Here is a 121,896-nt window from a genome sequence, read left to right as displayed (position 1 = left end):
GCAAGTGGAGCAATTAGTAATTGTTATTTATAAAGATTACAAACCTATTTCTAAAATAAATCAACCACATAGGAACATCTTCAAAACCCATTTTCTTACACTGGTGACACTCTTTTACTTTTAAGGTCCTTAATGTAATTTTATTTCTATAAAAATCAAGTAACAACTTTCAATAATGCATCTGACTCACAGTTGTCCACCTGCATTATAGTTAATGAAAACAACAGAATAGCAGGCTTTCTTTCTTTAGGACAATTAAGTCCCTTTATTAATATTTATTAACAGTTCATGAAGGACGGGATGTGGTCTGATTGCAAGATGTGGTAATCAAAGTTCTAAAAGCTTATGGCGAAGATAATAAGGAAAACTGCAAATTCATTCTTTTGTGTTGCATAACAGTGCCATCTAAGCTCCATGAAGGCAGGGATCTCTGTTCTGTTAACTGTATTCTCAGGGCTTAAAACAATTCCTGGATCAGAGTAAGTATTGAATAAATATTTGTTAAATAACTGAACTTAGACTTATTCTGTTATTACTAAGCAGTTCTTTTGCTTTTTGCATTTAAGTTTTTGTGTCTTAAAGCCACATCAACATAATATGTGAATTTGATATTATCATTTAAAAATCATTGAATAAAAATGTATCTGTATGATAAAAAAGTGAGCATTTCTTAAAATAAGACTTTGTATCTGTGAAATAAGTTAAAACAGCACAGATTTTCTTCAGAAAGATAACAAAATATAAGTAATTTAAAGTTTCAATTTGAAGATGTCTATCACCTTGCCTGGCACTTGGTAGATGTTCAGTAAATATTTCTTGACTAAAATAACCGATTCAATCAAGTGTCTTATAAATGTGTACATATTCTATTTCTAATATACCTGTTTATAATGCATATGAATTTTTTATGTATTCTGATAGTACACAGTAACTCAAATAATGTTATAGGTAAAACTGAAGCACAATATTCTGGAATATAGGTACATTAGGTTAACTTATTTAATCACTTGTTTTTTGGCTTCTATGATCTGTGATATAGATTTATAAGTTTATTTTTAAGGATGAAATGGGTAATTTAAAAAAAATTCTCAATAAAATTTAACTCAACAGTGTTAATTTTATTTATTTATATAAAAAAAATTTTTTTTTCAACGTTTATTTTATTTTTAGGACAGAGAGAGACAGAGCATGAACGGGGGAGGGGCAGAGAGAGAGGGAGACACAGAATCGGAAACAGGCTCCAGGCTCTGAGCCATCTGCCCAGAGCCCGACGCGGGGCTCGAACTCACGGACCGCGAGATCGTGACCTGGCTGAAGTCGGACGCTCAACTGACTGCGCCACCCAGGCGCCCCAACAACAGTGTTAATTTTAAAAGCCAGTAAGAATTTATTTATTCTAAACTATTATATATAACTTAGAGCATTATTTAATTGTTGATACATCTTATTTTTAGTCATGTTTTCCCCTCATGAGTGAAAATCCTCCTGACCATTCTTTCACCTCAGCTTTAGGGAACAAATTTAAATTTTTTTCATGTAACTTTTGTTTGTTTTGTTATGGCAATTGCATTCCAGAACCCTTGAAAGCTTTGACAGAACAAGTGAAGGCATTCAGGATGTTCTTAATTTATCCTGTTGGATTGAAGCAAATGACAGAATTAATCACTGTTTTTGTTTTTTGTTTTGTTTTGTTTCTGGTTATTTGCTTTTTTTCCTTTTGCAACTTTAAATCTTAAGTATCTTAGATCTAAATCAAACTATTACTTTGGATGTTCTTGGTAACTAGGTCTAGGAAATTATTCCCTACATATGGCATTGCTTGGAACATCAGCTCTCGAAGCAAGGGCACTACATAGTTTCTGTAAATTCATGGCAGTCGTAAAACATGATGGAAAAGAGGGGAAGTTCTATTATAACCAGTGCTCTTTGCCTCTCTCTCTGCAACTCGTGACACTGAAAAAATTAGTTGCTGCTCCTGAGGAGAAAAAAAATTCTTTTTCCATTTTGGCAATGTGTGTGTATATTTGTGTGTGTGTGTGTGTGTGTGTGCACGCGTGTGCATGCATGTGTACCACGCACATACTCATATCTGTAAGAAATTAGTGGGTATGTGTCCCCACACCATCCAAACCCACAGACATTAACTTCCATAGGCCTTGGACAGCATATTTCAGAGTTTACATTAGAAACTGGTAGGACTGGTCTTAATTTTTTTTTTTTTTAAGTTTAAACTTATTTATTTTTGAGAGAGAGAGACAGAGAGAGCAGGGGAGGGGTAGAGAGAGAGGGACAGAGAGAGAATCTCAAGCAGGTTCTGCACTGTGAGTGCGGACCTCATGTGGAGCTCAAACTCAAGAACCATGAGATCATTACTCGAGCGGAAACCAAGAGCTGGCTGCTTGGTTTCTGACTGAGCAGACTGAGCCACCCAGGTGACCAAGGACTGTTCTAATCTGTAAACTACTTCCTTGGCATTTGAATTTCTTGGTAGAATGTAATAATTAACTTTTTCAGGACAGGACATACTTTCTTTTTTTCTAGTTTTTTTTTTTTAATTTATTTTGAGATAGAGAGCATGAGTGGGGGAGAAACAGAGAAGTAGAGAGAGAATCCCAAGCAGACTCCACACTAACAGTTCAATGAGGGGCTCGAACCCATAAACTGCGAGATCATGACCTGAGCTGAAGTCCAACACTTAACTGACTGAGCCACTCAGGCACCCCAGGACATCAGTTTCTTAAACCATGAAGCAATGTGATGTGGTGACTCATCATTATCCTGAGTGAAAAATTTCTCTGTCTGGTAAAATTAATGTAGTCAGTTCCCATTTTAGCCATGCATTGCTGTCTAAAAGTTTGTTTGTGAGTTTGCTGTCTGAATGTGGAGCAAACATATATTCTCAGACAAGCAATTTCTAATGTTAAGACCAATAGTATAGGCCTGTCTTATAGACAATTGTGTGGTTGTAAACCCCGAGCAAAGACTGCAGTGTTGAATTCACCATCAGAGATGCAGCAAGGTCAAGTTTTACAAAGAATTTTCTCCCAGAAAGAAGAGAAAACAGTTGACTGTCTATAGGAGCTGAATTTCACTGCTATTTAAAGGGTCTCGTTCATAATCTACTCCTGGTCTTTATGTGTTCCTCCTCACTGTTTGGTCTTACTTTTAGTAGTATCACAGACAATGTATTTCTCTAGGCTCCAAGCTTACTTCATTTGAATAATCTTTTAAAATATTTTTTCCTACAGTAACAGAAACAATTCTGGATTTGTAAGCTATGGGTTCTTCAGAGACATTAATAGGAAATCTAGTGAAATCAATAACGGAACTTTTTAATAGGTTGCATGCTTTGGTTACAGATTGGTTCCCAAACAGTTTTTATGTCATCCCCTTTTGGTGATTACTAGATGATGCAAGGACTAAATGTCTTCTTTTACATTGCAACTTCATTTATCAATACCGTATTCTCTGTAAACCTTAAGGGAGCATGACAACTTCAGGAAGAATACGTTGGCCTCATGAGAAACACTGAAGAATGCTTTGTGATATATAGTTCGATTTTGAACAGTATCCTTTGTCAGAGTGATTCTTCTGATAGAGTGTTCTCTATGTCCTTTACAGTATACACTAGGATTGAAGGAAATGCATTTTTACACATATACTCTGGACAGACATTTCCTTTATTCTGCTGTCCTCCTGGCAAAATTCCTGAACATGCTTTGGATGACATTTAGAGAAGTTTATTCTTTCAAGTTTGTAATGAACAGGAGAGCAGAATCTACCTATGACTTTTCTCAGGACATCACAGTTGACTCAACTAGTGTATACGTAGGGCACCACTTATATGCTTGATTAATGTATGTATGTACAAGATGATATGCAATACTGTCACATAAGAAATCCTTAAGATTTTGGTGTGAACTAGGGAGCGCAAGCACATCCTTCAAAAAGCTGAGACTACATAACATTTTTGAGATTGTACAGAATATTCAAAAACTGTCATGTACTAGGCCAGGGATGAAGCTTCAACAGGGTCTAAATATTAATATCAGGCAGATACACTTTCTTACCAAAGTATGGGATAATTAGAAATCAATATCAAAGAATACCTTTAAAACTTCTACATGTCTGTAATATAAGCAGCAATATTCTCTCGAAGCTACTGACTCTGCCTAAAGAATTTAAGTCTTTAGGGGCACCTGGGTGGCTCAGTCGGTTAAGCATCCTACTTTGACTCAGGTCATGATCTCGCAGTTTGTGAGTTCAAGCCCCACGTCGAGCTCTGTGATGACAGCTCAGAGCCTGGAGCCTGCTTCGGATTCTGTGTCTCGCTCTCTCTCTGCTCCTCCCCTGCTCACGCTTTGTCTCTGTCTCTCAATAATAAATATATAAATGTTAAAAAAATTTAAAAAAAGAATTTAAGTCTTTAAAATATGACAGATGGGGTGCCGGGTGGCTCAATTGGTTGAAGGGTTGAATTCAGCTCAGGTCATGATCTCATGGTTCTTGGGTTTCAGCCCTGAGTCGGGCTCTGTGCTGACAACTCAGAGCCTGGAGCCTGCTGTGTCTCCCTCTCTTTCTGTCTCTCCCCCGCTCATGCTTGTCTCTCTCTTTCCCTCTCAAAAATGACTAAATATTAAAAAAAAATGTTTAAATAGCAGGTAATTTAAAAAAAGGGGAATGGCTGGGTGACTCAGTTAAGCATATGACTCTCTCTCTCTTTTTTTTTTAAATACAATTTATTGTCAAGTTGGCTAACATACAGTGTATACAGTGTGCTCTTGGTTTTCGGGGTAGATTCTCGTGATTCATCACTTACATACAACACCCAGTGCTCATCCCAACAAGTGCCCTCCTCAATGCCCACCATGCATTTCCCCCTCTCCCCCACCACCCCCATCAACCCTCAGTTTGTTCTCTGTATTTAAGAGTCTCTTATCGTTTGCCTCCCTCTCTGTTTGAAACTATTTTTCCCCTTCTCTTCCCCCATGGTCTTCTGTTAAGTTTCTCAAGTTCTACAATATGAGTAAAAACATGTGATAGTTGTCCTTCTCTGACTGATTTATTTTACTTAGCATAATACTCTCCAGTTCCACCCACATTGTTGCAAATGGCAGGATTTTATTCTTTCTCATTGCCAAGTAGTATTCCACTGTATATATAAACCACACCTTCTTTATCTCTTCATCAATTGATGGATATTTGGGCTCTTTCCATAATTTGGCTATTGTTGAAAGTGCTGCTATAAACACTGGGGTACATGTGCACCTATGAATCAGCACTCCTGTATCCTTTGGATTAATTCCTAGTAGTGCTATTGCTGGGTCGTAGAGTAGGTCTATTTTTAAGTTTTTGAGGAACCTCCACACTGTTTTCCAGAGCAGCTGCACCAGTTTGTATTCCCACCAATGATGCAAGAGGGTTCCTGTTTCTCCACATCCTCGCCAGCATCTGTTGTTTCCTGAGTTGTTAATTTTAGCCACTTTGACTGGTGTGAGGTTGTATCTCAATGTGGTTTTGATTTGTATTTCCCTGATGATGAGTGATGATGAGCATCTTTTTGTGGGTCTGTTGGCCACCCGGATGTCTTCTTTGGAAAAGTGTATATTCATGTCTTCTGCCCATTTCTTCACTGGATTATTTCTTTTTCGGGTGTTGGGTTTATAAATTCTTTATAGATTTTGGATACTAACCCTTTATCTATTTGCAAATATCTTCTCCAATCCTGTTGGTTGCCTTTTAGTTTTGTTGATTGTTTCCTTTGCAGTGCAGAAGATTTTTATTTTGATGAGGTCCCAATAGCTCATTTTTGCTTGTATTTCCTTTGCCTTCAGAGATATGTTGAGCAAATAATTGCTGCGGCTGAGGTCAAAGAGGTTGCTGCCTTTTTCTCCTCTAGGGTTTTGATGGTTTCCTGTCACATATTTAGGTCTCTCATCCATTTTGAGTTTATTTTTGTGTATGGTATAAGAAAGTGGTCCAGTTTCATTCTTCTGCATGTTGCTGTCCAGTTCTCCCAGTACAATTGGCTAAAGAGACTGTCTTTTTTCCACTGGATACTCAAATATTAGTTGGCCATATATTTGTGGGTCCAATTCTGGAGTCTCTATTCTATTCCATTGGTCTATGTGTCTGTTTTTGTGCCAGTACCATAGTGTCTTCATGATTACAGCTTTGTAATAGAGGCTAAAGTCCAGGATTGCGATGCCTCCAGCTTTGGTTTTCTTTTTCAAGATTGCTTTGGCTTTCCAGGGTCTTTTGTGATTCCATACACATTTTAGGATTGGTTGCTCTAGCTTTGAGAAGAATGCCAGTGCAATTTTGATTGGGATTGCATTGAATGTGTGGATTGCTTTGGGTAGAATTGATATCTTAACAATATTTGTTCTTTTAATCCATAAGCATAGAATGTTTTTCCCTTTCTTTGTGTCTTCTTCAATTTCTTTCATAAGTTTTCCATCGTTTTCAGAGTACAGATCTTTTACATCTTTGGTTAGGTTTATTCCTAGGTATTTTATGGTTCTTGGTGTAAGTGTAAATGGAATCTGTTTCTTGATTTCTCTTTCTGTATCTTCATTATTGGTGTATAGAAATGCAACTGATTTCTGTACATCGATTTTGTATCCTGCCACTTTGCTGAATTCATGTATCAGTTCTAGCAGCTTTTTACTGGAGTCTTTTGAGTTTTCCATGTAGAATCATGTCATCTGCAAAAAGTGAAAGTTTGACATCTTTGTCAATTTGGATGCCTTTTATTTCATTCTGCTGTCTGAATGCTGAAGCTAGACTTCCAACATTATGTTAAACAACAGTGGTGAGAGTGGACATCCCTGTCATGTTCCTGATCTCAGGGGGAAAATCTCAGATTTTTCCCATTGAGGATGATATTAGCTGTGGGCTTTTCATGTATAGCTTTTATGATGTTAAGGTATGTTCCTTCTATCCCAAGTTTTTTAGGGTTTTTATTAAGAAAGCATGTTGTATTTTGTCAAATGCTTTTACTGCATCTATTGACAGGATTGTATGGTTCTTATCTTTTCTTCTATTAATGTGATGTACCACATTGATTGATTTGCAAATATTGGAACTGCCCTGCAGCCCAGTAATGAATCCCACTTGATAATGGTGAATAATTCTTCTTATATGCTGTTGAATTTGCTTTGCTAGTATCTTGTTGAGAATTTTTGCATCCATGTTCATCAGGGATATTGGCCTGTAATTCTCCTGTTTTGTGGGTTCTCTGGTTTGGGAATCAAGGTAATGCTGGCTTTATAGAATGAGTCTGGAAGCTTTCCTTCCATTTCTATTTTTTGGAACACCTTGATAAGGATAGGTATTAACTCTGCTTTAAATGTCTGGTAGAATTGCCTTGGGAAGCTATCTGGCCCAGGAGTCTTATTTGTAGCATCTGACTCTTGATTTTGCTCAGGTCATAATCTCATGGTCATGCGACAGAGCCTTGTGTCAGACTCTATGCTGAGCATGTAGCTTGCTTGGGATTCTCTGTTTCTCCCTCTGCCCTTCCCCCAGTTGCATGAGCTCTCTCTCAAAAATAAATATATACATAATAAATAAATAATAAAAATGGCAGATAATAAGTATATCCTTTTAATAATACAACAAATTATCAATAATCTAACATAGGTAAGGCAATGTTTACTAGATAATCTCATTAAGATAAATGCTTGGGCTTGACAGTCTGGATAATTCCATGTTATTTTTCTGTGTAAATATTTCTTGGAAACAATGGATTATTTTCTTTTTCTTTTATTCTTGTGTATTTTATAATGTTTCTATAGTTAGCATGTATTACTCTTAAAGATGAGAAAGATAAAATCTCAAGAAAAATAAAGAGTATACTTCTGACAAGAAGCAGTTTCCAAACGTACTCTTGGCAGGTAGCCTCTATCAGGAGCAATCTAATTATAATTCATTCTAATGAAGGCAATTTTTTTGGGGGGGTAACTCAGTAATTCACAGAAAATAAAATCTGATATACATTTTGGTTTGGTGAGGAAATCATACTCAAAAACACCCTCAGTTTCCTTAGAAAAGAGTTAAGTTAGTACTTTGTTAGCATTTATGTTTTGCTAAGGGTAGCAACTAGATTTATTTAAACTCAACTATTCAAGTAAACTCAGCAGTAACCCTTCTGGTGCCGTAGCCAAAACTGTTGCAGCTCTGCCTATGCCCTCTTGGCCCTCCCTGAAGGTCATCTGCAACTGTGCTGGACACTTGCATGACCTGCCAACAGCTTCCTGCCTCAAGCACTTACATCTTGGCCTCAGGGCCTTTTCTGGCTACTTGGAGGAATGCTTGGTCTAAGAATAGAGCTGGCTGGCAGTGACTTTGAGTTAATCTTCCATGAGCAACCCTCAAACATGGAGGGGAGACTTTATACCTCACTGTCCTGATCTCAGGATAATCAGAGGCACATTCCACATGGTTTCTCAGAGGCTCATCAGCAGACGTGGGCCCCACAGGAGAAACCTGCTCACTAATTCCCCCCTCCCCCCAGTTTATTGAGGAATAATTGACATATAACATTGTTTTTTTTGAAGTGTGTAATGTGATGGTTATATATATGTATACATTGTGAAATGTATACAAGACACAATCAAGTTGGTCAACACATCCGTAACCTCACATAGTTAGCTTATTTTTTTTGTTGTTGTTTATTTTATTTTAGAGAGAGAAAGTGAGAGCGTGTGCAAGCAGGGGAGAGGGGCAGAGGGAGAGAGAATCTTAAGCAGGCTCTATGGTCAGAGTGGAGCCTGATGCAGGGCTCGATCTCATGGCCCTGGGATCATGACCTGAGCTAAAATCAAAAGTGGGGTGCTCAACGGACTGAGCCACCCAGGTGCCCTATGTAATTACCATATTTTTATTGTTGTGGTGATGAGAATGCTTAAGATCTACTCTCTTAGCAAATTCAACTGTACAAATAGTATTATTAACTGTAGTCACCATATTGTACATTAGCTCCCCAGAATTTACTCATTTTATCGCTGAAGGTTTGGACCTTTTGACCAACATCTCTCCATTTCCCCCACACCCCAGCCCCTGACTACCATCTCTATTTTTATTTCTGCTCATTAATTAGTGTACTTCTTTTTTGTCATTCTTTCTTTTACTATCTCATTTTCTTACTTCTCACTACTTAGATAAAATACTTGCATTCAAATCCTAGGTCAAGATCTGTTTTCTGAAGTGGAATATAACCTAAATTATATTTGCATGCTAGATTTTAGATAATTTGTTGAAGCAAAGGGCTTTTTTGTGTTTACTCTGGAATCCTCGGTACTTAACATATCCCCAGCACATATAAAGACAGGTTATTTTCCTAGTTCTCAAATAGATATGAATTGAAAAGGGAAGAAAGCCACATACTCTTCAGAACAAGGTAGACTGGATTCATTCCTCTAAGAGGTACAACAAAAGTGTTATGAGGAGTGGTTTCTACTTAGACATTCAAAGATTGGCAAAGGCTTCAAGGAGGAGGTGATATTAAATAGGTGCTCAAGGATGTCTAAGATTTTGGCAAGTGGAGAAGAAGGAGGGAAATGACATCTCAGGAAAATAAAAACAATAGCAAAGTCACAAACATGGTGAAGTATATGGATTACTAGAAGAAAATAACAATGTTCTTTGGCTATATGTTGAGCTGCATGAAACAGAAGTTAAGAAAGCAAAATAAACATGTTAGTTCAAGGCAGCCTGGACATTCAAGGAAGCCCTGAAGAATGGAGGAAGAATGTTTCAGAACTATACACATAGAACTATTTTTTTCATGTGACTTCTAAAAAAAATCTCACCCACGCATTGGCAGTCACTTCCTTTGCTAACATTATTTTCAGAGTCTGACTCACTAATAGAACATTTTTCCTGAAACTCAAGACATTTAGAATTTTTTCTTTTCTTTTTCTTTTGTTCCTTAAAGAAGACAACAAAAAGAGACAGGAGCTCCTCTTCTTGCCTGAAATTTCAACACATGTTTATGTCTTATGTTGTCTATTTGATTAGAATTCATTTCTTTAAGCCTTCCTCTTGGAAGCTATCATGCAGCCCCACTTTTTCCTGAAGGGACTATGCAGTGAGTAGCTCTTCTCCTTATCATATAAAAACATTTGTGGATAGGAAGATACAGGGAGGCCAATGTAATGATCATGGAATATGTAGTTGGGTGGGCCAAGTACTGGTCTGGAAACCAGAGGACTTGGGCCGTAGTTCTAGATCTGCCTCACTCCAGCTTTTTGGCCTTGGGCAAGTCATTAAAATGTTTACTGTCTTTAAAATGATGTGTTGGACTAGAAGATCTCTAAGATCTCTTCCAGCCTTAAACTCTTAAAAAAAATTTTTTTTAATGTTTATTTTTGATAGAGAGAGAGAGTGAGAAGGGGAGGGGAAGAGAGAGACATAGACACAGAATCTGAAGCAAGCTCCAGGGTCTAAGCTGTCAGCACTGAGGCTGACACAAGGCTCAAACCCACGAGCCGTGAGATCGTGACCTGAGCCAGAGTCGGACACTTAATCAACTGAGCCACCCAGGCTCCCCTTCTATCCCTAAACTCTTATGATTGAGTCAAGGTCAGAGGATAAAACCAAGTCTCTTATACATGTCTCACACATATACAAAGTTATTTGGAAGTTGATGATGCTATAACTTTTGAAAAAAATATACAAACATCATTGCCACTAGTTCCTTTAAAAGATCTATTTTCTGATGATTTAATGTAAGCACCATCAATTAAAATAAGCATACCAGTGTTCATATAAAATAGTAATTTTCTAAAATGCATCTGATGGCATCAGACCCTGAGGTATATTCCATTAGTTGCTATAAAATAACAGAATTTCATTAAGAAATAAAGCACAAGCAAAGTACTAGATTCTGAATGTATTCTATTTCCCAGTGAAATGTAGGCATTATTAATAGATGGTAGTCTGTTTTGATATCTAGTGTTCTTTAAGATATTATTGCAGCACAAAACAAGAGGTTAAAAATAATTCGTTGCTCTTATACCCCTACACTCTGGGTAAAATAGTAGTCAGAGAGGCAATCACCATTATTTTACTATTAGCTTCTTTTATCATGTACTTTCTAAATCAAGTTTTTTTTTAATTGGAAAATACTGGAGATTACTCCATGAATGTTTTCCTCCCATCTGACAATGATGGAAAGGTCTTAATTTACAGAAAAATAACTGTGGAAGCAGTGAGCTCAGGAACAGAGAGAGCATGAGGGAGGACGTTCCTTTGCCCAAGGGTAGCTCTGGTTTGAGAGCACTGAACACAGCAGCATTTAAATCTTAACATTTTTTTATTTAGAAATCTGAAGTAGAGTGCTGATACTATCAAGGGAACTTGAAGAGGAAAACTGCCATACTCAATAAATATACTTCTTAAAAATCGTATTGGATTTTAGAAACCTTTAGCCTGATTGTTTACTTTTCAGACATCAAACAGTTCAGGGGAATACAAAACACACTATACTTTGAACCTAACAGTACAACGACAAAATAACTATTTTCTTTCTAAAACATTTGAAAATATGTTCAGGGTATTCTTAAGAAAATTCTAGATCCATAAACATTAAAGTCACAAAAAGGATTCTTGTAAGAAGTGCTAAGGAGACCAGGCAGGAAATGTGAAGAGAGAGAATTGTATCACAATATGCTCACTGTGTCACATAGCTGATGTATTCTTTATGTGCATTAATTTATATAATCCTCACAAACAAGTCTGTGAGGTAGGTATTATCTTTATTTTACAGTTAGTCGAACTGAGGATTCATTAAAATTAATTAATTAAGTTCCCCAAGATACTGTAGTGTCAGTGTCAGAGATCTCATTCGATTTCAAGAGTTGCGCTCTTTTGAACACCATGCTATTTTTTTTTTGCATCAGATTATACACCTTAAAGTATAAGAACACATAAAAATATTTATTTTCTAAGAACCAAATTATCATTGTATGATTTTAACACAAACATGGTAACACAAGCATCAGATTATATACCTTAAAGTAAAAGAACATACAAAAACATGTATTTTCCAAGAGCCAAATCATCATTGTATGATTTTAACACAAGCATGGTAAAGATCCCAGAACCTAAGGTCAACATTGGTCACCTACTGCATATTTGAGTATTGTAGGGCACACTTAGCAGGCTGGTGGGACCTCACTTTAGTCTGATAAGAGGATTTGATACACTTGATGCGAGAGACTGACTACTGCACTATTAGGGTCCTGTGACTGGCCACCAGGAACCTGAGTTCCAAGCCTGTTGCCTATTGACAGGACTAGACTAGGGTAAAGCAAATGAGGCATCAGCCTTGGCAGTTCAATTTAAAGGGCATCCAAAAATCAGTAATTAAGATAAGCAATATTTTAAGGTTTATTTATTTATGGAGAGAAAGAAAGAGAGAGAGAAGCAGAGAGAGAGGGAGAGGGGGAGAGATAATCCTAAGCAATGGGTGCTTTGCTCATGTGGAGCCTAATGTAGGGTTTGAACTCATGGAATTGTGAGATCATGACCTGAGCTGAAACCAAGAGTGGGGTGCTTAACTGACTGAGCCACCCTGGCACCCCAAGATAAATAATATTTAATGCAATATCTTAAGAAATAAAATTAGCAAATTACAGTCACGGGCCCACAACCTGTTTTTGTAATTAATACAAAGGCTCTGAGTTCCAAACTGATTTAAACAGTGGCCTTTATCTCCCAGGAGTCTGAGGAAGAAGGATCTGACTCTGAGTGAAATCAGAATGGAAGATTATCAGCTGAGGCTGGGCCACTCTGTTTTGGGGGCAAGGGGAGAATATTTCTTCTGGTCCTACCTAGCAGGACTCTCCTACATTCTTAGGGTAGAAGTTAGCCTGGGGGTGACCACATGTCTTGGTTTACTGTCTAGGTTTTAGCACTGAAAAGGCTGCATTCCCCCAAATTCCTCAGTCCTGGGTGAAACATAATGCTTGGTCACTAGAATACAGGGGATGGAGTTGTACCACTGAAGAATGAGGATGCATGAGTAGTGTACTTGGGGATGACTCTTAGAATTTAACATCGGTGGAAGAAGAGTATTTTAGTCTAAATTTGACTGTTGAAATTAGAGTCACGATAACCTGGGTCGGGTGGGGTCACAAGATGGTGTAATTTGTGTGTCTCAGGCTATACCAGCCTATACCACTGAATGGCAAAATCACAGTTTTGGTGGTTTCTCTGGCAGATATCCTCACCTGCTGTGTTTGGACCTCCAGCTCACTTCAGAACCTGTTCTACTTATTACTGGAGTCCATAGGAGGTATTGCACCTATGATACTGAGCAAGTCCTCTTGGACTTTATTGTTTGACATGGACATTGGTGATTATTGTGATTGAGGGTTTGGGATTTCTGAAGCAGCCATGATCAACACTTCCTGCAGGGATGGCCTCCTGCTGTATTGTCATGTTCACTGAACGAAGATTTGCTTCCCAAAGCTCTCTTCTTTTCCATGAATTCCCTGTACCATTCCCCCAACACTCCCAAGTTAGATCTGAATGGAAGTCTAATGACTTCCTAATCAGAGGTAAAGTTATTGAACCTGGAGAAGTATCATTTCAGGGGCCTTCGAGAAGCTTTGAACTAATTCTATGTTATTTTTCTTAAAGCAGACCCTTGCGTCCATGCTATGGACTCAGTTGTACTCGGTCCAAATTCATATGTTGAAGGTTTAACCTCAAATGTGACTATATTTTTATAGACAGGGCCTTTAGGAGATAACTAAGGTTAAACAAATCCATAATGCTGGGATCCTAGCTCAATAGAATTGGTGGTCTAATAAGAAGAGGAAGAGAGAAAATTAACTCCTCTCTCTCTCCCCCACGGCCTTTCTCCCTCTATCTCTCTCAACACGCAAACATCAAGGAAAGGCCACATGAGGATACAGTGATAAGGCAGCCATCTGTAAGTCAGGATGAGAGCTCTCACCAGAACCCAACCATGCTGGCACCCTGATCTTAGACTTCCAGCTTCCAACATAGTGAGAAAATAAATTTTTGTCAGTGAAGCCATCCAGTCTATGGTATTTTGTTATGGCAGTCTGAGCAGACTAAGAAAATCCATTTGTCCATAAACCTGCATTGGACCATTAGGAATGAAAATTGGAACCTTCTTCCATGCATCTGTCAACCTCAAATTATAGCAATAACTTATGGCCTGGAGAGGCGATTATCAACACAGAGATGTAAATACATACCAGTCTGGAGAATTGACAGCAACTTAGCTTCTAGGAAGCTTTTGTTGTGAGCACTGAAACTGACCACTGAAAGACAATGAAGGCCATGAGGTGGGAAGGAGAAAGAGCTCCATTTGTTTGAGCTAAGGGAAACATATCTTGAACAGGGGGAAAGCATAGTAAAGTCGTTAAAAGCATAGCTCTGGACTCAATACATAGATCCACTCACTTGTATCTAAGTGTAAAAATGAACACAACTTACTTTGCCTCAGTTCTTCATCTATAATATGGAGAAAACAGTATTAGTACCTATATCATAGAGTTGTAAGAAAACAAATTTAAGAAAATGTGCAAAGCATTTAGAACAATGTTGCTCTATCCAGTAAATGCTCAACAAACATTACCCATTTCACTTATAATAAGTTTCTATTGTTCCCCAAATGAAGGACATTCTTATTCATCCAGTTGTACAAACTCTTGACTAACTCTTGCATCTGGCAACCATATCCAATGCATTATTCTGTCTTGCCAATTTCGTCTTCTAAATATTCAATTAATTGACTTCTTTCCATCTCCACTATAGGGCAGGTTTTCTCTGGGAAATAAAGTAGTTTTCCTAGCCTCCTAGGGAGGAAAGAGTGGCTAAAAAGTTCTGCAACAGACTTAGATCTGCACCATTTACTGCAGTAGCCTCCTAATTCATCTACCTTTGCCCCTCCCTCCCAACCATAGGCTCTCCACACTTCAGGACCAGTGGTTTTTTTCAAAAGGCAAATCTAATCATATTACTCTTTTCTCTCCACACTGCTTCTCCAGCTTAAACTCCTTCACTGACTTCTCTGCATTTAAGATGAAAATCAAGCCTGACCTTTACCAACCACTCCTTTCCCCTTCAACTATTCTCTGCACAGCTCCCCTCCTATCCCAGCTATTTCGATTTTCTTTCATTCCCAGATGTGATCATTTCCCTCTGACAACAGGATCATTGCAAATAGTTTTCTGTCTGTCCTTAATACTCCCCCTGACCTTGTGCCCCCTCCCTTACCTGGTTAACTCCAGGTGATACATCGTAACTCAGCTCAAGCATTCCTTCCTTAGGGATACCCATCTTAACCGCAGCTCTTCCCCTTTCCCAAATTTAGGTAAGATTTCCTTGTTATTTGCTCAATTGCGTTTCCCAGATTGTAAAGTACACGAAAGACCACGTCTACACTTGTTCACCATTATACCCACAGTGCCTAGCAGAGTGCTTGGTTCATATGTGATACTCATTAATATCTTAATTAATATCTGTTGAATGAAATGAAGGAATGACCAGTGGGTTAGGGTTCCATCTATTTGCTGTTTGCTGTCTTTACTCTTACTCTGACACATGCTTTTTTTATTCTTTCAGGACAATGAGGCCTGGGAAAAATGGGTTATGAGTGTTACCATTTTTCCTGTCACATTAAATTATCCATATTCATTGAAATATTCAAACCTACCTATCATTATTTAACAAACTTTACTTGAAGGCCTGAATGCAAGGAAATGTGTCCAAACAGCTTTTTAGGGCATAAACACAGTTACACTTTCGCTACATTGAGTCTTGGACCCAGAGTCCTTAATTTAAAACTCAGCTTCACTTTCAGGATTCTTGGAGCTACAAAAATCCCAATCATCTAAAAAGTTGCAACACCAATCTTGAAGAATTCAGAAAATAACGTTTGCAACTAAACATAGCTTTGATTGGTATGTACCCCCTTTTTTCCCTGTAGCTCTGAGAAAAAGGAAAGGTGTTATTTACTGAGAAGCACTTAGAAAAACATTTATTAAAGGGAAAATATATGATTTTACCCTATAAGATATTATGATACAGATAAAGCTTGTTTGCACATGTAGATATAGAGCCTTAAGGAATTATTTTGATCAGACTGTCTTAGCTGGTCATTGTAAAACTGAGTTTCAGAACTATAGGACCTTTACTTCAAAGTCCATGTTTCTGGTATGCCGTATTGTTTCTGCCTTTAGGCTTGACAAGATCATGTCTACTGCCCACCTGGCCAGGAGGTAGTCAATACCCTATAAGACAGTGGCTTAGGTACTATACAAGCTCTAGATTCCTTCCTTCTTTTGCTCCTCCTTTCCTTTCTCCTTCCCTCTCTTCCTTTCTTCTCCTTTCTAGAGGACTTATTTGAGTTGGTTAAGGTGCATTTTCTCTCTCTTGCCCATCATTTAGCTGTTCATTTTTTTCATATATGATTTTTAAATGTTATCCAGAGTTACATGACATTAAGACATACTTGGTAATTACGTGGATTTAATTATTCATTCTTTTTAAAAATTCCACTAGTATTCTAATTCTTTAATATTGAAATAGTTTTCTATCTCCTCCCACCCTCAAACTCTGAATAAAAGTTGCATGTGTGGGCACTTCAATCTTCTACACATGAACCCTTCCATCTATTGATTTATTTAATTCTACTCCTAGAGTAAGATACGAATGTATTACAATTCAGGTAAGTAATGATTTCATTGTTCCCTTCTCATACAATTTACTGAGGATTGGCACATCTTAGAGGAAATTGCAAAGACCAGAATTGGATTGAAGTGCAGCTATTACACTTCTATGTACAGACAACTTCCCAATAACAGTCTAAAACAGTTTTCCCACAGTGTCTTGTGAACTCACCTGCAATTTTTCTCATTGCTCTGGGGTGTAATTGAGCTGAATTAGGAGACTTACACTCAATAGACTGCCTCTTAAAACATCTTAGTTAAAATTACTTTTAAGATACAGAAAATGGCCTGAATCTTCGTATATACATATATGACATCGATTTTCTAAACTCTATAATTTTTATTCCACATTGATCAGCTTCACATATCTTCTGGGATTCATTTGATATTGAATTGGTTGGTTTTCCCAAGCATTGAAAATTACATATAAAATCTTAAATCTGAATTGAAATATATTCTTATCTTACTTATTATTATCTTTACATTATTACCAGCCATGGTAATATACTGAGATATAATTCAGTTTGTTTATGACTGTGCCAATAGCTCTATCTATATGTATAAATGGATATACCTAAATTCAGTTTGTTTTAAACAATCCAATTTGCTAAACTGCAAAAATGGAATGAATTATTCTCATGTTTATGGGTGTGTAGGCAGTGGGGGGTGGGGAAAAATAGTAATCTTACTGGTCATTATGGATTGTATGACAGATAAAGTGAAATTTTACTGATTTTACAAATATTAACTGAGAACCTCACGGGCCCCAGTTATTATAGGAGGCTCTGGGGTTACAGAGATGAAAAAAAAAATTAATGTTTATTTATTTATTTTTGAGAGACAGAGAGAGAGGCAGAGAGAGAGGGAGACAGAAAATCCCAAGCAGGCTCCGCACTGTCAGTGCAGAGCCCAACGTGGGGCTCACACTCATGTACCATGAGATCATCATGATGTGAGCCGAAATTGAGTGGGACACTTAACTGACTGACCCACCCAGGTACCCCACAGAGATGAAAATTCTTTTTAGAAGCTGCATTTTCAAATAACCCAGTGAAGAAATGGGCAGAAAACATGAATAGACACTTCTCTAAAGAAGACATCCAGATGGCCAACAGGCACATGAAAAGATGTTCAGCGTCGCTCCTTATCAGGGAAATACAAATCAAAACCACACTCAGGTATCACCTCACACCAGTCAGAGTGGCCAAAATGAACAAATCAGGAGACTATAGATGCTGGAGAGGATGTGGAGAAACGGGAACCCTCTTGCACTGTTGGTGGGAATGCAAATTGGTGCGCCGCTCTGGAAAGCAGTGTGGAGGTTCCTCAGAAAATTAAAAATGGACCTACCCTATGACCCAGCAATAGCACTGCTAGGAATTTACCCAAGGGATACAGGAGTACTGATGCATAGGGGCACTTGTACCCCAATGTTCATAGCAGCACTCTCAACAATAGCCAAATTATGGAAAGAGCCTAAATGTCCATCAACTGATGAATGGATAAAGAAATTGTGGTTTATATACACAATGGAATACTACGTGGCAATGAGAAAAAATGAAATATGGCCTTTTGTAGCAACGTGGATGGAACTGGAGAGTGTGATGCTAAGTGAAATAAGCCATACAGAGAAAGACAGATACCATATGGTTTCACTCTTATGTGGATCCTGAGAAACTTAACAGAAACCCATGGGGGAGGGGAAGGAAAAAAAAAAAAGAGGTTAGAGTGGGAGAGAGCCAAAGCATAAGAGACTGTTAAAAACTGAGAACAAACTGAGGGTTGATGGGGGGTGGGAGGGAGGGGCGGGTGGGTGATGGGTATTGAGGAGGGCACCTTTTGGGATGAGCACTGGGTGTTGTATGGAAACCAATTTGTCAATAAACTTCATATATAAAAAAAGAAATAAATAAATCTTATTTTCTTTCAGAGAGAGAGAACACACATGAGTAGGGGAGAGGGGCAGAGAGAGAGAGAGAGAGAGAGAGAGAATCTTAAGTAGGCTCCACGTGGAGCCAGCTGTGGGGTGTGATTGCATGCCCCTGGAACTAGGACCTGAGCTGAATTCAAGAGTCAGATGCTCAACCAAGTGAGCCATCCAGGCGCCCCCCTGAGCACTCATTTCTTAAGAAGATAACCATGCAAATGAAAAGAACCAAGTATGATGGCTGTTTTAGTAAGCTTTTGTACAAAATAACTGGGAAATAAAAAAGAGATTACCTAATCCTATCCAATTTGGGGCTTTTAAGTTTTCCTACATTTTCACTTCTATAAAAAACACTTCAGTAACAAAATTTGGGGGGAAAAAACAACCAAAAACTCTCCTCTCCATTTTAGCTTAGAATAAATTCCTAAAAAAATGGAATTACTAAAGTTAAAGTCATGAAAACTTTCAAGGTCCTTGATCGATACTGAAAATTGCTTTCTTGACAGAATGCTTAATTTAGACATTCACCAGCAATTTCAAAGAGTGCCCATTTCACTACTCTACCACTAGGGTAGTAGTCGGTTTTATTTAAAATTAACCTCTCCATTCCCTTCAGCAGAGATAACCAATGACACACATTTCTTTGTATTCCTTTCCAGGATTACACTATCTGTATTTATGATAGTTTTGTGATATATGGAAATGTATTTAATTTTATAAAGACAAACTCATTATACAGTCAACTATGCTAATATTTCTCATGATTTTTTTTTTTTGCTGATGTTTTCAAGATACCCCACTTTTTATTTTCCTCTATTCTTTATTATTGATTGACTGGTTAATATGGTCATTGTGGTCAAAGAAGAACTACATTAATCTTGAAAACTGGCAGAAGGAAACTCTCTAGTGTTTGTGTTTACCCGTTTCATTTAACTCTTTTCAAGGGAACCTGAGGGATGGCCCAGACACAGCATGAGCCTTGGGATTTCTAAACAAAGGGGAAATAGTAAACTTGACCTCCTCTGAGGAAAACACATCAGAAAATATGTCTGTCTACTGCTTAGAGGTTTGGAAAACGATGATGATTCTATTCACTGCCATTAAAGAAGATAGCATTTCCAGCAAAGGGAGTGTGTGTATATGGGTGGTAGAACAGGAGAAGTGGGTAAATCAAAATAAAGCAAACTAGTTGTAGAGGCGAAATAAGAATATAGAGAAATACAATACATTTCAGGGCTCTTTCTTTGAACTGAACCAATTAACGGCCCCTACTTAGCGAAGAATGCAAGCTCTCTCAAATGTCCTCTTTATACTAGATTCCTCAGTGACATGATCTTCTATTATACACAGAAGTGCATCCATAGAAACCTGCCACAGTGAAGGAGGGTTGTTTTCTCTTTGTTCATTCTTCTTACAACATCCTTTTAAGTTATTTTGACATCCAGCTACTTAAAAGTAGAATCCTAAACAAAATAATTTAATGCCAGATCTATAGGATGTCAGAATTTGGGTAAAATGAATAAAAAATTTATTACCCAAATGTGCTAAAACGGCACAATGATGTATTACAGAAGGTGTTAGAAAATAATTACAGCTGTTCAAAAAAAAAAATCCTGCCCTAAAGATCAGATAGTCTGAATTTTTAAAAATAATCCTGGTGGAACCAGTTTATGTTTTATTAAAATTTCTGAGAAAAAAAATCTAAACCCTTCCTAGTGCAAACCTGGCAAAATACTAAATAGCTTTATCTGCTAAATATAAATTTAATTCAGTGAAACAAAGTCTGAGCCGAGGAAGAAATTTTGATGGAGGAAAGCCTACTTTCTCTTATGTCTTAGAGGTAAATGTAAGATCCCTGCCTGGGATAAGCAGTAAGAGACTACAACACCACACTGTTCTTTGTGATGAAAGAAAAGCAGTGAACACCTTTTCACCTCCATTTCTTTGACTTCAACTTGGGACAGACAGAGTTGATTTTTAAATTACGCGATCTATGACTTGGGTTTACCCTGTTCTCCTCTTCTTTGTAATGAAATAGAATGAGGACTCATTAGGTTTTCTCTCTTGTTAACAGTAATTTTCTTTGGGCAGCTGGATGAAGGACATAAAGGGAAAGAAAAGGCTTTCCCTGCGGAATAACAATTTAGAGGGACTTTGATGGGGAGCGAGGATAAAACCTGGAGAGAAACTACAACCTCCAGGGAGCAGCTGTGAGAACAAGTTCAGGGTATGTGGGAGAGGGCCTCCTGCTTTTCAAAGCTGATGATAGCCATAAAAGAGGGAAGAGGCTGAAGGAGAAGGGTAAATGGCGGGATACCAAATGTGTTCTACCAGTAACGTGTAACACAAGGTAGTCAATTATTCATGGAAATAATCATAGGCATCAGAACAAAAATTGAAGTCATGGCTTTTAAAATGTATGGAAAGTTTTTTTTGAAAGTTTTGGTAAGAGTCACGAGTTTTAAGTAAGATATTTTTAGGTATTTTAGTAAGGTATTTTTGAAGATGTTATTTTCCAACTTCCTTTCCTCGTACTCTCCCCAGACTCACCCCTCTCCACACACAAGGGCCTGGTTGCTCTGTCAAACAGGACAAGAAAGTTCCACCTTTGGTCTTTGGCACTAAGTATTCCCTTTCATGGAAAGTTCTTTTCTAGATATTCTCTTGAGTAATTCCCTCGCCCTTCAAGTCTTTATTCAAAAGTCGCTTCCTCATGGAGACCTACCCAATTAGATGGTGTACCCAGCCTCTCCTTCCACCTAGATTACAACCTCTTCCTCAAAACTCTCTCCATTTCCTTTCCTTTCTCTGTCCATTTTTTCACCATAGAATTTACCATCTTCTAACATGCTTGTGAATATTACTTTTTTTTCCAATATTTATTATTCATTGTCTTCTGCCTCCTCCACCCCCCACCTCCTACCCCCAGATAGAATGCTAAGCTCCAAGAGGGCAAGGATCTTTGTTTCTTTTAATGGATGTGTCCAAAACACCTAGTGCAGTGCCTGACATGTGAAAAGTATAAAGGCATTTAATTAGTATTTGTTAAATGAAGGAACAAAAACTTATGTAATCCACATGAACTGTGAAGTGCATATAACCTAAGGAAGATAATAGAGCTTCTCGGCCTTTTGCCTAAGATCAAGTGTAGGAAGACAACAGAGAAATGTTCACATACATCTGCTTTTTGCTGTTGTTGGGAGATACAGAAACAGGAAGCCAAATAGACACTAAGGCGCTTGTTTTGTTTCCTGGGAGAAGAACCACCTAGAAACTGGTCCTTTTTACTACCCAGTTTACAGTATTTCCTGAGATTAATAATATCTTGCATTTGAGTGATGACTCTAAATTTTTTCTTAAAGGTCTGTGTTATATGTTAGCTCACTTTAATCCCTATTTTGCAATAAAACTAAAGCTCAGAGAGGCAAAAACTTGCTCAATGTGTTACATTCAGCAAATGTGACTTCACATTTGGGTATCGACGCTAATTCCACAAGCTGTCTTCACAGAGAGAAGACAAAGGATTACTCCACTGAGAGGATGAAAGACAAAAGACTGGCGTGTGTGTGTGTGTGTGTGTGTGTGTGTGTGTGTGAGAGAGAGAGAGAAAGAGAGAGAGAGACATGGTGTGATGTCTGTCGGTAGAGTAAGAGGACAAGAACAGAGACAAATTGTCGGAATTAAAGGAGAACATCGCCGTTGACAATGACCTACATTTGTTGTTCAGTATTCAAAACATGTTTTAAAAGTTTAAAATGATATCTAAAATATATTTCACAGTGCTCATTTATGCCTTGAACGCCATAAAATTTAGACTTTGTGAGGGGATTTATTATTCTTTTCATTGTTTCTTATCATGTAACTATAACTCATTTAGAAAATTAAGGTCAATACTGAAATTTTGTCATTGTTTTTCAATAGTTCTTAGCTCTCCAGCTATGAATTCTCCGTATTAGACAGCAATTTTTGCTCTTTGTTATGAGTATTTATCAGATATTTTATTTCTGGGATACACAGCTGTTAACTGCAAAACTATTGTTTTAAGTGTCAACGTTCAATCATTTAGCCCTTTTATTTCTATTTTTTCCCCTAGCAGCTGTTCTATTGATTGTCTAGAAATGGTCCCTTCTATGTTTAAAATTAAAACAGGAAGAGCAAAATAAAAACTTTATATGTAAAAAAAGGATGGTAAAATCATAGGAACCCAAGTGTTGTGCTCCAAGAAACCGAAATGTATTTGCCCTGTAAACATGCCCCCCCACACACATTTGGAATGCACATATACACACTTAATTAAAGTTGGCCTTATTGAAATAATTCAGGAAAAGTATCAAATACATTAAGTGAACACTAGGTGTTTATTACTCTGCTAAATAATGAAACATAGTTTCAGGAAGTGGATAAGCTGTTATTACCCTCATTTTACAGTTGAAACTCAAGCTCAGGGAAGTTGAATAACCTAGTCAAGGTTTCACAGCCAGGAAACTGCAGGGATGAGATTGGAACTGAGTTTTGTCTTGATTTCAAAAAGCTGTGTTCTCTTCTCCTTTTATCTCCTTTTCTCCTGAACTATATCAGACATACAAAAACTGTACAGAGAAAAATGAAACCCTAGGTACCCATCTGCCAACTCAAGAAATAGAAATTATATATATAGTTGGACCCCTAATTATATTTGCCAATCTTGTGCTGCCTCTTTTCCTTCTGAATCCTGAATTGGTATTTTTCATTTCCATTTACATCTTTACATGTTTACTACATATATATGTGTCTCTAAACAATATTTAGTGTTATTTGACACTAATGTTAATTTGTACTAATATATAGACATTTATATATGTATTTATGCATATATACCCATGCACATACACATGTGAATACATATGTATATATGTCTATATACTGATATAAGTGTGCAAATATATGCATATCTGTATATATATGATGAGATATACATGTATATGCATATACTTCACATATATGCTTAATGATGTTACAGGAAAAGTCCATCTGAATGATTGGAACAAGAATTGCTGTGAATTTTGTCAAAAATCATTTGATATCAATGAAGATGATCATATGATACTTCTCTAATTTTATAATGTAATGGATTTTTATTTATTGCTTTTCTGTTATTCAAGTATCTTTGATTTTGTGGACTATATCTTGGTGATGATGTATCATTTTTGAATCTACTTTTGGATTTTAATTGCTTAACTTTAGAAATTTATTGTTAATTCAATTTATTTAAACTAAAAATTATTCACCCATTTCTCCCACTTCCTAGCCTCCATCTCTGACAACCACCAATCTGTTCTCTGTATCTCTAAGCTTGTTTTGTTTGCTTGTTTGTTTAAGTTTCCACGTGTAAGAGAGATCACATGGTGTTTGTCTCTCTGATTTATTTCACTTAGCATAATGCCTATTAGGTCCACCCATATTGTCACAAATAGCAAGTTTTCACTCTTCTAATAGCTGAATATTATTGTGTTTAAATAAAGAACCACACGTTCTTTATTCATCCATCGATGGACACTTAGGTTGTTTCCATGTCTTAGCTATTGTAAATAACTCTGCAGTGAACACAGAGGTGTTATATGCCAATACGATACTGTTTGGATCTTTTCTTCCCCCTCACTACCTTTTTATCAGATATTTATTCAAAATTAGCTGTCAAAAATGATTGGGCATTTATGGAATAAACACATTTAAGTTTACACAGCAGGTTTCTTTTCTTCTGTAGTGTGTGGGTTTCTTTTCTGCAGGCTTTTTCTCAGCTGCTGGTTTCTTGGTAGCTGCAACTTTTTTTCCCCCAGAGGCTTCCTCTGCTTCTTCCTTTCCTTTCCCTTTCCCTTTCGCCTTCCCTTCCCTTTCTGTCCTTTCCTTTCTTCCCTGTCACAGGCTCCCTTCTCATCTGATTTGGCTTCTAATGCTGCAGCTGCCTCATCCATCTGGAGTCTGTGATTCTTGCTCTGGTAAAGAACGGTGTTCTGGCTTGCAGTCTTCGCATATGGGTTTAGCTTCAACACAATTCTCAGCTTTTTCAGCGGATTCTTCTTTAGGACTGTGATGAATCCTCTTGTGTGGTGCTCGGAGGTCTCTCTGGATTTCTGGGCTTTACAAGATTCTGGTAACGTCTGTACTGAGCAACTTGTGCATGAGAAGGCTGTAGTTGCTCTCGAGGGAGGCAGCTTTATGTCAAGTGCCATGCAGATTATGTAACCTATGGGAAGCACTTTCAGTCCAAATGCAGAAATGTCCCACATGCTCACCAGGAACAAGTTCCAAAATGTTCGGTTTGCTTGCATTAAGTAGAGTAATTCCAGGGATGTTTCTGAAGGTGTTGATGATATGGTGTCCCTCGTTATAGATGAGGCAGGGTCCTCTGCGATGGATACAACAACAGCTTCTCATTTTGCCCCTGCCAGCTCTCATTTGCTGAGAGGCACAGAACTTTTTGCTATCACTCCAGGCCTTAAGTTTCTTAAGAAGCAAAACAACCTGCTTGGTCTTATTGTAGCCTTCAACTGTACCTTCAACCACCAAAAATGGTCCAGGAGTTCCCTCAGTAGGATGACATGAAGACATGACCAGAGCTGGGAAGGCCGAGGCAGCGGGGGAAGAGCAGATGGCATATCACTCGTGTGCTGTGTTCACCATGCAGTGACAATGGCACCAGGTTTTGGTTTGTGCAAACATGCAGCCCCCACCACATGTCTCCAAAAGTACCTTGGCCAGAACTGTGAATCCCACTGCTTCCAACTCTGGCGGGCAACGTGAACCCCACGCCTCAGCACTGGTTGGATGGCCTGCTAATTCACTGACAGCATGGGGCTGTCCATTGTTTTTGCACAAGTTGGGGTGAGCAAAGTTCACAATACCTGGTCAAATGGGAGTCCTAAACATGCCAGGCAAAGTGGCATTTTTGCCAGATGACTCCCCTTTTTCAGAGTACGTGGATATCAGTGGGCACGCGCACGCCATGGCAGGAAGAGAAGGTGGTCATGCTTCTCTCAACCTTACTAGCTCCTACAGGAAAAGTTGTTTTGATTTTTTTTTAATTTTTCAAATGGGTTTTCTTGTTTTCTTTGGATAAATACCCAGAAGTGAAATTGCTGGATCATATGGTAGTCCTATTTTGAATTTTTTGAGAAACCTCCATACTGTTTTCCCTAGTGGCTGCCCCAATTTACCTTCTCAGCACCAGTGCATTAAGGCTTCCCTTTTCTCTATGTCTTCACCAACACTTACTATTTCTGGTCTTGTGGATAATAGCCATTCGAACAGGTGTGTGGTGATTGTGGTTTTGATTTGCATTTCTCTGATGATTAAAGATATAGACCATCTTTTCATGTATCTGTTGACCATTCTGTATGACTTCTTTAGAAGAATGTCTACTCAGTTCTTCTCATTTTTAACTGGATTTTTTTTTTTTTTGCTATTTAGTTGTATGTGTTCTTTATATATTTTGGATCTAACCTCTTATCAAATATATGGTTTGAAAATATTTTCTCCCATTCATTAGGTTGCATTTTCATTTGGTTGATGGTTTCCTTTGCTGTGCAGAAGTTTATAGTTTGATGTAGTCTCACGTGTTTATTTTTGCTTCTGATTCAAAAAATCATCCCAAGGGGCGCCTGGGTGGCGCAGTCGGTTAAGCGTCCGACTTCAGCCAGGTCACAATCTCGCGGTCCGTGAGTTCGAGCCCCGCGTCGGGCTCTGGGCTGATGGCTCAGAGCCTGGAGCCTGTTTCCGATTCTGTGTCTCCCTCTCTCTCTGCCCCTCCCCCGTTCATGCTCTGTCTCTCTCTGTCCCAAAAATAAATAAACGTTAAAAAAAAAAAAAAAAACTTAAAAAAAAAAAAAAAACAAAAAATCATCCCAAGACCTATGTCAAGTTGCCTGTGTTTTCTCCAAGGAGTTTTATGGTTTTAGGTCTTATAATCAAGGTTTTAACCCATTTTGAGTTCACTTTTGTGTATGTTGTAAGATTGTGGCCCAATTTCAGTCTTTTGCATGTGGCTGTCCAATATTCCCAACACCATTTTTGGTGAAAGAAACTGTCCTTTCCGCATTGTATATTCTTGACTCCTCTGTCGTAAATTAATTGACTATATATGCGTGGATTTATTTCTGGGCTCTCTATTCTGTTCTATTGAGCTATGTGTCTATTTTTATGCCAATACCATATTGTTTTGATTGCTACAGCTTTGTAATATAGTTTGAAATCAGGAAGCACGATGCCTTCAGCTTTGTTCTTTTTTCTCAAGATTGCTTTGACCATTTGGAGTCTTTTGTGGTTCCATACCAATTTTTAGGATTGTTTGTTCTATTTCTGTGAAAAAGGACATAGGAATTTTGATAGAGATTGCACTGAATCCTAAATTGCTTTAGGTAGTACGGATATTTTTAACTATTAATTCTTCCAATCCACGAGAATGGAATACCTTCCTACTTATTTTTGTAACCTTAGATTTCTTTCACCAATATCTTATACTTTTCAGAGTATAGGACTTCCACCCACCTCCTTGTGTAAATTTATTCCTAGGTGTTTTATTCCTTTTGATGAAATTGTAAATGGGTTTTCTTAATTTCTTTTTCTGATAGTTTGCTGTTTGTAGAAACACAACAAGTTTTCATGTATTGGTTTTGTATCCTAAAACTTAACTGAATTTATTAATTCTAACAGTTTTTTGGCAGAGTGTTTAAGGTTTTCTGTATATAGTATCATGTCATCTGCAAATAGTGACAATTTTACTTCTCATTTTCCAATTTTGATGCCTTTTATTTCTTTTTATTGCCTACTTGCTGTGTTGAATACTCTGTTGAATAAAAGTGGTGAGAATGGGCATCCTTGTCTTATTCCCAATCCAATGTTGAATACGACGTTAGCTATGGGCCTGCCATATATGGCCTTTAATATGTTGAGGTATGTTTCCTCTATACCAGCTTTGTTAAGAGTTTTTATCATAAACAGATGTTGAATTTTGTCAAATGCTTTTTCTGCCTCTAATGATATGATAATATAATTTTTATCCTTCATTTTGTTAATGTGGTATATGACATTGATTCATTTGCAGATGTTGAACCATCCTTGGATCCCTGAAATAAATCCAACTTGATCATGGGGTATGATCCTTTTAATGTATTGTTGAATTTGGTTTGCTAACATTTTGTTGGGGGCTTTTGCATCTATGTCATCAGGGATATTGGCTTATCATTTTCTTTTCTTGTGACAATTTTGTCTGGTTTTGGTATCAGGATAATGCTGGGCTTGTAAATGAGTTTGGTAGAGTTTCTTCCTCCTCTATTTTTTTCTATCAAATCTAAACTTTATTCAAGATTTATGCCTGGGTGGCTCAGTCAATGAAGCATCTGACTTTAGCTCAGGTCATGATTGAAAATGTAGTTTCACCAATTGTAACAAATATATCACTTTGGTGGGGGATATCAATAAGGGGGAGGTGATGCAAGTGTGGGGGCAGGGGGATACATATAGATCTATCGCTTTCCCTCAATTTTGCTGTGAACCCAAAAGTGCTCTAAAAAAACAAAGTCTTAATAAATTTAAAAAAAAGTAAGAAGTCTGTGATTTGGGTCAACATAACAGCATGTTTGGTAATTATGAGTAAAAATGAAATGACACCTAGAGATGTGGTCTGAGTTACCATTACACAGAAGGAAGGCAAACTAATATTCTTGCCTTCTTGGCCATGAGTTAATTTGGAAAATGTGATAAGGCCTGTGTATTCAGCCTTGGTATAGTCATGGTCATCAATAAGGTAACTAGATTTTCCTTGGAATGATCCAAAGAACCCAAAGTACCACATTGGTCATACCACAGTGCGTTTGTTTTTCCTTCACTTATTTGATCCAGGCTTAAGTGGATTATTTGCCTCGTTTGGTTTACACCTTTTTTTTCCTCATAAAATTGTTTAAATATATAAGGTGAGGGACCATGTCTTATTCAGGTTTATCAATCACTATTTTTGAAGGAAAGAATTATTCGGCCAAAGATAGGAAAATTCACTTGGACCCAAACATTCTAGGCCTGAGAGAAGCCAAATCATCTGCCTATTTACCAAAGTGGGATTAATGCCACTTCACAAGCTTACAGATATAAAGATGGCCGCAAAGTCTCGATGTATATGGCCTTTGTGGAATTACATAGTTACAGGAAAATCAGTCTCCTTAAACATTCTCTCAGCAATAACATTGACAACCCTGTTCTGTTACTTTTACTAATCTGAATGTGAGTTAATGACCGTGTGGAGGTGGAAGGTGAGAAGTAGCTGTCCACACAGTGTTATACGAGAAATTCTTAAAAAGTCTCTGCCCCAAATTACTTCCACTCTTTTCTTGAAAATCCCACATTTTTAATACTAAGAAAGCCATAATTGAATATAGAATAAAAATATAAAATGATCTGTTTATAAACTGATAATAACTTGATCACTATGTTCTACCTACCTCACTGTTTCCTATGCTTTTCTTATCAAGCAGCATACCCAGGCAGAAAAGACAGACTTCTTAGATAAGAGAAGGTTCCCTAGGAATTAGAGGGCCTGAGTTTCCTTGCTGAAAACTCCAAATACATTCTTAAGATCCATTTAACATAATTAAATCTTAGTGACAAAGAACCAATCAATCGGGCAGACTCAGGTATAGTTATAGCTCTGGGAACATTGGGATAGCATAAAGATTCTGGATGTCTTTGGAATGAAGAAAATAGACATTTTCTTCCAGTTTCCTACTCTTTGGGAATTTTCTTCTTTTAAATAATTAATTATGCATTTGGGGGATCAATGATTTTATCACATTTTCAATTCATAAAATTTCTCATATGTCTAAGCAATATCTGCATTTTACCAAGAGGCACAAGTCATAAAAATCAAAAGAATATTTTCTTTAGAATCTTAGGAACATACAGAAATCTTAGGAGAGATACTGTTGTAACATATTTGTTTTGATAAAGAACAAATTTCAAAGCTTTTTTATTTAATTCATCCAAGGTTATAAGCAAGAAATAATCTGAAGAGGCTAGTGACATAAATGGTCTTCCAGGTGGAAAAAGAATATATATCCCTAGTTTTCAATTATAGAGTAAACACCTTTGCAGACATCAACCATGAAAAGAGACGAACAAAGCTTTGGGCAGTTTAAACGCTATCAGTCACTGCACAAAAGGAATAAGAAGTATGCTTTTCTCTTTTCAATCAGTTGCATTTTAGTTATTAGAAAACAGAACATTCAATGAACATCTGTCAGTACTATTTTCAGGAGTTCTTTAGAATGTTTTTATATTTAATTAAAGGTTTGTTTTCATATTACCTTGAGCATGACTCACTGGGGACAGACACAAGAAGGGGCCTAAACATACTAATTGATATGTAGGAAAACTGAGCATATGAGTTGAGCCTATTTGTGGCATAAACTAATTTAGAAACCAAAAACTTTGGAACATATCCATAAATAAAACAAATACAAAATGTAGTCTTTGAGCAGAAACTCAAGCTTACTATACTTTGAGCAAAAGTAGTAAATGAACATAGAAATATAAAAAATATATAAGCCAAGGATTAATTTGTTACCATACATGAAAGAAGTTTTTATTTTAAGGAAGTATTTTTACAGGAAGTCTTTCTGTAAGTATTATTATGCAACTCAATTTACTATTGTTTTATCCATTACTACTTTTAAAGGATGTTAGTAGATGCCCACTGTAAGATATTTTTGTGTTGAGCAAGGAGAAAGACTTATAAAAGATTATTGAATGATACCCAGAATTATTTTAATTTTCATGTGTCTATTTCTTTCACTGGGGGTAATGATACCCTTCCAAAAAACCTGTCAAAAGTACTATTTTTCCAAATATGTCACATAAATCATTAATATGAGCTGCTTTTATGATGAAAGACTGTAGGTCAGTTTTAAGTATAAGAGAATAAGTCACATGGTCAAGTATTAACTTTTTTTTTTTTTAACATTTATTTATTATTGAGAGACAGACCGTGAGCAGGGGAGGGGCAGAGAGAGAGGGATACACAGAATCTGAAGCAGGCTCCAGGCTCTGAGATGTCAGCACAGAGCCCAATGCGGGACTCGAACTCACAAACTACGAGATCATGACCTAAGCCAAAGATGGACACTTAACCGACTGAGCCACCCAGGAGTCCCACCAAGTATTAAATAACGGACATTAAACTTCTCACTAACAATCTTTTTTTAATCTATTTTTTTTAAGTTTATTTATTTGTTTTGAAAGAGAGAGTGTGCGTGGAGAGGAGAGAGAGAGAGGAAGACAGAGAACCCCAAGCAGTGTCCATGCTGTCAGTACGGAGCCTGATGCCAGGGAGGGCTTGAACTCATGAATCATGAGATCGTGACCTGAGCTGAAGCCAAGAGCCAGACGCTTAACTGACTATACCACCCAGGCTCCCCAACATCCTTTTTTTATTTGAAATTCCTTTCCTGTACTTTTTGCTACACTTCCCCCTACTTTTTTTCTGTCTCCAGTATTCCTGTCTCTCTGCCCTCTCCCTTGTTTCTTCTTCTGCTTTCATTCCTTGCTGTCTATACCCTGTCTACAGTGGTACCCAATGATATTTCCAACACTGCTTGGTTTTCTGTTAGCATACATAGTTATATATAGATATTAGTAAATCAGTATATATGAGTATATGAGAGCATAACATTATGGACTATAGAATAGCTAGGCTAAAGGAAATTTCTAAGAATTTTATTTTATTGTCAGAGGATCAATCTGAACAGTGTTCAAACTCTGAGAAATAAGTCTTTCCAATACTTCTTAGCTAGACAGATGGATAATTACTAATCAGTAAGTAAGGTAGATAAAGCAGTTCTCATGACTTCTAGTTGTATTTACAACATACCTGAGAATTTGATGTGGTAAATACAAAGACAAAAACATGGTAAAGTAGAAAAGGACTTCAAATTAAAAAGAAAAATGCAATGTTCTAGAGCAAACATGTCTTAAAATAGTGTCCTTTCCCATTCTCAAAATTAGCTGTGTCACTAGTTAGCAGGCACAGCCATTGTTAATTTTTTCTTGTCCTCCATGTTATAATCTACGTCATTTGAGTCAGAGTCGGGCATGTATGAACACAAGTGGTGAGTGAGAGTTGTGAAATAATACAACTGTCATAGACTTGCAGATTTAGGTTTCCAGATTCCAGTGGTGCCGGCCACTTGTGATGCCACTGTAAAAATAGCATTACACTTTTGTATTGAGACCATTTATCTCAAAGACTTTGGAAGTATAGCTAATGCCATAACCCCCCAGGTGCTACATGAATCAGGTGTTTGCACGGCTAGTTACTTAGCCACTGTCAGATTTGTTTGAATTAGATGTTAAAAAGTGGATGCAGAATATTAGTAACTAAAGTTATATCATTTATAGACAAATAGAACCAAATATGGAGGCACAACAATAAATGAGGTTAATTTTTTAAAACCTGAGTGGAGACATACAGAAAATACTATATAATCATATTTTCTTTCACTTTAACCAATTAAACAAATCAAGGTTTTTGACTCTTCCTGCAGCTTTCTTGAGTATTGATTGCCTCAGATCCCAAAGTAGTAGTTTCTGGCTCACCCTGTTATCTTTTCTACTTGACTAAGTGTACACTATCTTAGCTGAGTTACAAATGTCTGTTTATATAAGAAAAATATGGATAACCTGACACTATTGATACTCTGCCATGGTGTTACTGTAATTTTCCTTTGTGTTTTCTATTCATATACCAATCCAAACCATTGGGAAGATAGAGGACATACCTTGTAGACTTATATTTTAAGAAAACTTTATTTGTGCGTGTGATTTCCAAGTCTAACCATAACATCCCTTTGTGTGTTAGCAAAGCAGTGGATCCACAATACTAAAATTCTACAGTTATTCCCCTTTAAAAAGTCCAAGAGAAGGGAATGCAGTCCAATCACCACTATTTACTCATGAGTAATCTGACAAGGTAAGTGATCAAAATCACACAACTTGTCAGAAACAAAAGTAAAAGCAAAGCTCCAGGCTTCTAGCTCAAGTTCAGTGCCTTGCCCCTTGTCCACTGTAACCTAGTTACTAGAATATAAGTGACATTCACTGCACTTAAAGTATAGATATGGATGCTACTGGAGTTTTCAAATGAAATCAAATTCACACCCAACTGTTTTTCGTATCATAAACAGCAATAGCAATTCAGCTTAGAGATAAAGCAGCACTTCAAAATATTTTCTTACAACTTTTTTTTTTGTAGAAGGGCAAGATTTTATTAGATGATCTCCATTGTTCCTTCTAGTTTTAATACCCTCAGAATTCATGAATCATCCTAGAACACATTGGTATGCAGCAAATGGCAAGAGGGATGCCTTTGTAAATTTAAAATGTTACAGTGCATATTTACTGCTGAAAACATAGAATAAGAATAACCATCACAGTTGAAATGAGTATTTATTCTCCCTTTAATTTTGCTATATTTCATACTTTCCTACCCCCACTATTTTCCCATTTCATTCCCATCAATCTACATAACGTGCTCTGTCCATAAAGTCAGTGTGGTAGAATCAAAAGAGAACAGGCTTTGGCATAAGTTAGTATTTGAATCCAGGCTGTGTAACTTTGAACCACATACTTAATCTTTTTTGAGTCTCAGTTTCTTCCTCTGCATAATATAATTAGATTACATGAACATAAGCCTGCCGAGGTGGTTATGAGGATCAGTGATCATAAGTGTAATATGCTTAGCACAGTGCTGTGATATAATACTGATAATAATCAGATTCTTATTATTATTCCAAAACAAGTATTCTGCAAACTAGACAGGTGGGGGAAGGAGAAGGAGGAGGTAAATGGCCCAGCCATGTCTCTTTAAACATTTTACTGTAAAACTCACTTTTCTCTTTCCTCTTATAATACTCTGCTCTACTTATATATATATATATAAGTAGAAGGAGTGTATAATGAATACCATGTGCCATGGACAATTATGAAGATATGGCCATCTTGGGGTGCCTGGGTGGCTCAGTCAGTTAAGTGTCCCACTCTCGATTTTGGCTCACGTTATGATCTCGCAGTTTGTGAGTTGAAGCCCCACACCCCACAACAGTGCCACAGCATTGACAACACTGACAGTGCGGAGCCTGCTTGGATTTTTCTCTCTCTCCCTCTCCCTCTCCGCCCCCCCCTCAAAAATAACTAAATAAACATGTAAAGATACGGCCATCTTACTTTATCTCTGCTTCCTCTATTCCTCCAGTCTTGAATTATTTTAGAGCAAATCCAGATGACCTACCATTTCATCCATAAACACTTCAATATTTGCCTTTGAAAGATAAGAACTCTTTCATAAAACAAACCACATGATCGATCACTAACAAATTAATAATAATTTCTTTTTATTTTCAAAGAGCTACATTATTATTCCTTTTTTAAATCGGGCTTCTCTGACAATATCATGGTCATCCTTTATTCACAGTAGAAAAGGTAAAGTAATTTGTATTGACAAAAAGTATATGAATGCCTATTTTCCTACATATTATCCCAAATTGGATTTTATAATTCTTTTATTCATTGTTAATTACCCACTTACGCTTTTATGAATTGTTTATTCATGCCTTTACTTACTTACTGTTGAAGTGTTTTGTTTTGTTTTGTGTTTTCTCATTGGTTTGTTAAGAGTTCTTCACAAACCTGGATATGTCCTCAGATTGTTCACATTGGCTAATACTGCCATAATTTTACCCTACGTTTTCATTTATTTACTAAACCAGAACACTGGAGAGAGAAAGTATGCACCTGTGGATTATTTATATTGTGGGCAAACACTATTTTTCCAGGGACCTTCCAAGTCTACTTGCAATACCCTTTGTTTCACAATGGATATGAACCCTTTGTCATATATATTGCAACTATTGCAAATATCTTCTCATTGTCATTTATTTTTCACCTTTGTTTATAGTCATTCTCTTTTTAGTAAAATTTCCTGTCTCAAGATAAACATAAATAGTACTAATTTTCTTATATTTTTACCATTTCATTTTTTATGTTACCTCAACTCAGTCTCAAATTATTGTCATATGAGGCATGAATTAGTTATAAATTTACCTTCATCTCAAATTGCTAGCTAATTGTTCTACTGCATTTCAGTAGACCATTTCCCAATGATTCTCTGCCTTCTTTTTCAACTAAATTATACACTGAACAATTTAAAAAATATACATTATATGATTAAAAAATATATTTATAAAATATATGTGTATATACAACAAAATTTGTATATATGTATATATTTGTATATATGTATATACAACAAAATTTGGGGATAAAAAAGGTTTCCTAGGAAAAATGTATTAATTTGTCTTTCATGACTTCCATTTTCTAAGATTAAAGTGACTGCACTGAATGCATTTTTTTAAAAAGTTATTTTTTAAAATAACTTTTATTTATAAAAGTAAAATAAATTTTTATAAAAAGTACTTAATAATTATCAAATATTTATAATTATTTATTTAAATAAATATATTTAAATAAATATTTATTAAATATTTGTTTAATAATTATAAAATATAATTAAATAATTATAAAAAAATTTATTTTTAAAAAAGTTTTATAAAAATAAAAATAATTTACATTCATTTTGTGTGTGTGTGTGTGTGTGTGTGTGTGTGTGTGTGTGTATGACAAAAGCAGGGACCTAAGGAGTAGCATAAGTTTTAACTGAGAGTAGAAAAATAGAAAAAAAGCAGTCTACATAGGGTGTAGTGCTTTATTGGCATATAGGAAATAAAAGGAAACTAAAATTTTTAGGGAATAAACAATGAAAAATTGTGTAAATGAAATAAAATGTTAGCTGTGAATTGCAAAGTTTTCCCATTTCATTCTTGCTAAGGACTTATCAGAGTCCTTAGCAAAAAACTTACCAGCTTTTCCAAGTTGACTTCTGTATACAATCCTTATACTATACCTTTTACTTATTTTACATTTATTTAGCCCCACTATGTGCCAGGCATTTTGCTAGGCGCTGGTTATACAAAAAGGAGTATGGCTCAGTTCATGCCCTGAAGGAGTTCGTACTTGTATTGGCTTCATTTTTTATATTGTGTTGTAATTATCTGTTTATGGGCCTAAATCTCTTCCCAGACCAAGACCTTTTGCAGAACAGTGTCCATGGTTTATTCATATTCTAATCCCTGGTGTTTAGAATAATTCCTGACACACAGTAGCTGCTGACCAATGAATATTTGTTGAATTCCCTGGAAGCAGAATCCCATTATTTCCAGGGTCATTTATGCCCACATTCATCTGCCAAGGGAAGATAAGCATTTATTGTTGCAAATGAGTGACTTTTTCTCCTGTGCTCAGGCTTCTTCCAGTGTTGCCATGCCACACAACTTTTTTTGTCTCCTACAAATCCACTCTCTGTCCTTCTTCACCCACCCCCTCCCTCTCCCGCACCAGGACTGTCCTGTTTCCATTACATCAGTGGTCTCCAACTCCCTAGCCTTCTTGCTATGAGGCTTTCTCAGGCTGCATGTGTTCCTCCAAAGAAAGTCTTTAGTCTTCTCAAGGTGGCCTGTTGTGGTACACTCTCCTTTCCTTTTGTCTTCCAATAACTTCATCCCTTCATCCTTCTAAGTCTATGGTGGTGGCTGGCTGGCAGCTAATAGCCCTGGGTTCCTGATACTCTTTTGTGGTTTCAATACATGCCCATTCACTCCTTTAGGAATAATCTCTTTGTAAATAAAATCTCTTCACATTATACTATTTTAAGTGTGCCATCTATTTGTTTGCTTTCAATATTTTATCATTATTATTCTTACTACTACTGCTTTTCCTGGAGAGTACAAGCATGTCAGGTAGGCGAGGAAGGTAAGTAGGGGTAGAAGTAATTTTGTGCATGTGCAGGAAAGCAGTTTTATGTTTGAAGGTATCTAATAGCCTGAAAAGTAATTCCAAATATTGGAGTATGCTTTGGCAGAAGGATCCGTGAAAATAAGCGAGGTAAAACTTGAATACCTCTAAAAATAAATGTGCTCTGAGGTACAGCGATCAGTTGGTGAGTCACACTGAGTTGTGTTAAGTTTTTATTTTTATTTATCTTATCCCAACATTAATCATGCCTATCCTGGGACACTCAATGGTTTTTCTGTCTCTTGACAAGTTGCCAAGATAAACCTATTTGCCATTATTATTTAAAGGTGATACTGTCCATCCCAGATAAAGAATTCTATTCTTCACCTATTAGTTGAGTTACAAAAACCCTGTCAAACTATAGGAACATGATCTAAAACTTTCAGGAGTAATTTTTAAAGTTCTCCAAAATGATATGATTCACTGATCTAACTTTCAGTTTCCTTGATTCTTATGGTGCATTGAGTAGTGTTCATTTTCTTCAAAAGCATAGACTCCAAAGGAATAAATCACACCTGGTTGCTTTTGCTTACTTGACTCATGATTCTGGTGGATCATTCACTAAATGCTTGCTACTGTGTTTATCTTATGTTATAAATAAAGAAATATGTAGATAAAAATATCCTAGACATTTGTACTTATTTCATTTATTCTTCTACTCAACAAGCTTTTATGAGAACCAATTAAATAATAGATATCATGATAGTGAGGCCCTGAGGAATTCTAAATGAATAAGACACATCTCATTTTTCTTAAGGTACTTAAGTGAAGATTGATGGGCTATGAAAATGAATTTCATTAAAGGTAACGACACTTTCCCTTTCTGTTACAAAGATATAGGAAGAACTATGACCTCATAGTGACTGTAACCAAATCTCTGCATAGATACTGGTGGTTTTGGTGGTGATGGATATGTCTGAATTCACCTCCTCCACATTCTGAGACTTTTTTTCAGTATTAATATTTTTATAATGTATCACAGTTGCAAAACTCATCTGTGGTGTAGCAAGTTCAGACAAGATAAACGGTAGGTTTGATTTTTGTTTTGGTCTAAGGAAGATATGTATTAAAGAAAACCCTTATACATGTGGAACCAAGGAAGCCATGAGACTTCTTTGATGTAGAAGCTGTTAAAGTAACTGCAATCGGTACCTGATGTCACTCACCCTAACATCTTGATATTGAAGCAATTTTTATATATATTGAATGTATTTATTTGAAGCATTGGTACTATTTCATCATTTCCCACTGAATAAACTTTAATAGGAAGATGTCATGTGCTGGGAAACTAGTAACTCTTGCTTTTAAGTTCCTATTTAATTCATGACTTCACTATTACTCCTGTCTCCTTGCATTTCCTCATGGCATTCCATTTCATCAATAATAGAAAAGTCTCTAGTTTTAACACACTTCATTTTTATGCACTGGAGTTCTTTTCACTGGCACTTGCTGATATTCCTCCTCAGCTGTTTCTATTTATGACGATACCATTGTGCTTCAAAAAGATCTATTTTTTTAGAAATGATAAAGGAACATTTTAACAAATTCTGTATTAGGAGAAATATTTAGTCTTTATGCAGTTTTTGAAAAACCAAATAATAGATTTTCAATTAATTTCTTTTAGTATATGTATAGGTTGCTCTAGATAGAAGCGTGTTGGCACTCTCAGGGAGTTATGTGATCAGTGTCCTCTCACTTACAGTTCTGACAAGGCCTGCAAATGTCCAGTGCTGATCAGGCATAGGTTCCTATGTCCTACAAATAAAAAGGAAATAAATAAGAAGCAGCAGCTTTGGACCTCAATTGTATGTCCATTTGCCCCCTTGGATAAGACAGTTCTATTCTGACCTATTGAGAGTTTAGATTGCTTAGAGAATGATCTGAAGCACATTTCAAAGATTCAGTGACTTTTTAGGAGGTCTGTATTATCTGTTCTGTGAAGAACAGATGTGTATCATTTAATTAAATTAATCACCTTACAGAAATTAAGTTTTCTTATTTTATTTTATGTACTACAAAATCATTCTCTTGTTTACAATATTTAAGATGGTCCTGAATATACAATATGCACCCAAGGGGGCTACATTAACATGCAATCGCCTGAGGGCAAAATGAATGCCTTTATTCTTGAAGACTTCATAGAAGGGGAGACCACTTCCTTGCCATACTTTATGCGGAAACTGCTTCTTACTCACGTGAGAATTCAAGCAAAATAAAAGGACCACACATATACAAAATCAGTCTAGTTAGGTTTCCTATTTTATAAATGTATGAAAGAAGTAAAATGTTAAGCATTTGTTGAAAGGCTATCTTAACTTTAAGTATCTCAAATAATATTAAATGTTATCAATTATAGCCTAAACTTCATCATTCAAAAGCCCCAGATAAGTCTTGTTTTTAAGGACAGGGAGACAAAGCTTGCTTTTTTCTTAATCTGGTTGTTAAATTAACTTGCCTCCAGAAAACAAACTGTTTTAAACTGTTATAAATAATTAACCAAAAACAATGTTCTGCATTTTTGAAAGTCTACATTTTTTTTCAAAGCAGTAGCTTTAATTTCAAGAGAGTAGTCTTTAAAGAGAGGAGCCAAATGCATTTTTAAAAAGCCAACAATATGATTTCTTCTCTCTCATTAATATGTTCTTGGCATAGAAAAAAAAGCACCTTACTTAAATAACTTCTTACTAATGGCCTCCACGAAACTCCCATCCATCCATCTACATTCTTCCCATATATTCCTGTCAATTCAATGGTTATTTGCCATTTAAGTCAGTTTTTGTTTGGAGAGCTAGACATTTTTTAAATGTGAGATACATGCTTATCTTTGAGAATTTATATTTTGGATTGTGCTCTTAATTTTTCTTATAGGATTTCCTTACTTTTACATTTTAAGGCAGAAGTCTTTTATAAATTGGGAAGATTATTTCGTGATAAAATGAATGCTGCAATCCAACGTTCCAGATTTTACCACCTACTGACTATAAAATCAGATCATGCTTTCTATTAATTCTCCAGTGACTGCAGCTTGACCATCTAGCAACCTAATCACTGGAATTAAGACTTCTTTACTTCTTTGAGTTTTCCCAAGTCCTGCCTCACATCTGCTCAGGAGCAGGTGGCCTCTTCGTCACACTGCTGCCTTTACTGGTGGTCCTGCTCATGAGACCATGAAACATATGGGCTCGGCTCTCCTGTCCTCCAAGAATGACAGCTACCAGGGCTGCCTTTTTGATCTCACACAACCTGGAGCTTGAAACAGGTGATAGATATCTCCCTAACTCCCCACAGTACAATTGAGACCAGGCTAAAACGATGACTAGACTTTATTAAAAGTTTGGATGTCAGGGGCGCCTGGGTGGCGCAGTCGGTTAAGCGTCCGACTTCAGCCAGGTCACGATCTCGCGGTCCGTGAGTTCGAGCCCCGCGTCAGGCTCTGGGCTGATGGCTCGGAGCCTGGAGCCTGTTTCCGATGCTGTGTCTCCCTCTCTCTCTGCCCCTCCCCCGTTCATGCTCTGTCTCTCTCTGTCCCAAAAATAAATAAAAACATTGAAAAAAAAAAAATTTAAAAAAAAAAAAAAAAAAAAAAAAAAAAAAAAAAAGTTTGGATGTCATGGAAGGAAAGAACAACAAAGATAGTAACTTACTATTTCTCTAAGAGTGGCTACTCTAAAAGCAGACAGAACCTCGGATCTCTTACTGGTGAGTTTCAGGCTGGCTGACAGCTCACCAGGAATGTCCCAGCATATCCATGACTCAGCCCTGTCCACACTCCTAGACCTAATGTGAAGATGCTCCCCTACTCGTGCTTTCTCTCTCTCAAAATAAATAAATAAACTTGAAAAGAACTGTGAGTAAGACTTCTTACCATCCTCTCTATCCCTGCTTTACATTACAAATACCCACAGATGAGACAGATAACTGTGCATATACACAGTTATTGATACTTCCAGTATGGCTCAAATCCAGTTTGTGAAAAGAAACATTTTCTAAGAAACATTTATAAAAGCTCTTCTAAAAAAATCCCCAATTTACATCATTAAATGTTAATTTGCCATTCTGAAACATTTGCTTTGGAGCTTTCTCACGGAGTTGAGGGTTGTTTTATTTTTTTTCTCCCCCAACAATGAGTTGAAACTCCTCTGTTCTTTCCCTAGGAACAAAGTAACAGGCTTCCTCAAGTATTCCATCCAGGAATGTAGGACATTTTTCATACCTTTGAAAGTAGCAGAGGTCTTGCGTTTTGTAGGGATAGTCAGTAGCGGAGATATCAGTGCAAAGAAGAGGTCACCAAGTTTCAAAAATCGCCAAGTTTTAGAATCCAGAGTACCCTATAAAATAACTACCCTAAAACTTAACAGCGGCCATAGAACAACAATTTTTTATTCTCACGACTCTCAGTTGGGCAAGGCTGGACTACAGAGGCTGGGCCCTGAGCCACAGGCTACATATTGGGTTCAGGCCTGCTATAGATACCTCATTCGGGAGCAGCCACTGAGGCACCTTCTCATGGCAGATCCCCAGAGTTCAGAGGGCTACTCAAGTGCATGAGTCCATTCAAGTTTATGCTTGAGCCATCAGTCAAAGGAAGACAGACAGCCTAGCCCGGTGTTAAGGGGTAGAGAAGCTCACTTAGCCCTCTTCTCCACAAAGCTGTGGTAAGGGTGTGGGTGCATAATTCTACTACAGAGGAACAGTAGTTTTGTCCAATAATACAATTCAAAGAGAAAGAGATCTGTGGGTCCACAGCAGAGGGCACATCTGTATGCTTTCTGATAGTGCCCTGAGCATGATGGTGTCAGTACTGATAATAACGACCATGACAGCACTGATAATGATAGCAGCCAACTACTACTGAACACTATGTGCCAGGCATTGTGCTAAGCACTTTACATTAAGCTACCTCATTTTACCCTCACAGCTCTGTGAGGTACGTAATTTGCACACCCTTATTTTACAGGTGAAAATCTGAAGGTTAGGAAATTGAAAAAATTTTGCCTCAGTTCACAGAGATATGGCATGCCCAGGATATGCATCTAAGTGATGCCAAAGTTAGCCTTCTTAAAAAATTCACGATTCTGCCTCTCTACAGTGAAGCCACCAAATCGGTTGCCTGAGGAACTTAGGCAGACAAAGCCATCTGAAGCCCTGCAAAAATGTCTTGTTTCTCTTGCAGGACACAGAGGTTGGCAAGCACCCCTGAGCCCAAGGAGTCTTGCGGACAGGGTGACCCACCAACAATAACCAGAGGCATGTGCTCCACTTCTCCACCCTCCCTGATTGCAATGACCCAGGTAAAAGGATTGGGGAGAAAGAACTAAGAATTACCAAGGTCAAATTTTCCACTGGCTTGGTGTAAAAAATAATTAAGCAAATGATAAATATATATTTTCTTATTTTTTTAATATTTATTTACTTCTGAGAGAGAGACAGACAGAGGGCAAGTGGGGGAAGCGCAGAGAGAGGAGACACAGAATCTGACCCAGACTCCAGGCTCTGAGCTGTCAGCACAGAGTCCGACGCAGGGCTCGAACTCACGAACTGCAAGATCATGATCTGAGCTGAAGTCGGACGCCCAACCGACTGAGCCACCCAGGTGCCCCAGAAAATAATAAATATATTTCTTGTGCCTATACATTTGTACAATGAGATTTATACCCATTACATAGATTATCTCTATTCTCTCTTACCACTTTGCAGTATAGAGTGTTTCCTGTAGATTATGAACAACTAGAAGTGAGGAAATTTCTGTTATTTGACTTTGTTCCATACACACAGTAGAGTGCCACACTACTGTCGATTGATGGATCACTGAAATACCTTTAATAAGATTTCTCTATTACTCTATGTTTCCCCCTAATAAATTCTGCTTACTTAAAATTTTGAAGTCTTGATTGTAACTATAAAGTCAATGACCATGGATAGCTTAATAGCTTATACCTCAAATGATCTTGCTCTTAGGAATGTATTTCCTTTTTTTTTTTTTACCCCTTTTTTTATTCTTAAGGTATTTGTTTTGAGGCTATATCAGAGAATGTACCATGAAAATATTTTAGACAAAATGTTCATTAAGCACAGTATGTAATTTCTAAGGGCAAAGGGTACTTACACACTGTAATGGGAAGAGCTGCAGAATTCATCAAGAAAAACAATGTTGGTGAAGAGGAAGAGGAAAAACATTCTCAGGAGAGAATGATGCCAGGGAGAACTGCGGCAGATGACTCAGCAGGAGAAGGTCTCACTACTCCCGTCAAGAGCCAGAGAGCCGAACGCTGTCACCTGAGAGGACAGCCAGCCAAGGGATCAAGGCTGCTCCTAGGACTGAGGCAACTTCGCGTAAATCAGAGCCAGCGTTGGTATATGTAGTGATACCAGCTAACCAGTTAGTTGTTTGCTTTATTAGTCACTTCCTTCCTTCCTATTCCTCCACCTCATTGTGGTCTTGCGAGCTCAGCCATTATATAATCCCCCTGACCTCCAGGAGAAGTTTTTTTCTGACTTTTCTTCCTCCGAATTTTTATTTAAGTTCTAGTCAGTTAACATATAGTTGTAGTATTGGTTTCAGGAGTAGAATGTAGCGCTTCATCCCTTACATACAACACTCAGCGCTCATCACAACAAGTGCCCTCCTTAATGCCTATGGCCCAAGGAGAATTTTTTTCTCTTGGATAAGTACCAATGTTGACAGCTTTTATTTGAGTTCACGGGGGACGATTATGTCAGGAATACCAAGATGTGTGCATAGACTTTTACAAGTCTGAACTAAAACTGAAAAGCATTGAAGGAAAAGCCTGGGATCTTATGCTCACTCCTTCATTCACTCATGGACCATCCAGTCACAACCTATTGTTTACTACGTGCTGGACTCTGGTTGCTGGGGTTCACACATTCGCTGGGGGAGACAGAGACATGAATAACTCCTGTGTGGTATCACGGGAACTAGAATAGAGGCATTCTCCAGTTGCAGGAGAGCACAGAAGAGGGAAGGCAGTATAGAAAATAGAGGACGATTTTTAGACTTTTGAGCTGAATCTTTATTTATTTATTTATTTATTTATTTATTTATTTATTTATTTAATTTATTTATTTATTGAGGGAGAAATAGTACGTGTTATCGGACAGGACCAGAGAGAAAGGGAGACAGAGAATCCCAAGCAGGCTTAGGGTAGTCAGCACACAGCCCGACACAGAGCTTGATCCCATGAATGGTGAGATCATGACCTGAGTCAAAATCAAGAGTCAGACATGTAACTGACTGAGATACCCACGTGCCCTGAGCTGAATCTTGAAGGATGATGAGCAGTTTGCCAGCTAGCTCAGAGAGAAAAAAGTCACCCAGGAAAAAAGAACAGCATTTAAAAAAAAATTTTAATGTTTATTTATATTTGAGAGACAGAAAGTGGACAGGGGAGGGGCAGAGAGAGAGACGGAGACACAGAGTCCAGAGCAGGCTGCAGGCTCTGAGCTGTTAGCATAGAGGCCAAACTGGGGCTGGAACTCACAAGATGTGAGATCATGACCTGAACTGAAGTCAGACGCTTAACCAATTGAGCCAGCGAGGCACCCCAAGAACAGCATTTTTAAGGACTCAGATTCATGAAAGGGCATGGTGTCGTTATGGATTAAAAAGTAATCTCACGTGTTTGGGCGAGGTGTGAAAAGAAGAGGAGAGATAAAGCAGGAAAGAAAGCAAGGCTGTGATTGGCTTTGTGTGCTGTACTTAACATAGAGATGGTTACAGATTTTACTAATGGAGGTAGTTTTTAATGGGAACTAATTATTCTGTTGGCCAGTTGGGGAATGATGTGAATATTCTAATTCTCTCTACTGATGGCAAAATGATGCTAGTGATGAGTAGGAACAGCTGAATCCAGCAGGGACAAAACCGAGTAGGGCACAGAGCTGGCCAGTTTCTACTCCACAGATCTGCACAAGATTGGTATCTGTGAATATTCTTGACTTACTGGGGTTTGGTATGTGTGTGTCTATACAATGATATTTGGTTCTATAATTGGTATAAAGAAAAGTGGGCTGGAGTGGAATATAAATCTTGGAGCTCACTCAGATTCTAGAAATTCTTAATTACGCCTCGGCTCACAATTACACAGAGTTGCCCTTCAGGTTCCTGTGAGACATGAGTAATAGGTATAATATGTGAAAGTATCTGTGACCCAACCCTTCCTTAGTAAATGGGGGAGTATTTTAGTTCAAGAGAAAAAGAGAAGCATTAGAACTGGTGTGAGAGATAAAATCCTTGAGAAAAAGTCCTTGTTAGTGTTTCTCAAAGGTTTAATCTTTTTTGTCTTCCCCTCAAAATTAGTCAGCAAGGCAGAGTGGTTAAGAGCAAGCTTTGGAGGTAGATAACTCTAGGCTCTTACTCTGACTCTATCAAGTAACCGTTGTGGGACCTGTGGCAAATCAGGTATCATCTCTTAACCTAATTTCTCAGCTATAAACTGAGCAAAATAGCACCTACGTCAGGAGGTGCCTGACGACCTCAAACTAGGTAATCTGTGGAAAGTACTTAGCACAATGCCCGTCGCAGTAATCACAAACTAAATGAGTCTTTGTCAGAGTTTTTCTATAAAGGATCTATTTGGATTTGAAACACATTACTCACAGCCTTTTCTTTTAAAGTAAATTTTTCTTAGGGCGCCTGGGTGGCTCAGTCGGTTCAGTGTCCGACCTCAGCTCAGGTCACGATCTCATGGTTTGTGACTTCGAGCCCCACATCAGGCTCTGTACTGATAGCTGAGAGCCTGAGGCTGCTTTGGATTCTGTGTCTTTGTCTCTTTCTGCCCCTCCCCTGCTCATTCTTTCTCTCAAAAGTAAATAAACATTAAAATTTTAAATAAATTTTTCTTGCCTATTCCCTCCCCTAAGCAGTATGTCCTGTTCATGTCATATGTCACAACATAAACTTCCGTCCCTCCTCTCTCTTCTAATGCTTGCTGTTAAGAGCCACGAGGACCTATTTCTTTTTCTTTCTTTCTTTCTTTCTTTCTTTCTTTCTTTCTTTCTTTCTTTCTTTCTTTCTTTCTTTCTTTCTTTCCTTCCTTCCTTCCTTCCTTCCTTTCTCTTTCTTTCTTTCTTTCTTTCTTTCTTTCTTTCTTTCTTTCTTTCTTTCTTTCTTTCTTTCAGTAAACTCTCCACCCAACGTGGGGCTTGAACACATAGCCTCAAGATCAAGAGTTGCATGTTCTCTGGACTCAGCTGCCAGGCTCCCTCCCTATTCCGTTTTCTGCACAGCACCTCCTGTTCCCTTTTTATTACCATTTTGACACCTTCAGGCCTGTCTATAGACAGCTTTGGTTCTTTAGTAATCCTGTCTGAGAAGTATTTTTTGACCTGTGGAATAGCTCATTAACAATATGACTGTATTTGTTGTTTGCTCTTAAGAACTTGCTCAGGGTTGAAGAAGATCTGAGATTTCTCACTCTAAGTTGACTCCTTAGTCATGAAAACTGGAAAATTAAAAATGGAAAGTCACAGCGTGCCTGGGTGGGTCAGTTGGTTAAGCGTCTGACTTCAGTTCAGGTCATGATCTCACAGTTCATGGGTTCAAGACCCACAACGGGCTCTCTGCTATCAGCACAGAGCCTGCTTTGGTCCTCTGTCCCCCATTCTCTCTGCCCCTCCCTTGCTCATTCTCTCTTCACTCTCTCTCAAAAAAAAAAAAAACATAAAAAAAAACCCCTTTAAGTCACTAGGTACAAGATAGCAACTAGATTTAAATAATAATTATATAGCCAAATATTATTTCTTATAGGGGAAAATTTGACATTGGAATGACAATGTTGGAAATATTGAGCTTGTTATAGCTCAATGAAGATGATTTGTTTTCAAACTTGCAATCAGGAATTACCTTTAATTCTTTAGGCTTTCCCAATAACCAAGAAAAAGCTACCACCTGCAGGAGATAAGTTTTGCATAATTACAAGTTAGCACATTGAAGATGGGATTTTGAATTAAAAATCTAGGCTAAAAGATCATGCGTGCTCTGGCATCATTTTGGTTTCCCATTAACTTATTATGTCTTAGTTTTCCCATCTAAAATGGAATCAACAAATCCTTACCTTTCTTTGTTTATAGGGGATTAGTAAGGCTGAATAAAGGTGTATCTATCTATCTATCTATCTATCTATCTATCTATCTCATATATGTGAGAACCCTCTGTGTTCCTTGGAGGAAAGCTACTATTTAAATTCAAGCCATTATTATTGGAAATGGTAAGAGCACTGAAGCAGGAATATGCACACTGACCTTCTATGAGCTTCAGCTGGCAGCTCAGGCTTGCTGTACATTTCATTCTCAAGTCATAAAGCTGACAGGTGGGCCCTCAGTTGTGGAGTGGAGGTGGAAAGGGTCATGTTATTATTTGGGGACAACATGAACCATGTCGTATGTAACATGCTGTAGATAAAGACCTAGAAAATCATTTTAGGTTCTTATTGCCGTCCGTAAGGGTCTCACAGTTACTCATAACAGAACTACCAGTGTAGAATCTGAGGCATTTTCTACTGCAATTAAAAATAGAAAAGAGTGTAAGATGTGTATGTGGGCAGAATGAATGGCAAGAATTGGCAGGGCCTGTTCCACCCTTCCTTCCTTTGAAATCTGATCTATAGTATCTTTTCTATTGTTTTCAGGCACAAATCTAAATTCTTTGTATCTACTGGTGTGTTAATATTCCGGACTTTGGGTGCCTTATAAGAAGTTATTTGGTTTTCGTTTTTTCATGACTCAGTTCAGTAAATCTCCCAACCGGCGTAAATATCTTTAGTTTTGTGTTGAAATCTTTGTTTTGCTTTGCAAGCCCAATATTATCTTGTAGCAGGTGCAGATTCTGTGTTTTCTGAGTTCTTAACGAACATAAATCCCTAGTGGAGATATTTTTCATTCCTTGCATGCCATTGCTCTGATAATGATGCTTATAAAACACAGAGAGATCTTTTTCTAGATTCCATGGCTAAGCATATGTTTCAAGAAAGGCCAGTGTTCATCAGGATATGTGCAACTGCCTACGAGTCTCTGTAGATATATGTGTGTGTCGTTGAGTAAGTTTGCTAGAGATAAAAGCCACTTTATTTATTGCAATCCTTTGCCTTCGATGCAGTTCATACAAAGTGTGTCACACCCTGAAACTGTTATATGATCTTTTTTGTGTTCCTGGAGTCATTTAGTTGCTAAAACATAATTTAAAATGATAATTGCTGGAAATGGGCATGATCAGAGAAGAGTTCCAGGGTAACTTTGCAAATAAATACAGAACATTTATAAGCACACTTTTTACAACCAGTTTCCTACACGCTATTTAAGAGATATCCGGGTGAGGGAAAAAGCGAAACTAGTATTTTCTACCATTCATTTAGCGTACATTATAATTTTCCGGAAGCAAGCATAAGCATCTGTTTGGAAATAAGAGAATGGTGCACTGATGTGTCTGTCTCTCTCCGTAGCTGATGGAACTAATGAGCGGGAGGTGGAATCTCTGAGGTCAATGATTGTTATGTTAATAAGGTTACCTTTAGTGAAGCTTGCAACCTACTAGACACAGTGAGACTCTGTCTTTACAACTTTCTCTTGAAGGTTTACAAAGCCGCATGCCCATCCTAAGATAAATATAAGCTCCTACTAATATTTGTGTGAAGCTGGTTAGGATTGACAGACTCTTGGTGGCTGATCTCTGAAGGGGTAGACGGATTCTTGTGATCCCTGTCTGCATTCTCCTCTTCCCGCAGATCTAGCAGCTCACCCCTTTGATTGCTGCTAGATGCTTTCTGTGAATGCCCCTTTGTTACCTAAAACTACGTGGCTAAAGCTAAACTCTAAGCTTGGTTCATGTGTTTTTCCTTTATTTCACTCAGTCAAGTGACAAAAATCCACCAAGTTTTTGTTTTCCCTCCCTCCCTCCTTTTATCCATCTGTGCATTTCTCCAACCAGTATGTATTTATTAAGCGTGTCCTCTAAGTGGATCTCTGGGTATACAGACATCAACAAGGCAGCCACATGGTTCTTCCTCCTTCACTGGCAGAACTATTTAAGGATCTCCTATCTAAATCTTTGTTTTCAGTCTCCCTTATTTTTTTCTTCTCCTCTTCCCACAACCTCCTATCCATCCTACGTGTTGTTACCAAATTAGTTTGAAAAACTTTTCCTTTCCTATTATTCTTCTTTTGATTTTTTATGTTTTGAAAATATAAAAAGCAGTCACAGTGCATGGGCTATGTTAAAAAATGTACCAGATGGATATGGCTTGTGGGTGTGGTTCATGGACTCTTGCTATAGGCAGAAGATTCTCTCTTGAGTAATTCCACTCTTCTGTGTATGTGTTTTTTTTTTAACTCTTAATTGTTTTTATTTTCCACAGAAAGATGGAAGTGGTTTGGGGAATAAGGGTAGGAAGAAGCCCTTCTTTCCTCCTCACCTTCCTCAAGCCATGTCTGACATCTTCTCAGTGGATATCTTCTTAGCCTTCTTTACAAGCTCTTCTCCCCAGTAACACTGATGTATTTACTGCCTTCTGAGCAAGCTGCGCATCTTCCTAGTGCTACACTTTGCTCATCCTTTTCTTAAAAAGTCACCCCTCACTATCCTACCAATAGGTATTCTACTGTGTCCTTCAAGGTTCTACTCAAAATACAGGTGGATCATAAAGATTTCCTTGATCCTCGAGTCCAGAAATTGACATTTTTTTTTTCTGTGAAGGACCAAATAGTAAATATTTCAGGTTTTCTGGGCCATACAGTCTCTATAGCAACCATTTAATTCTGCTGCCTTATCAAGAAAGCAGACGTAGGCAAATGTAATGGAATGAGGGTAGTTGTGTTCCAAGAGGACTTTATAAACATTGAAATTTTACTTTCAAACAATTTGCAAGTGCCATGATATATTATTCTTCTTTTGACTTTTTATATTTTGAAAATATAAAAAGCAGTCATAGTGCATGGGTTATGTTAAAAAATGTAGCAGATGGATATGGCTTGTGGGTGCAGTCTTGCTCTAGGCAGAAGATTCTTTCTTGAGTAATTCCAGTCGGTAAATCGTTCGAACCATGCACGTGGCATTCAGGCTACTTTTAATATATTGATCTGTGCTGCATTTTAAGTGTGTGTTTATTAACTTTACTCAGACCAGAATTCACTGAAGCAGGGTTTGTATTTCATACGTCTTCCTACTTCCTTAGCACCTATGATAATATCTTGCATATAATTAGTGTTCCATGAAAATATGGTGATACGAGTGATTCAAGAATCTCTGTTAGAATCTCTGTTAGAAAAGTCTTTCTGCCTGTTTGTTTAGATCAAAGTAAATAAGAAATAATATTTTTCCCAGATGCCTTGTTATGGAATTATTATCTCTTTTCCTGGGCTCGTGTGTGAATTTAAAATGCAGCTTGTGAATTAGAGGGATAAATCTGACAAAGCTTATTTTTTTCTTTATAGTCAATATAGCATTAATATGGAAGTATTCGCTTTCTTTGCAAATAAATTTGGAAAACAGCCGAGTGAAATTAGGATAGCAGCAACAGGAGCTTCTAAAACATCTTCCTAGAAGCAGGACATGAAGGTGTCCTTTGAGATTTCTTAGGCTGCCTGTAAATCAGTGACTCAGTGTTCCCTTGGACCCAGATTCTGTAGTAACCGTAACACTGACACATCCAGTGTCTGTGGTCGGCCTGGGCTCCCTGGCAGCCGAGCTAAGGCCACTGAGTAAGTCATGGCTATCATGGACTTCGAACATAGCACCGGCCTTAAATTGGGGGGAAAAAAAGCAGTTGAATAAAAAGTTGTGCATTTCATTAACTAGAAAGGTAGATATTTCCAGGCATGAAAACATGCCACAAAAGAAAATCTAGGCACTTCCTCCTTCCATTAGCTCTATAATACTCATCGTCAAACATGTGCTACAGACACTCCTTGGAGTAGATGAAGGGATAGGTTGAGCTCTGTAATTCTTCTGGTTTTTATGTTTGTCACTAGTTTTTCAGGCCAGCTGGCTAAGCAGGGACTATTTCTAGCCTAAAGGAAGCTCTAAGGAAGACCTTGTGATTTAGTTGCTAAGTAAGTATTTCTGCAGATGCTGTTATCTTTAGGTAATGATGTCCTACTTTGCAAATGAAAGTATGCATTTATTTTGGAGGAATAGATTTCAGAAATCTTGAGCTGTCTAATCTGGGATTCTGCAATGAACTACTGGTGTGTCTAAAGACTGACTCTCATTTGTCACGCACTGGCCTGGATGGTGTGCAAGTTTCTCTTTGGCTTCATAACTCCACTTGTGTTTGAGTGCCCACTAGGACTGTAAATATTCTTGTTTCCAAAGAGAATGGAAAACAAGCAGTCTGGTCTTGCTTGTGTAGGATAGTATTCCCAACACCCCTGAGGTGCAGATGTGGAACTCTGTTCCTACATAACAGAAAGCTGCACACTGCACCATGGATAACTTGGCCCCTTGTCACATGTGCTTCCTGCTTCTGAGAAGTCCTAGCTTGTGAAAGGATATAATAAACTCTCTGCTTTGTCCGCTGGTTATAATACTTTAAATAACTCAGATTACTTCAGGCTAAGCAGGATTGAAAAATATTCTTTTTCTTGACTGTGGGAGCAAAGCATGAGAGATTTACTTTTTTTTTTATTTTTTTTTTTTTATTTTTTTTTTAATTTTTTTTTTTTTCAACGTTTATTTATTTTTGGGACAGAGAGAGGCAGAGCATGAACGGGGGAGGGGCAGAGAGAGAGGGAGACACAGAATCGGAAACAGGCTCCAGGCTCCGAGCCATGAGCCCAGAGCCTGACGCGGGGCTCGAACTCACGGAGCGCGAGATCGTGACCTGGCTGAAGTCGGACGCTTAACCGACTGCGCCACCCAGGCGCCCCGAGAGATTTACTTTTAATTGCTCACTTGCCCTCTTTGATGAAACTTAGTTTCATTTTCTTGTTCTTCTCCTTCTTCTTTTCTTTTGAAATCCTATTTTCCACCTTACATTAAATAGTTTCCAGATTGAGTTGTTAATCTGAACAAATATGACTTTTTTGGCTCTCTTGATTGTTCTGACCACATTTGTGCCATGGAATTGACCACCTTGGCCTTCTGGGAATTGACCACACTGGGGGGATGTAAGCATGACTTGCAAGTCCAGACTTACTGTAAAATACCAATTCCATTGTTGGCTGGCCATAGAAAACTAGGAAAATCATTTACCCTCTCTGAGCCTTAGTTTCTTAATCTTTTTAAAGACTAAATTACACAGAGCATACAAATAATGTAACACACTGTTTTACTCAGAGTAGGAATACATAAATTCTACTTTTTACTCCCCCAAACCCTCAGGTAGGTCTTTCTGTTGTTATTGTTTGCTGTTGTCATTGTCTAGCAACTGGGTAATTGCTGATTTTCATCACTGTATTTTGTGGAGAGATACACTTCGAAGAATCTCAGAATTCTTATCAGATGCTACACCTTCTACCCATCCCCACCTTTGACCCCCACCCCACCACCCTCGCAAAATGTGAAACAAATAGCTACTCTTTTGCATGGTTTTCTTAAAAAGGGAGAGCAAGGACTGCAAAATAGTTAAATTTGAGAGGAAGTGAAACAGGTGGGAGTAAGACCTGAAATTCTTGCTTTCCATGGTGCTATGATAAGCATTACTAGATCACATTCTCTACTCAGAATGTCTTATCATTTATTTTGTGTCAGTATCCAAAGAGATGGTTTGACATTTGTTTTGTTAAGTAAAAATAAAACTACAAAATTTTAGGCTGCTATCACTTTTTAGTGCATAGTACATTGTGCTCCAACACAGAAATTTAAACAAAAACAAACAACAAACAGTTCCTCAAATCTATTAAAACCTAACACCTCTCAATCTTAAATTCCAAAGTGAAGTTTCATTTAGTGTTAGTATCACCCACTTTAGCACACATTCTCCGACTACTGATCATTTTGGTCTTTACGAATCTTAATTTATAAAAAGTCTGCTTCTTTATAATTGTGGATGTAATGCCATCTGAACCATAACTACAAAAACCTCTCCAATTCGCTTCCCATTGCTGAACAGATAATATTCCAATTTTTCTGACAAGTAAATACGAAGTATACGATGAACTTGACCAGTATTTTGATAAACGTCATGGAATATAACGAAATACCTTCACAATTTCCTTCTTTTCTGTTGTTACTAGGCCTCTCTAGTAAATAAATAAATGATATTAGTCAGTGTTAAGAAGACATTCTTAGTGCACCTGGGTGGCTCAGTTCGTTAAGTCTCTGACTCTTGATTTCCACTCAGGTCACGATCTTGCAGTTTGTGGGATCAAGTGGGGCTGTGTGCTGACAGCCCAGAGCATGCTTGGAATTCTCTCTCTCTCTCCCTCTCTCTGCCCCTCCCCCCACTTGTGCATGTGCGCGCTCTCTCTCTCAAAATAAATTAATTAATTTAAAAAAAAGACACTCTCTCATTCATTAACTGGGAATGGTATACTGAATTTAAGTGCTTTAATTTTAGAAAATTGTTTCACTAAAATTTTCTTGATTTATGTAATGTCCTTCATATGATATTCATTCTTAACTTTTTATTTTAATGATATGGAAATGAAAATACATTTTGAGATATTTATTCCAGTCCATATCTATTATGGGTTCAATTGTGTCCTCTGAAATTCCTCTGTTGAAATCCTAACTCAGTATCTCAGAATGTGAGTATATTTGGAGACAGGATCTACAAGACATAATTAAGGTGAAATGAGGTGATTAAAGTAGGCCTTAATACAATATAACTGGTGCCCTTAAAAGAACAGGAGATTAGGATAGAGGCACACACAGAAGAAAAACCAGGAGAAAACTACCATCTACAAGCCAAAGAGAGAGGCCTCAGATGAAATCAACTTTGATCTTAGACTTCGAGCCTACAAAATTGTGAGAAATAAATTTCTGTTGTGTAAACCATCCAGTGTGTGGTGCTATGTTATGGCAGCCCTAAGAAACCAATACAACATCTTAAATTTGGTAATAATATTGTCTGATGGAGTAAGGATTCCCCATGTGAATGAAGGTCCCCTTCATTCTCTTTTGAATGCCACCAAAGTGTGACTGACAAACTTTCTGCGCATAAGTATTTTAAAAATTTCTCTTATAGGCAAGTATTCTGTAATTCAGACTTGAAACAAAATTAACCTTTTCCTTCAGTTGTAACAAGTTAATGAGATCTTACTGGATAATCCACCACTGGGTAATTTTTACAAAACTGTTTTTAAAACACCTTCCATATTCAATCAGTTCTTAAGTCTTATTGCTTTTGCTACCTTTCTCATAAAATACAGCATTTTGTTACCTTATTTTCCCTTATTTGTTTGAAACACAAACACTAATGTCTCTTCTGGGCTCATTATAACTTCCTAAATGTTGTCACCTACAGAATTTTTCCACTTCCAAAATATTTATTACATAGACTCCAGAATTATAATTATGACACAAAATTTTTTCATGCAAATTTCTTCATTAGTTGCCCATTATCTACAGAATAAAATCCAAACTCCTTTCACAATACAATAGCACATGCTTTGTGATACAGGCCCTGCATACTTGATCTGCTGTGTGTCTATTCCCAACCTCCCAAGCTCAACCCTTGTTTTACTCACTGATCCTTATTACCTACAGCTCCTAGAAAGCACTGGGCTTTAAAAAAAAATGTCTGTATATCTTTGCATATGTCGTTCTTACCGCTTGTAATGTTTTTCCAATATTCTCTGACCAACTTCTCACCCTTCAAGTCTTAGCTCAAATAATATCTCTTGGTGAATTGAAATGTGCCTCCTATGCTCCCATGATGTACTGTTTATAGCGCCTTGTCTATCTCCACTCTAGATCAAGGTGTTTCCATATTTGTCTACTCAGTTTCTAGTACCATGCCTTCCTGGCGAAGGGACTCATTAGCTATTTATTAAGTGAATACAACAATGAAACCGGGTATGGGGTCATAAAATTGCTCAAAGTGTTCAAGAAGACCTTATGTTCACCACAAAGTCTTCATGGAAATGACCATAAAGGAAGATCATTTCAACAGGGCCAATTTTATCCATGGAACGATGTAATTGGGGGTTGTATTACAGAAGAACGAATAATACCAAGCAAATTGTAGTTTTGACCACATGAGCAAAGACATGACAATTATAAATGGATATAATTAATATACATTATGGTCTAATTTCAATAAGACATATATACACGTCCTAGATATATTTTTAATTTAATGTATTACAAAGTAAATATAACTACTGAATAATAAATTTGACATTTATTAAATTTGCTGAATCTTCTAAAAAGCAGTTAAGTCTTCCTTGCTTCTTTGAAAACATATAACACCAGTACCATTAAAATAAAATTCTATAATTATATACTTGAAGTAAACTTGAAAGCATTATCAAGCATTAAAAAGCATTTAATGGCAAATGTAGTTTTTTTTTCCTTATAATAATTTATTTTGGAATTAGTGTGGAGTGGGCTTAGATCTATTTGAAAAGTCTCTGCATTTGCATACACAGCTGGTGGGGATGTAAATTAGAAAATATATCTGAAAGCAATTTAGCTTTATGCTTTTATATTTTTCAAACTGTTCATAGTGTTTGAACTGGTATTTGCAATTCTGGAAGCTAACCTTAAGAAACAAATCAGACATTTACAAAGACTTCATGAAAAAGTGTGTTTATCACAACACTATCTGAAATTCAAAAACTTAAAAACATCAGTAAAAGATTCGTTAGAAAAACATGGCATTTCTGTTCGGTGGAATATTGTACTGTCATTAAAATTTACAAAAGCATGATAAAACATTGGTATTACAATAGTGAAAAGTAGGTTACCAAACTATGCTTACAATAAGATTGCAGTTATGATATTAAAATATGCTGAAGGACAATGAAACTAAAAGTTAGTAAAAGGAAGGAAATAACACAGATCAGAGTTGAAATAAATAAAATAGACACTAAAAGGAAAATGGAAAAGATCAATGAAAGTAAAACTGTTTTTCTTTCAAAGAGATAAAATGGACAAACCTTTAGCTGGATTCACTAAGAACGAAAGACAGAGGACTCAAATAAATAAAAGTAGAATTGAAAGAAGAGGTGTTACAACTGATACCACAGAAATATGAAGAATCATAAGAGATCACTATGAAAAATTACACACCAACAAACTGGACAACCTAGAGAAATAGGTAAGCTTCTTCCTAGAAACACACAGTCTACCAAAACCGAATTATGAATAAAAAATCTGAATAGACTGGTTACTAGTAAGAGATTGAATCAGTAATCAAAAGCCTTCTAACAAATAAAAGTCTGGAACGAGACAGCTTCATTAGTGATTTCTACCCAACATTTAAAGAAAAGTGGATACCAATTCTCAAACTCTTCCCAAAACATAGATGAGGAGAGGGAATCATTTCCAAATCCATTTTTTTTTTGAGGCAGGCATTGCCCTGATACCAAAATCAGGTGATGATGCCACAAGAAAGAGAAGAAAATTACAGACCAATATTTCTGATGAACACAGATGGAAAAATACTCAACTAAATATTAGCAAACTTAATTCAGCAATACATTAAAAAGATCATACACCATGATCAGGTGGGAATTATTTCAGGGACGCAAGAATAGTTCAATACCTGCAAATCAACCTATGTGGTACACCACATGAATGAAATGAAGGATAAATATCATATGACCATTTCCATGGATACAGGAAAAGCATTTGACAAAATTCAACATCGATTTATTTTTAATTTTTATTTTATATGTTTATTTATTTTTGAGAGAGAGAGAGACAGAGTGCAAGTGAGGAAGGGGCAGAGAGACATACACAGAATCTGAAGCAGGCTCCAGGCTCTGGGCTGTCAGCACAGAGCCCAACGTGGGGCTCGAACACAAGCTGCAAGATCATGACCTGAGCTGAAGTCAGACACCTAGCTGACTGAGCCACCCCAGCATCCCTCAACAACCGCTTATGATAAAGACACTTAACAAAGTGGGTATAGAGCAAGGGTTCCTCAATATAACAAAGCTCACATATGATAAGCTGACAGCTAACATCACACTCAACAGTGAAAAGCTGAAAGCTTATCCTTAAGGTCAGAAATAAGACAAGGATATCCTTAAGATCAGAAATAAGACAAGAAATAAGACTTACATCACTTTTATTCGACAAAGTACTGAAGTCTTGTCAAAGCAATTAGGCAAGAAAAAGAAATAAAAGACATCAACACTGGAGAAGAGGAAGTAAAACTATCAATATTTGCAGATGACAGGATATTGTACATAGAAAATCCTAAATATTCCACCAAAAAAACTATCAGAACTAATAAAACAAGTCAGTAAAGTTGTAGAATATAAAATCAATATATAAAAATCTGTTGTGTTTCTACAAACAAACAGGAAACTATTAAGAAGTTAAGAAAAAAATCCCATTTACAATTGTATCAAAAAGAATAAAAAGTCAAGAAATATATTTAACCAAGGAGGTGAAAGACCTATATACTGAAAACTTATTATAATACATTGAGGAAAGAAGTTGAAGATGATAAAAATAAAGGTATTCCATTTTAATGGATTGGAAGAATTAATATTGTTAAAAACATCTATAGTATCCAAAGCAATCTAAGATTCAATGCACTCTTTAATGAAATTTCAATGGCCTTTTCACAGAAACAGAAAAAATAATCCTAAAATTTGTATGGAGCCACACAGGACTCCAAATAGCCAAAGCAATCTTGAGAAAGAAGCACAAAGCTGACTTTGTTTCCTGACTTAAAACCATATTTTAAAGCTATAAGCAATTTAAACAACATACTATTGTCATAAAAACAGATACATGGACCAATGGAACAAAGTAGAGAGTCCAGAAATAAACTCATGTATATATAGTCAATTAATACATGACAAGGAGCCAAGAATACACATTTGGGAAAGGGCAGTCTTTTTATAAATGGTATTAAAAGAACTAGACAGCCACATGCAAAAGAATAAAACTGGACCATTGTCTTATACTATACACAAAAATTAACTTGAAATGGATTGAAGACTTGAACATAAGACCTAAAACCCTAAAACTCCTAGAAGAAAACACAGCTTGTTTTACATTGGTAATACAGCTTGACGATGATTTTTGGATTTGATACCAAAAGCAAAGGCAACAAAAGCAAAAATAAACAAGTGGGACTACATCAAACTAAAAAGCTTCTGCATGGCAAAGGAAACCATCCACAAAATAAAAAGGCAACTACTAAATGGGAGGAAATATTTGCAGATCATGTATCTCACAAGGGGTTAACATTTAAAATATATAAAGAACTCATACAACTTAATAGCAAAAAACCCAGAGAATTGTTTAAAAAATGGACAGAAGATCTGAACACACATTTTTCCAAGGAATACATGCACACAGACCACAAGTACGTGAAAAAGTACTCAACATTACTCCTCATCATATAAAGGCAAATGAAAACCACATGGAGATATTATCTCACACTTGTTAGAATGGCTAGTATCAAAAAGACAAGCAATAGCAAGTGCCGGTGAGGATGTGGAGAAAAAGGGAAGCCTTGCACACTGTAGGTAGGTATAAATTGGTGCAGCTACTATGGAAAACAGCATGGAGGTATCTCAGAAAAATTAAAAATAGAACTACCACATGATCCATCAATTCCACCTGTAGATACCTATTCAAAGAAAAAGTAAACACTAACTCAAAAAGGTACATGCACCCCTGTGCTCACTGCCGCGGTATTTATAGCAGCCAACACATGGAAGCACCCTAAGTGTCCATCAATGGGTAAATGAATAATGGATAAAAGAAAACGTGGTAAATATACACAATGAGATATCATTCAGTCATAAAAAAAGAATGAAATCTTGACAACTGTTACAACATGGATGGACCTTGAGGGAATTCTGCTAAGTGAAGTAAGTCAAACAGAGAAAGACAAGTATGATCTGATGAATAAGTAGAATCTAAAATCAAAAAACAAAACCAAAGATACTGAGAACAGATTGATGGTTCTCAGAAACAGCAGTGGGTGGGTGGGTGGGCAAAAAGGGTGAAGGTGGTGAAAAGGTACAAATGTCCAGATGTAAAATAAATAAGTTCTGCAGATATAATATACAGCATTGTGACTAAAGTTAATAATGCTGTATTGCATATTTGAAAACTGCTAAGAGAATAGATCTTAAAAGTTCTCATCACAAGGAAAAAGAATTATAACTGTGTGGCAATGGATGTTAACTAGATTTAATAAGGTAATCATTTCACAATAGATACAAAAGCCAAATCATTATATTGTATACCTGAAACTAATATGATGTTACAGGCCAATTATATCTCAAATTAAAAAAATATATATGTGGGAAAAAAACTAAAAAGTCTTCAAAATATTAATGGTGATTATTATTGAATTATAAATTAAAAAATGTTTACCTTTTCCAAATTATACATACTATTTTTTAAATTATAAGTTTATTTAACTTCCAAAGTTTCCTACTGGCCTTAGCATTTTCTCAGAGTTCTAGAGGCATAAGAAGTAGTTATTGTTGCTGCTGAGCCACCCAGGCAATCCTGTGTTCTTATTTTAATGCTTTGTTCTGTTTTTCATATTTAGTTCCAAATGTCATAGTCCTTCTATCAGTCAGGAATATTTCACTATATCCTCTGGGGATAAATTCGTTTTTGCTTTTACAGCAGTCCCACTGAAGTGTTTTGAGTAAATGACTTACTAACAATATCCCATTCTTTTCTGAATCCTTTTGAATGATCATTTCTAAAGGAAGCATCTTCTTTTGGTCTGGAACCACTGACACTGACAGATGGTCCCATTTCTAGTCATCTTGAACACCCAACATGAGGAGCCAGTAAATCCAATTCTTTATTATCTGAGGATCTTTTGGATTTATAGAAACAAAATGATGAAGAGGAATACTTCCATTCCCCTCCTAAGTTTTAACTTTGGCCATTTGCTTTTCCAGACCTGTTGCAGTGCCTTCCTACTGCTGAAACAGACATGGCCGGCAGTGCAAACACTGTGGCAATATTGGCTTTCTTACTGGTGATTTGAATTGGAATATTTTCAAATTATTATTTTGGCTTATGTATCCTACTTACAGAGAGAAGATTTGGACCTGAAACAAGATGTCAATTAACGTGCCCTCCTTGGAATGTGCTGGATGTCCCACACCTGACAGGCTTAGCACGTTTCCATGTCTTTTTCTTTTGGGGTCATTGGCCTGATGGTGGTTGATACCCACCTAAGCAGAAAGATTAACATCTGTACTATTTTTTGGGTTCTCCAAAAATAAACAGCCTCAAAAAATACGATCTAAAAACATAGTGTTTTTCTCAAAGAAAAAATTACTACACAAGCATTTCGCCAGTACCAGTATGATACACGTGAACTGCCTGATGGCGGAGGTGGCCTTGCCACCTGAGACTGAGAGTTCAAATATTTTAAAGGATATTCAGTGGCAGAAACAGAGATATTAACTGGTATATGAGTCCTTGGAAAATTTCCAAGGTAGTTTTCGAGAAAAATTTTGTTTGCAGGAATTATCTCCTGAATTCAGGGACAACACAACACTAATGAGTGGCACACAAGGAATACAGCTTGTTACTCATGACCTTATTTGAAGATATTCTTAACAACAGGTCAGTGAGAATCAAATATAAGCATATGATTCTTGAAATGCCAGAAGAATCATTTGGGTGTTGATCACTTTTGAGTTCTCATGAAGGATTAAGAGGAGTGTGAGAAAGGAAAAAAAAAAAAAAAGAAAAGCATGAGAAAAATGTGTTTAAATTCTTTGTATGTGATCATGGGGTGAGTATGGTAGAATAAATGGAAATATCAAAACTTTCAAGACAGAAAGCCATAGATTTCTAATCTGTGAAATACATATAATAATACCTATCTTGGAACTATTTGTAGTTTAAATGTAATATATTTGTCAGTAGTTCGTCATGGGAATGATACACTGGAACTAGGAAAAGACATTTAAAGATGGCTGAACAAAGGCGCCTGGGTGGCTCAGTCTGTTGAGTGGTGGCTCAGGTGATGATCTCACAGCTGATGAGCTCAAGCCCCATGTCAGGTTCTGTGCTGACAGCTCAAAGCCTGGAGCCTGCTTTGGATTCTGTGTCTCCCTCTCTCTCTGCCCCTCTCCCTGGCTCAAAAATAAACATTTAAAAAAAAAAGATGGCTGAATATTGGGAAATTGCTTTCACCTCATTAGGGAAAGTACCTAAGCGAATAACAATGAAGGAGGCTTTGGAAAAGAGAATGGGGACACAGTCTTTTTGGCTACTGTCATGTGACATAGTGTTTTGTCATGAAGAATAGCCAAGAGAATGTTGCAGAGGTAGGAGTGAAAATGAGAATTGAGATGGCCAAATTGAGTAAATGGGTTGAAGTGTTACAGGTGCTGAGAGAGCTGAGGAAACCAAGCATGACTTGATAAAGAAGAAAATTGCCTGAACACAGATTACATTGTCTGATCTCGACTGAAGAAATGATGAACAATAATAAGCCAAGCTAATTACAGAAGGTGATCTCTTATGCTGTGAATTTGAGGAAGCGCATAGCATAGCTCCCTGCTTGAAAATATTCACTTACTTGTTCTCAGGATTCATATTTGATTCCTGTTGCTGGTCACATTTCTTAGCCCCTAGAATATACTAAATAAAAATTCTTGGATAAAGAATGAATGAATGTCTTAGGTTGGGTTCCCCAAGCCACTTTAGAGGAAAAGACTCTAAAATAAGCATTCAGGAAGCCTGGTGGCTCAGTTGGTTAAGTGTCCAATTCGGCTCAGGTCATGATCTCAAGGTTCAAGAGTTTGAGCCCTACATCAGGCTCTGTGCTGAGAGCTCAGAGACTGAAGCCTGCCTCAGATTCTGTGTCTCTCTCACTCTCTGCCCCTCCCCTGCTCATGCTCTGTCTCTGTGTCTCTCTCACAAAAATAAATAAACATTTACAATAAAATAAAATAAAATAAAATAAAATAAAATAAAATAAAATAAAATAAAATAAAATAAGAAAGATGCAAGTGCAAGTAGTTTATTTGAAAGGTAATCCCAAGAAGCCCCAATGGAAGAGTGGAGAAGTAAGACAAAAAAGGGGAAAGGAATCTCAAAAAGGATTCTCAAAAAAACCTGTTAATGAGCAGGTTACCACTGTGGGCTACTAAGGTCATTTCTACTGGCTTTCTTTGAGAGATGATGTAGAAACCCCAATCTTATTAGCTGAGCGCTGCTGCTGAGGGCATCAACTCTCTGTTACCTTCCTTCTGAGCATGTTTCTATGGCCAAGAAAGCCCTCAGGCAGAGGTTGCCAGGTGTTGTAGAAAGAAACTGAGTCTGTATAAGAATGGTATTTTACTGAGGGACAATGAACAGGGCACTGATAGCATCTGCCCCAGGGAGTGAATGAGGAACGAATGATTTACAACTTTCCTTCCTTGGATCTGTGGGTCATTTCAGTTTTCAAATGATCAATAGTGAAATGCAAATGACTAAGTAACCATCAAGTCATATTAGTGAACATTTTATTTATCATCATAGTTAACTTTTGAGAGGAAACCTATTTGATAGGAAAAGAAACACTGGTAAGGGAAAAGTCACTGATGAAGTGTATATAGAATATGTGGTACAAAGTCCTCAAAAATTAATTTGTGACAGCAGTGTTGCCTAGGTCAGGCCCCTACTATGAAGATTCTGATAATAGTTATCCTATATGACAAGATAAATGTAATCATATCATGGGGAAACTGTGAATCATGTAAACTTCTTCCTTCCCGCCTACCTCTCCCTGCCCTTCCCACCCCTTCCCTCTTTTCCTTCTTTCCTTCCTTCCAAAATAGATATAAAGATTAAATAGTTTTCCTCATCTTCTTGTCATATTGAAGAATTCAGGTAATAGTGATACAGAATAGAATCCTCCAATTTACAGAAAATTTAGGTTTCCTCCCTTTCTAATTGGGGTATTTAGAACAGTTTCTACGATTTTGAACATTCAACCCAATTCTGTACTCATCTGACCTCAATAGGAGCCTAAGGCAAGCATTGAAGTCAGAGTTTCGCCCAATATACTCACCCAGGGGGAGTAATTGTCAAATATATTTCATTTACCAGATTGTGAATTTTTAGTGTTCACATTCACTCTTTTTCACAAAAATTCAAGGGTAATTATATTTCAACAGGACTACCTCCTCATGAGATGTGTCAATTTGTATTGTTAGCTAGTTCAAACTTTGAAGAATTAACAGGTCAGAACTGAGCATTTTATTGCTGCCTGCTTTTTCTTTGACTCTGTCTGGTTATGTAAAATATGGGCTATATCCTGTTATTAACCTCCAAAACCTAACATTTTATTCACTGGCTATTCAAAAAAGGGTGGGACTTAATGAATACCGGAATTATGTGGATAATTTTTTTATTGTATTTTAATTAGGTATAGCCTTAGGAAGAGTTGTTAAAATATTCTTACATGTTTTTTTGGAAGTCAGTTGCCTAGGGTTGTTCAAATTTTCTATTTTTCTCCTTTAGTTTTTCTTTTGTGTTGATGCTTAAAAAATAAATATAATATTTACTACTATGTGTCAAAATAACAAGATAGAATATTTCTCAATGATTTCTCCTTTAACCACTTTATTCACTGAACTCTGAATATATTATGTAATCACTAAATTTTTCTGTAGATACTTTTACATTTAAATATTTAGTTTTAAATATTTTTCCAGTTAATTCCACTAAATAGTTTATCTTTAAATATTTAAATTTAAATTTCTTATGTTAAAAACTTAAATGATTATAATTGCTCAAATTCAATCTTAGATTGGTGAAAAATCATTGTTCCCAATCTTTTTATAGGTTTATTATAATGACTATTATTAGCACACAAATCTTTGTGGTATCAGTGTCAAAAGGAGATAGTACACTCACTAACAGTAGATATAATTTGTGGTGTTTGTTTACAGAACATGTGGAAAAAGCAACTGCGGCTGTGTTCTTAAAGATCATAATTCAGCCATAATAAAGTAGGAAATATTATTCAAAGTATAATGATAATTACTAATACCTTATGTTATTTTATACTTCTTTAACTTATAACTATTAGATCATTAAAAATATTTGAATATTTGAAGATCATCGCTACTTACAAGAAACTTATACAGAAACTACAGGAGAGTAGTTTGGTAGAGGATGTGGTTAGAAACTGTAAGAAAAAAAATCAATTAATGCTAAGACATTGCAAGCCATTATCTTGTCTCAATATTTGTTTTTTTCAAAGTGAAATAAATCCCATGAGATCCTAACATCTGTATATACAAAATTTAACTGAGTATGCTCATAGACATTGTTTAGGGAGATGTTTCATAATAACCTTTATCGAAGCTCAGTACATTTTAGGGAGCCATTAAAGTAAATTTCCCTTCTTTGATGAAAAGTTGTCTCATTACCATGAAATTGGGGGCTGCATGATCAAAGTGAAGCCCGATGCAGGCTCGATCCCATGAACCGTGAGATTATGACCTGAGCCGAAATTAAGAGTTGGATGCTCAACCGAATGAGCCACTCGGGAGCCCATAATAACATTGTTTTTAAAGACTGTATCTCTGCACAAGTAATAAATAGATCCTCTTCCTTTGTCAGTCCCTTGGGCACAGCAGGTCCTGAGCGCCTTGCTCTAGAATGTTGCAAAAGGAGTTCCAAACATTAAAATAAAAATATGAAGAGGAAATCCCCATCCTATGATACATGAGGGTTGGTGACCTACTTTGCTGATAGGAAGATTAAATTACCACAAAAAATTCTTGGGCTGTGTTAGGCAGTTGTAAGCAGAGCACTGAGATAGCACTGAAGACAGTAGGGTATCCTGTGGAGAGGTGTCTCTAACACCTGAAATGCACGTTAAACAGGAAAGGTTGTTGTAAGTGTGGTGATACCCTTGGATGATGAAAAAAAAAAATAAAGAAATAAAGAAAAAGTATCAAGTTTCACAAATAGTTTCTTCCCAAATCTATTTTCTCAGTTTCAGATCCTCAGTTATTTTATTATGTGGAAAGTTTTGAATTGAAAAGTTTCACGGAGAATAACGATGCATTTTTTTTAATGTCTCAGGAAAGACTTTTTATGGTCATTTAGTCTATGGACAAACTCACTCTTTTAGACTTTAAGAAAATATTATTTTCTCCCTGTAATATTTATAAGAACACTTCAGATGTGCTATAAGATGTGACTATTTGAACAATTATTATTAGAGTTGTATTAACCAGTTACATGTTAAATTTATAGTCTTTTGTGAATCATTACCTTAAAAAAAATGTCCTATTTTCAGCCTTTGTATAGGTACATGCCTGTTTTTGTGACCAAAAAACAAACTTAAACATTAACTATCAGAAACAGGTTTGCTTTAGTGTTTTCTTTCAGTGTGAATTATCATCACCATATTTGTTTCATGTAAAAGTGGAAATTTGCAGTCAGTGCAGTTTTCAACAAAAATAATACAAAGTTTTGTTTAAAAAACAAAAATATTGAAGACTATTACTTGAATAGCTTTTGTTCTTCTTACTTTTCTTATTTATTTTTTGGTTGTCTACCTCTTAGAATTCTAGATTGATTTTTCTTCTCTAGAATTTATTTATTTGCCTTTTCACTTTGTGTTTTACCATTCACTCCAAAACAGAGATTAAAAAATATATATATCCTGGGGTGCCTGCGTGGCTCTGTCGGTTAAGTGTCTGACTTCAGCTCAGGTCATGATCTCACAGTTCGTGAGTTCAAGCCCTGCACTGGGCTCTATGCTGACAGCTCGGAGCCTGGAATCTGCTTCAGATTTTGTGACTCTCTCTCTCTCTGCCCCTTGCCCATTCATGCTCTTCTCTCTCTTTTTCTCAATAAATTAAACAAAATTTAAAAATATATCCTATCAGAATTGTACTGTAATATGGTATAAGTAGATAGACAGATGGGCAAATGAGGAGTACTGTGAAATAAATCTAAAAATATGAATGCAGCTTTGTTTGCAGTGACAGCTAATGCAACCAATTTAAATATGAAGGTTTGGTTATTGCAATAAGCTAAAACTCATTAAAAATGATTTAAAAAAACATATCTCTCCTCGTGTAGCAGCAGGCTGTACTCTTAGACTTTGAAGATCAGGCTTATGGGTTCATATTATTTAGTGATGATTAGGACAGGGTTGTCATTTCGTGACACTGCAGGGCAAGTAGCCTCAGGGTGTCACGATACTGCACACTGGCTCAGTAACATGAAATCATCCTAAATGGCATCTCTGAACTACTCTGGAAAGTTAGCTTTCTAATGAGAACTTAACTACTGAAGAAGCACTTCGTTAAGTAACAAGAGATACCTCTGCCATTGCAAAGAATAATTTCTTTTTTTTCTGCCAGCATTTAAAACGAAACGGCTTACATTTAGGAAATTATTATAAGTAAAAATGAGGTTGGGGGGGAGGCAGAGTTGCAGTGGGAAATGTGTGATTAAAAGAATCATTTAGCTGTAATGGCCATGCTGGATGTGGATAATATTTAGAAGAAAAATTGAATGCTATACACACAGAATTGAGGAAATTAATTTTTGATATAGATGTGTCAGAATTGGCTCTGTGATACACTGGCAGTTTAAAAGTGAAGAGAGGGCTATCATATTCTTCTCTAAAACCAATATACAAGGACTCGGTCTCAATCACGGTTTCTATCCTGCTAGCAAGGTCCCTAGAAAATATCGACCAATTACGCAATGAAAGTACCAAATACAGACACAAAAACTGCTCAAAGACTTCCAGAGAACATTCATTCATTCAATAAACATTTTTCGAAGTTTGGAAGATATGATGAAGAACAAGGCTCATATGATCCCTACTTTTATCAAATTACTTCCTAGGTGGGAGACATACATTAGTCAAGGGAGCATATACAATAAAACCTTGGTTTGCAGGCAGAATTCATTCCAGAAACATGCTTTTAATCCAAAGCACTTGTACATCAAAGTGAATTTCACATCACCAGTGGCTCACTGGTGATCATGTGATGTTCTGCATCACATACTAGTTGTGTTGTGAGGCATTGCTCATTTATCAAGTGAAAATTTATTATAAATCTTTGCTCATCTTGAAGAATACTTGCAGAACAAGTTACCCACAATCCAAGGTTTTATTATATTCATAACGTATTTTCAGAGCGTTTTAATTTCTATGGAAAAAATAAAACAGGATGGCTTGACAGAATATACCTGATGTGCGGGTATTGTCTTAAGGGTCAATTTCACTCCTGAAAGACTTCCCAGATAAGGATATGAACTAGCCACGTGAAGATCTGGAGGAAGGGCATTCCATATAGAGAAACAACTATTGGAAGGCCTTACAATGTAAATGTTCAAAAAGAAGCAAGCAAGCCAGCATGGCAAGGGTGGAAGGGGCAGTGTGGTAGATGAGGAAGTCAGAGAGATAGTGAGGAGACCTGACCACACATGGCCTGGAAGCGATGGGAAATTAGACTCCTGTTCAAAGTACAACACGAGGGCATTGGAGAGTTATAAGCACAGTGAAATAATATTTACTATTAAAATGATCAGTTTCTGAAATTAAGAAATTACCTGCTACAGAACTAGATGAAGATTAAATTGCACAAGGATGAATTTGGAAGCGGGGAACAAATGAGAGGCTATCGCAGTAGTCCAGATGTTTGACAAAGGGTGGTCTTAGTGGAGGTGGTAAAGAGATTAGATTCATGATAAAGTTTGGAAGCAGAGTTTACTCACTAAGGGTTTGAGTATCGGGAATGAGGGGAAGAGAGGAATCAAATATCACTTCTAGGATTTTGCCCCAAGCAGCTGGCTAGACGGAAGCATATTTACTGAGAGAAGATTGGGGGAAACCAATTTATAGGGGAGGAAATTAGAAGTTATGTTTTGGATATGACGAATTAACAATGCCTATTAGATGTCTAAGTGGATCTTGATACAAGTCTATCTTCAATCTCAACAAACTCAAGAGTTCTGTGGGTCAACAGCATTGCTCTCTTGTTCTTGCCATCCTGAATATTCCTAGATTGAGGGAATAATGGGAAAACATTCATTTATTTATTCATTCCATAAATATTTATTAAACATCTGTGCCATAAACCTTCAGGTCAGGACTGTTCTAGCAGATGCGGGCAGGGCAAAAAACAAGATGGAGCTGGATTTTTGTATGAGACTTTTTCCCTTTCAGGTTTCGTTTCAAGAGTGTGGGTGAACATGGATGACTCATTTCCGTTCTTTACTAGCTAATACAAGGCTGGCGGTCAGTTTAGTGTCTGTTGCATCACACTTCTCTGGTGTTCAGTAGAAACAGTCAGCAGCCGACTTAGTAGTCTGCATGCACAATGTCACCTGCCAGCATCCATCAGTGATGAATACAAAATGAAGGGTCCTGTGTAACATACATTTCCTCTCACTTATTCATGCTATCTTATCATTCTTCTACCATTTATTCTTTTTTTTTTTTAATTTTTTTTTTCAACGTTTATTTATTTTTGGGACAGAGAGAGACAGAGCATGAACGGGGGAGGGGCAGAGAGAGAGGGAGACACAGCATCGGAAACAGGCTCCAGGCTCTGAGCCATCAGCCCAGAGCCCGACGCGGGGCTCGAACCCACGGACCGCGAGATCGTGACCTGGCTGAAGTCGGATGCTTAACCGACTGCGCCACCCAGGCGCCCCCCATTTATTCTCTTGTAGTGTCCTGGAGGAAAGTATATGTCTTTGAGCTCAGGATGATTAATAGAAATTATTAGATATAGAAATAACTTGGTTTAAGTCAGCCAAAGAACCACCAAAATATTTCTGAGTAACTGAGTAATTTCTGAGGTTATTGCAGCCTTCTTGGAATTTCACTAGTGGCAAATTGAAGTCTCTGAAACTAAGAAATTACTTGGTGCTTTTCAACACTGATGTGATAGATTTTGATGCCACCTGCTTAATGAAGGAATAGTTTTCGTTTTTCCTCTACAGAATTCTAAACCCCAGAGAGAGGCAGAAATAAAAATAACTTCTCGTTTGTGCTTTGAACTAATTCGGGTCCTGACTCTACTTTGGGCGAACCAAATCAGAGACCATAAAATACAGTCAGCCTGATTGTTCAGCTTCACTGTATATTCCACACCCCCTCACCCTTCCTTAAAACTGGTTCTTCCAGTTCGCATCTGATGATGCTATCATCAGGGGGAGTTGTGCCAAACTGAGATTATTGTGTGCTATAGTCATAGTCTGGTTTCCTGTCTGGTGAAGAAGTGTTTCACAGTAGATAATAGCACTGGCCTTAGTCAATGAGACTAGGATTTGAATTCTGGCACTGCCATTCACTGGCTGGATGACCTCGGGCAAGACTCTTATTCTCTGTGTACCTCAATTTCCTCATCCGTGTTTATGGGTGAGACGTACATGAGCTAATGTAGGTAAAGTACCAAGCACAGGGCTGACACAGGGTAGGCATGTGTTTACACACCCCCAGGATATTTGAGTGCCAGTCAGTGTTGTAGGCTCTGGGATAAAGCAGAGACAAATTAGACAAAGTCCTTGCCTTCTTCTTACATTTAGGTACTGAGTAACCACAATTCCCTTTTTTTTATGTTTGCTTTCTTTCTATGATGGCTCTGGGAAAAGTAGCAATATAGGCAAAATTAGGTATTTGATTTATCATAGTCTCTGCTGTGTGTATGTCGTGGCCAGTCTGTGTGGCCCACCTCAAGCTCTATCCAATCCTCACCAAGTCCATCCTTGCCCACAGAACCACCCCTAGGGGCCTTCCCTGTACTGCACCATCGACACTTGCCTGCTTATTCTGTCTATTCCCTCTCTTCTCAGTCACACAAGGCAACTGATAAAGAGTTTTTCACAACTGACACAGACCTAATATATTACTCTATTGACGGTTTTGCTTAATTCCCCAAAAATGAATCTCTAGAAATAGAATGGTGTTATATGTGGAATATATGAGACAGTAGAGGGCTATGAACAAGTGGCCTTGTCTGTTCACAGAGCACGGTGTTTTCTTTATTGAAGTCATTGAAGAAGTGACTTTCTTCTTCTCTTTTTCTTTCCCCATGCTTTTCCATGTTGTCCCTTTCTCTTATGTTCACATTATTCAGTTTACACAAAATATATTCTGAAGCCAACTTAAATGACATGTCCTCCTCTGACCTTTTTTCCATTTGAAAGAAATCTCCCACCTCTGTATCTCTCTGGCCAGTCTTCTCAGTATTGTCCATTTACTTGTTAGTTCTACTTCACTCCTTTGAAACCACAAACTTCATTAGGACACATATGAATGTGCGGGGGATGAAATCCCAGTGGGCAGCTGAGAGCTAAAGCCAGGTCAGGGCCTTTCAGAGGTTGAGCCAAGCTCTTTCCTTCCCTTTCTCTCTCTCTCTGAGCTTCTTTCTTTCCTTTCCTTTCCTTAATATGTATTTTTTCAAAAGCTAGAACAAAATTTTAATATTATCATGTAAGAAATAGTGGTTTTAATACATATATTACAAGGTAATAATTGTGGTATTTATTTACTTTTGAATGTTTATTTATTTTGAGACAGAGTGAGCACGTGCACAAGGGAGTGCACAGGTGTGGGGAGGGGCAGAGAGGGAGGGAGGGAGAGAATCCCAAGCAGGTTACCCACTGTCAGTGCAGAGCCCCACACAGGGCTCTATCTTACCAACCCATGAGACTGTGACCTCAGCCAAAATCAAGAGTCCAACACTTAAATGACTGAGCCACAGGGTGCCCCATAATTATAGTAGTAGCTGAGGTGTTTTACTTAAGGTCAGTTGTGTCAGTTGTTCTTGTCCTTATTTACATGGTGGCCTCTAGCATGATTATATTCCAACCTGTAGGAATGGAGAAAGGGCACCAAAGGTTTAAGGTCACCAAACATTTAAAGATTTGCCATATACTACTTAGAGGCCTATCTCATTGGCCAAAGCTCAGTATTTGACCACATGTAGCTGCAAGGGAGGCTGGCTAATGTCCTCTTTGGCTTTGTGCCCACATATCCAGCTCAATAACTTGTGCTATTGTATCATTAAAAGAAAGAAAAAGGACAATAACTTGTAGTATCAAGGGTCTGTTAGGAGACTTTGTAGTGAACCTAGTTGTGGAGGTTTACCTCCTGAAAGATGAACATGGTTTGTGTTCTCCTCTCCCTTTAGTATTGACCAAGTTTATGGTTTTATTCATTTATGTGTTCACAGTTTTAATTCACTCATTAATTTTATTTTTTATGTGCGTTATGTTTTTGTGGTTAAACGTTTTGTCTATCTAATTCACTAAAAGGCAATCAAAAGTTCAAATTCAATGTTATTTTACTTTTATATAACCATTAATACTTTTATAGGGTATTGGAGGAATTTCAACAACTTTCTTTAAAAAAAAAAAAAAAGGCCAGGTATTGCTGATTTAGCCCTCTGGATACACGAATGAGGAAAGTGTGCTTCACTCTGATAAGCCTCTGGGGATCAGAAATTGCTATTTCAAAGCAGAAAGAAATGCCAGCCAGTGGCTGCAGGTGGGGGATAAGTGTGGAATATGTGAAACATACTTTTATATTTTACTTAATTCTTCAAAAATGGTTATGTGATAACTCTGCAGGGGGTCGTGGTAGGGCAGCACCTATCGAGCTCAATAAAGGCAATCAAACACTGCAAAGCATAGGAAGGGCATAAGAACACAGAATTGAAAAAACTGGAGATGTTAATTCTTTTATAAACAGTGTGTCCAATGATACCTTAATAGTACATTTAAAAATAACCTACCTTTAAATATGTGCCCAAATCCTACGTTTTTCCACATTTCTTTTTTCTACATTGGGTTTAGGAATAAGAAGCAGAAAAATCAAAGTGCTCTGCTATGATCCCTGCTTTTAGGGGCTCACTTCCCCATCATGGGTATGGCAAGATTATGGGTCTTTCCATGTCCTCAAATCAGGCGTGACTTGCTTTAAATAGATCCCTTTAAAGATTCCACATGAGGTCATATTGTCAAGATTCTTGGGCCAGATCACAAAGAATATACTGTTGGGGAAAAGAATGGGGACCTACTTAGACACACACTATCATTTATCCTTCACAACACACCTGAAAATTGGCTTCTTAGAATCTCTCTGGATTCCAAGTCTGCTGCCTGCTGTAATATTCACTACTTTACTGCCCTCTTGGCCTTGTCTAATAAGTGGTTGTGAACTACCACTTTGACTTTAGCTTTGACCTTATCTTTTGGTGTAGGTACTTAGAAAATGCTTCCTTTGTGGAAGGCTTCATTAGTTCCAGGCTCCACCTTATGATCTGAATTTTACTGGGGCTGACCCATTCACTTGCCTACCTTTTATTGTCTGCTCCAGCCTTGCCTAGGTTTTTTTTCAGCCTGGTTTTCTTCTTCTTTTATTTATAAACTGTTGTTCTTTTTATAAACTATTGTTTCAGTTTACCTAACAGTACAAGTGATCAGACAGTCATTTCAATTGTGGAGAATAGATCTGAAAATGGCACAGGAAGTTGGAAGATTATCGGAAATGTAAAGTAAGGAAACGGGGTGGAGGTAGATTCTGAGTAAAGCCTTAAAGGATGAGGTGGGTCCGAGGTAGAATGACACCTTTGTGATGTCACGAGTGAAAGCAGCTAAACATTCCGGTGACTCATGGAAAACAGTGCTGGGCGAGGTGGAAGGACTCAGGAGGATGCATTTAGCTGCCCTGGGTCTGAACCTTCCTTCTTATCTCCCGATACCTGTGTGTTTTTCCTGCTTCTAATTTTGAGTACCTCACAGGATGACAGATTTGAATTTCTTTGTTAACAGGCTTTTGGTGTATTGAGAGTGATTACCATTTAATTAGCTAATTAGCTGATTAGCTTTTAATGAGCAGCTTTTAATATACAAGTCTGTTCTTCAGATGATAGCCTGCATCCATCTTTTGCTCATAAAATACTTAATATTGACCCTGTGTCCCTCTGGGGTTCATTTTTGTTTAGTCCTAAGTAGGAGTTAGATAGGTAACAAGGATGGGGAAGAATACAATCTTTCAGTAGAGAAATCAAAGACAATTCAATACTAACCTTTAAAGTATGTGAAGTCTTGTTGGATAAAGTGAAAAACTGACAAAATAAAATCTATAGATGTATAAGATCAAAAATGTAAGGTATGAAACACGAATTACATTAGAGCATTTGGTTGTACCATGTAATCTCTCTCTCTTTTTGATCCTGTGATTTAATTACTAACTAAGTTCTGTCCTCTAGAAAGAGATCACATTGAATATTTTAGAGTGCAATGTGCATGGTTTTGCCACAAAAGAGCACTAATACAGAACTCTCTAGAAGATTAATTTTTCTAAATGCTCAACACATGGGCCCTAAGAGCCACTTGCATATTTATTTTTCATGTTACATTTGCTGATGGAAGTTGTATCTGGAGTTAAAAATTATCTGACAGATCATATGGATTCTTTTTAGACTAAAATTTGACAGTGTCCTTTTAGCATATAATGTCATGCTCATTCTGTGCAGAGATGCGGGAATGGAAAATGTCTCTCAGCAAAAACAGTGACACCTGGAAGGCTTCTGTTAACTTCCAACAAAAACATTTGAAAAAACTGCAGATCAGATGCTATGCAAATGTGTTTCTATTTAGCATAAGCCATCAAGTACACTGTATCCTGTTATCGTGATACACATTGAAAAATAATTTTAATATCCATTGGAAGAGTTTTTATCTGTGAATCCTTCTCCTAAAAAGAAATTTCTGAGAGCCTTTTATAATTACTGTTTGTTAAAATAGCATAAGCTCAGCTCTGAGCATTCCTGATCATATTGCTATCTTCCTTTCAATCCTAGTGCATTTTATGCCTCACTGAAAATACTTGTCATTTTCAGCTTCCTTTTCCTTTTTGCTTCCTCTCTCCTATTTGACTGTGAACTCCTGGAAGACAGGTTCCATGTTTATTTCACCCTTTTCCTGTATAACCTCTTGCTGAAAATTGGCATTCAGAGGAACAAATTGTGTTGTGACACTACACTTTTTTCATTTTGTACAGGAAGCTCCTTGAGGTTTGAAGAGAGTATCTCCCTCATAACCCCTGTACCTATTATGTTCCTTAGTCTGCAAAACAACTCGTAAATGATGGGACCATATATCAATGGGAACTGTATGCAAATGCTACATTTTATCTTATAAACCTGTTTGTCTTAGTGCTTTCAGGAAGAGAAGAGCTGTGTTCAGACAAACCACAGGAATCACACAGAATGGTTCCATTGATTCTTTAAATTCTAACAGGTAGTTGTGTAATGTTGCTGACAGATCTTAAAGCTCCAGAGAAAGATCTGAGGCAGGTGCAAAATTTATATGGAGACACAGGGGTAGATTCTAAAGAATAATTATACTGTATTTTGTTTTCACATTCAGGTTTGGGAAACAAGTATGATATAAACAAGTTAATTAACATTCTTAACCACAACTCTCAATTAATTTGGAGCCTCTTCACCATTGGTATCTAAGGCAGATGGAAGAGAGTTATTTAAAGGCAATCTTTTTATGATATTATGGGAGCTATATCAAGTAATTGAGATTACCAACTGCCACACAGTTGAATTCACAGATGAATGTGACAGTTATACCAATGAGTGATCACTGATGACCTTCTAGAAATTATAGTTCAAATACTCAGATATGGTGGGAAACAGAAAAGGTTGCAAAAAGAAGGACAAAAGTAAAAACAAACTAACAAAAAAGCTTTGATAATAGGAGGCTGTTTGGAATAAACAAGGCAATATCGTCTTTAGTTTGTGCTTTAATCAAAACCTCTGCAAGGATCTTGCCACAACTTATTACATGCATCACACAAACCTGTCCTGATTTATGCACAGTTGATTTTTGGGGCCTGTATTAGAGGTAGAATAAGTAGCCGTTTAAGAGTTTACAAATTGTGAGATCATGACTGGAGCCAAAGTTGGATGCTTAACCGACTGAACTACCCAGGCACCCTGCCATGTAAGAGTTTCTAGTCATCTCTGTTGAAGTTAGGAAGATAAAACACATAATCCTATTTTGCATACATCCAGAATCTAATTTTGAAAAAGCAAGGAGGTGGGATCTAGAAAATAAATAAAGGAAGCAAGACCTTTATATAAAAGTAAGCTAATTTTGGTATACAGGGAAAAGGAGTTTTTAGAAACAGACACACGACAAGAAGATACTATAATAAATCATCCCAAAATTGCAAAAGGGAATTATTTTGCTTAATTTGTTTGAAATTAGCCAAATTTATTTCAGATTTGGGGGAGGGGAGCATAAGAAGTTGAGTGGATTTTCAGAATCTCTTTTATAACTGTCACAAGTGACTGTTTAGCTCATTACCCTCTGAAGAAATAGTTCTTTAAAGTTCAATGTGAATTTTGACAAAAGATACCTTATTCTTTTTTTATTTTTTATTTTTGAGAGAGAGGGAAAGAGCACGTATGAGCAGAGGAGAGAAGCAGACACACACACACACACACACACACACACAGAGAGAGAGAGAGAGAGAGAGAGAGAGAGAGAGAGAGAGAAAGAATTTCAAGCTGGCTCCATGCTCAGCATCGAGACTGATGCCAGCTCTATCCCATGACCCTGGGATCATGACCTGAGCCAAAATCAAGAGTTGGATACTCAGATGACTGAGCCACCCAGGTGCACCAAAAGATAGTTTATTCTTGGGTAATTCATATTAAGATTAAAGAGCAATGGAAAGTAAGAGTTTCAAAAGGGGTGTGGCGTCATGCCAGAGAGTGGCATACCTGTGTGTGGTGAATGGGTCAAGGTGCTGACAGCTTCATGCAGAAAGCTTGCAGTAGGGTAAGGAAAGAGAGAGGAGAAATAGTTTTGAATCCATTTCCTAGATCGGTGTTATCATTTCATACTATCTAAATTCTAATCTGGAATTATTTGTGATAAGCTTCTCTCACATCGTTCTCTTCTTTTTCCAGTTCCTATAAAACATGTGACAAAAAGTGTGAGTGCTATTTTTGTATCCCTGTTGCTTAATAATGATGAACTACTAGTTCAATTAACTCTGTATGTTATTCCAACTTCCCACTTATCCAGAAATCCATGCTTCAGTCTTCGTCTTGAGCCCTGTCTTTGGAAGGTCTGATTCAGTCACGAGTGGGACTGAGAAATCCATTTATTGCCAATCTGCTCAGGTGATTCTGAACTCCAGCCAGGAGTTTAAATCCTAAAGTCTGTCCTTCTCTTTAACCCCTTCCTCCCTCATGCAGAAAACAGAGTAATCTTTCCTTTCAGATTTAATCTCAATAATGATGTAAATAATTTATGACCTCTTCTGCTTTCTATTTGCATTTGAAGGTGGGCATCAATGTGTTGAAATAAAGCATTCGTTCTCTTTGGAGATCCCACCACTTCCAGGATTATCTAAGAATCCAATTAGGGTGGTCACTCAATCCAAGAGGTTCAGTCCACTTCCCAAGGCCATCGGGCAAGAATACTGGGGAGGTGAATCTGCTTGCTACTGCACGTGCATCTAGCACTCGCACAGTATTGAATGCATACTCACAGTCATGCCTTTGGTGGCCAGGCCCTTGCCACAGTTAGCTCCATTTCTTTCACATGCTCGTGTGTGCCAAAACAACACTGGTCCTGATGTCTTTTAGACTTAGATTAATCCGTGCAAACTTTAACTGGCATGAAAATCGCCTGAGGGGCTTAATAATACACAGATTGCTGGGTCCCAACCATTGCATTTTTTAACTCAACAGGTGTTATGGACTGAATTGTGTCTCCTCCAAATTTATATATATTGACGCTCTAACCCCAGTACCTTAGACTGTGACTATATTTGGAGCTAGAGGAGTGAAAGAGGTGACTAAGATGAAATGAGCCATAAAGGGGGGGCCTCTAACATGACTGATCCTCTCTATAAGAAGAGGAAGACGCTCCAGGTATGCTCACATGTAGGAAAGGCCATGTGAAGACACAGCAGAAAGGTGGCCATCTACAAGTCAGACAGCGAGGGACCTCTGGAGAAACCAAATTTGTGAGCACCCTAATCTGAAACTCTTAGCCTCCAAAACTGTGAGACAGTAAATTCTTGTTGGTCAAGCCACCCTGTCTGTGCTCATTGGTTATGGCAGCTCTGGAAGGCTAATCCAGTAGGTTGGGGGTGGGGCCAGGAATTTGCCTTCCTAACAAGTCTCCGGTTGCTGCCAGGGCTGCTGCACTACACTTTGTGAACCACCGGGCTTGCAAATCTTTGGCTTGCTTTGAAAAACTAGGACAAACTAATATTGAATATGGTACTTCCTGTCCTCAGTCAAATTGAGTGATGTAAGCTTCTTCCTAGTTGTCCCCATGCCCCACCCCCTTATTTCTGAGGTTCTCGGTGTCTCTCCAAAAACCCCAACTCTGAATTGAGGAAGAACACCTCATTAGTTAAAAAAGAGGACAAAAATAAAACAGAATGAGTGACTCACTTAGTGCAGGGGTACAGTAAGGAGTGGTAAGAAGGATGTCCTGCTGCTGGCTGGCTGCAGGACTGGGATACATTTAAGAACTACTGTTTCTTTTTGTACAAAATAATGGCATTAGATTAGATGGTCCTTAAAAGTTCCATGTGGTTTCAATATTTTATAATTTATCCAATAGATATTAATGAAATCCTGAGGAATGCTGATGGAGAATACTCAAGAGTTTTAACCGTTTCCCCTTTTCCCAAATCAGTGAATGAGCAGTGACAGTACTAACAACAATGAATATGGGGATCTCCAAAGTGGCACCTGGTGAATAGCACTCCTCTTCCCCACCAGGCTTCTAAACTTGTTGAGAAATAAGAAAACTGAGAGAAGTAGAGGGTAAGTATCACCTTGATTGTAAGAAGAAGCCACCTTGGAAGATGTGGCTGTAAGTCTTCTCCACCAATCATGACAATGCTGAACTGGGACAGGCCTCCCAGGTAAGATTTAAGGCAGAGAAAAGCAGAATATATCTTTGTTTCCTGTGATTTTGGTGGCTATGCTTGCTCCTTAGAACTGCGTGTGAGTAATTATTCATTCAAATTTACTAATCAGAGAAGTTTTGCCCCAGAGGCAGAACAAGGTAAATAGAACATGGAGAGAGGCCAAGGAGGGTCTCCAGACCTGGAAAAAACACCCCTCAGTAGTGGAGAGATAAGCTTTATCTCCTACACTCCTCAGCCTCCCATGAAACTGACGAGGTTTGCAAAGGTAAACCACTTACCCAAGGTCATACAGCTGAGGAAGAGTAGAGCTGGGCCTGGAGCCCGGTTCTGACCACCTCCAGTATCAGCATTTCTCTCTGCCAAAAATTCAGCTGTGGAGATGGTACCTGGCAGAATGCAGGCAAATCTTCATACTGATACATGGGGAAAGCTAAACCCAGGTCAAAAGCCTGGACTTCAACTGGGGTAATCGACCACCACAGCAGCCATTTTCTTTGGGTATGTGCTCATTTTATTTTAAAGGAAGAAATATATTCCATGATCTTCTGATTCACGACCCCATTCCATTGTGCTAGGCCTGAGGATGCTTCAGATTTTCTTGGTTTATTCCTGTTACCAAAAAGCTGTAGTGGTCTTTGGTTTTTCACAAATACAGGCTATTATATCACTTTTTTAAAAACTCGGAGTCACTGGGATAAAGAAAAATATCGTTTCCCGGCATTCTTCTTTCTAGTTAAAAATACATCCTACACCCTTTAGAGTTTGGGGAAGACTACTGCCCTTTAAATCTCTCCAGAACTTTTGAATTTAAAAACTAGATGTAAAAAGAAGCTTATGAAAGTAAAATTCATATTCAGTTCATATTCATATACACACAAAAATACTAGTAACAACAGATGCCTCTGCTTGCAGGAACAGATTTATTCTAAATCTGGATACAATGAACTCCTTTTATTTCCTTAGAAAAGCAGATCTTTGGCCACATTTGGTAGAATATTTCTCTCTTGTGAGTTGACAAAATTATTTTCAGCTTATATTTTAAACTATGTGAAATGATGGAGGTTGAATTCTTCATCACTTTTCTTTAGGTATTATTTCTACATAATATTCGCTAGTGTCTAGCACAAGGCTGACACATAGTCCTATTCATTTGGTTATTCTTTCATTGATCCTGACTTGGTTCTTTGAAACATTTAATGCTCTTAAAATTTACATCACCAAACATTTAGAGAATTTCAGGTTCCAAGACGTTCAGAGATTGTTATAGTAATCATTACTGTTAGGTTAATTAACTTCCTAGTCATACAATAGATTTTCACTTTATCTCTGACCACATGCCTGTCAATATATCATGTTAGACAATTTTTACAGGTTTGAAAGACTATAAGAATGGGGTAAATGAGGAAAAATTGTATTATTATATAGGGAACATTGATCTTTGACATATTCATACATCTTATATGCTCCCATTATGTGAACTTTGAGTATAATTTTCCAGAGACATGTTGGAAACAACTGACATTCTCCTTTCTGTTTTATATGTTATGCTAATTTGCTTCCACATTATATCACACAATTTAAAACACCAATATTTTATATAAGAGAGGCAGCAAGTACTGGGTTATTGGGTTATCAGCTGTACTACTTTGCCCCAGTCATTGTGAATCTTTCCTTCTTACTGGGAATGTCAATTTAGGCATTTCTTTTCTTTTTCTTTTCCAAAACTTTACTTGGCTGTATAATTTTTAAGATGTTTCCATATTCAATTTTCAGTAATACACAACTGAAATATACCATTTCAGTTCTGAACGTTTAGTTATACCCTAACTGAATGAAGTCAGTTTTCTGTTTAACCTGTTTGGTATTCTGACATGTACTCATCTGGCTACTGGAAGTTAACTTATGGAAGTTGATTCATTCTGATGACATTAATACATGAAACAGAGTCACTTGTTCATTCAATTGGCCTATAGCTATTTAGTGCCTCCTGTGTGCAAAGGAAGTGCCACAGGAAGTACAATGATGTGGTCATTAATCATAAGTCTCTAGGAGGTCAAGTACTGTGCCTAAGACCATATCCCAATTGTGTCCTCAATACTTGCCATGATGCTTGGCATGTGGCAGGTACTTAAGAATTAATAACCTGAACAAATGAATATCCGATTTACCTTAATGTAATTTATCATTAATACTCCACAAAAATTATTTTTATTAAAACATTTTTTTGGGTTTTTGTCATTTGTTTTGTGTTCTTCATAAATTTTTAAAGAGAAAATGTTTTCCAGGGTGCCTGGATGACTCAGGTGGTGAAGCATCTGACTGTTGATTTTGGCTCAAGTCATGATCTTACCGTTCATGGGATTGAGCCTCATATTGGGCTCTGCACTGACAGTGTGGGACCCACTTGGGATTCTCTCTCTCTTCCTCTCTCTCTCTGCCCCTCCCCTGCTTGTGCTTGCTCTCTCTCTCTCTCTCTCAAAATAAATAGATAAACATTCAAAAAATGTGGGGTGCCTGGGTGGCTCAGTTGGCTAAGCATCCAGCAGGTCATGATTTCACAGTTCATGAGATCAGGTTCCCTGTTGGGCCGTGTGCAAATAGCACAAAGCCTGCTTGGGATTCTCTCTCTTCTTCTCTCTTTGCCCCACCCCTGCTGGTGCAAGTGTGCGCTCTCTCTCTCTCAAAAATAAATAAACATTAAAAAAAGAGAGAAAATGTTTTCCATAATTACTAATTGATTTAAATAAATTTTGGTTAACAAGTAGAAGATCATGAAGAAAATGAATCTATACTATATAAATTCATAGTGCCTGGGGTGCCTGAGTAGCTCAGTTGAGCATTGGACTTTGGCCCAGGTCATGGTCTCAACAGTTCATGAGTTTGAGCCCTGGGTCAGGCTCTATGCTGATAGCTTGGAGCCCACTTTGATCCTTTGCCCCTCTCTCTCTGTGCCTCTCCCTCACTTGTGCTTTGTCTCTCAAAAATAAACATTAAAAAAAAATTATAGTGCCTAAAGTCATTAACAACCGAATGGCAATATTATATGTGACAAAAGACCGTTTCCATACAGTTCAAATTTCTCGTTAATAACTTACTTTAAAAAAAATCACCATTTGGGGCGCCTGGGTGGCGCAGTCGGTTAAGCGTCCGACTTCAGCCAGGTCACGATCTCGCGGTCTGTGAGTTCGAGCCCCGCATCAGGCTCTGGGCTGATGGCTCAGAGCCTGGAGCCTGTTTCCGATTCTGTGTCTCCCTCTCTCTCTGCCCCTCCCCCGTTCATGCTCTGTCTCTCTCTGTCCCAAAAATAAATAAACGTTGAAAAAAAAATCACCATTTAAGAAAATAAAGAACAATAAAGTAATAAACCAAGGTACAGAAATTTCCTAACTATGGTGCTTAGAAAGAATCAGGAGAAAACGAGGATGCCAGAATGTTTATCAGCAGCTAAGTTGGCAGCTTGAAGTTTACTGAAACTTTCCCTACATTACATAGGATGAAGAATGTGATAGTTAAGAATGCATTCTCTCTGGGTGCTTCCTCACAAATCTCCTCCAATTAATTTGATTATGTGTGCATTGTTGGCGAGGATGAGGAGACTTGTAGGCAAAGGTTGAGGAGATGTAACCAAGGAGCATAGCTGGAGAATTTTGCTCCAGGTCTTATTATTGCCCCTAAAAGATCAGAGTTGAGCCATTTTTCCCTAAGACTGGCAGGCGAGTTTTAAGCAGTATTATGCTCAGTTTCCACAGTGCCTATTTTGCAAATAGAAAAGACAAGTCAACATTTCTTTACTCAATACAATAAAACCTAAACTCTCCCATGACCCCCCAAGGCCTTACAATGAGCTGTTTCCAACCAGGTGTCTGATTACATCTCCTATCACCCCCTCGCATGTCGTCTTCATGTCTCTGCTCAGGCTTGACAAGGTCTTTTCCTCTCTCAGGGACTTGAACTTGCTGTTACTCTGCCTGGAATGCTGTCCTCAGATCTCCCTATGGCTTTGTCCTTCACATCTCCAGGTCCCTGCTCAAATGTCACATCCTAATCTGACCATCCCAACTACCCCATCCCATCCCACATCCTAATCTGACCATCCCTGGTCACTCTATTCTTGTGCAAGCCTAATCTTGTTTGACTTCAAATCCCCTCCTTGCCCATTTCCCACCAGACTACTGGACTGTGGTGCTGACTACTGCAGGTGGTATTTTCCAGGCTGGCATGTCAGCTGGCTTCCTGATCAACGGATGGCACTGATGCAGAGATGGAAGGAATTTCCCTGCCCCTCTGACTGGAGTGGCGTCTCCAGCGATGCCTATTTTTTTTCTCTGTGGCTCCCGCTCACTCCTTCATGTGCAGTGTGATTTCAGCTTCTGCCAGGTGACCGCAGTATTTAGAATGTGGTTAATTTAACCTACTGTCTTTGTCCCTCCAGCCTAGGAGTGGTAATGATGTTCTGCTTTTGCTAATCTCTGGAAAATCTCACCACCCTATTTGATTCTTCAGCTCTTCCACAAATTCATTACCTTTGTTTTAAATAGCCTGTTTCCTTAATTATATACTAATGTAATCTTACTGTTCCATTCTATTTTTTTTAATTTTTATTAATACCTACAGTTATTTTATTTCCCCCTCCCCCCCCCCGTGTTGTCTGTATTGCACTGCACTCTTACCATTTCACTTTAGTAGAATGTAAGATCCAAGAGGACAGATACTCTGTCTTATTTATCACTGTATTCTCAGTATCTAGCACAGGGCCTGGCATATGGTAATTGATCAATAAACATGCTTTGAGTAAAATAAAAGTCTAGAGGAATTTCTGCAGGTTTCAAATTCAGTACCAGTTGCAGCACACGCAGTGTTTTCTTACTAATTAGTTCTTTAAACACCAAACCTAATGAAAAGGCTGTTATTTTTTTCTAATCCAGATGGAAATAGGAGTGTTTTGATTTGCTTTAGAGGAGGGTGAGGAAAAGCATCTAAGAAGTTTGATTCTATGAGATTCAGAGTTCTAAGCTGGATCAAGACTTTTATAAATCCAAATGGATTATTCTTATAAGGCTGTGGTGTCCCCATTCTTAACAAAGTGGTCTTTTATATATGGGTGTGTACGTACTGTTGAATCATAATCCTAATAAGGGCTAATTGTTTGATTGATTTGACAGTGTTATGATTCCTTTCAGTTTGGCTGGCATCAACAAAAACACAGAGGATTTACTTTCCAGGTAAAATTGACACATCACTTTTTGTCTTACACAAAGTCCTGATGAAAATCAGACAGATTTTATTCTGTGGTGTAATAATTTTTAATGATTCTACTATTGAAGGTGTTTTCAGTTGGCTAAAGGCAATGTCGCTTTTCGACACTTGTATAAGCTTTTATGGAATAATCAAGACCCAAGCATGTTAAAACTAAAATGTACTGTTTGGTCAGTAACTGCAGAAAAGAAAGTCCTGGTATACTATAGTTATTTATTGGTTTATTTGTGAGTCTACCTATTGCACCTATCTACTACTCAATCAGTAGTATACATTTCTGCCCTACTCTCTAATTCAAAAATATTTTCAAAGGTACTTACAGCAATACAGACCATATACAGGATAAGGAGAACAAATGAATAGTTGTAGCAATCAAAACAAAAGTAAATAATAAATAGTAAGGGAAATTGGATAGAAATTTAGCATACCAAAATCATGCCATGAGAGTTTTAATAGTTCCTGAAGGTAGGCCAACAGTTGGTTTTGAGTTTTCTAGCAGCCAAAACAAGGAAAGAATCTGATGACTTAAAAGTTCATAGTATCTGTAGAGTTAATATATGAAGCATTACTCACAAGAACGTAAGCCTTTCCAGGTAATGAAATCTGAAAGGATTTTCCAGGGGTTCTCTCATGAAGGGGACACTCTATCCTTTTAAAAAAAAAGAGTGACAATTGTTGCCTGGTCAAGAAAGCACAAGGAAGATATGATTTCAAATATGGTAGGGGGTCAGAACTGGATAGATAGAGCCTGTCTCTGTGCCAGCACAGATGGGCGGAGTGCATGCCCCAGAGAGAAAGCCTGATGGTTTTGCTATATATTATCTAGTGAAGTCCTTTAATTTGGTAGTTGAGGCATCTGTGTTCAGAATGGGTAAACAGCTTTCCAAAAGGCTTGTAGTGTATATGAAACTAAAGAGAGTGGACTCTAATTAATGTCTCTGACTCTATAGTCAGTGTTTTTCCAACAGACTAGGTAAAAGCTGCAACCTGATTTCATTTCCCCAGTTTCATAAATCAGTTATAGTTGGAAAAAGGGACTTTATAGGTTTAGCCCAGGCTGTGAGTCAGCAAACTGGTAGGAAATGAAGAGCTTAGATGTGCAGGAGTTAAGAAGCAGGAATTTTAGTGTTAATGTGGTAGGTTAGAAAAGAAAATAGATGTTGAAGCAGACAGAACTGGTATAAATTCTATCTCTGCCATCTACCAGCTATGTGACTTAGACAAAGTTATTTATCATTTTAGAAATTCTGTTTCCATTCCAAAATGGGAACAGGGATCCACACCTTGAAGGACTATTTCAGTGCCATAATGTGCATATAACAATTGGCAGATATCAAGTACCCTGTTGGGCTTTACTGTATTTATCACTATTATCAGGTCAAAGAAGTAATTAAGAAAGCAAACAGTTCAACGCATATATAGACTTTGAAGGTCAGGATAGTCAAGAAGTAAAACACCAAACTGGAAACAAAAGTCACAAATTGTAAAGGCCAAATCCAAAGTTAAGATCAAAAAGCCATGGGTACAGAAGGCAGCAGAGATAGATAGGAGGACAGAGTAACACATTCTAATTGCCTGGAATAGGAAAGGCTCAATTTGATGCACCATTATGTTTAATTCAGGAATTTTTCATGTGCCTCCTCCTGGCACAGGAGCCTGTCCCAACACTGGACCCGTGGGAAAAACGATGTTCATTAAAAGGAAGATGGGAGCAGACCCTGACCCAATGGGACAAAGAATGCTACTATTAATTTCAGCAAAGGAAATACACATTTCCCACATGCTAATTCAAGTATACACACATCTGAACTCAACCATGGAAGCTGGTGGCAGACTGTTCAACCTTTGGGGTGATGTATGTTTCATTAAAGTCTAATTATTCATAAAATGTCAGAGGAAGAAAACAATGACCAAGAAGAAACAGCATAAATCCAGCCCTATGTTCTATCTCTCATCAGTTTAAATTTAAATATTATATTGGCTTTGTAGTCAACATGAATGGTATCAAAATTTTTCACTGCATCTTCAATAGAAAAAAGCCACATATAGTATTTCCTGAATCAATTTGTTAAAGTTGGTATAGCATTGTTGTATCTATTTTTGAGATGAAATGGAGCTACATACATACAGGATCAAAACAAAACAAAACAAAAAACCAAAACCAAAACAAAACCAAAAAACCCTTCATGCCTAAGTTTTGTAAAGTCACATGCCAAAATTCTTAGTATGTCAACCAGAACCTCCACAAGTAGTCCCTGACTTCCCTTCAGATTTATTTTTTACTTCCATCCTCATAAATTATATATTCTGACCTAACCCAGTACTCCAGAATTATTCCCTGCACTTTCCTCCTTTTCTGTGTTTGCTCACATTTTTTTCCTCAACCAGTGGGGATGCATTCTTCCTCTCCCCTTTTGAATGTTGAAATCCTAGTAATCTAAATTTTCCTTGTGCTATGGAATCTTCCCAAGTCTTCCCAGATCAATTAATTCTACTTATACTTCACTTTTGGTTATTGAATCAAGTCCTTGCATGCATTCGTTTCTATCCACCCCTTGACAGTGCTAAGCATTGGTGCTAAATTCTGAGTAACAATGAGAAAGAGGGAAAAACAATGCCAGAGAAAGCCATTCTTGCCTCTTTCTAACATACAATTAAGTGGGGAAGACAAATATAAAACAAATTAATATGAAGTAAATACATAATTGCATATTACAGCTAGTGTTATAAAGGGAAGCAAAAGTATACTAGGAGAAGGGCTAAGGACTAACAAGGAGAGAGGAATAGGAAAGCATTTCTGAGGTAATGGTTAAGTTGAGAGCTGAATGTTGACTATGTTTATAGCACATGTTTGCATACTTAGGTATTTTCTTGCTAGATCTAAGTTTCCACATGCATAATGTTTTTTATTTCCTCTACAGGATCTATAGGACATTGTTTGTAGGCTGATTTGATAAATGTTGCATGCATTGAAAGGGAGCTGCCCACTTTGGAAAAACCTAACTCGGTAAATTCATCTTGGTTCTGAATACATGTTTTGAGCTCCTTTTTGTCTTGAACTGGACACTTTAGACTGTGTCCTTGATGGATCAGGAGGCACTGGAATGGGGTAAGGGGAGAAAGAATGTTTGCTGCTGGCCAGATCTTCACAACAAGATGAAGCTCAGGAGATATGAACTATAATTTTCCTCATATTACTTTTCAATCTCTGAGGAAAGGATTGGGAGGGCATTCCATGGTTAATCTTTGTCTTTATAAGGGACTAGGGGATTCTGTCATCAATTAGGGAAGATCAGTTTAAAATGTCAAAACATAAAGACTATTGTAACTAGAGCACATTAAATACTTGTATTTTTTTCTTATAGTGGGAATGTCTTTTTTTTTCAAGATTTTTTTGAGTTTATTTATCGATTTTGAGAGAGTGGGGAGAGGCAGAGAGAGAGAAGGAGAAAGAGAGAGAGAATCCCAAACAGGCTATCACTGTCAGCACAGAGCCTGACGTGGGGTTCAAAGTCATGAATGGTGAGATCGTGACCTGAGCCGAAGTCAAAAGTCAGATGCTTAACAGACTGAGCCACCTAAGTACCTCTAGTGGGAATGTCTTTATTTCAATTCATCTGTGGATTTTTAGAAGTATTGCCACTATGACAATTATATCAACTATTTGCTATTTAGCTATCCTCGCCAAAATTGATTTTCCCATTAGATACCTCTACATGTCCAGCCTTCTTTGGCAAGAGAATAAGGTTGATTTCAGATTAGAGTTGGTAAATCCTAATGAATGGCATTTGGGGATGAATGAACAGGAGCTATGAAGTGCTTTGGCCACAACACTAACTTTGTACCGCTTTCTAGGATAGATCCAGTTGGTGTCGTGGGGGAAGTGTGGCTTTTCATCCTCTTCATTTGTCTTTGCTTCAACTTAAATTTGACTTTCAGTATAAAACATTCAATGCTCCTCTTCCAGGACCGAGCAAAAACCCAAACGAGTAATCTGGGGAAGAATCTGAATTTAGATCTTTACAGCAGGAGGCTGTTTGTCATATAGCAGGTTGTGCAAGTAGAAAGAAACCCAGCCCTCTCTTTCCAGCAGAAAAGCAAACCCTCATTCTCCTTCCAACCAGGGCAGACCTCAAGGCATTTTTGGAAGAGTGGCAATTATTATCTTTAGGTAATTTAATACAAGACTATGATGGTGTTAGAACTGAAGTAAAAGAACTTTATAAAAGAAGAATCTTATAAAATGGAAAAGGTTTCAAAGTGGCAGCTTTTCTGCTATAGCTAAACCAGAAAAAATGTATTTCCTCACATTAAAAACACATTTAATAGTTTGTATGAACTGACGACAAAATTAACATTATTTTCTTTTATTCTTTTCATCCAAAAGCCATAAGTGAATCCTCTATTGTTGCAACCTATGGTGATCTTTCTTGAGATATTTTCCAATTAATGGTATTGCTTCCTTAGGTGTGAGCTCCACAATTTAAATAGGAGCCTACGTTCAAAGATATATTTCATGCTGTGTCACTTTATCAGAAGAGCAATCTGCCATTTTTTGACAGCTAGTGACTTGTGCCTGAATCGGTGATACCTTTAAAAAGAACTCATTATCAGTGTAGTGAACAAAATATGCATTTTAAAATAGTGCAGGATTTTAATTTTCAATGTCAGTGATTTTTGCCTACATGGGTGTAATGTGTTAGGGATCAGCTGAAACATTTTCAAATATTTTATATTTCAGGAGATTAGCAAAGTTAGATAGCTAAGGATCTCTCTCATTCTTCTTAGAATAAACCAGCTCTTTTCTTATGAGTAGTGCTACTTTGAAGAAAGATTAAGAACAAAGATGAAGACATGTTTCCATGACTAAGAAGTCATCTTTTGAGGAACCAAGGGATCATTAGATGCCATGAAGATATCTTTTATAAACATCAACAGATTTCACTTAAGAATTAAAGATGAATGAAATATGGACTAAACAGTATGGTCTTGGTTAATTGTGAAAAGTTCTTCATAGTTCTGTCACATTGAAGTCAAATTCACATCCTGTGAGAAATCAGCAAATGGAAAAAAACAAAACAAAACAAAACCAGAATGGGAAGAGGTTAGAAGAACAGCATCCTGCCAGCTGACCTAAGGACATTTTTAGACAAACAATTCTAATCACTGACGGCCTGTGACAGATTATTTACACATCTCTAGTGTTGGTTATTATATGGATGCCTCAAATTATTTCAGCTATGGAAAGGTGAAATTGTTATGGTGTCACAATGAAACCTCATTTGAGAGAATCTCACATTCCACAGTGACTAATGACTGAAAATTCAGGCTTCATGGGGGAAGGGAGAAAAGTGGAAGCATAATGAAATAGCAATGGACTCAGAATATTTGGTATATTTCAGAAGGACATTTTGAAACTGGTCACATATATTTAACCCCATACCGGCATATCTAAGTCACTGTTATGGGATTTCATGTCACCCATCTGGCCAAATACTATTTACCAGCCTCTAATATCTCCATCAGTCTCACTCTTTTCAGTAGTTGAAAAGATTTTGGAAATACCGGGAGAAATTTTATGTGAAGACTGTCTTACAGAATATGCAAAATTAAAAAAAATAAATAAGGTGAATCTATTCTCTCTGTTGTTTCCCACCAAAATGCTGTTTCTTAATATTAAATATGTCAATGTTGGCTGTTTTGGTAGTAGGAGGCAGTGCTGGTTTATCTAACAGGTTTTGGAATCAGAGTGGCTTGTGTTGAAAATTCAACTTGTCCACTTGTTTGGAATCTATTAAAGTTTAGTATGGATAGTTATAAATATTGCTGCTCAAATGAGGAACCTAGGCAGCATTCCCAACTTCTATGCTTGTACACTTTTCCAATCCACTTAATTGTCAAATCCTGAAAATCTGATCTCTTAAGTATTTCCCAGTTATCGCCTTCTCACGAGCCATACTGTTCCAGCATCTGCTACTGCTGTAGACCTTTATCCATGCTTACTTTGGCTTCTGAGGTAACTTCTTTGGACTCCTTATCTCCTGCCTTATTCCCTGTAATTCTTTCTCCACATTACTGAAACATATAATCTTTTAAAAATGCAAGTCTAATCATATTACACCATGTATTCGGATATTCCAGTAGCTTTCTTTAACTTCATAAAGTTTAAACTCATAAAATTGTACACAGGACTTCTCCTTTTCTCTCCTGCAGTACCCCAGAATGTCCCCTCTGCTGACCTCTTCCCTCTGATCCTGTGCGCATGCACGCATACATGCACACACACATAGTCTCACTCTTACTGGTCCTGACTATGCAACTGAAATGGAATTTCCTCTGAGAAATTTTCCCTTGCTCACCATAGTGAATTTGGTTTACCTTCTTCATGTCTCAATAACACAAGTCCACACCTCTCTCTGAGCACCTAGACTCTGTTTTTAACGTTAGTTTTCAGGAATGACTTTATCTTTGGAGTGTAACTTCATTGAGGCAGTGTTTGTGTCTTATGTAGACACTTGTGGATTCCTAGCAAAGTGTCAGGCAACATCATTAACAAGCTCTAAAAGTCTATTGTAAGGGTAAGTGTCTAATGCTTACATGTTACTAATTCTAGGAACATTCACATTTTGAAAAGATCAAAGACTTACGCTAAGGAAATGAATCTCAAATTGTGGAATTTCAGGCTTAGGCCAGCTGATGAATGAGGTATGTGTATATGTATGAGTGCTGTGCTGTGCCGGTATGTATGTTAATGGAGCAGTAGGAATATGAGGAAGGAGGTAAGGATGTGGGCAATAGGGATGTCTCAAAATGCTTGAATAATATCAGGTGCTTGGCTGTTCCATCAGCGAGGAATATGGCTAATATAACTAATCTGACTACTAGTCATAGTGACTTAAACACAGTAGGGCTTATTTTTCTCTTGTGGTGAGTAGTCAGGAAGTAGGTGCTTGCTGGTCCAGTGGCTCAAACATGTCGGGATAGAGGTTTGTAATTCTTTTATCTTAAGGCCCCCAAATGACTGTCAGAATTCTAGTCATCAAGATCACGTTCCAGGTGGGAAAGAGGAAATGTGGAAAGGCAGAAAGGACAGTGTTATGGGAAAGTGTAGGGTGTAGGTGATGAAGACTCACCATGTCACTTTAAGGAGCTGTGTGGGATCACTCAATTAAATAACTTTGTTTTATTATACCTCTCCTTGCTAAATTTAAGGATGATCTCAAGCACCCTTTTGGAAAATCAGTAAATGTAAACATACAAATTGTATTTCAGATAAGAACTTGTGTTTTAACTTTTCGATCTATTTGTTTATAATTTTATTCTATCTACTTAATCTCATCAGCAAAATCCCCAACTTGCCAGTATTATTTACCCAAATTTATTAAGTACTCACTCTGTGTGAGGCACTGTGTTTATATCGGAGGATACAGAATATAAGAAATAAGAAAATATGAGGGAGAAGGACAACCTTCTTGTCATTTAGAAGCTCATTACCTAGCAGAGGACACAAAGATATCAACAGGTAATTATTATAGTAGGTGATCTATTCTATGAGAAATGCAAGACTTAGGAGTTTTGGACAGGTGGCATCTAGACCCACTCCAGTCTGGGCAGAGGAAGACAAAAAGTAAGAAGATCTCCATGAAAGAACTGACAGTTCATCTATTTTCACTTTTTTTAAAGAGAAGGAGTTGAGGAAGCATGGCAGTAGTTCTAAGAAGATTAAACAACAGATATTCAAATATAGCAAGATGTGGGTTGATGGTATACTACAAGATCAGTAATCCCTGGATACACTTTGAAGGGTTACATTTGCACCCCTGTATAAATCACTAAATTCTGAAATATTCTTCCAACATAATTTATTTTTCAAAAATGGTAACTCCTAGGGCATAGAACCACAAAGCTACATACCAAGATGTGGATGCTGACGGTCACCTTGACTCATTCACCAAAACTGAGTGGCTGTTATCCGAACACCACAAGGAATATATAGAAGTGTGATGAGTTCAGGGTGAAATATGTGCCTGAGACATCTGGGGAACCGCTTAGTTGAAAGAGAAAGTAGGCAGTGTGATAAACAATCTTGGAGATTAAAAGATCAGGGATAAAAATATAGATGTGAATTCCTTCATTCATTCCATAAGTATTATTGATCATATAATGCTAGATGTTGGAAATATAATGATAAATAAGAAAAGAATCCCCTACCTTAAGATGTTTCCATTATAATCATACAGGAAGAGAAGTAAAGGTTTTAAAGTGACTTTAGGTAGCATTTAAAACTAGGAAGTTAGATTGCTTTGAAACTGTAGAGAAAATAATGTCAAATGAGAAGAGATGACTCAGGATGACATCTGAAGTAGACTAACATTTAAAGGAGAATGACGGTGGAAAAAAAAAAAGAGGGACTCAAAACAGAAATTGAAAAGCAGCATCTGAAAAGGCATAAAGAAAATCAGAAAAGAGTGGTCCCACAGCAATCAAGAGAGGGGAGAGTTTGACAAAGGGAGTCGAGGGTCTCATTGGCTAGGGTAAGGGCCGGGAAGCTCCAGACCGAAGGTGCCCAATGGACAGAGGAATTAGGAGGTTAATAGTGATCTGGACAGGATCAGATTCAATGAATTGACAAGAGGCAGACACATTTCAGATGTGTGAAATGTGTGTTTCCTGCTTCTTTCATGAAGTATGGCTATGGTGAGGAGACAAATAGGGGAATGTGGACTTGAGAAAGTCCTTTTAATAAACATTGGATTAAGAAAGTTCCAATAGAGGTGCCTGGGGGGCTCAGTCAGTTAAGCATTCCACTGCAGCTCAGGTCATGATCTCAAAATTTGTGAGCTGAGCCCTGCATCGGGCTTGCTGCTGTCAGCGAGGGGCCCAATTCAGATCCTCTGTCTCCCCCACCCTCCCTATGCCCTTCTCCCACTTGCACCTCTCTCTCTCAAAAATAATTTGTTTTTAAAAGAAAGAGCCAATAGACAGGATGTAGGAAGGGGTAAAGAACTATAATATCCTTAAGGAATTCAGAGAAAGTGCAATCTGAGGGGAGGGTGAATGGAATTAGCCTATAGTTGGGTTTTTCTTCCACTGAAACTTGAGACAACATGAAGTTCCAGGATTTGGGTACAAGTGTGTCTAGGGGGAGGTGACAATACCTACCTGATGGCTTCTATCTCTCTGTGAAGGGGACCAAAGAGTCTTTCAGAACTCAGACTTGAGATCTTTAAGAGAATTCTCTTAAGAGAATGGTGAAGGTTTAAAATGCTATCATGAAGTTGAAGAGAATTGCTTAGATGTCCATCAAAAGAATGCCGGATGGTCTTAAGGTCCTGTCTGAAGTTGAGATGCCTTGATAATTTTCCTTGGTACCAGCTCCCATTACTGTGTGATTTTTCTCCAGAGTAGCTAAGAATTTAGATTTAGTAGCTGAGGAAGGCCATAGTGAAATATATTGTTGTAGGGCTGGGGAGAGGTTGGTTGGTAGAATAAAGTGGTAAGGAATTTGAGGGTATTAACAACAACAAAAAAAGGTTCAAACCAGGGCCTTCAGATTTTTTTCTCCTTAAAAACTTGCACTGTCTTCTGTAGTGACCACACACTGATGAGCTAAGGTGGAGATCTTAGTCATCCACAGGCAGAGCACTGCCAGGATAGCCAGAGGGCTCAGGTTTATTATCTCCAGTGGCACAGTCTTCAGCATCTAATATATTAAGATAAAATTCTGAATTTAATTAAAATACAAAAAGGAAAATGATATCTTTTTCTATTATGTCATGCAAATGGTTTGGAAATATTGGTTTAGGAAATTTAGGAGATATCGGCAGGTTAGGGATGGCAGTGATGCCCCAAAGCTTTGACTTAGAGGAAATTGATGTTTCCATAGGGTAGAAAGACAAGAGTAAAGGGAATGTGACAATGTCATGGGGGAAAGGTACTGTGACCAGAGAGGAGAATAGAAATAAAAATTTTAAAGACTTGGCTCAAGTGTGACTAGCCGGATTGGAGTGACAGAGTGGGGCAAGGATCGGGTTTGGGTAAGATTTTTGCCAGAGAGGAAGGTCACCTGAGATAATGACAGTCAACATTGCCCGCACCTCTCTTTTTATTCCCCCCCATCCTTCCTTTCTCTTCCTTTGTTCCGGTAAGATTTAATTAGGGGGTTTCATTTTAAGGATGCATGGAGATAGAAACTGAAAAATTATCAGATACTAGGGCAGCTCTTGGAATCAGATCTAATCCTTTTCTTTTTGATTTGCACCAGTGGTTCGTGGCTAAAAAAAGGTTTGAAGGCCATGTAACAAAAGCAGTAGATCTAGGTACCTGGGTGGCTTGAGTCAGTTGGGCAACCGACTTCAGCCCAGGTCATGATCCTGCACTTTGTGGTTTCGAGCCCCGCGTCAGGCTCTGTGCTGACAGCTCAGAGCCTGGAGCCTGCTTCAGATTCTGTATCTGTCTCTCTCTCTGCCCCTACCCTGCTTGCACTCTGTCTCTCTGTCTCCCCCCAAAAAAATGAATATTAAAAAAAAAAGCAGATCAATTAAATACCCTTCAAGGAACTCTACATATATTCTGGTTCTTTCAACTGAGACTATAGCTGTTGTCAATTTTATTATCAAAAATAATTTTTTTTCTAATTTAAATTCCTTTTTCCTCACCTCATAAACCACAAGGGTATAAATCTTATTTTAAGATCTGACTTTTCACACCATCTTTGTTGTGGGTGTGTGGACTTTTATGGTCTATAGCTTTTCTATATGACTTTCTTTTTTTAATGTTTATTTTTGGGGGGTGGAGAGAATGAGTGGGGGAGGGGCAGAGAGAGGGAGACACAGAATCTGAAGTAGGCTCCAGGCTCTGAGTTGTTAGCACAAAGCCTGACGTGGGGCTCAAACCCAAAAACTGTGAGATCATGACCTGAGCTGAAGTCAGACACTTAATCGACTGAGTCACCTAGATGTCCCTCTATGTGATTTTCATGTGCAGAAAAACTCACATCAGCTAACTGGAATTTGTTTATCAGAAACCATCCTGAAATGATATTTTCTTTCATAGATATCTCTTAAGACAATTCCAAGTCTATAGTGTGCTCAGTAAATGATTTTAATATTGGTGAGGCAGTCTGTGATTCTGTGATTGGTCACAGTAATGGATTCTATTCATGTAGTTCTCCACATTTTACTTCAAAGACATAATTTGAAGAGATATTTGTATATAAAAGACTTTCGTTTCTTTGTTCTATATTGACTTCCAGGGAAGTCTCAGTTGGAAATTCATTACTGTTCTTATACCATTAAACCAGAAGAGAATTCTTTATTTCTCTCTTTTCCTGTTCTTTTATTTTCTTATCTTCCTTCCTTTCTTCTTTTTTCTTTCCTTTCTTCTTTTTTGCTGTAGCTTGAGCTAATTTCATTAAGGACTCTTTTTGGGGGAATTGTGTCTTTGGTTAGATAGCAAAGGGGTAGGTTCTAGACTATGGCCGGTGTTTCCAAAATTCAAAAGCCATTACCTAAAAACATTATTTCAGAAAAATTCAGCATTCTGTGAAAGGCTACATTTTGTAGTTCCAGCAGGAGCAATGTGGTATAATGTGTTACTAAATTGCTAGTAAAAGAGAACTTTCAGATTATGTAATTTTTCAGTGTATATGCAAATATGTGTAGTCTTATTGCTTGCTGTTCCAACAAATTGCAGTCATTCAAAATGAAATGTAATAGGCTACTTTACAGAAATCCTTTAAAGGATTTCTGGGAATGATTTTCAAATCTGTATTTATGAAGGATTGAACTGTTCAAACCTAAATATGGGAGAGATAACTTGGAAATCTGTTTATAGACATTTGCACTGAGGTTCTCCAACAGGAGGGAAATAAAATTAATTTATATAAATTGTGCTCATGTTTAAGATAAGGGGGGGTGCTTTCTGCTATTAGATCTAGCGTTAAAGTATAACCACAAGAGGAGAAATAGTTTCAGAATGCTCTATGAAAGTAGCAAAAATGAAATGAAAATCTAAATGTGTGATGAAAAGTGAACTCTCTCTCAAGGGCAGAATTTTCAAAGGGGACTTAACCTAAAATCTCTTCAGATGTTCAATCTGTAGTATGAACATTTAATCTTTTTTGCTCAGCTTTGAAATTGTGCCCATTTAAATCTGCCTCGTGCCGTTTTAGAAAGGTCTATACATTTGAGAAGGTGTCTGAGTCATTTTTCAAATTAATGCCAAAGGCAGGAGATGAGGTCTTTGAATTTATCTTACTGGGGCAAAATCAGAAGGTTTGGAGGTTGTAATTTTAGAGAGACAAGGAAATGTATAAGCACCTACCAATTCCTGTATCTTGCTTATGGAATTGTTTGAAAGAGATAATTTAGTCTGTACTATTATTCTAGAGAATTTGAAATGACTGAGATGTAAGTAATTTCAAATGACTTAATTCAGATTCTTATGTATTGAGACGAAAGATTTTCTCCCTGTCTTGTTCAGAGGTGTGAATTTTCAGAACCCTTCCTAATAATCTTGTGATATGCTTGGATTTTTCCCAAAGCATAAAGAAGGATGGAAAAAAGAATGTCCAAGGAGGAGGAAGGGTGAGGAAGTGGCACATTCCCTATCAGGTAAGTGAATTTGACACCCATATTCCTTATTATCCTTAGGGGGGGAAAAAAAAGCTTAGAATGGTCTTTGTTTTTCAATTTAGTACCCCCTACTTTTACTTTGTCTTGGAAGCATTATTTATTTTGATTTTGATTTTTAAAATTTATTCACCTTTGAGAGACGGAGAGAGACAGAGTAAAAGCAGGGGAGGGACAGAGAGAGAGAGAGAGAGGGAGACACAGAACTTGAAGCAGGCTCCAGGCTCTGAGCTATCAGCACAGAACTCAACTCAGGGCTGGAACTCATGAACCGCGAGATCATGACCTGAGCCGAAGTTGGACTTGACTGACTGAGCCACTCAGGCACCCCTGGAAGCATTATTTTTGATGTAGAAAATGAAAAATACATGAATGCCTTTGACATGGAGAGATATTCAAAAAATTATTATTTTTAAAGGTGAATTTTTTTTCCTTGCTAAAGTGAATGGAGTTTATAATCCTATAAGCTATTAAACTAGATGTCTGTGTGATTCTTTTCTGAACTAATGGTGCCTGACAGAGGGTATTGTTTGAGACCTGTTTTAACAAGCCACCGGTTACCTCATTTTTCCAGGTTTTATTCACTATATTCAGGGCCTCTCAATAGCTCTCTTTGCTCTTGAAGTAAAATAATTTTATTCATTAATTTAATTCATTCATTCAGGTATTTGCTGATTGTGTAAATACTGAGGAATGTATTCACTTATCTATTCATTTAAATAAGTCAAAATAATATTGAAAAACTACTCAAAATAATGTATAGTTCTGGGTGCTGGGGGGTATTCATTAATGACTAGCATAAATGATTGTCTCTTTTGAATCGCTTACAGTGCACCAGAAGGTGTGTTCAGAAATAACTATAATACAAGAAAGAAAATAGTGCTTCAGAAGAAGAGGGCGCCATAACTTAGGGTAGTTCAAAAGAAGATGAAATTAGCTACACACTGCTTTGGTATTTCATGTCCATTAACTTCTCCATCTTGCAACCAGGAATAATTGCCAGTTGATTATTTCAGGCGAAAAAGATGTACAGTTGGAACCTGCTTAAAAGAGATTTTGTTTATCTAGCATCTTCTGAGTAATTCTGGACCTCAAACACCTTTAACTGTTTCTAGGTATTGAAATGCAGATATTTGCTTGCCTTCTTTCAGAAGCCAACTTCCTCTGCTGGGTGGTGGAGGAGGGGCCAAGAAGACATTCAGTCTAGCGGTCTCTCTTAAGTACTCTGTAAGATCATGCATATCTTCCTAGATGCTTCTAGTAGCCTTCTCAGGTTACCACCCAGGCTGGGAAAATTGTTAACATTTATTCCATTGCACATATGAAACTATTTCAAATGCAATTATAAGGTAGGATAGGAAATATTTAAAAACTTGATAAATAGGACTTTTCCCCAGAGTACCAGAAAGACGGTACTTAAGTAATTTAGGCCCTTCCCAAGATGGTCTTGTGAGTTTCACAAGTCCTAGGTGATCCTACTTCCCTAAGATTCTTACCCTCTCTCTAGCATTTTTTTTCAGTTCTCTGTGATAATACCCGTCCACTTCTCTCATTAAGTGCCATCCCACTCTCAATGTCCAACTCCTTCCCTCTGCATTTGTTCAGTCTGAGGTCTTCATCTGTACAAAAGCTTCTAGAGTCCTTGGGATGATCAGAGACACAGTTGAAACCTAAGCCCTTTTGCTGTCTTTGGTTTTCCTACTCTTTGGACAATTGAACTGATGTGAATGGCAGACATGTTTATTAAACTGTAACATGCTAAGAGCAAACAAATGCACTTCTCTCAAAGACAAATAAGAATTTTCAGGAACAGTAGAGTCCAAAAAATACTGAGAAATGAAATGTTTCTTTAATAAACAAGTTTCCTTTCCTTTCCTTTCCGATGGAGTCAGTGTATCTATTTATTGAGTTACCAACGATACCAAAACTTAAAAGCTTACACAAGCAACTGTTTGTTTAGCTTATGATTCTCTGTGTTGGTGATTTGAACTGGGGTTATATGATCACTTTGCTCCTGATTGTAGCTGCTTGTGTCCTACTCTTGTGTCTGTTGTCAGATGGTAACTCAACTGGGGCTCAGTTTATCACGGTCTCTTTAACATATCAGGTAGTTGGTTCATTATTAGCTGGAACGACAGGACTGCTTGGGCTACATGTCTCTTATCATTTAGAACATCTACTCACATCACTCATTATACCTGCACACGTCATCCACATCCCTGCTTGCATCATCCACATACACATCTGCTCATGTTACTGACACACCTGCTCACATCATGCAGCATACCTGCTCATATCATTTAATAGACTCAATAGGGCTTATGCACGTGTAAGCAGAAAAGTTCCCAGATAAACAAGAAGTCCGAATCCCAAAGTGAAGAACATTTTCAATTCTCTGTTTGTGTCACATTTGCTAAAGTACCACTGAACCATGCAAGTCACATGATTATTTTAGATTTAAGGGGTGGAGAACTGCATTTCACCTAATGATGACAAGACCTACAAAGTTATGTGGTGAAGCTACGGATGTGGCAAAGGAAAGCATCGATGACGATTTAAAAAATCCTTAAGAGCTATTTTTAGGCAGAGGAGATATTGGTTTTTCTTGCTTAGAGCCTAACAGAATGAGAAAGGAACTACATTACACTGCAGTTTCTGGCCCCTTAGCTTGAGAAGGAGTCCAAGCTGATGGTTCTTCACTTTCCTGCACATCTTCCTCTAGCCATGGGGAAGGGCAGAGTTTGGGAGAAAGTGAAGAGTTACCTAACTTTTCCAACTGCCATGGATATTGACAGAGTCAGCTCTAGAGACAGTATACATATAAGACCAAATAAAAGAGTGATTTTGTCATGCTTTAAACAGCAGAGGTAGCAAACAGGAGAGTTGAAGTTACTTCTTGGTCACTGAAAACAACCACTTGATTGTCAGTGCTGCTGTTGATCCAATTTTTAACTTGTTTAAAAATATTTAGACAAACTATAGGCTTTTAGCCAAATAGATATATCAAAAATATAGAAAGCTGACACATTTGAAAGATTTTTAAATCACCCTGGGTTAAGAAGTTATTTCCTAAAATACCTATTGAAAGGTAAATGTATTTCTAGAGAGTGAGGACTGAAAAAATAAAATAGGTAGAAAGAAAATAAACCTTTGTTGGCACATGAACAGACACTCAAGTCAATGGACAGAATAGAGAACCCAGAAATGGACCCACAAACAAATGGCCAACTAATTTTTGACGAAGCAGGAAAGAATTTCCAGTGGAATAAAGACAGTCTCTTCAGCAAGTTGTAATGGAAAAACTGGACAGTGACATGCAGAAGAATGAACCTGGACCACTTTCTTACACCATACACAAAAATAAACTCAAAATGGATGAAAGACCTAGACGTAAGACAGGAAGTCATCAAAATCCTTGAGGAGAAAGCAGGCAAAAACCTCTTTGATCTTGGCCTCAGCAACTTCTTACTCAACACATCTCCGGAGGCAAGGGAAACAAAAGTAAAAATGAAATATTGGGACTTCATCAAAATAAAAAGCTTCAACACAGCGAAGGATACAATCAACAAAACTAAAAGGCAACTGACAGAATGGGACAAGATATTTGCAAATGACATATCAGATAAAGGGTTAGTATCCAGAATCTATAAGGAATTTATCAGACTCAACACCCAAAAAACAAATAATCCGGTGAAGAAATGGGCAAAAGACATGAATAGACACTTCTCCAAAGACATCTAGATGGCCAACCGACACACGAAAAAATGCTCAACATCACTCATCATCAGGGAAATACAAATCAAAGCCACAATGAGATTCTGCTTCACATCTGTCAGAATGGCTAACGTTAACAACTCAGGCAACAACAGATGTCGGTGGGGATGCGAAGAAAGAGGATCTGTTTTGCATTGCTGGTGGGAATGCAAACTGGGCAGCCACTCTGGAAATCGGTATGGAGGTTCCTCAAAAAACTAAAAAATAGAACTACCCTACGACCCAGCAATTGTACTACTAGGTATTTATCCAAGGGACATAGGTATGCTGTGTCGAAAGGACACATGAACCCCAATGTTTACAGCAGCACTATCAACAATAGCCAAAGTATGGAAAGAGCCCAAATGTCCATCAATGGATGAATGGATAAAGAAGATGTAGTATATATATATACAATGGAGTATTACTCGGCAATCAAAAAGAATGAAATCTTGCCATATGCAACTACGTGGTTGGAACTAGAGGGTATTATGCTAAGTGAAATTAGAGAAAGAAAAATATCATATGATTTTACTCCTATTAGGACATTTAGACACAGAACAGATGACCATAAGGGAAGGGAAGCCAAAACAATATAAAAACAGGGAGGGGGACAAAATATAAGAGACTCTTAAATACGGAGAACAAACAGAGGGTTACTGGAGGGGTTGTGGGAGGGGGGGATGGGCTAAATGGGTAAGGGGCATCCCTAAGGAATCTACTCCTGAAATTATTGTTGCACTATATGCTAACTAATTTGGATGTAAATTAAAAAAAAATAAAATTAATAGAAAAAAAAAAGAAAAGAAACCTTTGATAGAGTCCAGTGCAGACAAATTTTATGAAGGAGGTACAAGGAAAATATGATGATTTATTACACTGAGGTGTCCTAAGAAGTCAAGAAGCAGCGTATCAAGAAGCTAGATACACAATGAGTTTTTAGGAAGGGAATGATGCTGAAAATATACATCATTTGTTTCCTATTGTGCCTAGCTAGCAACTGTACGCTCTCATGTGATCAAGTCCTGCATGCACACTTTCTCCTAATATGGTTATCAAAGTTTCACCTTTCAGAAATAATTTGTGACAATAATAGAGTAAAAAAATGTTGCCAATCAAGCTTCACTAGGGAAATAGCACATTTTTTTACCATGTTTTTTCTCCTAAAGAATAGAACTTACCGTGTTTGTCTCTCACATATTTTTTAAAAGGAAAATTTTGTAGAAAAATTGATGTGATATACTTTTATTGACAAATAGTCCTATGAAACTTCTCAGTAAGAGCTATGGAAGGAAAGCCTGCAGTTTATGTATTTGCATTTTCCTACACTCTTGTCATTATGTTAAAAATAGAACATTTATTCCATGATGACACTGTTAGAAAATATATATGTTGAGTGAATGAGGTTTGTAGCCAATATTCTTGCAGTTTATAATTTACCTCAATTCACACAATATATCCCACAGATGTATAATCAAGTAGATAACCAAAAAATTGAACAAATGAAGTTGGGAAGTTGTATATGAGTAATGAACTAAGTGAATTTTATGTTTTTTTTTTTTTTTTAAGTGAGAAAGTTGCATCCTATGTACGGTCTTTCTATGACCTATGACCTTTCTATGACCATCCTATCTTATGGTCTTTCTGAAAGAGGAAAGGATTTATAGAAGACATAGTATTTCATGAGGTCTTTCCATGAAAGAAAAGCAAGAATTTAGTCATCTGCCAGAATATTCTAGGCTCTTTACTCTTCTGATATTGTTGGTAGTTTCAAAGTAGCCTATCATGTTACTTTTTTAGCATAATTTTGCTCCAGTTTTACTGAAATACAATTGACATATAACCATGTGTAAGTTTCAGGTACATCACATAATAATGCTTTAAGTATATACTAAGAAATGATTACCACACTAAATTCTTTTGTCTTAGTTTTAAATTCTTGGTATCTTCATATTAGTATTACATTGAAAATAAGTATAAAATGACCTAACTGGAAAACACATAAACAGTTACAATTGAAACTAGTTTAGTGTGCCTTTTCTTCCTTCTTCTGTCACCTACAATACAAATATATACAGATCTTCGACTCCTTGCTGTACATTTGGGATATTCTCAGTCTGGAGGCTCTTTTTATAGAAAATGTCCAGACCACCATGCCACTGAGGTGTTTTATGTCCTAGGATCTAGTTTCCTTGTACATCTGTAGGCAGCTCTTGCTTTTATCTTCTCAGCTAAATTAGTTCCTGTATGTTAAAAAGGGGAAGCGGTGAACCGCCCCCACGGAAGACTTTATTTGGTTTTTAAAAGGGGGTTTGTTACAGTCCTGCTGTGGTTATTCTAGGAGACAATTTTAGCACTTTGAGCGGCGTGTTTTCCAGAGGAAGTGTTTCAAGAAGAATTTTGCAAAATGTTGAAGGTTAACATTGCAGCCTACTAGTTGTTAAAGGTCAGGACATGTTTTGTGATTAAGTTTGAGTGAATTCTTGGGTAATATGAGTGACAGGAATTAATAAGGAAATATAACACAGTGTATGCATTTCCACACTTTCTTGTTCCTACAACATACAATTCGGTATACACTAAAAATTCCTCGCATTTCATTTTTCCTTCAATTGAATATCTTGTTGGAAACAACGCAAAAGGCTTTTCAAGTGTTAGTGGGTGATAATTTTACATACAAACAATAGCACATTGTTACAATGGTGAAAGAGGACACTGATAATTGACTCTGATCTTTCTTAAATTATGGATGTATTTCCAGATATGCAAAATTCCTTGACATAGTACAGTATTAGTTTGTTCAGGACACATGATTGGAATAATCTATTTGTTGATATTATGATGCAATAACTTGAAATTCCATACATGTTATAAAAAAATCTAGATAAGTATATTAGCGTTTTGCCCACGAAAGACATACTCATTAATACGAAGCTAGTTTTATAGTTTTTAATATGTGTTATCAAAGCCGTACTTTGAATTGTGAATTGACTTTTTGTTTCTGACTGAGGTATCAGTTGTTTTGACATCATGTAGAGAAACCACATGTGAAACCGTATCACTCCTTCCATCCCCAGAACATGGCAGGTGCTCAGTTAATGTTGTGGAATGTATTCTAACCAAACAATGCAGAGTATGAAGGAAACATTAATTATCTATAAAGAATATTAAATATCTGTTAGGCCTAAAAATGTCTTTCCAAGAGAATTAAAGAGGAAATTGGCAAGAACCTAAAAATGTTGGTGATTGACAACCCTTTCTTCCGGGGTCAGCCAACAAGAACCAAAGGGCTCATCACCACACCTATCATCTCCATTTCAAAAATATTATTAAATGGGAAACAGTATTTGCCAATGGTCCTTTTTCAAGCAAGTAGCAAGAAAATCTCCTAATGGTAATTATATTACACTTATAACCTTTTGCTGTTGGCCAGTGTGCTACGAGATTTACAAATGGTAACTTAATCCTAACAACAACTGGATGAGGTAGATAATAATACCACCATTTCATAGATGAGACAATTAGAATATAGGGCAATTAAATCACTTTCTGGTCTTTCAAGCAATAAACGGAGAAGCCATTGTTTGAACTCAGGCACTTTCTAACCTGAACTTGGTCATACACCCTAATAGGTTAGTTTTTGTGTTCTGGTAGAAAGCACATGGTTAGCAGCTGCTGTCAGCTTCATTGCTGATGAAGCATATTCTCATTCCCTTTACTCAAAAAAAAATTTTTAATGTTTATTTATTTGTGAGAGAGAGAGAGAGAGAGAGAGAGAGAGAGAGTGCAAGTGGGGGAGGGGAAGAGAAGGAGACCCAGAATCTAAAGCAGGCCCCAGGCTATGAACTGTCAGCACAGAGCCCAAGGTGGGGTTCCGACTCACGAGCCCTGAGATCATGACCTGAGCCAAAGTCGGATGCTTAACTGACTGAGCCACCCAGGCGCCCCTCATTCTCTTTCCTTTTTAACAAAATCCCATTTCTATGCTGGTTTGTACAGTAACTTGATTTTTGTTTTTATTACTGTGTTCTCTGCCACCTCCTACCCTCCCTGCCACCAAGAGAACTGTATAGATTGAAAGGGAGAATTCTACCTGCTTGTACAAATTTTCCCAAGTGTAAAACTTCCTATAGCAACTCCAGCGAGTGGCACTTTGCATGGAGAAGTGTTTATTACAATTATTAGTGTGTGTGTGAGTATGCGTGTTTAACAGAACAGAGTGCCGACAAGGTCTCCATCCCCACAGAGAATAGGATGAGAGCAAACTCATGATGAGTTCACGATAACGTTTATTTTAGAAAGCAGGAGAAATATTGCTTTCAGTTTGCCTCATGTTGCAAACATCCCTCTAAGGCAGGCCCTTGTTCTTGTCACTTAATATCACTTTTACTTTTGCAGCGTCCCCAGCCACAGGCCCACATTCCCGCCGATCAGCAGATTCCCGCAGCGTCTGGCTCCTACTCAGCTCCTCTTCCTCTATCTCCAATCTCTCAACGCGTAACTCAAGGGTCAGCATCCTGCTTCCCAGTTGTGACATTTTAATCCACTGCCCCCACTTCCTGTGTTATTCCTTTTTTTCAATCCTCTCAGTGGTAAAAATATCATTTATTCATTATCAAGGTGTTTACATTTCATTTTCTTTGTGTTTGTTTCATACCACGGTCTGCCCTGCATTCTTGCCCAAATACAGTGAAAGCTCCCCAGGACTAGGTTGTTTCTTTAATGCTAAAACCAGTGCTAAGTGCCAATAGTTTCTGCTTTGAATCATATAGTCAATATGAAAAATAAATCAGGATGCACCCCCACCCCTGTGCAGGGCCCCATTTCTCAGCCTCTCTACTTCTCCCAGTTTTCCAGTAGTATTTTATAGGCTTTCTATGTATAAAGGATTGGTGGAGTTATATGTGCTATGTTTGTCTAATTCTTCTATATTCAGTCTGTCAGGGACTTGGGTTTTTTCTTAATGTTTCTCAAATTTACCCTTTCTTTTCCTTTTCAAATATCCCATTATTGTCAGACCTTTATGACAACATGCCAGAATTATGGATTTAGCCTTGTCCAATATGCAGAAATCAGCTCATCTTTGCCCAAGCCTAACCTGCATGGCTTCCTAAAACATCTCCCTACCACTGTGTCACCCACCTGTATCCACCCATTACAGAAACTATAATGTCCTCTTGACCTATCAGTTTCAAGTTCTTCAGCCGCATAGCCAAGTCTGGGACTACATGACCTATATAGATTTTCCATTGCTCCTTAATACATGTAGTCTACTTTACCCACACTGATTTCATCTGTTAGCTCTCCACATACACTATACTTGTTCCAGTCTCTCTTTGATTAAGGGATGTCTTGGCTACTCTCCTTTGCTTACACTTGGATGAGATCTTCCCATGCCCTTATAAAATATAATCTGGACATGCAGTCCTATTTTAAAAAGTACAACTACCTTTCCCAAATGGACGTGGCAAGAATATTTATTTAGAAGATTAACTTTTAATTGTAAATTTTCTCTGTTTCTTTACTTTACTCAACATTTAGATTACAATGTCCTTAATGTTCACGTTCGATGTAGTTTCCATATTGTTTAGACCTAATTGTTTAAGAAGCATCCTGGATCAGAATCCCATCACGGTCTTCATTATCAACATAGGTCTTCTGCATTTTGAGAATAGGAAAAAAAGTGGTCAACTTCCAAAGGATTGGGTTTATCCTTGGCAAGAGAAAGGTTCTGAGCAGAATGTTAAATCTTTAATCTGTTTTTCATTTTTTCTTCTTCTAACATAATAGTACTCTTAGCAACTTACAGATTTTTCTGTTCATGTCAGAAAATATTTTGTAAGATCAGATTCATGTTATTTTTAAAAACAGCTTCTGCAAACCATAGGCTATGTTTAAAAGTAGGAAGGCTCTTCCCTTATTTTCTTAGAGCACTGCTCTAGGCAATTAGAATACATCAAAGTGGCTTCATGGACAGAACTCAACCTTAGCTCTGTTCTGATCACCTGTGCAGTATAGTCTCACCACTGGGGGCCATTGGTCTCGTGGCTTTGTTTCCTGCTCACTAGACTGCCTGGCTGATGGGCTCAGGGTGTGACTTTGCTCATTTCCTTTTTGTCACCTCACAAAGCCCTGCTTTGTTTGTTTTATCTGAGACCTCTGTGCTACCTAGCTAAGCCTGGCTTCCTGTTCAATGCTGCTCACTATGGCTCCGTGGTCCTGGCTCAGTTGGAAGAAAATTAACTGAGAGTCTGAAAGTCTACTGAATCTTAATGACGTCCTCAAACTTCTTCTCACTTACCCTCCATTGCTGGAACAACCAGGTCCGAGGAGGAGGTTGTAGGGGTGACTCAAATATTTAGATTTTAGCACAATAAAAATGACCAGCTTTCTACTAGCTGAAACTGCATGGAGTAGGAGTGGAAACCCCAGGACAGAGTATGACTTTCTATCATGTGTATGTGTTTGGGTTAAATAGTACTTCCCACTACCTTATGTCAGTGAGGAACATTAAGAGTTTGACATCCTTCATGGTGGCAATTTAGGGAATCACACCTGCTTACTGTAAGGAGAAATTTGAAGGTTTTCATCTGGGGTAAGCCAGAATCTGGATTTAGAAAGGATAGCTGTGAGCCCATAGCTAATGTTAGGAAGAGATGGAACTTTAATAATGAAAAAGGAGTAGCCTTCCTAGAGAAGATATGGAGGACCTACTACCTCCTGTATACACTGAATAGAGATGTTTCTTTCGCAACCAACAGTGGACTCTGCAAGAGAAGTTTTTTGAAATAATTGGACCTGCTAAAGGATCATTCTATCAGGAAGGACTTTTCAGGTGTTTTTCTTACAATTACATCTCCGAGAGGTATGGATACAAATGTGAGACCTATAGACATAATGAGGTCTATAGACATGATGGGACAGGCTTATACCAGTGGAAGACAAATAGCCAACCCTCTGAAAACAGTCCATACTAACCAAGAGCAAGTAAAACCACTAGCGAGTAACCCATGCCTATGAATTCTCTGAATTTACAATAGACCTTGGAATGAAAGCTTGAGAGAGTCTCTATCAATTTACATGTAAATTGGTACAGCCACTATGGAAAACAGTATGGAGGTTCCTCAAAAAATTAAAAAGAGAACTACCATATGATCCAGCAATCCCATTTCTGGGTATTTGTCTGAAGAAAACCACTATATCAAAGAGATATATGTGCTCCCATGTTAATTGCAGAATATCTCACAATGGTCAAGATATCTATGCTCAATGTAAGTGTCTACTGACAGATGAAAAGATAAGAGAAAATGTGATATATATATATATATATGATATATATGATATATGTGATATATATGTATGTGTATATATATGTGTGTATATATATGTGTGTGTATATGATATATATATGTGGTATATTATTCAGCCATAAAAAAGAAGGAAATCCTGTTATTTGTGACCACAAGGATGGACCTTGAGGGTATTATGCTAAGTGAAGTCAGTGAGACAGAGAAAGACAAATAATGTACAATCTATCTCACTCACATGTAGAATCTAAAAAACAGCAAACTCATAGAAACAGAGAGCAAAATTGTGGTTGTTAAAGGGTGAAGGGTGGGGAAAATGGGTAAATGTGGGTCAAAGTGTACATGCTTTCAGTTATAACATGAATAAGTTCCAAGGATGTAATGCATAGCATGGTGACTATAGTTAACAATATAGTACTGAAAAAGTAGAACTTCAATGTTGTCACGATAACAACAACAACAAAATCATAGTTACATGAGGTAAAGGATGTATTAACCGATCTTAGTGTTGTAAACATTCCACAATATATATATTAATCTAGTCATCTTGCTGTATATCTTAAATTTACACAATGTGATATGTCAACTATATCTGAATAAAACTGAAAAGTTTATTAATAAACTGAATAAAAATTTATTTATAATTTTTATTTTTAATTTAATTTAATTTAAATTTTATTTAAAAATGTATTAATAAACTGAATAAAACTGAAAAACTGAAGTGAGTCTAGGTAACTTGACTGAAGTCAAAGGTATCAAATTGTGCTGCTTGTTTACATTTTTTGCCTTATCACCACACAGGCACACCACTATCATAGTATATTATATATAAATCATGTATAATCATGTATAAGTGTATATAAATATGCACATATAAAATTATCATGTAGCATTTTGCTACACAATAAAAAATGGGAAATGGTAGCTAAAACACACAAAATATTTTTTTCCAAAATGAATTTTACCTTTAGAAAATATTTAATTAATAATAACCTTACCTTTCCAAAATATCCCTCTTCCAAATTGGGCCCTTTAGAAACAGTGGTGAAATAAATCAGTCAGAGAAGGACAAATACCATATGATTTCACTCATAGTTAGAATTTAAGAAACACAACAAAGGAACAAAGGAAAAAAGAGACAAACAAAAACCACCCCTAAATATAGAGAACAACTGGTGGTTGCCAAAGGGGAGGTTAGTGGGGAGATGAGTAAAATAGATAAAAGGGATTAAGAGTACATTAATCTTAATGAGCACTGATGTAATGCATAGAATTATTGAATCATTATATTGTACACCTGATGGTAATGTAACACGGTCTGTTAATTGTGCTTGAATTAAAAAAGAAATGGTGGTTTGTGAAGTTTTCCAAATAAAAAAAATGATTTAAGAGAATGAAAAAAATTATTCCATGGAAAAATATCAGCATAGTGCCAGTATAGTATAGAATTCAGTTCTACAATTAATGAAATATTTATAAGCAGCTCTTTGAAGGGGACATTTTCCTATAGGAATAACTTAGTGCTTGAGGGTCTGAACTCTGGAACAAAGTTCTGAAGCTCAGGTTCTGCCTCTGCCATTTACCAGTTATGCGACCTCGTGCAAGTTATAGACATAACTGTGTCTCAGTTAACTCATCTTAAAAATGGGGATAAAATAGGATTTACCTCATGTGGTTGTTTGGTGGATGAAATGACGCTACGTAAAGTACTTAGAACATAGCCTGGCATGTAGGAAGTTTTGTGCAAGGGTTAGCTGTCATTAAAGCACACAGGTTGCCAACTAGTTTGAAGGCTGTTTACAACTTTTTTAAAAAAATATTTCAGTATCATAAGAATGATACAGATTTTTATCTTCTCTTGACAAATAAAAGGAATCTGGCCATATGGTAGCATATATTACCCCTCTCACTGCTAAGTCTGCTTCTCTCCTTCTGTTCAAGTTGAAGCCCTGGGTGGAGCCACAGTGCCTTCAAGGCCAAGTACCTTGCAGGCCAAGAACAGGCAGGACTTATGCTGATTGGGACCCATGTACTGGGCATTCTTCCTCCACACTCACCTCTTAAAATTAATTACTTTTTTAAAAAATGTATTAAAACGTGAAGATTTAGGAAAAGTCAATGAAGACTAAATCAGATTATTTCCATAAAATCTGTAATGAAATGTCTTGAGAATGTCTCTCTCTCTTTCTTTCTTTCTTTTCTTTTTTTTTATTCTTTTACTTTTTGTTCTGCCACTCACTGAGTTTCAACTGTCCTCGCCTTTGGCCCCATCCTGTGGTCATTCATTCCTGTGTGCCTTCTATGCTCTTCTGTGAGAATAATAAAAATTCAGCCCTTAAAACTGCAGATGAGTTAACAAACAGAAGGTTGGCCCCAATTAACATCTTTCCTCACTCATCTCTCCATTTTTAACACCCCCTTTGTTTCTTTACCTTTGCTGTACTTAATTAAAGACACTTTTTTTTTCAGAGTTTTATTTTTGTAGGTGAGACCCATAAGCCAGCTAGCTAGTCTGACAGCAAAAGAGTAACCATGAAAATAAATCCTTTCAGGGAAAACATCAATGTTGAAATATTTCATTTTCACACCATTACAAACGTTATTCTAGCCCATGATACTCTGACATCTAGATCCTATAATGATAAGGACATCACTCCTAGATCTGACGTTACTTCATTTACCTGAACAAATAAGACAATTTTCAGGCACCTTTCTTGTCATCTGACATAATGAAAGGAATAGTTCAAATATTTGTGCTTACATATGCATTAACACCCTGATGGTAAGGTGATAAAGTTCTCAAATTTGTCTAAACTTATACTGTGTTTTTCTTTATTATATGTATTATAAGATCTTAACAGAAGCAGCATTTTCTTTTAAATCAGTGACAAAATGTCACTCAGACTCATAAGGCTGACTCATTTTAAAACTTACTTTAGAAATGTGTTACAGTGTTATGCATTAAATTACAGATTTAGATGATATTCTTTATGGTTTTTCTGAATTGCGAGAAATAGATATGATAATAAAATGTTAGGCATTTCGGTATATTCTGCTTTGAGTTGTCAGTTGATCATTTAATGGCAAACTTGGGGTTTTTTTTCTTTATACGTGATATTCAGAGTAATTTTGAAGTTGACATTTTTGCATTGCATGGAATATTTTCACTGCTCCAGCTTACCATAAATTATTTCATCTCTTCATAGTCTACTTTAGAAAAAGCATTTTTAAATTTATAATATCTGTCCTGAAATATCTCAGGAAATTTCATTTGTTTTGGCACATAAACATAGCACCGTACTGGAACTTTTTTCAGGGTCAACATTTCCTTACCACGTTTCTAAAAAGTGTGACTTTTCAAACCCTGACACAGGTAGAAAGATAGTTAAAGGTACAGTCTTCACTGTTTGGCTTCTATTTTTTTTTAAACTAAATCAATATTATTAATTTTATTTTTAAGTAAATTGATTTTTTATTTTTTTATTTAAAAAATGTTTATTTATTTTTGAGAGAGAGAGAGAGAGAGAGAGAGCGAGCACAAGCAAAGGCAGAGGGAGACACAGAATCCAAAGCAGGCTCCAGGCTCTAGGCTCTGAGCTTGTCAGCACAGACCCCCACGCGGGGCTTGAACTCAAGAACTGTGAGATCATGACCTGGGCCAAAGTCGGACGCTTCAACGACTGAGCCACCAAACTGTTTTTTTTAAATGTAATCAATTCAATAGGTAACAAAATCATCTTTCAAAAATTAGAAAACAAACTTGGAAGTATGTGAAGTCTGCAAAAACTGCCTTCCATCAATCTGCTTTTCCTGTTTTCCTTGCCCTGTCATTCACACACTGGTAACCACTGCCATTAATTTTGTAATTTGCCAGTTACTTCAGGCAAATACCAGCCAATAAAGATATATATTCCTGTCTTCCACTTTAAGCGAAATTTGCCTCCTACTCAATTTTTTCCCACCTTGCTTTGTTCAATTCACAATACATTTCACAGATGTTTATGTATAGAAAGCTTCCTCACTGTTTTTTATTGGTGCACAGATGCTGTTGTTTAGACATACTGCAATTTTTCTAATCTAATCCCTGTCAATGATAGAACATTCTAGTCCTTTTCTTTTGCAAACAATGTTGCAATGAATAATATTATTTATTTTCACATGTGTAAGTGTAAGATACATTCACAGAGGTAGAACTACTTAGCAAAAAAGTATATGTATTTGTAATTAAATTTTTTCCCAAATTGCTTTCCATAGGCATTGTGGCAATTTACATTTCTACTAGCAATGAGTGAGAGTGACCATTTCCCCACTGTCTTGTCAATAGACCATGCAATCGAAATTTTCATTTTTGTTAATCTCCTAGATGAAAAATGGACTCATAGCTTATTTTAACTTGGTATTTGTTTCATTGTACAATTAAGTTGTACATTGCACTTTGTATAATTAAATTGTACTTTGTATTTCATTTTCTATCGACTCTCTATTAATGTATTTTGACAATTTCCTATTGTGTCACTATATTTTCTAATTGTTTTCTAGGCACTCTTTATGTTATGGAGCGTGGTCTGTGATATAAATCACAAATTTGTCATCAGTTTGTCAGCTTATGGTATGCTTTGCTGCAGAAGTTTAAAAAAGTCTAAAGTATTTATCAATTTTTAATTTTAGGACTTAGAGTTTTTGAGTCATTTTTAGAAAAGTCACCTCATTTTAAAATTACAAAAGGAATTTTCTCATATTATTTCCAGCACTTCTATTTTTTAAAAAATCAAGTGTTTCCTTTTTTCCCACTTATCCTTCCTTTCCTCTTTCTCCTCTTTTTTTTTCTTTCTCCTTCTTCATAAGAGAATACGGAGAATATCCTTGTGACCTTGAGGTCAGGAAGTCGTCTTCAACAAAACCCCAAAAGCAAAAATCACAAAGGAAAAGAATGACAATTTGATTCCATCAAAATAATAAACAGGTGCACATGAGAAGCCACATATAAAATGAAAAGAGAAGCCCTAACACAGAAGAAAATAACTGCCCCACAAAAATATGCTGTTTTCTAGGAAGTAAAGAGAAACCCTAAAATAATCAATATGAAAAATACAAATAACCAAATAGAAATAAGTGGGTAAAAGATTCGAACAGGCAATTTCACACAACAGGAAATCCAGATGGTCAATAAACACACGAGAAGCTGTTTAAACTGCAGTCATCAGGGAAATGCAAATTTAAAACAAGAAGATACCATGCTTCTAACCATTAGATTTGCAAATATCAAAAAGTGTGAAAATATCCAGTGATGGGAATCAACTGTCCTCCCAGACGGCTGACAACGAGTGATGTCTGGACTATTACAGCTTCTTTAGCAGTGGTTGGTAGCACTTAAACCTTTGCTGTATTTGAAATTAATCTGGGTGTATGATGTGAGGTATAGATTTGACTTCTTTTTTTTTTTTTAGTGAACCCAGCTGTGTGCAGACCATTTATTTACACCATCCCTCCTTATCTCCCTGACTTGAGATGCCACCCGAGCCATATACAGGCACGCCTTGTTCTAGTGTGCCTCTCTCGGCTGCACTCTGCAGATACAGCATTTTATACAAACCGAAGGCTTGTGGCAGCCCTGCATCGAGCAAGTTTCTCAGTCTCATTTTTCAACAGCATTTGCTCACTTCCTGCCTCTGGGTCCCATTTTGATAATTCTAGCAATATTTCAGACTTTTTTATTTTGATATTTGTTATGGTGATGTGTAATCAGTGATCCTTAATGTTACTACTGTGATGGTTTGGGGCGAACCACGCCCACATAGGACAGTGAACTTAATCGGTAAACACTATGTGCATTCTGACTGCCCTGTCAACCAGCTGTTCCCCTTCTCCTTCCCTCTCCTCAGGCCTTTCTGTTTTCTGAGACCCAACGGTATTAAAATTAGACCAGTTAATAACCCTGCAATGGCCTCTGAATGTTCAGGTGAAAGAATTGCATGGCTTTCACTTTAAGTCCAAACCTAGGGGTGATTAAGCTTACTGGGGAAGTCATCTCAAAAGCCATGAAAGGCTGAAAGCTAGGCCTCTTGCGGCACTCAAGTTGTGAACGCAAAGGAAAAGTACTTGAAGGAAATGAAAAGTGCTACTCCAGTGAACATAGAAGCGATAAGAAAGTAAAATAGTCTCATTGCCGATGTGAAGGCAGTTTTAGTGGTTTGAATGGAAGATCAAACCAGCCACAACATTCCCTTAAGCCAAAGCCAACACCAGAGCAAGGCCCTCACTCTCTTCAATTCTGTGAAGGTTGAGAGAGTTAGTAAGGAGATGTAAAAGACAAATTAGTGGAGGATGGTTCATGAGGTTTAAGGAAAGAGGCCATCTCCTAGCATAAAAATACAAGACGAAGAAGCAAGGGCTGATGTAGAAGCTGATGTAGAAGATCTGGCTAAGATAATTCATGGCAGTAGCTACACTTAATGTAGAAGCTTTCAATGTAGAGGAAATAACCAGCTTTATATGGGAAGAAGATACCACCTAGGACTTACCTACACAGAGAAGGAAGTCCATGCCTGGCTTCAAAGTTTCAAAGGACATGCTGACTCTATTAGCGACTAATGCAGTGGCAACTTTAAGTGGAAGCCAATGCTCATTCACCATTCTTGGAAGTCCTAGGGTCCTTAAAAATTATAATAAATCTACTCTGCCTGTGCTCTATGAATGGAACAACGAAGTCTGAATGACAGTACATCTGTTTGAAACATGGTTTACTGAATATTTTAAGCCCACTGTTGAGAACTAGTACTGAGAAAAAATGGTTCCTTTCCAAATATTACTGCTGTGGGGTCTGATGGAGATATACAACAGCCTCCTCAAATAACGTCCATTCCGCAACCCATGGATCAAGGAGTAATTTCAACTTTCAAGTCTTATTATTTAAAAAAAATCATAAGGCCATAGCTGCTCTAGATAGTGATTCCTCTGATGGGTCTGAACAGAGTGAACTGAAAACCTTCTGGAAAGGATTCAGCATTCTATTATTTATTTATTTGTTTGTTTTTTATATTTATTTATGTTTATTTTTGAGAGACAGAGAGAGAGAGAGAGACAGTGTGAGCAGGGGAAGAGCAGAGAGAGAGAGGGAGACACAGAATCCAGAGCAGGCTCCAGGCTCTGAGCTGTCAGCACAGAGCCCGAGGTGGGGCTCAAACTCACAAACTGTGAGATCATGACCTAAGCCAAAGTCAGACGCTTAACTGACTGAGCCACCCAGGCGTCCGTATTTATTTTTTTAATGTTTATTTATTTTGAGAGGGTTAGAGGGAGCATGAGCAGGGGAGGGGCAGAGAGAGAAGGGGAATAGAGGGTCCAAAGCAGGCTTTGCACTGACAGCAGAGAACCCGATGTGGGGCTCAAACTCATGAGCCGTGATATCATGACCTGAGCCAAAGTCGGACGCTTAATTGATTGGGCCACCCAGGCACCCCAAAGATTCACCATTCTAGATGTCATTAAGAATATTTGTGGTTTGGGGTGCCTGGGCAGCTCAATCAGTTAAGGGTCTGACTTTGGCTTAGGTCATGATCTCACAGTTTGTGAGATCAAGCCCCACACTGGGCTCCTCTGCTGTTAGCACAGAGCCCACTTTGGATCCTCTGCCCCCCTCCCTCTCTCTGCCCCTCCCCTGCTTGTGCTCTCTCTCTCTTTCTCAAAAATAAACATTGAAAAAAGGTAACTATTTAAGAGTTTCTTCAGAGTAGAAATGTAATTCATAAAGAAAAGCATTAGGATAAATACTCAAAGGATAGAGGGGAGTAGTAGGAGTTCTATCAGTCTTACAGTCTCATTAATAAATCTTTCAATGAAACTATTTTGGACTTTTGTACCTTTTGGAGGCTTTTCCATGCCAATTAAAATAGGTATTCCTCGGGCAACCCAAGTGTCCACTGATTGATGAATGGGTAAAGAAGATGTGGTATATATATACAATGGAATATTATTCAGCCATAAAGAATAAAGTGTTGTGATTTGCAACATGGGTACAGCTAGAGAGTATAATGCTTAGTGAAGTAGGTCAGTAGGAAAAAGAAAAATACCATATAATTTCACTCATATATAGAATTTAAGAAACAAAACACATGAACAAAGGAAAAGGAGACAAACCAAAAAACAGACTCTTAATTATAGAGAACAAACAGATGGTTACCAAAGGGGAGATGGGGGGGAGATGGGTGAAATAGGTAAAGGGGATTAAGAGTACATTTATCTTGATAAGCGCTGAGTATATATTTAACCATACTGGAATTAGAATAAAATAAAATAAAATAAAATAAAATAAAATAAAATAAAATAAAATAAAATATCGAATAGGTATCTCATTTTGCTTAATTTGAAATCCCTGCTTTCAAGTACACTTCCTAAATAATCTTATCTAACTGGAATTTTCTCTACAATGGCAACTGTATTTCTAGGTTGTAATTCCTGTGATGACTGCCAGCAGTTTGGTAGAACCCCAGCCACAGATGGAATGGAACCACATTTTTGTCCAGCATTATTTTACGGCTCAAACATGATGGTTACACAACCAAATTCTTCAGTACACACAACAAGCTTAGATCTTGCCATTTCTGATAGATTTCTGCAACTTCCAGTATTCTAGGTCTTCGACATAAAATAAGCAAGGGCGACAAAGGTGGCGTGCTTGATTCTTTAGGATTTAAAGAACTTATTAGCTAAGCCTTTGGGTTTCTTGGAGTTAATACCTAAAAGGGATGTGCTGTGCGGTTGGGGATTGTGCGTGTTTTACAGCGTACCTCGTGGCACAGATGTTTTTTTGAGGTTGGCAGGTGACCTGCTGTCAATCTAATCTATTCTGTGATAAACTTATCATGTCACAGGAGTCTTCTTGAGGTGGTGAGCCCTCTAATAGCCTTTAAATTCTCAGTTGGTGCCTTCCAATTTTTGTGGCTTTTTGGCCTCCAAGATCCCCCACTAGGAATAACCTTTATCTATACAAAATAAGACAAATGTGTGTACCTTAATGTAATGACAGTAATGCATCCTGGCCACAAGAAGACCCTGTGCTCACCAACGACAATTCCATTGGAACCCGGCTGAAGTTTTCCACCCAGGACTCAGTCTGAAAAAGCAAGGGACCTGGCATTGGGCAGTCTCTTCTGCCAGCTCAGTTGGGCTCTGAGAAACACCGCCAGCTCAGCTCAGCTCCAGGTAAATGTGCCAGCTCAATTGGGCTCCAGGCATAACCATCTGCCAGCTCAAGCTGACTTGCTTTGCAAAGGAGAGTCAATTAGATCAAGAGCTCAAATCCAAAAAGCAGTGAACTCAGAACCAAGAGGAACTTAGCTATAAACCTAAAAAACAGTAAGAGAGACAGTGAATCCAGAGGGTTCATGGATACCATGCCCACGTCTCTCTGTTGTTCTTAAATGCTGCTGGAAGTTTGATTCCAATCCTGTGGCTGCCACCAAATCTGTTAAGTAACAAAATTTCAACCCAGTAAATTTTAAAGGTCTAATTGACTTTCCTAAATGATTCATGAATCATCAGGCAGCATGCTATCTAGCAAACAGAGGGCTGCTCCCTAAACATCACTTTTGTACACACTGGGAAACCAAAAAACTCATTTGATTCACTTTATTACAATATTATTGTGGTGATCTGCAACAAAGCCTGAAGTATCTTTGAATTCATATGTGCATTTGGGTCAGTTTCTGAATTTACCAATCTGTTTCTTTATCTAATTACGTGCCACTACCACACTGTTTTAATTATTAAAGCTTTAGAATATTATTTAACATATAGTAGGGGTTACTCTGTTTATTTTCATTCTTTTTGGTTACACTTTTCTAGTGAGTTTTCAGATACTTTTTTTATATACTGTCTTTGTTTTGATTTTGTACTTGTTTCTTTTCCATTAATTTAGTCGTTATTAAATGGGTTGGACATTCCTAGAAAATCTATTTTCTGTAGGTTCCATTCCAGTTAAATAGAGACAGTGATCACCACTTAGAACATTTCTCCTCATTTTCTGCCAAAGAGCAGCTTCCTGCTTCCTGAAAACATGGCAAGAAGATTTCTGATTCTTTTTTAGATTCTTTTGTAGAGTCCCACATCTGCTACTCTAAGTCTAACTGCTACCTGCATTGCTCAACACAGTCCCTGAACCCTTTCTGCAAAAAACGGATTGCAGTTTTTGGATTTCAGCATGAGTATTTCATCTTTTGAAAGTTGTATGTTTGCAGGTGCTTTTGGAGATCCACTCCAAAACTGACATGCCCCACTTTCTTCTCATCATTAACTCTCATATTGCTGCTACTCAGTCTTAATTGTTTTTGTCAATTCATAGTTACATTCAGGGGCCTGCAGATTATATGTTTCTCAGCTTCTCTGAAAGTATCTTTATTTAATTTTTATTTGCTTTTCTTGTTGGTTCTGTATACTTTTTGGAAGAGGAGAGTGAGAGAGGATTCCTGAATTTCATAGCTAGGTTCTCACTAGAAGTGCTGATGTTGCCGTTTTCATATGCCTGTTCCAGTTAACATAGATGTGTCTGCAGTTCTGACCATGGAACACCACTGTGCCCAGTAAGCCACTTTGGGCTTTCCCCATGCCTGAAGAATTTTTCTTAAAATCCCACCAGTGACTCCCTTCTTCTTATATAACTTACTTAGACTTGTCCTTGAAATTTATTTGAAGTATCACTTCTTTTTAAAGTTTTTTTTTAATGTATTTACTTATTTTGAGAGAAAGAGAGTGGGGGGAGAGAGAGAATCCCAAGCAGGCTCCACACTGTCAGCACAGAGCCTGTCGTGGGGCTCTATCCCAGGAACCGCGAGATCATGACCTGAGGTGAAATCAGGAGTCAGACACTTAAACCGACCGAGCCACCCAGGCGACCCAGAAGTATCACTTCTTTTGGAAGCTTTCCCTCACTCCCTCTGTCCTTTAAAACTTCCTTTGTACTTGTATTCCACCCTGTGATGGTACCAAGCTCTAATTTTCCTAAACCACAATTATCTTTTTGCTTGGTTATAAACTCTAAAGGGTATGTCACAAAGTATTCTCATGAAATGCTTCTATAGGATGTTTTCACTGTTGTGGTACCGTCGAGTGAATTTGGGAAATAATATGTATTATATTCTGAGTCTTGGAGAGTCACAATGCATATTAGAATAGTAGAAGTCTCAAAAAGTCCTAAGGAAAAAAAAAGTTTGTTATATTTTTATAACCCCAAGTAACTCTAAAGTATTTGTTTATAAAACCTCCATTTATGTGTGACACGTGTTAATACGTTCTGTCTACACAAAAAGATTCTCCTTGAGGGTGCCTATGGCAGGATCTCAAGTTTTCAGCACAATTCCTGGAATGTGGGAACCATGTAATGTGTCTTTTGAATGACTTTATCTTATATACTATCCAAGATATTTGTTTAGAGAAACATTTTATAAGATCGTTTTTCACCCACGTTATTGTAATGGCATTAACTGGAGAGCCCTGTAGGCCAGTGGCAAGTAAATAGATTTGACTTCAATGTTGGATGCTATTTTTGAGTCATGGGGTCCTTTGTCGAGCAACGATATTAGGAGGGGGTGGTGAGCAGGGACTTGGAAAACATATGGGGAATAGTGAGACGTTTTGTATGTTTAGTTTGTAGAAGAGAATGTAAGGAAAACAAATTCTATCTACAAATATTTGAACAATACTAAGATATCCTTTCTGCAGCCCTAAATTCCACACTAGAGGGAAGAAAACACATACTTGTTACAACCTAACAAAATACGGAGTCCTTTGGGTGAAAGCAAAGGGAGTGACTGGTCTGGTGTGAGGGATGGGAGAGGGGTCTTCTGGGTGAGTCCCCAAGGAGGCAGCATATGAGTGTACTTTCAAGGGTGAGCACATGCACAGTACTTCATGTCATGACACAATCTGCCTTCCAAGAAAGCCCTGGGTGAAAATCAAGAGTATTTCTTTGTAATGGAAACCTGTCATGTTTGGACAGGAGAGTTGTTTCTGTCACTTGATCTATAATGACCACTTCTGAGTTGTGACCTAATGGTAGAATGTGATGGCTAAATGTATAAAGCATTTTTCAATTTGCCAACTTAAAAGTGAATTGTTGGATAATATTTTCTTTTTTAGGTTTAGCAACTGTTCAGCTGATTCTGTTCATGATTATCTATTCTTGGTGAAGATTTAAAAAAAAAGAAAGTGAGAAATTCTGTGAAATTCAAAAAAAGTGTTGATATTAGGTGGCTCAGCATATGACTGAAATATTTATAGTTTTCACTGAAACATCTTAACTATTAGTGGATCATTCTGTGAGCTACATGAATTCAAAATATCTCTTTCAACTCATTGTAGATTATGAGAGTTCTCTGCGAAGGCTGACCATATTCAGAAAATAGCTTGTTCCACAATTTTGGGATGCAATTAACTCCAAATAATTGCATTTAATTGGAATAAAAATATAAATGATTTTGATTAGACTTACATTAGGAAAATAGCTAAATGTGAAGTTTCATATTTCTAAGAAATAGTTTCTCTATACAACTTTTTTTTTGTTTTATTTCAAGATTTCTAAGAAATGGGGCCACTGTTTTAGAGTTTTACTGTGTAAAGTACTTAGTTTAAAATTAGCATAAATTGGTTGCCAAATGAAACTGTGAATTCCGCTATTCTGAAGATGTTTAAAAATACATTATCTATCTGAGAAAGTTGAGAGATGGTCTACCTGATTCTGGATATGAGTTAGTTGACCATTCATTCATTCATTCATTCACTAGTCCAGGATATTTTTTTAAAGTGACTTACTTTAAAAATACTTACAAAATACTGGAAGTTCCCATTATTTATAAGATATTATATATACAAAAAAGGAGTTAGTTCTCTCAGTATTTGTTGAACAAATCACCTCACAAGACAGTGCAATTTAGGAGAAAGGATGCAGGCTTTAGAGTCAGACTGATGGGCGTTTGAATCTGGGCTCTGCTATCCACCAGCTATGTAATTTTTGGCAAGTTATTCAAAGTCCTGGGTTTGAACATCAAACAAGATAAAACTTAATAAGCACCTAGAACAATGTCTGATACCAGTAGGCATGTGGCAGCATGATTATCATGCAAACAGGCATAATGGGTATAAACATGACCTTATTTGCCCTTGTTCTAGTAATGACGACTCTTAGTCTGCCTATTTCCAAGACTACTTTGAAAGCACTGTGAAACGCTGAGCAATAAATAATACCATAGAATGATGACTGTTTGTAATTAATTACATTTAAACAGTTTGAGTTAACGTTCGTAATCATTTCACATTTTAAAAAGGCCATTCTTGGGGTACCTGGGTGGCTCAGTGGGTTAAGCGGCCTACTCTTGATTTTGGATCAGGTCATGATATCACGGTTCGTGAGATGGAGAGCCTCGTCGGGCTCTGCGCTGACAGAGTGGAGCCTGCTTGGGATTCTCTCTCTCTGCCCCTCCCCTGCTCATGCTCTCTTTCTCTCTCTCTCAAAATAAGTAAACATTAAAAAAAATAAGTAAAAATGCTACTCTTCTGGGTGGGATCAAAGAAGACTGTTTCCAATATAAGGGAAAGAAGCTGTTAATAGCATTAAATCCTATTTAAACTTGCATGCTTTAAAATTTTTGTGTATAGAAAAATTCTAACAGTTCTTTATTTTCTGCTTATTTAGGTAAGAAAATAATGCAAGTCAGTTTAACAGATTCTTCTTACTTTCTTCAGTGTTTTCTATAACTTATTTTCATTTATTTTTAATGTTCATTTGTGAGAGAGAAAGAAAGACAGAGCACATAAGGGGGAGGGACAGAGGGAAAGGGAGACACAGAATCCAAAGCAAGCTCCAGGTTCTGAGCCCAATGCCAGGCTCAAACTCATGGACTGAGAGATCATGACCTGACCAAAGTCAGATGCTTACTGACTGAGCCACCTGAGAGCTCCATGTTTTCTTTAACTAATAAAACCTCATTATTAAACTTGACAACAACTCAGAGCGCTTGGATGGCTCAATCTGTGGAAGATGTGACCATTGATCTTGGGGGTCATGAGTTTGAGCCCCACATAAAATAAATAAAATAAATATGAAACACTTGACAACAATTCATTTCCATATGTATTAGGAGCTCATTTCTCCATACTTTTGAGACACTCAGTTCCTGACAATTTGGGTATTATTTTCTGCCTTTAATTCTTGCCTTTGGAAACAACTTGTATGGAAATAACATCTATAAAGTATTGTACTGTAGTCACCTATGTCCTTTTCTTATTGATAATTGAGCTATGGCAAGGAAATGGTTACTAGATAATATTATTTTGTCTGACGAGAGTCTGCCACAGAATTGGACTAGAGTTTGAAGTGGTCTTGAAAACATCTTGGATCACCTGGGTCCTACTCACTTTAAGACTACAGAATCTAATGTAAATTGGAGAGCTTCAATTATTGAACATTAATTTGGGTTTCTTCTAATGATGACCTGGCCTCATTCCAGGGTACTAATATAATCCTCAGCCTCTTTTTCAGAGAAATCAATTCCCTAAATGTATATTTCTAGACCTAATATCATAACCTTTGTACTGAGAATTATCTACATTTATTTGGCTTCCCAGAGAATTCTCCTGACATAAGAAGTTCCTGGTCCCTGCGAACTATTCACTGTGGTTTGGTGGGTGATTGTGGGGTGTTTCAGCTTTGTATTTTCCATTGGTAACATCTGCTTTTTTCATATGCTTTAGTTATATAGGAAAGATCTCTAGAGGATGTCAAATGCTCTTATTCCTTTCCTGGATATTCTTTAAAGTATATTTTCAAACTTCCCCACTAATTAAATTCTTCCTTTTCCTTTTCCTGTTTAAAAACTTCATTGTGTTATGCAAAATAGAGGCCTTGATTTCAGGGAAATGGGCTACATTATCATTTACTCCTTGAATTGTCAAAATAGGAAGTGATTCCACCAAATAAGAAAAGAAACATGTATAAAAACTACACTCTTTTTGAAAACACAGTCAGCAGAGTTGGGGGTTGTGGAGAGGTGGGAAAGAGACTGGAACATACTAGCTTATTACATATGTGGCAATGCTTGATCTTTACCTATCAGGTTTTAAATTGTCTATGTTACCTGGGCTGAAAATGACAAGCTGTTTTGTTATCAGTTTTGTGGTCCATTCATTTCATTTACAGGTGGTGAAAGCCTCCTAAAACTTGGACCTGACCATGTTTGCCTCCCACATTTGCTGTCTAGGTTGCTAACTCCTGTTGTAAATAGGTGCTCATAATCATTCAACTTTAGGGCGTTCATTCGTATGTTTCTTCAAATAGCCTAATGGTTCACCATCACTAAT

The 121,896-nt window shown here is 37.3% G+C and overlaps 1 protein-coding gene and 1 pseudogene across 19 annotated transcripts; one reads left to right on the top strand and one right to left on the bottom strand.

The window, feature by feature from the left end:
• Window positions 1-398: 398 nt before the first annotated feature.
• Window positions 399-106,547, top strand: LOC124518707 (uncharacterized). Of its 19 annotated transcripts, none has more exons than XR_006963773.1 (10): window positions 399-479; window positions 37,325-37,371; window positions 41,741-41,858; window positions 77,449-77,594; window positions 81,813-81,977; window positions 82,781-82,822; window positions 84,509-84,711; window positions 85,778-85,863; window positions 95,401-95,470; window positions 103,640-103,860. XR_006963773.1 is itself a non-coding variant. In XM_047088749.1 (4 exons), the coding sequence occupies exons 1-4, from the start codon at window positions 415-417 to the stop codon at window positions 103,990-103,992; spliced, it is 606 nt and encodes a 201-aa protein (XP_046944705.1). In that variant the 5' UTR covers window position 414; the 3' UTR covers window positions 103,993-106,547. The 19 variants fall into 19 exon arrangements, 4 of the variants coding, with proteins under 4 accessions (XP_046944705.1, XP_046944730.1, XP_046944721.1 ...); XR_006963749.1 differs by having other exon boundaries at window positions 84,479-84,711; XR_006963746.1 differs by having other exon boundaries at window positions 82,763-82,822.
• Window positions 24,172-25,709, bottom strand: LOC124518702 (60S ribosomal protein L4-like; annotated as a pseudogene).
• Window positions 106,548-121,896: the final 15,349 nt, after the last annotated feature.

Source organism: Lynx rufus, unplaced genomic scaffold, assembly GCF_022079265.1.
Source record: "Lynx rufus isolate CCGP_SWC_20201006 ecotype Redwood Valley unplaced genomic scaffold, mLynRuf1.p SCAF_1, whole genome shotgun sequence".
Classification (NCBI taxonomy): Eukaryota; Metazoa; Chordata; class Mammalia; order Carnivora; family Felidae; genus Lynx; species Lynx rufus.
The sequence above is the reverse complement of the archived record's forward strand: the minus strand, read 5'-3'. Positions and strand labels throughout refer to the sequence as shown.

Bases quoted from the DNA above. Each gene is read 5' to 3' on its own strand.
- LOC124518707 (XM_047088749.1), top strand. From the start codon at position 415: ATGAAGGCAGGGATCTCTGTTCTGTTAACTGTATTCTCAGGGCTTAAA. The intron at 41,859-95,400 runs GTAAAAGGATTG...TTTTTCCCAAAG, and splicing joins CCCTGATTGCAATGACCCAG to CATAAAGAAGGATGGAAAAA. The intron at 95,471-103,639 runs GTAAGTGAATTT...TTACTTTTGCAG, and splicing joins AGTGGCACATTCCCTATCAG to CGTCCCCAGCCACAGGCCCA.